The sequence below is a fragment of the Hyla sarda genome, chromosome 2 (assembly GCF_029499605.1).
Source record: "Hyla sarda isolate aHylSar1 chromosome 2, aHylSar1.hap1, whole genome shotgun sequence".
NCBI lineage: Eukaryota > Metazoa > Chordata > Amphibia > Anura > Hylidae > Hyla > Hyla sarda.
Window position 1 is genome coordinate 469953529 of NC_079190.1, and position 144179 is coordinate 470097707.

The window sequence follows — 144179 nt, forward strand, 5'->3', positions numbered from 1 at the left end:
CCTATCCCTTCAGGGGGATCGTGGGTGTCTCGGACAACCGATATCCCCCTTATATTCCGGGTCACCATAGACCCGTATGACCCAGAATTGGCGACATGTTGCATGGGATGCCTGCTGAATGATTTCAGCAGGCATCCCGGTTCAGTCCCCAACCGGTGCGCGGCGGGGACTTGAATTCCCATGGGCGTATGTATACGCCCTGGGTACTTAACGATCAAAAACCCAGGGTGTATCCATACGCCCTGGGTCCGCAAAGAGTTAAGGGGTTAATAATAATAGTAATTAAAATAATGATATTGTTTCTACCATATCCACTTATCCAGAGATATTATGCTAGAGTTATATTGTCATCCTCCATTCCTGGGAATTCACCTCTCCCCTTCTACAGATCTCTGATTCCTTAATCATCCAATAGGGGGGGCTTGTTTTCCCACTTATGTGCAAAATCCATGTGGACAATATCTTCTGTCTCCATTACAAGCTGTATGTCCAATATGGGATATGTGCCTTGAATTATGCAGCTCCTCGCTCACTTGTTAATGTATCAAGTGACCCAGAGCCCACCACGTGGAGGTGGCTGCATTTCGGGCTCCTCCCCACCCCCACCCCCAACCATATGTAGATCTTGTGTGACCCAATCAGCCGTCTTGTTAAACTGGTTCACATTGATCGTCAATGGCCTTTGCTGTAATACTTCTTAGCTTTGTATGTAGGAAGTAAAATGGCATCTTGAATGTGGTCATCATGCCGGTTACTGTCCATTTGGCCATGGCCCATGCTCCAACCCACACATTGGATACATAATTGGACCACTTCAGTTTGCTTTTAGCATATTGCCAAGTCTGCTGCAGCCAAGACACTTTGGGCTCCGAGGCATCTTCAGAGGTTGTTGGTAAATCCATCTGGTTATCCGCCATGGTGACTGTCACATGATCGCTGTGCCTGGATTCATGTGGGTCTGAATTGTCACCTAAAGCCATGTCAATAGCCACATCTGCTCGCTGACCACGGTGCTTAATCTTCTTCCCAGGTATTTTATGGATCTCATAATATGGTGGAGTGACCTTATAATGATATAGGTTAGTATACCGCCAAAGGAAACTCGTCACGTAATGTATGAGACACACGACAGGCACCGATAGAACTGGGATATCTGCAAAATAGCGAAAGTATACAATATATTAGACCTATATTCATTCATTTATTTATGTATATATATATATATATGTCTGTGTGTGTGTTCACACAAAATCATTTATCTCACAGGAGTAAACCTTTACCCAATTGCTGTAAGAAACTTAAAGGGGTACTCTGCCCCTAGACATCTTATCCCCTATGTAAAGGATAGGGGATAAGATGTCTGATCGCCGGGGTCCCGCAGCTGGGACCCCAGCGATCTCTGTGCAGCACCCAGCCTTTATTCAGAACACTGGGTGACAGGGTCGTAATGTCACAGCCACGCCCCTCGTGACATCACGCCACACCCCCTCCCATAGACTTACATTGAGGGGGCATGGCCGTGATGTCACGACCCGCACCGCCCGCTCCAAGCATTCAGAACTCTACTATATTAACTTTACACTAATACATTCATGTTAAATCCATTTATAAACTGAAATTTTGGAAGTTTTCATTATTCCTACCTCTTAGTTTCATGGTCGCCGTCCCTACAGGATCCTTTTGCCTAAATAGACAAAATTCTCTTCAATTTGCAAAATAAGCGCAGGTCTAGTAGGAGAACGTGTTCACCCGCCGAACCGAGGAAATAAGTGTTAGGGATTGGATTCTACCCTGGAGAAAGTCTCTTTGATGTGTGATGTCACAGCAGATGACATCACGTGTATGTGTATCCATTGTAATGGCTGTACTGTACTTTACTTACACTATGTACAGTTATACTGGGGGTTTACAAAGGATTTGAAGATTACAGTTTTAACCCCTTCAGGGTCACAGCCCTTTTTGGTCTTGAGGACACAGGAAATTTTCATTTTTATGTTTAAAATTTTTCCTACTCCCCTTCTAAGAGCCATAAATATTTTAATGTTCAACCTAAAGACCAATATGAGGGTTTGTTTCTTTTGCGACCAACTGTACTTTGTAATGAAACCTTTAATTTTAACATAAAATATATGGTACTATAAAAATGTATATATATTATTTGCGGCAGGAAATTGAGAAGTAAACGGCAATTTTGCAACTTTTGATAGTTTTTATTTTTACACAGTGAAGTGTATGATAATACCGACATGTTCTTTTTATACTGTGGGTCAATGTTTGGGTACACGCTTTACTCTTTTTGTACTGTTTTAAAAAAAAAATCAAACTTTTTGAACAATGTAAGTACGTTTTAAATTGTACGAGTGCTAATTTTTTTCCGAATACATCCCTGCATACGGAAAAAGTTATAGAGGTCAGAAGAGGACAATTTTAAACGTACTAATTTTGGTGCAAAAAGTTATAACTTTTAATGTTAAACAAAATCAAACCTTAATGAGCTGGATATCAATTTAATTGTATGGATCTAAAGAACAAGGTGTCATTTTTACCGAAAAGTGCACTGTGTAGAATCGGAAGTCCCTAAAAAAAAATTCTAAATGGTGTTTGTTTTTTTTCCAATTTTGCCCCACTAATATTTTTTTTCTCGTTTTGCTGTAGATTTTGTGGTGAAATGATTGATGTCATTACAAAGTACAATATGTGGCGCAAAAAAACAGCCCTTATAGGAGTCTGTGTTATGATTTTAAGAAGGTGAGGAGGAAAAAACTTAAGCGCAAAAATGAAAACCTGTTGTCCTGAATTTTTCATGTTCACTGCACCTGCACTCACATTTAACCCCTGGACATGTTTTATTCATATGGTTATGCTTGTACTGGCACTTAATCTGTGATTTGCTGTTTTTGTCGGTACCACATTTGCGTACATGTGATTTTTGATGACTTTTTTTTATTTTATTTTTTTCTGGGATGTGATCACAATTCAGCATTGGACTTTTTTTATTTTTACGTTTTATGCCCTTCACCATATGGAATCATTAACACTATATTTTAATAATTCTGACTTTTCTGGACATTGTTATGCCAAATATGTTGATTTATTTTATTTTTTTTACAAATTTTTATTTGTAAAATGGGAAGAGGGGGAATTAATTTTTTTATTGGAGGAGATACTTATTCCCATTATTAAATTATAACTGTTAATAGCTATCTTTTGATTTTGAATACTGATCAGTAATATCGACAATCTACTTCTCTGGTCTCAAGATCTCTGGAGATGGCGCACTACAATGCTCAGAAGAGGAGGAGCGCCATTGAGCTTTTGGAGAGAGAATTTGTTTGGAATGGGAGTCAGGGACCATGTGCGTTTACAAAGCCCCCCGTGGTGCCAGAACAGTGGACCCCCCACATGTGAACCGATTTTGGAAACTACACCCCTCACAGAATTTAATAAGGGGTGCAGTGAACATTTACACCCCACTGGCGTTTGACAGGTCTTTGGAACAGTGGGCTGTGCAAATGAAAAAATGCATTTTTCATTTTCAAGGACCACTGTTCCAAAATTCTGTCAGACACCTGTGGGGTGTAAATGCTCACTGTACCCCCTTATTACATTACATGAGGGGTGTAGTGTCCAAAATGGGATTACATGTGGGGGAGGGGGTCCATTGTTCTGGTACTATGGGGGCTTTGTAAACACACGTGGCCTTCAATTCCGGACAAAATTTATCTTCAAAAGCCCTATGGCACTCCTTCTCTTCTCAGCATTGTAGTGCACCCGCAGAGCACTTCACATCCACATATGGGGTATGTTCTTAATCAGAAGAACAAATTTTGGGGGGCTTTTTTTCCTATTTTCCCTTGTGAAAATGAAAAATTTAGGGTAATGCCAGCATTTTAGTGAATTTTTTTTTGTTTTTTTCATTTTCCCATCCAACTTTAATGAAAATTCTTTAGTGTTAAGGCTCACTATACCCCTTATGTTCTGTGCGGGTTGTAGTTTCCAAAATGGGGTCACATGTGGGTATTTATTGTTTTGCGTTTATGTCAAAACCACTGTAAAATCAGCCACCCCTGTGCAAATCACCAATTTAGGCCTCAAATGGGCTCTCACTCCTGAGCCTTGTTGTGCGTCTGAGAGCATTTTACACCCACATATGGGGTATTTCCGTGCTTTTCCTTTTACCGCTTGTGAAAATAAAAAGTATGGGGAAACATCAGCATGTTAGTGTAAAAATTTTAATTTTTTTACACTAACAGGCTGGTGTAGCCCCCAACTTTTCCTTTTCATAAGGGGTAAAAGGAGAAAAAGCCCCCCAAAATTTGTAGTGCAATTTCTCCCGAGAACGGAAATACCCCATATGTGTCCCTAAACTGTTTCCTTGAAATACGACTGGGCCATGTGCATTTGAGGACTAAATTATTGATTGCATAGGGGTATTCTTCGCCAGTGATTCCCAAACAGGGTGCCTCCAGCTGTTGCTAAACTCCCAGCATGCCTGGACAGTCTTTGGCTGTCTGGAAATGCTGGGAGTCGTTGCTTTGCAACAGGTGGAGGCTCCGTTTTGGAAACACTGCTGTTACGCCTAGCGCTCCGGGTCCCCGCTCCTCCCCGGAGCGCTCACGGCGTCTTTCTCCCTGCAGCTCCCCGGTCAGTCCCGCTGACCGGGAGCGCTGCTCTGTCATGGCCGTTGGGGATGCGATTCGCACAGCGGGACGCGCCCGCTCGCGAATCGCATCCCAGGTCACTTACCCGTCCCGGTTCCCTGCTGTCATGTGCTGGCGCGCGCGGCTCCGCTCTCTAGGGCGCGCGCGCGCCAGCTCTCTGAGACTTAAAGGGCCAGTGCACCAATGATTGGTGCCTGGCCCAATTAGCTTAATTAGCTCCCACCTGTGCACCTGTCTATATAACCTCACTTCCCCTTCCCTTCCTTGCCGGATCTTGTTGCCTTGTGCCAGTGAAAGCGTTTAGTGTGTCCAAAGCCTGTGTACCTGAACTTCTGCTACCCATCCTGACTACGAACCTTGCCGCCTGCCCACGACCTTCTGCTACGTCTGACCTTGCCTCTGCCTAGTCCTTCTGTCCCACGCCTTCTCAGCAGTCAGCGAGGTAGAGCCGTTGCTAGTGGATACGACCTGGTTGCTACTGCCGCAGCAAGACCATCCCGCTTTGCGGCGGGCTCTGGTGAAAACCAGTAGCCTCTTAGAACCGGTCCACTAGCACGGTCCACGCCAATCCCTCGCTGACACAGAGGATCCACTACCTGGAAGCCGAATCGTGACAGTAGATCCGGCCATGGATCCCGCTGAGGTGCTGCTGCCAAGTCTCGCTGATCTTCCCACGGTGGTCGCTCAGCAATCGCAGCAGATTGCCCAACAAGGACAGCAGCTGTCGCAGTTGACCGCCATGTTACAGCAAATTCTGCCTCTGCTACAGCAGCAACCATCTCCTCCGCCAGCTCCTGCACCTCCTCCGCAGCGAGTGGCCGCTCCTAACCTCCGCTTGTCCCTGCCGGACAAATTTGATGGGGACTCCAGACTCTGCCGTGGATTTTTGTCTCAGTGTTCCCTGCATATGGAGATGTTGTCAGACTTGTTTCCTACAGAACGGTCTAAGGTGGCGTTCGTAGTAAGCCTTCTTTCAGGAAAGGCCTTGTCTTGGGCCACACCGCTCTGGGACCGCAATGATCCTGCCACAGCCACAGTCCAGTCCTTCTTTGCTGAAGTCCGAAGTGTCTTTGAGGAACCTGCCCGAGCCTCTTCTGCTGAGACTGCCCTGCTGAACCTGGTCCAGGGTAATTCTTCCGTTGGCGAGTACGCCATACAATTCCGTACTTTTGCTTCTGAACTATCCTGGAATAATGAGGCTCTCTGCGCGACCTTTAAAAAAGGCCTATCCAGTCGCATCAAGGATGTGCTGGCCGCACGAGAGATTCCTGCCAACCTCCAAGAACTCATCCATTTGGCTACCCGCATTGACATGCGTTTTTCTGAGCGACACCAAGAGCTCCGCCAGGAAAAAGACTTAGATCTCTGGGCACCTCTCCCACAGCATCCTTTGCAGTCTTCGCCTGGGCCTCCCGCCGAGGAGGCCATGCAAGTGGATCGGTCTCGCCTGACCCAGGAAGAGAGGAATCGCCGTAGAGAAGAAAATCTCTGTCTGTACTGTGCCAGTACTGAGCATTTCTTGGTGGATTGCCCTATCCGTCCTCCACGCCTGGGAAACGCACGCACGCACCCAGCTCACGTGGGTGTGGCATCTTTTGCTTCTAAGTCTTCTTCTCCACATCTCACGGTGCCCGTGCGGATTTCTCCTACAGCCAACTCCTCCCTTTCAGCCGTGGCCTGCCTGGACTCTGGAGCTTCTGGGAATTTTATTCGGGAGTCCTTTGTGAATAAATTCCGCATTCCGGTGACCCGTCTTGTCAAGCCACTCCACATTTCCGCGGTCAACGGAGCCAGGTTGGATTGCACCGTGCGTTACCGCACGGAGCCCCTCTTAATGTGCATCGGACCTCATCACGAGGAGATTGTATTTTTTGTCCTTCCTAATTGCTCTTCTGAAGTTCTCCTTGGACTACCCTGGCTTCAACACCATTCCCCAACCCTGGATTGGTCCACTGGGGAGATCAAGAGTTGGGGTCCCTCTTGTTCCAAGGACTGCCTTCAACCGGTTCCCAGTACTCCCTGCCGTGACCCTGTGGTTCCTCCTGTATCCGGTCCCCCTAAGGTCATTAAGGACTCTGCCTGCCACAGGAAATGCCCCTCCCCCCCTCCCAGTTCCATCAGGCAAGCTTCTGTGCCCCCTCATGGCCCTCGTCCTGGTGTCACACTGCCCCGTGCCAGGTCTCGCCCTCTGCCCTCTCTCCCCATTCCTACTCCTGCGGTTCTGCCTGCCGTTGAGGAATCCCTCCATCCTTTCCCGGTGTCCTCATCCCAGGGGAGGCAGTTACCCGATAAAGAGAAGGGGAGACCTAAGGGGGGGGGTACTGTTACGCCTAGCGCTCCGGGTCCCCGCTCCTCCCCGGAGCGCTCACGGCGTCTTTCTCCCTGCAGCTCCCCGGTCAGTCCCGCTGACCGGGAGCGCTGCTCTGTCATGGCCGTTGGGGATGCGATTCGCACAGCGGGACGCGCCCGCTCGCGAATCGCATCCCAGGTCACTTACCCGTCCCGGTTCCCTGCTGTCATGTGCTGGCGCGCGCGGCTCCGCTCTCTAGGGCGCGCGCGCGCCAGCTCTCTGAGACTTAAAGGGCCAGTGCACCAATGATTGGTGCCTGGCCCAATTAGCTTAATTAGCTCCCACCTGTGCACCTGTCTATATAACCTCACTTCCCCTTCCCTTCCTTGCCGGATCTTGTTGCCTTGTGCCAGTGAAAGCGTTTAGTGTGTCCAAAGCCTGTGTACCTGAACTTCTGCTACCCATCCTGACTACGAACCTTGCCGCCTGCCCACGACCTTCTGCTACGTCTGACCTTGCCTCTGCCTAGTCCTTCTGTCCCACGCCTTCTCAGCAGTCAGCGAGGTAGAGCCGTTGCTAGTGGATACGACCTGGTTGCTACTGCCGCAGCAAGACCATCCCGCTTTGCGGCGGGCTCTGGTGAAAACCAGTAGCCTCTTAGAACCGGTCCACTAGCACGGTCCACGCCAATCCCTCGCTGACACAGAGGATCCACTACCTGGAAGCTGAATCGTGACAACTGCCATACGATACATTTTTCTTTATTGAAGCGGAAAACTCACTGTAAACTTGCCCGTGTGAATGTACCCTGTACAGACCGTGCCTGCTGGGAGTTGAACTTTTGCAACAGCTGGAGGCACACTGGTTGGAAAACCTTCAGTTAGGTTCTGTTACCTAACTCAGTATTTTCCAACCATTGTGCCTCCAGCTGTTGCAAAACTACAACTCCCAGCATGTACTGATCGCCAAAGGGCATGCTGGGAGGGTGGGCCATTTATATGGATACACCTTAATAAAATGGGAATGGTTGGTGATATTAACTTCCTGTTTGTGGCGCATTAGTATATGTGAGGGGGGAAACTTTTCAAGATGGGTGGTGACCATGGCGGCCATTTTGAAGTTGGCCATTTTGAATCCAACTTTTGTTTTTTCAATAGAAAGAGGGTCATGTGACACATCAAACTTTTTGCGAATTTCAAAAGAAAAACAATGATTTGCTTGGTTTTAATGTTCATGAGTTATTTAGAAGTTTCTGACCACTTCTAAAATGTGTTCAATGTGCTGCCCATTGTGTTGGATTGTCAATGCAACCCTCTTCTCCCACTCGTCACACACTGATAGCAAAACCGCAGGAGAAATACTAGCACAGGCTTCCAGTATCCGTAGTTTCAGGTGCTGCAGAATGGGCAAAAGAAATATTAGAACAGGACCCTCAGTTTACGCAGAAGATTTGTTCAGTGATGAGGCAAACTTTTATGTGAATGGTGAAGTTAAAGGGGTACTCCACCCCTAGACATCTTATCCCCTATACAAAGGATAGGGGATAAGATGCCTGATGGCCGTCACGCCCCTTCCCATAGACTTGCATTGAGGGGACGGGGCGTGACGTCACATGAGGGAGGAGTCATAACATCACAAACTTCTGTTCCCATGGTCTGGACTCAGACCCTCCAGCGCTTCCCGAGCAGAAAAAAGGTGGATGCCGCATGCTATATTGCGGGGGTCCCCAGCGGCGGGACCCCCGCGATCAGACATCTCGCTATAAGATGTCTAGGGGTGGAGTACCCCTTTAACAATCAAAACCACCGCTATTGGTCTGACACTAACCCACATTGCATAGATCCCTCCAAGACTGTTGGAACACAAAAATTGATGGTATGGTGTAGTATATGGGGTACAAAGATAGTGGGGCCATTCTTCATCAATGGAAACCTCAAGGCCACTGGATATGCGAAATTGCTACATGATGATGTGTTTCCCTCTTTATGCACTGAAGCTGGCACGTTCCCTGAGTTTTTTCTAGCAAGATGGTGCACCACCACATTATGGGTGTCAGGTCCGAGCATTCCTAGATGAAAAGTTTCCTGGAAAGTGGATTGGTCGTCGTGGACCAGTTGAATGGCCCCCAAGGTCTCCCGATCTGACCCCCTTAGACTTTTATCTTTGCGGTCATCTTAAGGCAATTGTCTATTCTGTGAAGATACGAGATGTGCAGCACCTGAAACTACGGATACTGGAAGCCTGTGCTAGCATTTCTCCTGCGGTGTATATAGTAGTATATAGCAGTGTATACGGATACTGGAATCCTGTGCTAGCATTTCTCCTGCGGTGTTGCTATCAGTGTGTGAAGAGTGGGAGAAGAGGGTTACATTGACAATCCAACACAATGGGCAGCACATTGAACACTATGTAAGTGGTCAGAAATTTGTAAATAACTCATGAAAGAATAAAGTTACGTTACAACCAAGCACATCATTGTTTTTCTTGTGAAATTCCCAATAAGTTTGATGTGTCATATAACCCTCTTCTTATTGAAAAAAACTAAAGTTGGATTCAAAATGGCCAACTTCAAAACGGCCGCCATGGTCACCACCCATCTTGAAAAGTTTCCCCCCTCACATATACTAATGTGCCACAAACAGGAAGTTAATATCACCAACCATTCCCATTTTATTAAGGTGTATCCATATAAATGGCCCACCCTACAGTTATGCAACAGTTGGAGGTACGCAACTACAACTCCCAGCATGCCAAGACAGCTGTTTGGGCACGCTGGGATTTGCAGTTTTGCAACATCTGGAGGGCTACAGTTTAGAGACCACTGCACAGTGATCTCCAAATTGTGGCCCTCCAGATATTGCTAGGCAACTCACCAGCTTCCGTAGGATCCAGGGAGCCGTACCGCCATCCTTTTCTGCCGCCGATCGCTGCCCGCTGCTGCCACCGATGGGTAAGTGGACTTCGGTGACGGTCCCTGACGGTTTCCCCGTTCTGACCCACCTATTGTGGGTGGGCAGGATGGGGAAACCGAAAGTTAACCCCCCCCCCCCCCTGTCCCCAAACTGCTAAAACTAAATAAATAAATGTTTTATGGTCACTGCACTTGCACTCACATTTAACCCCACGACATGTTGTATTCCTATAGTAATTGCTTATATGGGCACTGGTAATCATGGAATATTATATGAGATGCTCCGCCAGAATTTTCCATGATTCAAAATTTGGTGCCAAACTCAGCAATTTTGGACGCAAAAAAAAAAGGGTTGCGAAAAAGAACTCTCACATATTTTAGTCCCTTAAGGACAGAGCCCTTTTTCACCTAAAAGGGGTACTCTGCCCCTAGACATCTTATCCCTTATCCAAAGGATAGTGGATAAGATGGAAGATTGCCGGGGTCCCACTGCTGGGGACCCCCAGGATCTCTGCTGCGCCACACCTCTATTGTTACTGCACAGAGCGTGTTTGCTCTGCGCGTAATGACGAGTGATACAGGGGATGGAGCATCGTGATGTCACGGCTCCGCCCCCTTGTGACGTCACGACCCGCCCCCTCAATACAAGTCTATGGGCACCCCCTGCCACAGACTTGCATTAAGGGGGTGGGCCGTGATGTCACAAGGGGCGGAGCTGTGACGTCACGCTGCTCCGTCCCTTGTATCACCCGTCATTACGCAGAGAGTGAACTCGCTCTGTGCAGTAATAATAGTGCGGTGCCGCAGCGGCGATCCCGGGGGTCCCCAGCAGAGGGACCCCGGCGATCGGACATCTTATACCCTATCCTTTGGATAGGGGATAAGATGTGTAGGGGCAGAGTACCCATTTAAGGATTCAGCCCTTTTTTGCAATTCTGACCACTGTCACTTTATACATTAATAACTCTGGGATGCTTTTACTGATTATTCTGATTCCGAGATTGTTTATTCGCGACATATTCAACTTTAACACAGTGGTAAATTTTCATCGTTACTTGCATCCATTCTTGGTGAAAAATCCCCAAATTTCATGAAAATGTTGAAAATTTTGCATTTTTCTAACTTTGAAACTCTCTGCTTTTAAGGAAAATGGATATTGCAAATAAATTATATATTGATTCCCATATACAATATGTCTACTTTATATTTGCATCATGAAGTTGATATGTTTTTGCTTTTGGAAGACATCAGAGGGCTTCAAAGTTCAGCAGCAATTTTCCAATTTTCCACAAAATTTTTTCAGGGACCAGTTCAGTTTTGAAGTGCGTTTGAGGGGTCTTCTTATTAGATATACCCCATATATGATCCCATTATAAAAACTGCACCCCCCAAAGTATTCAAACTGACATTCAGAAAGTGTGTTAACCCTTTCGGTGTTTCACAAGAATAGCAGCAACGTTAAGGAGAAAATTCAAAATCTTCATTTTTTACACTCGCATGTTCTTGTAGAACCATAGAAACATAGAATGTGTCGGCAGATAAGAACCATTTGGCCCATCTAGTCTGCCCAATAATCTGAATACTATGAATAGTCCCTGGCCCTATCTTATATGAAGGATAGCCTTATGCTTATCCCATGCATGTTTAAACTCCTTCACTGTATTTGCAGCGACCACTTCTGCAGGAAGGCTATTCCATGTATCCACTACTCTCTCAGTAAAGTAATACTTCCTGATATTACTGCAAAGACCTTTGCCCCTCTAATTTAAAACTATGTCCTCTTGTGGTAGTTTTTCTTCTTTAAAATATGCTCTCCTACTTTTCCTTGTTGATTCCCTTTATGTATTTAACCCCTTAAGGACATAGGGCGTATCCATACGCCCCCGTTTCCAAGTCCTTAAGGACCGAGGGCGTATGGATACGCCCTGAGCATTTCCGGCCCCCACCGCTAGCCGGAGGGGAGCCGGAGCCGGATGCCTGCTGAAATCGTTCAGCAGGCATCCCGGCATATCGCCCAGGGGGGTCATTATGTCCCCCCATGTCGGCGATTGCCGCAGGTCGCTGGACAATTCAGTCCAGCGATCTGCGGCAGATTCCGGGTCAATCGGGTCTCCAGTGACCCGATGACCCGGAATTACTGGCTGATCGGGGCCGTCAGAGACGGCCCCGAACAGCCAGAGCCAGCAGGGGTGAGGTGGCACTGGTGCCACCTCACGATCGCCCTGATTCGTCGGCCGGATTACCGGCCGACCAATCAGGGCGCCTGCTGCGGGTGTCACTCCCGCAACCCGCTCCGCCCCTCTTCCGGAGGACGTGAGCGGGTGCGGGAAGACGACCCCCGGTGCTGGGGACCCCGATCCCCGGCGTCCCTGTTGGGATCGGGGCCCCAGGAGCAGCGGCGGCGGCGGAGACGACGAGGGACTGACCTGTGCGGCTGGATCGTTGGAGGTGAGTGACAGCCTCCTGCTGTTGCTTAGCAACAGCTCCCAGCATGCAACAAGGGCATGCTGGGAGCTGTAGTTATGCAACAGCAGGAGGCAGACCACCACAACTCCCAGCATGCCCTTATGGGCATGCTGGGACTTGTAGTTTTGCAACAGCTGAAGGCACATTCTTTCTATGGAAAAGTGTACCTTCAGCTGTTGTGTAACTACAACTCCCAGCTTGCACAATCAGCTAAAGTGCATGCTGGGAGTTGTAGTGGTGCATCTGGTGGTTGCATAACTACAACTCCCAGCATGCCCGTTGGCTGTCGGTGACTGCTGAGAGTTGTAGTTTTGCAACGGCTGAAGGCACACTGAGTTAAGTAGTAAACCAGTGTGTCTCCAGCTGTTGCATAACTACAATCCCCAGCATCCCCAGCCAATGTAGTATGCCTCCGGCTGTTGCATAACTACAAGACCCAGCATGCCCTTCCGCTGTCCGTACATGCTGGGGGTTGTAGCTTTTGCAACAGCTGAAGGCACACTGGTTGCAAATCACTGAGTTTGTTACCAAACTCGGTGTTTCACAACCTGTGTGTCTCCAGCTGTTGCAAAACTACAACTCCCAGCATGCACTGATAGACCGTACATGCTGGGAGTTGTAGTTTTGCAACAGCTGGATGTTTCCCCCCCCAATGTGAATGTACAGGTACACTCACATGGGCGGAGGATTACAGTAAGTATCCGGCTGCAAGTTTGAGCTGTGGCAAATTTTCTGTCGCAGCTCAAACTGCCAGCGAGAAACTACTGTGAACCCCCCGCCCGTCCGACTGTACCCTAAAAACACTACACTACACTAACACAAAATAAAATAAAAAGTAAAAAAACACTACATATACACATACCCCTACACAGCCCCCCTCCCCTCCCCAATAAAAATGAAAAACGTCTGGTACGCCACTGTTTCCAGAACGGAGCCTCCAGCTGTTGCAAAACAACTACTCCCAGTATTGCCAGATAGCCACTGACTGTCAAGGCATGCTGGGAGTTTAACAACAGCTGGAGGCCCCCTGTTTGGGAATCACTGGCGTAGAATACCCCTATGTCCACCCCTATGCAATCCCTAATTTAGGCCTCAAATGCGCATGGCACTCTCACTTTGGAGCCCTGTCGTATTTCAAGGCAACAGTTTAGGGTCACATATGGGGTATCGCCGTACTCGGGAGAAATTGTGTTACAAATTATGGGGGGTATTTTCTGCTATTACCCTTTTTAAAAATGTAAAATTTTTGGGAAAACAAGCATTTTAGGTAAAAAAAATATTTTTTTTTTTACATATACAAAAGTCATAAAACACCTGTGGGGTATAAAGGTTCACTTAACCCCTTGTTACGTTCCCCGAGGGGTCTAGTTTCCAAAATGGTATGCCATGTGTTTTTTTTTTTTTGCTGTCCTGGCACCATAGGGGCTTCCTAAATGCGGCATGCCCCCAGAGCAAAATTTGCTTTCAAAAAGCCAAACGTGACTCCTTCTCTTCTGAGACCTGTAGTGCGCCAGCAGAGCACTTTTCACCCCCATATGGGGTGTTTTCTGAATCGGGAGAAATTGGGCTTCAAATTTTGGGGGGTGTTTTCTGCTATTACCCTTTTTAAAAATGTAAAAATTTTGGGAAACCAAGCATTTTAGGTAAAAAAAAAAAAAAAATGTTCACATATGCAAAAGTCATGAAACACCTGTAGGGTATTAAGGTTCACATTACCCCTTGTTACGTTCCCCGAGGGGTCTAGTTTCCAAAATGGTATGCCATGTGTTTTTTTTTTTGCTGTTCTGGCACCATAGGGGCTTCCTAAATGCGACATGCCCCCAGAGCAAAATTTGCTTTCAAAAAGCCAAATGTGACTCCTTCTCTTCTGAGACCTGTAGTGCGCCAGCAGAGCAATTTTCACCCCCATATGGGGTGTTTTCTGAATCGGGAGAAATTGGGCTTCAAATTTTGGGGGGTATTTCCTGCTATTACCCTTTTTAAAAATGTTAACATTTTGGGAAACCAAGCATATTAGGTAAAAAATAAAAAAAATTTTTTACATATGCAAAAGTCGTGAAACACCTGTAGGGTATTAAGGTTCACATTACCCCTTGTTACGTTCCCCGAGGGGTCTAGTTTCCAAAATGGTATGCCATGTGTTTTTTTTTTGCTGTTCTGGCACCATAGGGGCTTCCTAAATGCGACATGCCCCCAGAGCAAAATTTGCTTTCAAAAAGCCAAATGTGACTCCTTCTCTTCTGAGACCTGTAGTGCGCCAGCAGAGCAATTTTCACCCCCATATGGGGTGTTTTCTGAATCGGGAGAAATTGGGTTTCAAATTTTGGGGGTTATTTTCTGCTATTACACTTTTTAAAAATGTAAAATTTTTGGGAAACCAAGCATTTTAGGTAAAAAAAAATATATTTTTTTTTACATATGCTAAAGTCGTGAAACACCTGTGGGGTATTAAGGTTCACTTTACCCCTTGTTACGTTCCCTGAGGAGTCTAGTTTCCAAAATGGTATGCCATGTGTGTGTTTTTGCTGTTCTGGCACCATAGGGGCTTCCTAAAGGTGACATGCCCCCCAAAAACCATTTGACGCTCCTTCCCTTCTGAGCCCTCTACTGCGCCCGCTGAACAATTAACATAGACATATGAGGTATGTCCTTACTCAAGAGAAATTGGGCTACAAATACAAGTAAACATTTTGTCCTTTTACCCCTTGTAAAAATTAAAAAATTGGGTCTACAAGAAAATGCGAGTGTAAAAAATGAAGATTTTGAATTTTCTCCTTCACTTTGCTGCTATTCCTGTGAAACACCTAAAGGGTTAATACACTTACTGAATGTCATTTTGAATACTTTGGGGGGTGTAGTTTTTATAATGGGGTCTTTTATGGGGCATTTCTAATATGAAGGCCCTTCAAATCCACTTCAAACGTGAACTGGTCCATGAAAAATAGCGAGTTTGAAAATTTTGTGAAAAATGTCAAAATTGCTGCTGAACTTTGAAGCCCTCTGGTGTCTTCCAAAAGTAAAAACTCATAAATTTTATGATGCAAACATAAAGTAGACATATTGTATATGTGAACCCCAAAAAAATATATTTTGAATATCCATTTTCCTTACAAGCAGAGAGCTTCAAAGTTAGAAAAATGCAAAATTTTCATTTTTTTCATCAAATTTGGTGATTTTTCACCAAGAAAGGATGCAAGTTACCATAAAATTTTACCACTAAGTTAAAGTAGAATATGTCACGAAAAAACTGTCTCGGAATCAGAATGATAACTAAAAGCATTCCAGAGTTATTAATGTTTAAAGTGACAGTGGTCAGAATTGCAAAAAACGCTCTGGTCCTTAAGGTGAAAAAGGGCTCGGTCCTTAAGGGGTTAAAAGTCTCTATCATATCCCCTCTGTCTCTTCTTTCTTCCAAACTATACATGTTAAGGTCCTTTAACCCCTTAAGGACCGGGGGGTTTTCCGTTTTTGCATTTTCGTTTTTTGCTCCTTGCCTTTAAAAAATCATAACTCTTTCAATTTTGCACCTAAAAATCCATATGATGGCTTATTTTTTGCGCCACCAATTCTACTTTGTAATGACATCAGTCATTTTGCCCAAAAATCTACGGTGAAACGAAAAAAAAAATCATTGTGCGACAAAATTGAAAAAAAAACAGTTTTGTAACTTTTGGGGGCTTCCGTTTCTACGTAGTACATTTTTTATCTTTATTTTGTAGGTCCATACGATTAAAATGATACCCTACTTATATAGGTTTGATTTTGTCGGACTTCTGGAAAAAATCATAACTACATGCAGGAAAATGAATACGTTTAAAATTGTCATCTTCTGACCCCTATAACTTTTTTATTTTTCCGTGTGGGGCAGTATGAGGGCTAATTTTTTGCGCCGTGATCTGAAGTTTTTAACGATACCATTTTTTTGCATTGATAGGACTTATTGATCGCTTTTTATTCATTTTTAAATGATATAACAAGTGACCAAAAATGCACTATTTTTTTCCGCGCACGCCATTGACCGAGCGGTTTAATTAATGATATATTTTTATAATTCGGACATTTCCGCACGCAGTGATACCATATATGTTTATTTTTTTTTTTATTTACACTGTGTTTTTTTTTTTATTGGAAAAGGGGGGCGATTCAAACTTTTAATAGGGGAGGAGTTAAATGATCTTTATTCACTTTTTTTTGCAGTGTTATAGGTCCCATGGGGACCTATAACACTGCACAAACTGATCATCATTGATCACTGGTTTCTCATAAGAAACCAGTGATCAACGATTCTGCAGCATGACTGCTCAGGCCTGGATCTCAGGCACTGAGCAGTCATTCGGCGATCGGACAGCGAGGAGGCAGGTGGGGGCCCTCCCGCTGTCCTGTCAGCTGTTCGGGATGCCGCGATTAGCCGCGGCTAACCCGAACAGCCCGACTGAGCTAGCCGGCCACTTTCGGTTTCACTTTTAGCCGCGCGGCTCAGCTCTGAGCGCGCGGCTAAACGGTTAATAGCGCGCGGCGCCACGATCGGCGCTGCGCGCTATTAGAGGCGGGTCCTGGCTTCACTATGACGCCGGGCCCGCCGTGATATGACGCGGGGTTACTGTGTAACTCCACGTTATATCAGGAGAGCAGGACCAAGGGCGTACCTGTACGCCCTTGGTCCTTAAGGAGTTAACCTTTCCTTGTAAGTTTTATTCTGCAATCCATGTACTAGTTTAGTAGCTCTTCTCTGAACTCTCTCTAGAGTATCTATATCCTTCTGGAGATACGGCCTCCAGTACTGCGCACAATACTCCAATTGAGGTCTCACCAGTGTTCTGTACAGCGGCATGAGCACTTCTCTCTTTCTACTGCTTATACCTCTCCCTATACAGCCAAGCATTCTGCTAGCGTTTCCTGCTGCTCTTTTACATTGTCTTCCTACCTTTAAGTCTTCTGAAATAATTACCCCTAAATCAATTTCCTCAGATACTGAGGTCAGGGCAGTGTAAAATAATCTATATTCTGCCTGAGGGTTTTTACGCCCCAGGTGCATTATCTTGCACTTATCCACATTTAATTTCAGTTGCCAGAGTTCTGACCATTCTTCTAGTTTGCCTAAATCCTTTTCCAATTGGCGGATCCCTCCAGGAACATCAACCCTGTTACATATCTTTGTGTCATCAGCAAAAAGACATACCTTACCATCGAGACCTTCTGTAATATCGCTAATGAAGATATTAAACAATATTGGTCCCAGTACAGATCCCTGAGGTCCCCACTGGTGACAAGACCTTGCTCTGAATATTCTCCATTGACTACAACCCTCTGTTGTCTGTTACTCAGCCACTGCCTAATCCACTCAACAATATTGGAGTCCAAGCTCTATGACTGTAGTTTATTGATAAGTCTTCTATGTGGGACAGTGTCAAAAACCTTACTAAAATTTAGATATGTGATGTCTACTGCCCCTCCGCCATCTATTAGTTTAGTCACCCAGTCAAAAAAAATCTATAAGATTTGTTTGACATGATCTCCCTGAAGTCAACCCATGTTGTTTTTCATCTTGCAATCCATGGGATTTTAGATGTTCCACAATCTTATCCTTTAGTAGGGTTTCCATTAATTTCCCCACTATTGATGTCAGACTTACTGGCCTATAGTTGCTTGATTCCTCCTTACTACCTTTCTTGTGAATGGGCACAACATTTGCTAATTTCCAATCTTTCCACGGCTCCTGTTACCATTGATTGGTTAAATAAATCTGCTAACGGTTTTGCTAGCTCACCACTAAACTCTTTTAATAATTTTGGGTGTATCCCATCAGGCCCCTGTGATTTATTTGTCTTCACTTAAGGCAGTCGGCTAGCCCCTTATTCTATTCTACATGCCTTCCTTCCTTTGTTTTTAATTTAGTTATTCCTTTTTTTGATTTCCTTTTTTCATTTATATATCTGAAGAATGTCTTATCCCCTTTATTCACAGACTGAGCTAGTTTTTCTTCTGCCTGTGCTTTAGAAGTTCTTATAACTTGCTTGGTCTCTTTCTGCCTAGTCTTGTAGAATTCCCTATCTTCATTGCTCTGGTTGTTTTATAATTACTAAATGCTAGTTTTTAGTTTTTTATGATTTTGGCCACTTCTGCTGAGTACCACAGTGGTCTCTTCCTTTTTCTGCTTTTACTGACAAGTCTTGTGCAATTTTCTGTTGCCTTCAATAAAGCGTCTTTTAAGTAGTCCCATTTCTCCTGAACTCCATGTAATTTGTTCCAGTCTGATAGGGACTCATTTATGACTAATCTCATTTTTGAAAAGTCTGTTTTTCTAAAATCTAAAACTTTTGTTTTTGTGTGGTGTGACTCCTTCACTGTTCTTATATTAAACCACACTGACTGGTGATCACTAGATCCAGAGCTTTCGCCTACAATAACATCATATACCAAATCCCCATATGTGAATACCAAATCCAAAATGGCCTCCTTCCGCGTTGGCTCCTCAACCACTTGTTGTAGAAATAATCCCAGTAGGTAATTTAGAATATTTGTACTCCTGGCAGAACTAGCTATTTTGGTTTTCCAGTTTATATCCGGAAGATTGAAGTCTCCCATAATGATAACTTCTCCTTTCATTGTCATTTTAGATATTTCTTCAACTAGTAGATCATCTACTTCTTTAACTTGGCCAGGTGGTCTGTATATCACACCTACACAAGTTACTGCACGGTTACCAAACTGCAACGTAACCCAAACTGACTCTGTGGTTTCCTCACTAACTTGTATTAGGTTAGATTTTATGCTATCTTTCACATACAGGGCCACTCCTCCTCCTTTCTTGCCTTCTCTTTCTCTTCTGTATAAAGAGTACCCTGGTATGGATATGTCCCAGTTATTCCATTCATTAAACCATGTCTCAGTAACGGCATTGGTTGTGTAGTGTTTTTATGGTACATTCACATGGGCGGAGATTTACAGTAAGTTTGAGCTGCGATGGAAAATTATCCCAGCATGCACTGGCAGACCATATATGCTGGGAGTTGTATTTTTGCAACAGCTGGAGGCACACTGGTTGCAAAACACTGAGGTAGGTAACAAACTATGTTTCACAACCAATGTGTCTCCAGCTGTTGCAAAACTGCAACAATCAGCATGCATTGACAGCCGAAGGGCATGCTGAGAGTTGTAGTTTTGCAACAGCTGGAGGCACACTGCTACAACTCCCAGCATACCCTTTGGTAGTCTGTGCATGTTGGGAGGTGTAGTTATGAAAAACTAGATGCACACTTTTTCATAGAAAAAATGTGCCTCCAGCTGTTGCATTACCACAACTCCAAGCATGCACAGACTACCAAAGGGCATGCTGGGAATTGTAGTTGGAACTCCAGCTGTTGCAAAACTACAACTCCCAGCATTCCCTTTGGCTTTGCATGCCGAGAGTTGTTGCTAAGCAACATCAGGAGGTGAACAGGCCTCACCTCCTGCTGTATCCTGCCGCCGGGACCGCCGCACTGTATCCTGCCGCCGGGCCCAATCCTGCTGCTGCTTCGACCGATCAATCACGTGATCGTGAGGTGGCACCCATGCCACCTCACTCCTGCTGAGTAAGGGGGAATGGGGCTGTCTCGGACAGCCCCATTCACCCTTTTTTTCCGGGTCACCGGGTCACCAGAGACCCAATTGACACGGAATAACCACAAATCGCACATCTGAATGGACCTCTGGACCCCCCTGGGCAATATGCCGGGATGCCTGCTGAACGATATCAGCAGGCATCCCGGTCCATGCCCAGCGATCGGCAGGAGCTGGAAGAACGCAGGGCATACCTATATGCCCTGAGTCCTTAAGGACTCGGAAATGGGGGCATATGGATACGCCCTGCGTCCTTAAGGGGTAAATATTTTAAAAGCAGCACAAGAGACCTTTAAAAATGTGAGGAGAAAAAAAATGGTGTGATTAATATCGCTGGAACAGAAATGACAGTAATTTTTTAATATCTCACCCAATGTGAACTGAACTCAACCCACTTGTAAGTCCGAGTTTACCTGCTACTTCATTGAGATGTGGTGACTGGGGTGTTGCAGTATGTAACAGGGTCTGGTTGTATAAACCCTGGGGGCAAGATGTTGTTAACCCCTTAGTGTTCGTGACGCCAGGATGTGGTTATTCCGGTATGGTAACCGCCGTCAACCAATCCAGAAATGGTTTGTAATAAAGGAATGTCCACAGCAAGGATTCTGAATAAACTGGAACTTTTACTTGAAATGTTTAGGGAACAGTCATTACAATTATGCAGTTCCTTCAGAAGCAACCGGGACACAGGATACCTTGCAGGTTTGCTGGGACTTGTAGTTTTGAGGATATTTATGCAGGCCACTGTGCTACTAATATATTCCTTAGCTGAGGAGTAGTCACTGGATTTGTAGAAAGAATTGTAACTCACGTTTTAGAAGTGGCTGTGTTTCTTTAGGCTTTGGCCTAGATGAGATGAATTTGCAGTATACAGGACTTTGTGCTTCCTTTTAAGTCCAAGAGATAAGAGAGAGAATAGAGACTACAGCCCCTTATATACTAGGGGGCTGGACTAAAGCCCATTGGTTGCTAATGCCTGGGGTTCCTGTGCCCATGGAACACTGGGTATATCACATGACAGTAGATCACATGACCAAGGAAGGTCCTATACATTTTATACAAACTGTACAACTTTATACATATGAATAATAGATGCACATAATGAATATACACTGCATTTATATGAGACAACAAGGGGGGAGCCCTGCAGGAGAGCCCTATGGACCTAAGAGACTCTTCCTGAGGGGACAGGTCCTGTACCGGGACACCTCAAACCCCCTTGTTTAATGAAAGTCGCCCTCAACGTCTGTCCCCTTAGGGAGAGGAGCGAAATGGCCATTGGGCCGAATGTAGTCCTGAAGCATTTAACTATAACGTCCAATTTCAGTACACATTAAAATGTCCATACATGCTCTGTAACTTGGGAACAAGAGGATATTGGTTAATTTTAGTACTTGCTGGATATAATTTACCATTTAATGGTTGAGACAAGGTTCCTTAAAGGGGTACTCCGCTGCCCTGTGTCGGAAGCTCCGCTCCCCAGCGTCCGGAAGTTTATTGTTCCTGACGCTGTGTGCGGGCTTCTGTGTTCAGGGCTGCCCCTCGTGACGTCACGCCCGCCCCCTTCATGATGTCATGCCCGCCCCCTCAATGAAAGTCTATGGGAAGGGGGCATGATGGCCATCGTGCCCCCCTTCGCATAGTCTTTCGCTGAGGGGGAGGGCGTGACATCACGAAGGGGGCGGGCGTGACGTCACGAGGGGCAGCCCTGAACACGGAAGCCCGCACACAGCGTCCGGAACAATAAACTTCCGGACGCTGGGAAGCGGAGCATCGGACACAGGGCAGCGGAGTACCCCTTTAAGAACACAGCCATGAATATGGTAACAATACTTTTACATTTTACAACAATACCTTTATTTATTTATTTTTTTTTTTTTTTATAGAGATATACCTACATATTATTATGCATCTCTAGTGACTATGCACATATTATTAGTACTATCATATTTGACTGACTGACAATCTTACTGACATTTGACTGCTATATAGAGTGGGGATCAAAAGTTTGGGCACCCCATGTAAAAATTTGTATTAAAGAAGCCAAGGAAAGATGGAAAAATCTCCAAAAGGCATCAAATTACAGATTTGACATTCTTATAATACGTCAACAAAAGTTAGATTTTATTTCCATCATTTACACTTTCAAAATAACAGAAAACAAAAAGATGGCGTCTCCAAAAGTTTGGGTACCCTGCAGAATTTATAGCATGCACTGCCCCCTTTGCACAGCTGAGACCTGCCAGTGTCATGGATTGTTCTCAATCATCATCTGGGAAGACCAGGTGATGTGAATCTCAAAGGTTTTAAATGCCCAGACTCATCTGACCTTGCCCCAACAATCAGCACCATGGGTTCTTCTAAGCAGTTGTCTAGAAATCTGAAACTGAAAATAGTTGATGCTCACAAAGCTGGAGACGGCTATGAGAAGATAGCAAAACGTTTTCAGATGTCAATATCCTCTGTTCGGAATGTAATTAAGAAATGGCAGTCATCAGGAACAGTGGAAGTTAAAACAAGATCTGGAAGACCAAAAAAATATCAAACAGAACAGCTCGCAGGATTGTGAGAAAAACAATTCAAAACCCAGAAAGATCTGGCAGACACTGGAGTTGTGGTACACTATTCCACTTTAAAAACATACTTGTACAAATATGGTCTTCATGGAAGAGTCATCAGAAGAAAACCTCTTTTACATCCTCACCACAAAAATTAGCGTTTCACCGTTTTGGAAACAAGTTCTGTGGATCGATGAGGTTAAAATTGAACTTTTTGGCCGGAATGAGCAAAAGGTACGTTTGGAGAAGAAGGGGAACAGAATTTAATGAAAAGCACCTCTGTCCAACTGTTAAGCATGGGTGGGAGGATCAATCATGCTTTGGGGTTGTATTGCAGCCAGTGGCACAGGGAACATCTCACGAGTAGAAGGAAAAATGGATTCAATAAAACTTCAGCAAATTTTGGATGATAACTTGATGCCATCTGTGAAAAAGCTGTAGTTAAATAGAGGATGGCTTCTACAAATGGATAATGATCCTAAACACACCTCGAAATCCACGGGGGATTACATCAAGAGGCGTAAACTGAAGGTTTTGCCATGGCCTTCACAATCTCCCAACCTCAACATAATTGAAAATGTATGGATAGATGTTGAAAGAACAGTGCGTGACAGACAGCCCAGAAATCTCAAAGAACTTGAAAACTTTAGTAAGAAAGAATGGGCAAAGATACCTCAAACAAGAATTGAAAGACTCTTGGCTGGCTACAAAAAGTGTTTACAAGCTGTGATACTTGACAAAGGGGGCAGTACAAGATATTAACTCTGCAGGGTGCCCAAACTTTTGCAGACACCATTTTTTTGTTTTCTGTTATTTTGAAAGTGTAATTGATGGAAATAAAATCTAAATTTTGTTGACATATTATAAGAATGTCTAATCTGTAATTTGATGCTTCTTGGAGATTTTTCCATCTTTCCTTGGCTTCTTTATGCACATTAATACAAATTTTTACCTGGGGTGCCCAAACTTTTGATCCCCACTGTATGGTATGCATGATGTCTGCAATGGTTATACATACTCGACATTATCTCACTGTTGCTGCTACTACATTGAGATGTGGTGACTGGGGTGTAGCAGTATGTAACAGGGTCTGGTTGTATAAACCCTGGGGGCAAGATATTGTTAACCCCTTAGTGTTCGTGACGCCAGGATGTGGTTATTCTGGTATGGTAATCGCCATCAATCAACCCAAGAACTGTTTGTAATAAAGGAATGTCCACAGCAAGGATTCTAAATAAACTGGAACGTTTACTTGTTTAGGGAACAGTCTTTACAATTATGCAGTTCCTTCAGAGGCAACCGGGACACAGGATACCTCACAGGTTTGCTTGGACTTGTTATTATTGAGATATTTAGGTAGACCACTGTGCTACTGATATATTCCTTAGCTGAGGAGTAGTCACTGGATTTGTAGAGAGAATTGTAACTCATGTTTTAGAAGTGGTTGTGTTTCTTTTGGCTTTGGTCTAGATGAGATGAATTTGCAGTATACAGGACTTTGTGCTTCCTTTTGAGTCCAAGAAATAAGAGAGTATGGAGACTACAGCCACTTATATACTAGGGGGCTGGACTAAAGCCCATTGGTTGCTAATGCCTGGGGTTCCTGTGCCGATGGAACTCTGGGTATATCACATGACAGTAGATCACATGACCAATGAAGGTCCTATACATTTTATACAAACTGTACAACTTTATACATATGAACAATTAATACACATAATGAATATACACTGCATTTATAAGACAAGGGGGGAGCCCTGCAGGAGAGCCATATGAACCTAAGGGACTCTTCCTGAGGGGACTTAAGGATGGTACAGGATAGGTCCTGTACCGGGACACCACAAAGCTTAATGTTAATTATAGAAAAAATTTATTATATAACAACTCTATTATTTTATGGTTAAAAATACACACTGCACACCTTGTTAATTGTAGGACACGTACATGCTGGCGTACCCACTAAATTTGAAAATGTTGTGTTAAAATAGAATAAGGCACAAAATAATTGTGTAAGATTTTTACAGACTACGTAAATAACCCATATGTGGCACAAAAATTTTCCTTTAAAAAAAAAAAAAAATCCATAGTAATGCAGCTTCATGCACATTTTGGGGTGGGTAATGTACCGAGCCGCTTTTTTTTTGTGTGGCTTCACTATTGTTTATGTGCCTGTTGGTGCTGCGCTGCCTTCCTTCCTGATGTAAACTCCTTCCTCAGCGCGGTGGCGCAAGTCTCCACCCACCAACGTCACAAAATGTGGGCTCAAAATTAAACAAAAAAGCCCCCAGAGTACGGATATTCATGGTGCGGCATAGTGTGTTTTTAATACTTTTTTAATTTCAGAGGAGGGTGGATGGGATGTTGCGGGATAGTTGGAGTGCAGCTATTTAGTGCCAGGGAGGCCAGTCAGGGTGTCACCTGATGCAGTACACCCCCTCCCAGTCACTCTCTAGTAACACTAATGGTAATAAAGGGTAGATAAAGAACTTCGGCTATTAACATAAGGGAAAACTTTTCTGATTTAAAAAAATGCTTTTGCTTCCGTGCGATTTATTTTTCAAAGTCGTGCGACTTTTTGATAAATAGGTCACACATAAGCAAAAGTAAGTTAAAAAACAATTGTCATATAAAAGCCGTACGTTTGAAAAGAATGATAAATCTCTTTCAAAAAGTTTTTTTCTGGAACTTCGTTTCTCGGAACAGACGTCTCTACCATGATATCCGTCTTCCAGAGCTGCCAAGGAGACTTCCAATAACAATACTCCAGATCACAAAAACTCTGGAGACGGCTTCAGCAGCAGCGGAGGAGCAAGATGAGACACACAACTCGTGTTGCTTTTGGCTCCAAAAAAATGGAATCTGCATTAAGTGCAAGTTCCCACTTCAAAGGTTAGGACCATTCCCATATAATCTTACACTAAGAGCTATTCTCATACCGGCCCCACTGCATCTGTACAGCACAGTGTTTCCCAACCAGCGTGTCTCCACCTGTTACATAACTACAACTCCCAGCATGCCCTTTGGCTGTGCATGCTGGGAGTTGTAGTTATGAAACAGTAGGAGGCACACAGGCCTCACCTCCTGCTGCCAGTCATTTCCTGCCGCCAACAGTAAGCTTTCCCCGCCGCTGCACACTACATGGTCGGTACCCGCTCTCGCCCTCCAGACTAGGGGCAGAACGGGTGCCGTCAGGACAGCCCAGAAGACGCCATGATTCATCAGCCGGTCTCAGCCGACCAATCACCATGAACGTGAGGTGGCACCAGTGCCACCTCACTCCTGCTGGGCAATTGTGATTGGTGCTGTCTCGGACATTTGGTATTCGGTACATTCGGGTAAATCTTTTTATTCTTTTTTGGACTTTTTTAGCGATCCTAAAAAATTTATGGAGATTTTATTAAAATTTCGTAGGGTACCATAAAAAAAATAATAATAAAAAAGATACAGAAGTGATGGAAAAAATTGTATCTAACGAAATGTATCTTTTTTATTGTGAAATGTTTATACATTTTTAAACAGGGATCAATTTATGTGAGCGGGTAAAGCACTAAAAATGTAGCCGACAATAATAAAAATGTATTGTGTGCGTGTTTTTCACTTTTTTTTAAACATTTTTTAGGTAGTACTACTACTCCCAGCATGAAACACACTGTTCCATGATGGTAGTAGTAGTTACCTGTACTAATTGACAGATCGCCGGGGTCCCTTGTGATCCTCTTGTATAGTTGCGGCGGCAGCTCTTCTATGGTCCCCTGCACTCACGTATATATACACATATTCATATTTCCCGCAGAGCTGTGATTGGCCAGATGGTTCCAGCCAATCACAGCTCTCTGTGAGAAATAGGAATATGTGTATATATACGGCCGTGCAGGGGACCATAGGAGCGCGGCCGCCGCATCCATACATTATACAGGAGCATCACAGCGGGTGTCAGGAGTGATACCCGCAGTGATCTTTCCTTTACTACAAGTACTACTACTCCCAACATGGAGTACACTCTGCTCCATGCTGGGAGCTGTAGTACCTGCATTAATAGACAGATCGCAGCAGGTGTCAGAAGTTACACTCGCTGCGATTTGTCTATTAATGCAGGTACTACAGCTCCCAGCATGGAGCAGAGTGTGCTCCATGTTGGGAGTATTAGTACCAGCAGTAAGGGACAGATCCCAGCGGATGTCACTCCTCCTGACACCCGCTGCTATCGCCCTTATGTGAATGTCGGGATCAGCTGTTCTCAGGGCTACAGAGCCGGGAGAACAGCTGACGCTGAGCCGTAGGTATACATCGTATATCTACTGCCCAGCAAGAACTTAAAGTGAACCTGCAATGTGTATACAGTATACACATTGCTGGCTCACTTAACCCCTTGCTGAGCTGTGCGTTATGCGCAAGCCCAGAAAGGGAAGAGTTAACTTACACTGCTGGACAGTGTAGGTTAACCCTTTGGGCGGTATACACTATATACAGCTATCTATAGATAGCTGTATATAGTATATACAGAAGACGAAGTCCGCTTTCTTCCCTCGAGTATCGGGCAGGTCCGTGTAGCTCCGCCCCCCATTGATGACGTCATTAGGGGGCGGAGCTACAGAAGGGAACAAGGCTAGTTAATCTGAAGCTCTGTTCACATTGTCCGTTTTGTATAATGTGAACAGACCCTTCTGGCAGTGTCTACCCAGACAGAGAGACTCCAGCTGTTGCTAAACTACAACTCCCAGCATGCCCAGACAGCCATGCTGGGAGTTGTAGTTTTGCACCAATTGGTGGCTCCCTGTTTTGGTAGACATTGCATCATGGTTGCTCTCCCCAGCGGACAGCGCCAAAAATGTCATAACCAATTTTTTTGTGTTTTTTTTCTTCTCGTTTCAGATCCGTGTATGCAGAGGATTACTGCAGATTCAATGGATTATGGCGGATTAATTTTTTTTTCTTTTAATAAAATGGTTAACGAGGGCTGTGGGGGAGTGTTTTTTTAAATAAAATAATTTTTCCAATGTGTTGTGTTTTTTATTTAATTGAATTTTCAGGCTTAGTAGTGGAAGCCGGTCTTATTGACTGAATCCATTACTAAGCCAGGGCTTAGTGCTAGCCCCAAAAACAGCTAGTGCTAACCCCCAATTATTACCCCGGTACCCTCCGCCACAGGGGTGCCGGGAAGAGCTGGTACCAACACGCCCGGAGCGTCAAAAATGGCGCTCCTGGGCCTAGGCGGTAACAGGTTGGCATTATTTAGGCTGGGAAGGGAGAGCAACAATAGTCCTCGCCCACCCTGGTAACGTCAGGCTGTTGCTGTTTGGTTGGTATTGTGCTGAGAATGCAAATACGGGGAACCCTATAAGTTTTTTTATTTTTTTTATTTAAATAAAATAAAAAACGTATAGGGTTCCCCGTATTTTCATTCTCAACACAATACCAAACAAACAGCAACAGCCTGATGTTACCAGGGGGGCGAGGACCATTGTTACTGGCCCACCCCAGCCTAAATAACGCCAGCCTGTTACCGCCTAGGAACAGGAGCACCATTTTTGACACTCCGGGCCTTTTGGTACTGGCTCTTCCCGACATCCCTGTGGCGGTGGGTACCGGGGTAATAATTGGGGGTTAGCTCTAGCTGTTTTTGGGGCTAGCACTAAGCCCTGTCTTAGTAATGGAGTCAGTCAATAAGACCAGCTTCCACTACTAAGCCTGAAAATTCAATAAAAAAAAAACACAAGACATTGGAAAAATTATTTTATTTTAAAAACACTCCCCCACAGCCCTCGTTAACCATTTTATTAAAAGAAAAAAATAATCCGCCGTAATCCATCAAATCCGCAGTAATCCTCTGCATACACGCATCTGAAACGAGAAGAAAGAAAAAAAACAAAAAATTGGTTATGACATTTTTGGTGCTGTCCGCTGGAGAGAGCACCCATGATGCAATGTCTACCCAAACAGGGAGCCACCAATTGGTGCAAAACTACAACTCCCAGCATGCCCAGACAGCCTTTGGCTCTCTGGGCATGCTGGGAGTTGTAGTTTAGCAACAGCTGGAGTCTCCCTGTCTGGGTAGACACTGCCAGAAGGGTCTGTTAACATTATGCAAAACGGACAATTTGAACAGAGCTTCAGATTAACTAGCCTTGTTCCCTTCTGTAGCTCTGTCCTCTAATTACGTCATCACTAGGGGCGGAGCTACATGGACCTGCCCGGTACTCGAGGGAAGTAAGCGGACTTCGTCTTCTGTATATACTACATACATGTGGTAGCCCTTGGGGGGTGTATAGTAGGGATGGTATAATGTTGGTATATGAGGGGTTAATATTAACCCAGTCACTCGTGACGCCAGGGTCAGGGCTGGTATGCTGAATCCATGTTCCGGCCTATCGCCGCCCTTCCCAGAAACGATAGGTGCAATGAAATGACTGAAGGTCCACAAGCAGATTTACCTTGAACTTGAATAACTTTACTGCAGTGCTTGCAATATCCAATGCGTAGTAACAGTCTCATATAAGAGTTCTTAGGTTGCTTAGCGACTGGCAGAAGTTGCGGACCTTGCATTAAACTTGTCTCTGAATTTAGGGAGTGATGTGCAGATCCATCCGGATTTAGGGGAAATATTGGGTCCGGTGATACTGCAGAGTGCTTAGGGAATGACACACTCTATAATTTAGATCATTCAGCCGTTGCTGCAAGGCTCAGGCCTAACTCACTGCGATATAGGTCTTCTCTCATCAAGAGCCAGGAGAAAGAGAGAGATAAGATGGCCGCCGCTCCCTTATATGGGCAGGGGGCGTGGCGATTTTGATTGGTCCGAACGTCTACCATTCACTTTACATGGTATCATGGGATTGCTTACATCACAGGATCTATACACATTGCAAAACCCCAAATGAGTCTAGAAATACCAAAGTGAGGCCTGGAACGCATCCAGAATGAGGCTTGGAACACATCACATGACCCGAGGGCCCTCTGACACCATGGAAACAAGTAATTAACCATTTATATACAGAAATAATACTATATACATTATTCTATGGACAAATTAGAAATCTATATAATATAATAGAGGCAACTAGGGGCAAACTGACTAACAGAGATTACTAAGTCCTAGGGACTCTGGCTACGGGGACCCATAGATAAATAAGTACCGTATGAAATGCGGTACTGGGATACCACATACAGCTATCTATAGATAGCTGTATATAGTGTATAACGCCCAAAGGGTTAACCTACACTGTCCAGCAGTGTAAGTTAACTCTTCCCTTGCTGGGCTTGCACATAGTGCACAGCTCAGCAAGGGGTTAAGTGAGCCAGCAATGTGTATACTGTATACACATTGCAAGCTCACTGTAAGTTCTTGCTGGGCAGTAGATATACGATGTATACCTACGGCTCAGCGTCAGCTGTTCTCCCGGCTCTGTAGCCCTGAGAACAGCTGATCCTGACATTCACATCAGGAGGATCGCAGCGGGTGCCAGGAGAAGTGACATCCCTGGGATCTGTTCCTTACTGCAGGTACTAATACTCCCAACATGGAGCACACTCTGCTCCATGCTGGGAGCTGTAGTACCTGCATTAATAGACATATCGCAGCGAGTGTAACTTCTGACACCCACTGCGATCTGTCTATTAACGCAGGTACTACAGCTCCCAGCATGAGGCAGAGTGTACTCCATGTTGGGAGTAGTAGTACTTGTAGTAAAGGAAAGATCACTGCAGGTATCACTCCTGACACCCGCTGTGATGCTCCTGTATAATGTATGGATGCAGCGGCTGCTCTCCTATGGACCCCTGCACGGCCGTATATATACACATATTCCTATTTCTCACAGAGAGCTGTGATTGGCTGGAACCATCTGGCCAATCACAGCTCTGCGGGAAATATGAATATGTGTATATATACGTGAGTGCAGGGGACCATAGAAGAGCGGCCACCGCATCTATACGTTATACAAGAGGATTGCAAGGGACCCCTGCGATCTGTCAATTAGTACAGGTAACTACTACTCCCATCATGGAAGAGTGTGTTCCATGCTGGGAGTAGTAGTACTACCTAAAAAATGTTTTTAAAAAAAGTGAAAAACACGCACACACTACATTTTTATTATTGTCGGCTACATTTTTAGTGCTTTACCCGCTCACAATGATCCCTGTTTAAAAATGAATAAACATTTCATAATAAAAAAGATACATTTCATTAGATACAATTTTTTCCATCACTACTGTATCTATTTTATTATGATTTTTTTATGGTACCCTACGAAATTTTTATAAAAAAGGTATCTCCATAATTTTTTTAGGATCGCTAAAGTCCAAAAAAAGAATAAAAAGATTTACCGAATGTACCCGAATACCGAATGTATCCGAAAAATCAAACTGTATCTGTATCCTTTTTATTATCTTTGTTATCAGAATGAATTATTTACGTCATTTAGGGATAACGAATGCATTCATTATTTACAGCTATTCGTATTATCATGGCTATTCGGGAATGTTCAAAATATGTTTTCGTGCATTCGGATCGGTCCGAATGCCCGAAAACGGTAAAATTCGGTAAATTAGACATTCGTGCCGAACCGAATTGCACATGTCTAGAAGTTACACTGTACCAGGACATTGCGCCCACGACCTTACTGAAAAGACGCCTGATGAGACCCCTGTTGGATAAGCTACGGGACGCTGGTATACAATACGCATGGCTGTTCCCGTTTGGACTGTCGGTGATCAAAGACGGCAAGAGGATTGCGATACGGACACCGTCTGATCTAGCTGGTGCCTGGGTTGCAGATCGGTATCGAGCCAGTAGAGATACCTTCATGGCTCCTGGCTGCGGTGGCGGAACCACTGCCGCCGCTCCCGGTCATCGGCGAATGGAAGAGGGTAGCCAGACCCCGTACTCCCAAGGCAAAGAAACAGGCCCTTGCCTCAAGCACATAAGATGTGCGGTCCTGGAATTTACCTGTATGATGCCCCTGGAGCCACAGGACATCGCTAGAGTTCGTGGACGGAGCTTACTCGTTGTTGAGATGGGATTACGGTCCACCCCTTAGACTCTCCAGCGGAGACGGCACCTCCACGGACTAGGTAAACTCTCTTAGCCCATCTCTCTAACCCCATGTGCTATGGAAGGAGGATGACTAGTCCCGCTTGCCATTTAGAGACAGGATGTTGCCCATGCGCCCCTCAATCACCCTGCCACCCGAATCCGCCCCTTCACTCTCCCATTCTTAGGTTCCATAGCTACTGGGACTTGTTTGGACTGCATACTGGACTCCGATCGCCTTCACAACGGGTTGAGGTCTTCACAGCGAGCCAGCGTAATCTGAAACTCCCCCCCCCCCCCCCCTCAACTACTGCTCCAAGCAAGGACCCTGATAACCCCAGTCCTCTGGTCCCATCTCTCCCCCCCCCCCCCCCCCCTCCTGTGGCCAGGTGAACCAGCGACTACACCCGGATCTACGGTACTCACATATGCCCTTACCTTTATCTCAACGACGAGACTTTTGATGTTTGCCTCCGTCTCTCCTGTATTCGGTTACTGTGTGCTATTTGGGGGTGTTGATTGGGTTATTACTCTTACTATCGTGCATAGTAGCTGATCCTCAATGTTCGCAATGTTTTTACTGGTTGTATTTCCACAAGATTGTCCCACCTGGTTAGGATGTTTCATGTTATCTTAATGTTAAAAGTGTATTAGTGTGCGCCTCAGGCTAGGATTTCCTATCATTTCCTACTTCTCCCCCCCCCCCCCCCCCCCCCCACTGGCACTCTCCCTACCACATTAGGTGCTAGGTACCTGAGTGCACCTGTTACCTGTAACGACTTTCACCCTCAGGTCATTTGAACTACTGCCCACTCTTACATATTGAATCACTGACCTTTTCTAAATCTTCCTTTTCTCACCTGTATTTCCTTACCCACCTTCTCTTTTCTCATTATTTTCTTTTATCTTCCTTTCTCTTCTCCCGCCCTCCCTCTCCACTCCGCTTCCAACATTTCCCTCTGATCCACTCTTCTCACCTGCCTACTACTTCACCTTACCTCCCCCCCCCCCACATCTCCCATTTCTTCTCCACTGCTTCTTCCTGCTCCACTTGCTTATCCTCTTTCTTCCATATACCCTCACTACACCTTCCGTTCCCTCACCCCCCCACCCTTTTCCTCCTCATCACAGTCTACTATTTCCATTTTCCTCTTCCCTCAGCCCCATACTCCGGACTCGCCTACACTTCACCTCTATCATCTGCTCTCCTTCAAACATACATACTCCAACCCCCCCCAGCCTTACGTAAGACTTCCCTTTGCTGCAGCTTAGATCTGGACACTTCCTCAGACAGAAATAGTTAAATATTTTCTATACATCCCCGAGTGTTCACTATGTCTGACAGAGCTCTCACAACCTTTGTCTCCTTCAATGTACGGGGACTGAGCACTCCTCACAAGAGAAGCCATGCACTGAGGATTCTCCATAGATTGAAACCGTCAGTAGTTTATTTTCAGGAAACTCATTTTAAGTTGCACAAGATACCGAATTTACCTCGCCGCTACTATGACCAGTGGTTCCACTCCTGCCATGACACCTCGGCATCTAAAGGTGTATCTATAGCCATACACAAAAGTTGCCCTATTAAGGTTCTACAGACTCTCTCTGACTCTGAGGGAAGATATCTTTTCCTAAATGTCCTATTGTACAATCGCAAGTTAACTCTGGTGAATCTATATGCCCCTAACAATGCCCAGGTGTCATGGCTTTTGGGGGCACTGGAAGACCTCCGGGTGTTTGCAGATGGTCCGGTGATATTAGGTGGTGATTTGAATGTTTCACTTAATCCGCTTTTAGTCACTTCTCAAGCACGTACTGCTGTTCCCCAGAGAACACTTGCCAAACTACACTCCAAACTAACTGATTTATCTCTTATAGATGCAAGGAGACAGAGGAATCTTTCCATCCGGGACTACTCCCATTACTCGTCAGTACACAGATCCTACCACAGACTTGACTATTTGCTGCTCCACAAGTCTCTCCTCCCGACGCTCATGACCACAGGTATTGACTCTATTACTATCTCCGATCACGCTCCTGTACATCTTTCTTTGTCTCTGTCCCCTTTCCCCTCCATTTCTTGGTGCTGGAGATTGAATGAAGGCATACTTTCTAATCAGACTGCTCTAGCTGACATTACGCAACAGTTATCCTTATAACTGTAAGTCGGGAACGGCCTTCATGCGAGGGATATTCATTTCCTGGGGTTCCAAACTGAAGAAAGAGAGGCAGCGCAAGATCACTGACATTCTGTCTGAAATCTCCACCCTGGTGAGGATACACAAGCCTACCGGGGCGATAGCGATTCAGGAGACACTTAAATCCCTATGCACCACCCTTAATACTCTCCTCACCGAAAAATCAGCGAAGGCCTACCTCCACCACAGGCACCGTATTTATGCACACGGGGACAAGGGAGGTAAGCTCATGTCCACACTTATAAAGAAGGCGAGAACAAAACAACACATTCATGCAGTGAGAGATGAGAGAGGCCACCGGTATACAGACACGCCCTCCATTGCTAAAGCTTTCCAGACGTTTTACACCTCTCTGTATAATTTATCAGAGGGAGAGTCCCCGGACTCTGCTTCCGGCCGTAGAGAGGCGACGAAAAGATTTCTGACATCACTAAATCTCCCTACTTTGGACGAACACATGCAGAGAGAACTCATGCTACCTATTACCCCTGAAGAAGTGCAGAGAGTGGTCTCTTTTTTCCCACCGGGGAAGAATCCGGGCCCGGACAGTCTTCCACTGGAATACTACCGTAAATATGCAGACGTTCTGATCCCCCACCTCACCTCTGTTTGCGAGGCTTTATTCCGTGGGTCTCCTCTCCCTAAACAGTCCCTTGAAGCACATGTCACTCTCATTCACAAGGAAGGCAAGAACCCAGAAGACTGTGGGGGCTACAGACCAATATCACTTCTGAACTTAGACCTCAAAATCTGGGCTAAACTGCTCTCCTTGAGAATCAAGAGTCATCTTCCCCACTTAGTAGACGTGGACCAGTCGGGATTTGTACCAGGTAGAGAGGGTCGCACAAACACATTGAGACTGCTAACTGCGATCCAACATGCTCACATGAAAAGACTGCCCCTTGTCCTTCTTGGCGTTGACGGCATTTGATAGGGTCAATTGGGAGTATATGAAGGAGACACTACACCGCTTCGGATTTCCCCCGCAGTTTATAACAGCTCTTATGTCCCTTTACACACAACCGTATGCTTCGTTGATGGTCAACGATGACATATCCCCCCGTTCCGGATCACAAACGGGACCAGGCAGGGATGGCCTCTGTCCCCAACCCTTTTTATACTAACAATGGAAACGCTTTTACAGAGAGTTCGACAGTTGACCAGTATCTCAGGATACAAAACCCCGAGGGGAGAGCTTAAAGCACTAGACTTTGCAGATGATTTACTATTTATCTTAAGTGACCCTGCACACGGACTGCCTAGTTTATTAGACCTGTTCGTAGACTTTTGCTCGCTGTCGAACTTTAAAGTAAACGTTTCTATGTCGGAATTATTAAACATTACTTTTATCTGCAGCTAAGATTAAGGAGATCGACTCCCTGTCCCCTTTCCCCTGGGCCAAATCGTCACTCACGTATCTAGGGGTTAAAATACCTAGCTCGCTCACAAGCATTTTTCAACTTAACTTTAAACCCCTACTAGCAGAGATTAAAGAGACATTGGCTGGATATGATCTTCCCCTGATCCTATGGATGGGTAGGAAAAACCTGATTAACTGCTATGTGCTCCCTAAGGTTAGATACACATTACAGATGCTACCGATCACATTACCTGCCTCCTTCTTCTCCAGCGTCAAGTCTCTCTTTTCTAACTTTATTTGGAAGCAAAAGAGGCCTAGGTCAGCATATTCGCTACTCTCTCGCACAAGTGCCCAGGGGGGAATGGATGCGCCAGATGTGGAGAAACTCTACAACCTGATACAGCTCCGCAGATGGATAGATTTAATTAGTCCCCTACCGAACTCGCCTATCACTCTAGAGGTGGCATCAGTCGACTACTCTGGTGATCTATTGACAGACTTATGGCTCCCTCCTACATCATGTAGCCTCGCGCGTAACAAAGACGTCCTGTTCTCTGGTGTTTTATGTACTGCTCGTCTCCTGCTTCCCTCACTTTCCCCCTCTCTTTCCCCTCTACTACCTTCTTCTGTGCTGCCTGTGATCGTGGGCGGTGGGGTGGTGGATCACCCAGATATATGGAATAAATTGGCCCACATACCCTTATCACAACTGTTCCCGAACGGAAGGATTCTAACAGAGACAGAAGTCAGGATGCTTTTCCCAGATACCAGTTTGACTTTTCTGCACATAGCTCACTTTCAGAAATGCAGTAGACTCTTTATAGAGGGCTCTCTACCCCTCAGGGAACTTACAGACTTTGAGTCAGATGTAGCCTCCCTTGACGTGAAACATAGGAAACTCTCGGCCTTACGCACACTATATGATGCCTGCTCCCCGTTCCGTCCCCCAGGTTTTCTGCTGTCTTGGGAGAGAGAGTTAGACATATCTTTTACGAGAGAAGAGCAGAAGTTCATACTGACTCCCAGTAGGGGATTCTCGAGATGTGTCCGACTTCAGGAATCACAATACAGACTAACCTCGAGATGGTACAGGACGCCTGATTTCACAAGTTAACAGACTCCGCTCTCTGCTGGAGATGTAAGCTTCACACCGGTACCCATTTCCACATCTGGTGGACGTGTCCGCTTATTGCCCCACATTGGAGGGAGGTGGAGGACACATGCTCCAAAATCATTGTCAAGAAAATCTCACTATCGCCGGCGTCTGCGCTTTTGGGATGCCCAACCGTTACGTATTCCCCAGACAAGTCCTCATTGATCACACATTTGATCATGGCAGCCAAACAACTGATTCCCCTTACATGGCTGCAGTCCTTCCACCCTTCAATTGCAGAGTGGCTGACGAAAGTCCAACAGATCCATGTATTTGAAGAGATGTCCAGTAGAGCGATTAACGTTAGATCCACACCGCATTGTCTGGGGACCATGGCGAGCATACTCACTAAACTGATGGATGGAGGAGAACTACAAAGAAGTTTTCCTCTACCCTTTTTTTTGTATGATTTCAATGCAAGGGAAATGTATTATACGTTACATGGTCTTACAGCATTATGACTGTCACTCCCTGTCACATGCCTCCCCCCCACCCCTACCCACACCTTCTCCCCTCACCCCCCCCCCCCCCACCCTACTCCACACCTCCCTATCCCCACTCCCTCCTCCTTATGTTACAACTCAGATGTTAATAAGTGCAGGTCAATGTTTTGATGCCAGATCTGTACTGTTATCTATACTATGATGGAGAAGGCGCTGCTGCGACAGCGACCCCCTCGCCTACCTTTGTTCCTTATCTCTTTGTATTGTGCGTTAATGACTTTAAAATAAAATAAAAACTTGTTTGGAAAAAAAAAGTCTGATGTGTAAGTGAAAAAAAAATGTTTACACTAAAATGCTGTTTTTCCCCCAAATTTTACATTTTTACAAGGGGTAATAGGAGAAAATGACCCCCAAAATTTGTAACCCTCTTTCTTCTGAGTGTGGAAATACCCCATGTGTGGATGTCAAGTGCTCTGCTGGTGAACTACAATGCTCAGAAGAGAAGGAGCGCCATTGAGCTTTTGGAGAGATAATTTGTTTGGAGTGGTAGTCAGGGGCCATGTGCATTTACAAAGCCCCCGTGGTGCCAGAACAATGGACCCCACACATGTGACCCCATTTTGGAAACTACATCCCTCACAGAATTTTATAAGGAGTGCAGTGAGTATTTACACCCCACTGATGTTTGACAGGTCTTTGGAACAGTGGGCTGTGCAAATTAAAAATTACATTTTTCATTTTCACGGACCACTGTTCCAAAAATCTGTCAGACACATGTGGGGTGTAAATGCTCACTGTACCCCTTATTACATTATGTGAGGGGTGTAGTTTCCCAAATGGGGTCACATGTGTGGGGCGGGGTCCATTGTTCTGGCACTATGGGGGCTTTGTAAACACACGTAGCCTTCAATTCCGGACAAAATTTACCTTCAAAAGCCCAATGGTGCTCCTCTCTTCTGAGCATTGTAGTTCGCCCGCAGAGCACTTTCCATCCACATATGGGGTATGTTCTTACTCAAAAGAAATGGGGTTACAAATTTTGGGGGGCTTTTTTCCTATTTTCTGTTTTTTTATTTTCCTATCCAACTTTAATGAAAAATTCTTCAAACACCTGTGGGGTGTTAAGGCTCACTATACCACTTGTTACATTCCTTGAGGAGTGTAGATTCCAAAATGGGGTCATATGTGGGTATTTCTTTTTTTGCGTTTATGTCAGAACCGCTGTAAGATCAGCCACCCTTGTGCAAATCACCAATTTAGACCTTAAATGTACATAGTGCACTCTCCCTCCTGAGCGTTGTGGTGCGTCCGCAGAGCATTTTACGCCCACCTATGGGGTATTTCCGTGCTCAGGAGAAATTGCGTTACAAATTTTAGGGGTATTTTTTCCCTTTTACTGCTTGTGAAAATAAAAAGTATGGGGCAACACCAGCATGTTAGTGTAAACATTTTTATTTTTTTACACAGGCTGGTGTAGCCCCATACTTTTCCTTTCATAAGGGATAAAAGGAGAAAAAGCCCCCCAAAATATGTAGTACAATTTCCCCCAATTATGGAAATACCCCATGTGTGGCCCTAAACTGTTTCCTTGAAATATGACAGGACTCTGAAGTGAGAGAGCGCCATGCGCATTTGAGGACTAAATTAGGGATTGCATAGGGGTGGACATAGGGGTATTCTATCCCAGTGATTCCCAAACAGGGTGCCTCCAGCTGTTGCTAAACTCCCAGCATGCCTGGACAGTCAGTGGCTCTCTGGAAATGCTGGGAGTTGTTGTTTTGCAACAGCTGGAGGCTCCATTTTGGAAACACTGTCGTACGATACGTTTTTCATTTTTATTGGGGGGGAACAGTGTAAGGGGGTGTATATATAGTGTTTTACCCTTTATTATGTGTTAGTGTAGTATTTTTAGGGGACATTCGCACTGGCGGATTACAGCGAGTTTCCCGCTAGGAGTTTGCACTGTGGCGAAAAATTTGCCGCAGCTCAAACTTGAAACATAAACCCCACTGTAAACACGCCCGTGTGAATTTTCCCTGTATGTTCACATGGGAGGGCAAACCTCCAGCTGTTTCATAACTACAACTCCCAGCATGTACTAACGGACCGTGCATGCTGGGAGTTGTACTTTTGCAATAGCTGGAGGCACACTGGTTGGAAAACCTTCAGTTAAGTTCTGTTACCTAACTCAGCACTTTCTAACCAGTGTGCCTCCAGCTGTTGCAAAACTACAATTCCCAGCATGTACTGATCGCCGAAGGTCATGCTGGGAGATGTAGTTATGCAACAGCTGGAGGTACGCAACTACAACTCCCAGCATGCCAAGACAGCTGTTTGCTATTTGGGCATTCTGGGATTTGTAGTTTTGCAAAAGCTGGAGGGTCACAGGTTGGAGATCACTGTGCATTGATCTCCAAACTGTGGGCCTCCAGATGTTGCAAAACTACAAATCCCAGCATGCCCAGACTGCAAACTGCTTTGTGGGCATTCTAGGAGTTGTAGTTTTGCAACATCTGGAGGGCTACAGTTTAGAGACCACTGTATATTGGTCTCAGACTGTAGACCTCCAGATGTTGCTAGGCAACTCACCGGCTTTCGTAGGATCCAGGGAGCCGCATCGCCGTCCTCCTCTTCTGCCGCCGATCACCCCTGCCGATCGCCGCCTGCTGCCGCCGCCGGTTAGTGATTGGGCTTCGATGCCGGATCCTGTCGGTTTCCCCGTTCTGCCCAGCCTACTGTGGGTGGGTAGAAAGGGGAAACTGAAAGTTAACCCCCCTGCCCCCGATCTGCAATTGGTTGTCGCTTCTTGATGACCATTAGCAGGGATAGGAGGGGTGGCACCCCTGCCACCTCACTCCAATCCCTTCAGAGGGATCGTGGGTTTCTTTGACAACCGCGATCCCCTTTATATACTGGTCACCATAGACCCGTATGACCCGGAATCGGCGCAAATCGCCGGTGTAAATACACCGGCGATTTGCAGCGATCGCTGACATGTTGCATGGGATGCCTGCTGACTGATTTCAGCTGGGATCCCGGTCCGGTCCCCGCCCGGCGTGTGGTGGGGACCGGAATTCACAGGGGCATATGGATACGCCCTGAGTCCTTAACGATCAAAAACCCAGGGCGTATCCATATGCCCTGGGTCCTTAAGGGGTTAAGGGGTTAATAATAGTAATAATAATAATTATACTGTTTCTACCATATCCACTTATCCAGAGATATTATGCTAGAGATATATTGTCATCCTTCATTCCTGGGAATCCACCTCTCCCCTTCTACAGATCTCTGATTCCTTAATCATCCAATAGGGGGGCTTGTTTCCCACTTATGTTTCTAGGTGGACAATATCTTCTGTCTCCATTACAAGCTGTATGTCCAATATGGGAAATGTGCCTTGAATTATGCAGCTCCTCGCTCACTTGTTAATGTATCAAGTGACCCAGAGCCCACCACGTGGAGGTGGCTGCATTTCGGGCTCCTCCCCACCCCCACCCCCAACCATATGCAGACCTTGTGTGACCCAATCAGCATCTTGTTAAATTGGTTCACATTGATCGTCAATGGCCTTTGCTGTAATACTTCTTAGCTTTGTATGTAGGAAGTAAAATGGCATCTTGAATGTGGTCATCATGCCGGTTACTGTCCATTTGGCCATGGCCCATGCTCCAACCCACACATTGGATACATAATTGGACCACTTCAGTTTGCTTTTAGCATATTGCCAAGTCCGCTGCAGCCAAGACACTTTGGGCTCCGAGGCATCTTCAGAGGTTGTTGGTAAATCCATCTGGTTATCCGCCATGGTGACTGTCACATGATCGCTGTGCCTTGATTCATGTGGGTCTGAATTGTCACCTAAAGCCATGTCAATAGCCACATCTGCTCGCTGACCACGGTGCTTAATCTTCTTCCCAGGTATTTTATGGATCTCATAATATGGTGGAGTGACCTTATAATGATATAGGTTAGTATACCGCCAAAGGAAACTCGTCACGTAATGTATGAGACACACGACAGGCACCGAGAGAACTGGGATATCTGCAAAATAGCGACAGGATACAATATATTAGACCTATATTCATTCATTTATTTATGTATATATATATATATATGTAAATACATATGTTCATATATATGTATATATATATATATATATATATATATATATATATACTTTTTTTGTTAAAACTATAATTTATACGGCAAACTATCAATATTTTATAGGCTATATGCTAGAAGATTAGATGTCATGGATCACTGTATTGTCACTGTATGAAGCTTTTTTTAAACTTGTGTGTGACTAAAACATTGTTATTATAATTATATTACTACTATTATTATATTATTTCACTAATATCAGAGTAGCTTCCCATGTTTTCTTTTAGAAGGCAAAATACTTAAAGCATTGATTCACAAACTGAAATCATTTATCTCACAGGAATAAACATTTGCTCAATTGCTGTAAGAGACTTAAAGGAGTACTCTGCCTCTAGACATCTTATCCCCTACCCAAAGGATAGGGGATAAGATGTCTGATTGCAGGGGTCCCGCAGCTGGTACCTCAGCGATCTCTGTGCAGCACCCAGCGTTCATTCAGCATTCGACAGGGTCGCAACTTCATGGCCACGCCCCTCGTGAGGTCACACCACAACCTACCCATAGACTTACATTGAGGGGGTGTGGCCCTAATGTCACAACCCCCGCCGCCCGCTCCAAGCGTTTGGAACAAAATGTGCCGAACGCTGGGGAAGCCCCCCTTTAAAGCCACCCAGGATAGACTGTACAAGAGAACATCAGTAACTTTACTGCACTCTACTATATTAACTTTACACTAATACATTCATGTTAAATCCATTTATAAACTGAAATTTTGGAAGTTTTCATTATTCCTACCTCTTAGCTTCATGGTCACCGTCCTTACAGGATCCTTTTGCCTAAATAGACAAAATTCTCTTCAATTTGCAAAATAAGCGCAGGTCTAGTAGGAGAACGTGTTCACCCGCCGAACCGAGGAAATAAGTGTTAGGGATTGGATTCTACCCTGGAGAAAGTCTCTTTGATGTGTGATGTCACAGCAGATGACATCACGTGTATGTGTATCCATTGTAATGGCTGTACTGTACTTTACTTACACTATGTACAGTTATACTGGGGGTTTACAAAGGATTTGAAGATTACAGTTTTAACCCCTTCAGGGTCACAGCCCTTTTTGGTCTTGAGGACAAAGGACATTTTCATTTTTACATTTTTCATTTTTTCCTCCTCCCCTTCTAAGAGCCATAAATCTTTTAATTTTCCACCCAAAGACCAATATGAGTTGTTGTTTATTTTGCGACCAACTGTACTTTGTAATGTACGGTAACATAAAATGTACGGTACTATAAAAAAAAATATATATATTATTTACGGCTGGAAATTGAAAAGAAAACCACAATTTGGCAACTTTTGAGGGTTTTCGTTTTTATTCACTGACATGTTCTTTTTATACTGCGGGTCAATGCTTGGGTAAACGCTTTACTCTTTTTGTACTGCTTCAAAAAAATCTAACTTTTTGAACAATATAAGTATGTTTTAAACTGTATGAGGGCTAATTGTTTGCTGTATACGGAAAAATAAAAAAAAAGTTATAGAGGTCAGAAGAGGACAATTTTAAACGTACTAATTTTGGTGTAAAAGTAATAATTTTTTTTAACAGAAGTAAAACAAAATCAAACCTTAATAAGCTGTGTATCAATTTAATCGTATGGATCTACAGAATAAATATAAGGTGTCATTTTTACCGAAAAGTGCACTGTGTAGAATCTGAAGCCCCGAAAAAAAAAAATCAGAATGGAGTTTTTTTTTCCCCCTAGTTTTGCCGCAGATTTTGTGGTGAAATGATTGTTGTCATTACAAAGTACAATAGGTTGCACAAAAAAACAGCCCTTATAGGACTGTGTATGTAGAAAATTGAAAGTGTTATGATTTTAAGAAGGTGAGGAGGAAAAAACTAAGTGCAAAAATGAAAAAACCTGTCCTGAAGGGGTTAAAAATATATAAATACCGTATATCCCGGCGTATAAGACGACTTTTTAACCCCAAATTTTCTTCTGAAAAGCCGGGGGTCGTCTTATACGCCGGGTATTGAGGTCCGGGATAGGAAAACTTCTGATTATCTGCCCGGGCCGGCTCCTGTGTGTAGCTGCAGGCGGGGGCCGGCCAGAGCAAGTAAAAACTAATACTGTATACTAAAAACCAGGGTGCCTCCAGCTGTTGTGAAACTACAACTCCCAGCACGGCAAAGTTGGGGGTCGTCTTATACGCCAAGTCATCTTATACGCCGGCATGGTCACTGCACCTGCACTCACATTTAAAGAAGATCTGTAGTGCTTATAACTTATCCCCCATCCTAAGGATAGGGTATAAGTTATAGATCACGGGGGGGTACGAGCGATCGGGCCCCCCGCCATCTTCTGTACGGGGCCACAGTTATGTACAGGAAAGGGGGCATTCCGTCCCCGCTTGACGCGGCAGAGGGCACGCCCCTCCATGTATTTCTATGGAAGTCATGGAAGGGCGTGCCGGCTGCCGCGTCATGCGGGAACAGAATGCCCCCTTTCCTGTTCATTGCCACGGCCCCATACAGGAGATCGTGGGGGGCCCCAGTGCTCGGACCCCCCCGCGATCTATAACTCATCCCCTATCCTTAGGTTGGGGTATAAGTTATAAGCACTAAAGATCTCCTTTAACCTGTTGGGGACGGAGGGCATACCTATACGCCCTCCGCCCACCACCTTTCTATAATGCGGGGCCACGCCGTGGCCCAGCGTCATAGCGGGTCGGGCCAGGCCCCTAACAACAGCCGGGAGCCGAGGCTAATAGCGAGCAGCACTGATCGTGGTTTCGCGCGCTATTAACCCTTTAGATGCAGCGTTCAACTTGATCACTGTCCGAACGCCGAATGACTGCTCAGTGCCTGAGATCCAGGTATGAGCAGTCAAGCGGCAGAATCATTGATCAATGGTTTCCTATGAGAAACCATTGATCAATGTAAAAGATCAGTGTGTGCAGTGTTATAGGTCCCTATGGGAGCTATAACATTGAAAAAAAAAAGTGAAAAAAGCTTGAATCACCCCCCTTTTCCCGTAAAAAAAAAATCCAAAAACTGTGTAAATAAACATATATGGTATAGCCGCATGCAGAAATGTCGGAATTATAAAAATATATAGTAAATTAAACCGCACAGTCAATGGTATACGTGCAAAAAATAAGCCATCATATGGAGCCATCATATGGAGGAAAAAACTAAAGTGCAAGAACGGGAAAACCCTCCGTACCCAAGGGGTTAATCCCTGGACATGTTTTATTCATATGGTTATGCTTGTATGGGCACTTAATCTGTGATTTGTTGTTTTCATCGGTACCACATTTGTGTATATGTGATTTTTGATGACTTTTTATTCCTTTTTTTTTTTCCCCGGGATGTGATCACAATTCAGCATTGGACTTTGTTATTTTTATGTTTTATGTCGTTCACCGTATGGAGTCATTAACGTTATATTTTAGTCATTCAGACTATTCTACCAAATATGTTGATTTATTTTATTTAAATAAAAAAAATTTTTTTATAAAATGGGAAAAGAGGGGGAATTCATTTTTTATTGGAGGAGGCACTTATTCCCTTTATTAAACTGTAACAGTTAATAGCTATATTTAGATTTTTAACCCCTTAAGGATGCAGCTCATTTTCACCTTAACAACACGGCCCTTTTTTGCAAATCTGACCACTGTCACTTTATATATGAATAACTCTGGAATGATTTTACTTTTCATTCTGATTCTGAGATTGTTTTTTCGTGACATATTCTACTTTAACATAGTGGTAATTTTTGTCGTTACTTGCATCTTTTCTTGGTCAAAAATCCCAAAATTTTGAAAATTTAGCATTTTTCTGCCTGTAAGAAAAATGGACATTCCAAATTATATATTGATTCACAAATACAATGGGGGACATTTATCAAGGGATTTAGAGCTCTTTTTTTGCTTACAAAAGTCGCAGAAAAAGTCGCATTAGCACTTAAGCAATTTTTTGTGCGACTTTTGGCTGTAAGCAAAAAGCTACAAAAGAGTGTACGAAAGTAAATTTTATTTTTTACTTTGCAATGGTCAGGGATTTATCAAGTGCGAAAGTCGCATAAAAAGTCGCAAGCCCTCAAAAACTGCATAAATATAAGCCAGCTCGGAGCTGGCACACAAAACGGCTTTTGAGAGCAAATTTTATATTTCCCGCTGGCAGCCGTGATCACAGCTCCAGCGGGAAATATATTGCAACTGTACAAAGGAGCCCGGGCTGGCATCACTCTGCAGCCGCCCAGCTCTGTCTGATTCTAACCCCGCTACCCTAACATAATGACATCCCCCCCTTGTTTCCCACCCGCCTGCGCTGCACATCTCCCATCTGTCTGCTACCTGTTGCAAGACTACAACTCCCAGCATGTCCATACAGTGAGGGCATGCTGGGAGTTGTAGTATTGTAGCGGGCGGACAATGTGCGGCGCGGGCGGGTGGAAGACAAGGGGGGTGGGGGTTATATAAAGCAGTGTCCCCATCCCCATCATTGTATTAGGGTAGCGGGGATAGAATCGGAGGAACCCGGGCGGCTGAAGACTGACTCCAGCCTGGGCTCCTTTTAACAAACCTCGGCGCAGCAGAGTTTCTATTTCCCTTAATGTAATTTCATATTTCCCACTGGGTCCCGTAATTGGCCAGGATCGAGCAGCCAATCACGGGAAATTTGATATTACATTAAGGACTAAAAGCTCCGCGGTTCCGCTAGATGCTAAAAGGAGCCCGGGCTGTCATCAGTCTGCACCCTCCCGGGCTCCTCAGATATCCTGCGGCGCCGTGGTAAGGTGCCCGGGCTAAACTCACTCAGCAGCCCCCCACGGGACTCCCACAGCCGTCAGGGAGATGTGTAGGTGTACTTACTGTAAGGACATGCTGGGAGTTGTAGTTGTGTGGCAGGTGACAGGCTTTTCACCTGCCCCCCTACAACTCCCAGCATGCCCTTACAGTAAATATATGCTGGGAGTTGTAGTCATGTGGTGCGGGAGATTGTTACCCCCCCCCCCCCCCACACACACACACACTACAACTCCCAGCATATCCTTACTGTAAGGGCATGCTGTGAGTTGTAGTCATGTGGGGCGGGAGATTGTCACCCCCCCCTACAACTCCCAGCATGCTCTTACTGTAAGGGCATGCTGGGAGTTGTAGTCAGGCGCGGACCGGTGACAATAAATGTATTAACCTATTTTTCTTTTTTTCTCCTCATTTCAGATCCATGTATCCTGTGGACTATTGCGGATTTGGTGGACTGCTTCAATGACCAGCGTCTTTTTTAAACCTGTTTAATGTTAATGAGAGTGTTTTTTGGAATAAAATTTTTTGAAACGTGTTGTGTTTTTATTTTTTTTATTACTTGAAAGGCTTAGTCTAATAGACGGAATCCATTACTAAGCCTATGCTTAGTGTTAGCCCCCAACACAGCTAGCGCTAACCTTCAATTATTACCCCGGTACCCACCGCCACAGGGGTGCCGGGAAGAGCCGGTACCAATAGGCCCGGAGCATCAAATATGGCGCTCCTGGGCCTAGGCGGTAACGGGCTGGCATTAATTAGGCTGGGGAGGGCCAGTAACAATGGTCCTCGCCCACCCTGGTAACATCAGGCTGTTGCTGCTTGGTTGGTATTTGGCTGAAAATAAAAATAGGGGGAACCCTATGCGTTTTTTTTTTTTTTATAATTATTCATGCAAAACAAAGATAAGGTTCCCCCTATTTTTATCCAAATACCAACCAAGCAGCAACAGCCTGATGTTACCAGGGTGGGCAAGGACCATTGTTACTGGCCCTCCCAAGCCTAAATAACACCAGCCTGTTACCGCCTAGGCCCAGGAGCGCCATATTTGAGCCTCTGGGCCTGGTGGTACCGGCTCCTCCCAGCACCCCTGTGGTGGTGGGTAACGGGGAAATAATTGGGGGTTAGCGCTAGCTGTTTTGGGGGCTAATGCTAAGCTTCAGCTTAATAATGGACTCTGTCTATAATACTGCTTCCACTACTAAGCCTGCCAAGTAAATAAAAAAAAACAACACATTTAAAAAAAAATGTATTCCAAAAAAACACTCCCCCAAAAGTCCTCATTCACCATTTTATTAACATTAAACCAAAAAAATGCTAATCACTGCACTCCCCTGAATCTAAAGTAATCCACAAGATACACGTATCTGAAATGAGAAGAAAAAAAATTAGTTAGTACATTTAGGGTAAAAAAAAAGTGGTAAAAAGGGTAAAAAAAAAAAACATACATACCGTATATACTTGAGTATAAGCCGAGTTTTTCAGCACGATTTTTCGTGCTGAAAACACCCCCCTCGGCTTATACTCGAGTGACCTCTCCGCCCTCAGTGGTCTTCAACCTGCGGACCTCCAGATGTTTCAAAACTACAACTCCCAGCAAGCCCGGGCAGCCATCGGCTGTCCGGGCTTGCTGGGAGTTGTAGTTTTGAAACCTCTGGAGGTCCGCAGGTTGAAGACCACTGCGGCCTTCGACATCATCCAGCCCCCCTCTCACCCCCTTTAGTTCTGTACTCACCTCCGCTCGGCGGGACGGTGCTCCGCTGGTCCAGTGCTGCAGGACTGTCCGGTGGGAGGTCGTCTGGTGGGATAGTGGTTCCGAGCTGCCATCTTCACCGGGGGGGGGGCCTCTTCTCCGCGCTTCGGGCCCGGAATAGTCACATTGCCTTGACGACAATGCAGGGGGACGTTCATTACCAACGTCCGTCTGCGTCGTCATCAAGGCAACGCCTCTATTTCGGGCCCGAAGCGCGGAGAAGAGGCCCCCCCGGTGAAGATGGCAGCCCGGAGTACAGAACTAAAGGGGGTGAGAGGGGGGGCTAGATGATATTAAAGGCCGCAGTGGTCTTCAACCTGCGGACCTCCAGAGGTTTCAAAACTACAACTCCCAGCAAGCCCGGACAGCCGATGGCTGCCCGGGCTTGCTGGGAGTTGTAGTTTTGAAACCTCTGGAGGTCCGCAGAAGACCACTGTATCAGACATTGACAAGCGGTGATGGTGAAGGTGGGGCTGATGACAAGGGGATGATGACAAGGGGATGATGAAGGGGGTGGGGATGATGACAAGGGGATGATGAAGGGGGGGTGTGTGGGATGATGACAAGGGGATGATGAAGGGGGGGTGTGGGATGATGACAAGGAGATGATGAAGGGGGGGTGATGACAGGCGGTGATGATGAAGGAGGGGATGATGACAGGCGGTGATGATGAAGGGGGAATGATGACAGGCGGTGATGATGAAGGGGGGATGATGACAGGCGGTGATGATGAAGGGGGGATGATGACAGGCGGTGATGATGAAGGGGGGATGATGACAGGGTGATGATGAAGGGGGGATGATGACAGGCGGTGATGATGAAGGGGGGTGATGACAGGGTGATGATGAAGGGGGTGTTAATGACGGGGGTCTGGATGATGACAGGGGGGATGATGTATTTCCCACCCTAGGTTTATACTTGAGTCAATAACTTTTCCTGGGATTTTGGGGTGAAATTAGGGGCCTCGGCTTATATTCGGGTCGGCTTATACTCGAGTATATACGGTGTGTGTGTGTGTGTGTGTGTGTGTGTGTGTGTGTGTGTGTGTGTATGTATATATATATATATATATATATATATATATATATATATATATAAAAATTCAAAGCTGCAAAATTGTGTTCTGTAGTCATTTATTAGTTTTTGCTTATGTGTGCAAAAAAAAAAAATGGTATTCAAAAGTGATTTATTGTTTTTTGCTTATGTAAGCCAAATTTATCAACCCCCTGTGGTAGTTTAATAAATGTGTCACACAAAAGCAAAACCAAAAGCAAGAAAAAAATGCCAACAGAACTCGATTACCAAAGCAACAATGATAAATGTCCCCGAATATGTCTACTTTATGTTTGCATCGTAAAGTTTTCATGTTTTTACTTTTTTAAGACATTAGAGGGCTTCAAAGTATAGCAGCATTTTTACAAAATTTTCACGAAAAATTAAAAATCAGAATTTTTCAGGTACCAGTCAAGTCTGAAGTGGATTTTGAGGGGCCTTTCTGTGAGAAATATACCACAAATGACCCCATTGTAGAAACTGCACCCCTCAAAGTATTCAAATGCCATTAACAAAGTTTGTTAACCCTTTAGGTGTTTCACAGGAACAGCAGCAAAGTGGAGGAGAAAAATTAAGATTTCCATTTTTTATACTAACATGTTCATGTAGCCCAAATTTTTTTTCCATTTTTGCAAGGGTTCTTAGGCGAAAAAGTCCCACAAAATTTGTAGCCCAACTTCTCTTGAGTATGGAAATACCTCATATATTGACGCAAAGTGCTCTGTGGGCCCACAACATGGCTCAAAAGGGAAAGAGCAACTGTGGGATTTTAGAGGGTGAATATTGCTGAAATGGTTTTTGGGGGGCATGTTGCATTTAGCAAGCCCCCATGGTGTCAGAAAAGCAAAAAAAAAAAAAAAAACATGGCACACTATTTGGGAAACGACACCCCTCCAGGAACGTAACAAGGGGTACAGCGAACCTTAACACCTCACAGGTGTTTAACAGGTTTGCATTTAAGTTGGACTTGAAAGTGAAAAATTAGATTGTTATACCCCTTGTTATGTTCCATGAGGGATGCAGTTTCCAAAATGGGGTCACATGTGGGTATTTTTTTTGTGTGTTTATGTCAGAACCGTTGCAACTATCAGCCACCTGTGCAAATCACCAATTTAGGCCTTAAATGTACATATTGCGCTCTCACTACTGAGCCTTTTCGTGCCTCTGCAGAGCATTGTACGCCCACATATGGGGTATTTCCGTACAAATTTTGGGGGTCTTGTTTGAAAATAAAAAGTATGGGACGACACCAGCATGTTAGTGTAAAAAAACATACTGGTGTAGACCCCAACTTTTCCATTTTATAAGTGGTAAAATTAGAAAAAGCCCCCAAAATTTGTAACGCAATTTCTCCCGAGTACGGAAATACCCCATATGTGTCCCTAAACCGTTTCCTTGAAATATGACAGGGCTCCAAACTGAGAGAGCGCCATGCGCATTTGAGGACTAAATTAGGGATTTGCATAGGGGAGGACCCGGATGCAAGCATTACAATTGACTCTGCTACCATAAATACCCTACAGCAGTGTTTCCCAAACAGGGTACCTCCAGCTGTGGCAAAACTCCCAGCATGCATGGACAGTCAATGGCTGTCCGGCAATGCTGGAAGTTGTTGTTTTGCAACAGCCGGAGGCTACTTTTTGCAAACAGTGCCGTACCAGACGTTTTGAATTTTTATAGGGGGGGGGGGGGGGGGTTTACACTGTGTAAGGGTATATGTAGTGTATTACTCTTTATTTTGTGGTAGCGTAGTGTAGGGTTTTTAGGGTATATTCACACGGGCAGGGGTTCATAGTGAGTTTTCCGCTGGGAGTTTGAGCTGCGGTGGAAAATTTTATGCAGCTCAAATTTGTAGCGGGAAACTTACTGTAAACCCCAGCTCGTGTGAATGTACCCTGTACGTTCACATTAGGGGGGGGTCAAACCTCCAGCTGTTGCAAAACTTCAACTCTCAGCATGGACTCACAGACCGTGCATGCTGGGAGTTGTAGTTTTGCCACAGCTGGAGGCCCACTGGTGAGGAAAACCGTGTTAGGGAACAGACAAACTCAGTGCTTCCCCACCAGGGTGCCTCCAGCTGTTACAAAACGAACACTCCCAGCATGCATGGTCTGTCAGTGCATGCTGGGAGTTGTAGTTTTGCAACAGCTGGTGGCACACTGGTGGGGAACCACTGAGTTAGGTTCTGTTACCTAACTGTGTTTCCTCACCAGGGTGCCTCCAGCTGTTACAAAACGAACACTCCCAGCATGCACGGTCTGTCAGTGCATGCTGGGAGTTGTAGTTTTGCAACAGCTGGAGGCACACTGGTGGGGAACCACTGAGTTAGGTTCTGTTACCTAACTGTGTTTCCTCACCAGTGTGCCTCCAGCTGTGGCAAAACTACAACTCCCAGCATGCACTGATGGCTAAAGCGCATGCTGGGAGTTCTAGTTATGCAACAGCTTGAGGCACGTGTTCAGTGGCGTCGCTAGGGGGGGGGGGGCAGAGGGGGCCACAGCCCCCCCTACATCATGATTGGCCCCCCCTTGTGCCCCCCTAGCAGCAGTAGGTCACTAGCAGCTCTCATGGCCATCAGGGGGGTACCGCTAGTTCACCAGTAAGGGGCATCCTTTTTTTAAATAAACCTTCAGCCTGCAGCCCTGTCACCACGCAGGGGCCGCGCTATGCAGACTGGGAAGAGCAGACAGGAAGCTCCTCCCCCTCTCTCACTCCCCTGTATACTGGACCTTGTGGAGCAGGCCCGCTGTGTGTATACAGGCCCGGACACCACCAGTATGGAAGACTTACCTGCCCAGTGCCCACTGCTCATGCTGCCCTTTTAAAGTAAGTAACTTGCTTGGGGGAGAGGGGGAAAGTTGTAGTTCGGGAGACAGTGGGAGGTAGTTCAGTGTTTCTCAACCAGGGGGCCTCCAGCTGTTGCAAAACTACAACTCCCAGCATTCCTTTGGCTTTATGAGCATACTGGGAGTTGTAGTTTTGCAACAGCTGGAGGCCCCCAGGTTTGGAAACACTGATCTATCTATCTATCAATCAATCTATCTATCTATCTATCATCTATCTATCTCATATCTATCCATCCATCCATGCATCTAACTTTCTATCTATCTTTCTATCTATCTATCTTTCTCATATCTATCTATCTATCTATCTCATATCTATCTATCTAACTCAGATAGATGAGATAGATATGAGAGATAGATAGGTAGATAGATAATATATAGATAGATACATAAATATATATAGATAGATAGATAGATATGAGATAGATAGATAGATAGATAAATAGATGATATATAGATAGAGAGATGATATATAGAAAGATACATAAATAGATGGATAGATAGATGATAGATAGACAGATCGATAGATAGATGATAGATACATAGATATGATATAGATAGATAGATAGACAGATAGATAGATAGATGATAGATACATAGATATGATATAGACAGATAGATAGATGATAGAAAGATTAGATAGATAGATAGATAGATAGATAGATAGATAGGAGATAGATGGATATGAAATAGATAGATGGATATGATATAGATAAATTTATATGATATAGATAGATAGGAGAAAGATAGATAGATAGATCAGTTTCCCAACCAGGGGGCCTCCAGCTGTTGCAAAACTACAACTCCCAGCATTCCTCTGGCTTTATGAGCATACTCGGAGTTGTAGTTTTGCAACAGCTGGAGGCCCCCCGAGTTGGGAAACACTGATCTATCTATCAATCAATCAATCATCTATTATCTATCTATCCATCTATCTATCTATCTCTCATGTCTATCTATCTATATAATATCTATCTATTTCATATCTATCTATCCATCTATTTATGTATCTATCTTTCTATTTATCTATCTATCTCATATCTATCTCAGATAGATGAGAGATAGATGAAAGATAGATAGATATGAGAGATAGATAGATGATATATAGATAGATAGATACATAAATAGATGGATATATAGATAGATATGAGATAGATAGAAAGATAGATAAATAGATGATAGATAGATGATAGATAGATGATAGATAGATATGATATAGATAGATAGGAGATAGATGGATATGATATAGATAGATGGGTATGATATAGATAGATAGGAGATAGATAGATAGATAGATAGATAGATAGATAAAGAACAATATGATGCAGCACGCCACAGGTTTGCAGAAAATGGTGGTTTATTCCATCATGTGCATAGACTATGCTGCATCATATTGGGGGAGATTTATCAAAAGCTGTGCAAAGGAAAAGTTGCCCAGTTGCCCATAGCAACCAATCAGATCACTTCTTTCATTTTTCAGAGGCCTTTTCAAAAATGAAAGAAGTGAGCTGATTGGTTGCTATGGGCAACTAGGCAACTTTTCCTCTGGACAGGTTTTGATAAATCTCCCCCATTGTTCTTTGTCTGGATTGAAGAACCAGTGGACCCAGGTTCCAAGTATGCGGGCACCCCGACTTCTCTCTAATCTCTGGATTTTGTTTGTGCCGTTTTTATTTGTTTTAGATAGATAAATAGATAGAAAGAGATAGATAGATAGATAGATAGATAGATAGATACTATCTATCTATCTATCATCTATTTATGTATCTTTCTATCTATCTTATATCTATCTATATATCCATCTATTTATGTATCTATCTATCTATATTTCATCTATCTATCTATCTCTCATATCTATCTATCTTTCATCTATCTATCTATATCTCATCTATCTCTCATCTATATGAGATAGATATGAGAAAGATAGATAGAAAAATAGAAAGATAGATAGATAGATAAATAGAAAGATAGATATAGAGAGATGGAGGGATAGATAGATAGATAGATAGGAGATAGATGGATAGATAGATATACAGCAAAAGAAGAATGCAGCAGCACACTGCCAGCACAAGGATATAGGTGAAACATGAACATGCAGATAAAACATGGAGAGCTATACAGCTATGGTGTAATAGATGCAAATGTGAAACGATGAAATAGTGAGGCACTTAGCTCGCAAATTTGTCTCCGCCGGCGGTCAAATAGCTTGGACCGTCCCACCGCGATAAGGTGGCCTCCTTGGGACGGACCCTACACTGTGAATATGCCTCTGTGTGAACAGTTCAGTAAGCATGGCAGGGTCTGGAACATCCAAGACACCTTATATACACACCTGATAGAGGTGGGTGGGGTGCAAGGCCAACATGGAGGTAGCCACTCCCCCGTATGTGCAATACAGACAAAGAATAAGTCAGCCAGCACTTTAGTTGATACCAAACTATTATATGGACCTGGCCTACAGGTGCACGCTACTAGGCTAGATATACAGCAACAGAACAATGCAGCAGCACACTGCCAGCACAAGGATATAGGTGAAACATGAACATGTAGATAAAACCTGTAGAGCTATACAGCTATTTGCGAGCTAAGTGCCTCACTATCTCATAGTTTCACATTTGCATCTATTACACCATAGCTGTATAGCTCTACAGGTTTTATCTGCATGTTCATGTTTCACCTATATCCTTGTGCTGGCAGTGTGCTGCTGCATTCTTCTGTTGCTGTATATCTAGCCTAGTAACGTGCACCTGTAGGCCAGGTCCATATAATAGTTTGGTATCAACTAAAGTGCTGGCTGACTTATTCTTTGTCTGGATAGATAGATAGATAGATAGATGATTGATAGATAGATAGATCAGTGTTTCCCAACCAGGGGGCCTCCAGCTGTTGCAAAACTACAACTCCCAGTATGCCCATACAGCCAAAGACATGCTGGGAGTTGTTGTTTTGGAATAGCTAGAGGCCCCCTGATTGGGATACACCTATCTATCTATCTCATATCTATCTATCTCAAATCTATCTATTAATCTACATTATCCAAGTGTTTTCTTCCCCCATGTATGTGTGACGTTTCAATAGCATCCCGCCATCTTTATCATACGTACATTCTTTAGTCTCTGTGACATCACTGTGCTTCATAATAAACTGTGACATTACTGTGCTTCATAATAAACTGTGACATCACTGTGCTTCATAATAATCTGTGACATCACCGTGCTTCATAATAATCTGTGACATCACCGTGCTTCATAATAAACTGTGACATCACCGTGCTTCATAATAAACTGTGACATCACCGTGCTTCATAATAAACTGTGACATCACCGTGCTTCATAATAAACTGTGACATCACCGTGCTTCATAATAAACTGTGACATCACCGTGCTTCATAATAAACTGTGACATCACCGTGCTACATAATAAACTGTGACATCACTGTGCTTCATAATAAACTGTGACATCACCGTGCTTCATAATAAACTGTGACATCACTGTGCTTCATAATAAACTGTGACATCACCGTGCTTCATAATAAACTGTGACATCACTGTGCTTCATAATAAACTGTGACATCACCGTGCTTCATAATAAACTGTGACATCACCGTGCTTCATAATAAACTGTGACATCACCGTGCTTCATAATAAACTGTGACATCACCGTGCTTCATAATAAACTGTGACATCACCGTGCTTCATAATAAACTGTGACATCACCGTGCTTCATAATAAACTGTGACATCACCGTGCTTCATAATAAACTGTGACATCACCGTGCTTCATAATAAACTGTGACATCACCGTGCTTCATAATAAACTGTGACATCACCGTGCTTCATAATAATCTGTGACATCACCGTGCTTCATAATAAACTGTGACATCACCGTGCTTCATAATAAACTGTGACATCACCGTGCTTCATAATAAACTGTGACATCACCGTGCTTCATAATAAACTGTGACATCACCGTGCTTCATAATAATCTGTGACATCACCGTGCTTCATAATAAACTGTGACATCACCGTGCTTCATAATAATTTGTGACATCACTGCGCTTCATAATAAACTGGCATCACCGTGCTTCATAATAAACTGTGACATCACCGTGCTTCATAATAAACTGTGACATCACCGTGCTTCATAATAATCTGTGACATCACCGTGCTTCATAATAAACTGACATCACCATGCTTCATAATAAACTGTGACATCACTGCGCTTCATAATAAACTGTGACATCACTGCGCTTCATAATAAACTGTGGCATCACCGTGCTTCATAATAAACTGTGACATCACCGTGCTTCATAATAATCTGTGACATCACCGTGCTTCATAATAAACTGTGACATCACCGTGCTTCATAATAATTTGTGACATCACTGCGCTTCATAATAAACTGTGGCATCACCGTGCTTCATAATAAACTGTGACATCACCGTGCTTCATAATAAACTGTGACATCACCGTGCTTCATAATAATCTGTGACATCACCGTGCTTCATAATAAACTGACATCACCATGCTTCATAATAAACTGTGACATCACTGCGCTTCATAATAAACTGTGACATCACTGCGCTTCATAATAAACTGTGGCATCACCGTGCTTCATAATATAATTTGATGTCACTGTGTATAACAACCCTGTAGTGACATCACAGTTTATTATTCTTGAACGCTGACTTCACTGTGTATATTTTCCCGGTACAATGACATCACTGTATAGTTACCCTCTACTGTGACAACACTGCGTTTATTAACCCTGTAGTGGCAAAACTGTTTATTGTCCCTGTACAGAGACATTACTGTTTATATTAACTCTAAACTGTGATGTCACTGTATATATTAACTCTGAACTGTGATGTCACAGTGCAGTGTAAGTATCAACAGTGATGTTGCAGTATAGAGATAACACACAGTGATGTTATAGTTCAGAGATAATACACACAGTGATGTCACAGTACAGGGATAATACACACAGTGATGTCACAGTACAGGGATAATACACACAGTGATGTCACAGTACAGAGATAATATACACAGTGATGTCACAGTACAGGGATAATACACACAGTGATGTCACAGTACAGGGATAATACACAGTGATATCACAGTACAGGGATAATGCACACAGTGATGTCACAGTACAGGGATAATACACACAGTTATGTCACAGTACAGGGATAATACACACAGTGATGTCACAGTACAGGCATAATACACACAGTGATGTCACAGTACAGGGATAATACACACAGTGATGTCACAGTACAGGGATAATACACACATTGATGTCACAGCACAGGGATAATACACACAGTGATGTCACAGTACAGGGATAATACACAGTGATATCACAGTACAGGGATAATACACACAGTGATGTCACAGTACAGGGATAATACACACAGTGATGTCACAGTACAGGGATAATACACACAGTGATGTCACAGTACAGGGATAATACTAAGGATCGACCGATTATCGGTATGGCCGATATTATCGGCCGATAATCACGATTTTGGGCATTATCGGTATCGGCAATTACCTTGCCGATAAGCCGATAATTCCCCGCACCGCGACTGCCACCCCCTCGACCCGCCGCATCGCACCCCCGACCCACCGCGTCGCACCCCCCCCCCCACCGTGATGGTGGGCGGTATACCGGTATGGATTTTTGCCCATACCGCTATACCGGTCGGGCCCCTCCCCCACTCTCCGAGTCAATAAAAAAATTAAACTTACCCGTAATGGGGGTGGTCCGGGCCATCCATCCTTCCTTCCTGTAGTGTCCGGGGGCGTTCCGGGTGAAGAGTGAACCGGTCCGGGCTGTCCTTCTTCTCCGGCGGTCATCTTCTCCACTCCGGGCAGGCTCCGGCCTAGTACACTGCATAGACGCAGCTACGCCGTGACGTCAGGTGCGTCGCTGCACACGGGCGTCACTGCGCAGCGGCGTCTATGCAGCGTACTAGGCCGGAGCCTGCCCGGAGTGGAGAAGATGACCGCCGGAGAAGAAGGACAGCCCGGACCGGTTCACTCTTCACCCGGAACACCCCCGGACACTACAGGAAGGAAGGATGGATGGCCCGGACCACCCTGACAGGTAGGGGGAGAGAAGCGGGTTGTGGCGGCGGCCTATGGCCCCGCAAAAGCCACTGCAGATCATTGATTTAAAGCACCTGCTTTAAATCAATGATCTGCAGCGGTGTCGCAGGGGGTTAAATAGCCGATAACTTATACCGGAATATCGGTATAAGTTATCTGCTATCGGCCCTAACCTGCACCGATTATCGGTATTTTCCCGGTACAATGACATCACTGTATAGTTACCCTCTACTGTGACAACACTGCGTTTATTAACCCTGTAGTGGCAAAACTGTTTATTGTCCCTGTACAGAGACATTACTGTTTATATTAACTCTAAACTGTGATGTCACTGTATATATTAACTCTGAACTGTGATGTCACTGTGCATATTTACCCTGTATTGTCACTCGCAGTGCAATGTAAATATGTACAGTGACATTAGGGTATACAGGCTTAATATATACAGTGATGTCACAGTGCAGTGTAAGTATCAACAGTGATGTTGCAGTATAGAGATAACACACAGTGATGTTATAGTTCAGAGATAATACACACAGTGATGTCACAGTACAGGGATAATACACACAGTGATGTCACAGTACAGGGATAATACACACAGTGATGTCACAGTACAGAGATAATATACACAGTGATGTCACAGTACAGGGATAATACACACAGTGATGTCACAGTACAGGGATAATACACAGTGATATCACAGTACAGGGATAATACACACAGTGATGTCACAGTACAGGGAAAATACACATAGTGATGTCACAGTACAGGGATAATACACACAGTGATGTCACAGTACAGGGATAATACACAAAGTGATGTCATAGTACAGGGATAATACACACAGTGATGTCACAGTACAGGGATAATACACACAGTGATGTCACAGTACAGGGATAATACACACAGTGATGTCACAGTACAGGGATAATGCACACAGTGATGTCACAGTACAGGGATAATACACACAGTGATGTCACAGTACAGGGATAATACACACAGTGATGTCACAGTACAGGGATAATACACACAGTGATGTCACAATACAGGGATAATACACACAGTGATGTCACAGTACAGGGATAATACACACAGTGATGTCACAGTACAGGGATAATACACAGTGATATCACAGTACAGGGATAATACACACATTGATGTCACAGCACAGGGATAATACACACAGTGATGTCACAGTACAGGGATAATACACAGTGATATCACAGTACAGGGATAATACACACAGTGATGTCACAGTACAGGGATAATACACACAGTGATGTCACAGTACAGGGATAATACACACAGTGATGTCACAGTACAGGGATAATACTAGGGATCGACCGATTATCGGTATGGCCGATATTATCGGCTGATAATCACGATTTTGGGCATTATCGGTATCGGCAATTAACTTGCCGATAAGCCGATAATTCCCCGCACCGCGACTGCCACCCCCTCGACCCGCCGCACCGCACCCCCGACCCACCGTGTCGCACCCCCCCACCGTGATGCTGGGCGGTATACCGGTATGGATTTTTGCCCATACCGCTATACCGGTCGGGCCCCTCCCCCACCCTCCGAGTCAATAAAAAAATTAAACTTACCCGTAATGGGGGTGGTCCGGGCCATCCATCCTTCCTTCCTGTAGTGTCCGGGGGCGTTCCGGGTGAAGAGTGAACCAGCCCGGGCTGTCCTTCTTCTCCGGCGGTCATCTTCTCCACTCCGGGCAGGCTCCGGCCTAGTACACTGCATAGACGCAGCTACGCCGTGACGTCAGGTTCGTCGCTGCACACGGGCGTCACTGCGCAGCGGCGTCTATGCAGCGTACTAGGCCGGAGCCTGCCCGGAGTGGAGAAGATGACCGCCGGAGAAGAAGGACAGCCCGGACCGGTTCACTCTTCACCCGGAACGCCCCCGGACACTACAGGAAGGAAGGATGGATGGCCCGGACCACCCTGACAGGTAGGGGGAGAGAAGCGGGTTGTGGTGGCGGCCTATGGCAGCGGCCCCGCAAAAGCCACTGCAGATCATTGATTTAAAGCGCCCGCTTTAAATCAATGATCTGCAGCGGTGTCGCAGGGGGTTAAATAGCCGATAACTTATACCGGAATATCGGTATAAGTTATCGGCTATCGGCCCTAACCTGCACCGATTATCGGTATCGGCCCTTAAAAAACGATATCGGTCGATCCCTAGATAATACACACAGTGATGTCACAGTACAGGGATAATATACACAGTGATGTCACAGTACAGGGATAATACACAGTGATGTCACAGTACAGGGATAATATACACAGTGATGTCACAGTACAGGGATAATACACAGTGATGTCACAGTACAGGGATAATATACACAGTGATGTCACAGTACAGGGATAATATACACAGTGATGTCACAGTACAGGGATAATACACAGTGATGTCACAGTACAGGGATAATACACACAGTGATGTCACAGTACAGGGATAATACACACAGTGATGTCACAGTACAGGGATAATACACACAGTGATGTCACAGTACAGGGATAATACACACAGTGATGTCACAGTACAGGGATAATATACACAGTGATGTCACAGTACAGGGATAATACACAGTGATGTCACAGGACCGGGGATAATATACACAGTGATGTCACAGTACAGGGATAATATACACAGTGATGTCACAGTACAGGGATAATACACAGTGATATCACAGTACAGGGATAATACATACAGTGATGTCACAGTACAGGGATAATACACACAGTGATGTCACAGTACAGGGATAATACACAGTGATGTCACAGTACAGGGATAATATACACAGTGATGTCACAGCACATGGATAATACACAGTGATGTCACAGTACAGGGATAATACACACTGTGATGTCACAGTACAGGGATAATACACACAGTGATGTCACAGTACAGGGATAATACACAGTGATGTCACAGTACAGGGATAATACACACAGTGATGTCACAGCACATGGATAATACACAGTGATGTCACAGTACAGGGATAATACACAGTGATGTCACAGTACAGGGATAATACACACTGTGATGTCACAGTACAGGGATAATACACACAGTGATGTCACAGTACAGGGATGATATACACAGTGATGTCACAGTACAGGGATAATACACACTGTGATGTGTATAGCTGGTATCTACCACTATAAGGCCAGTGTATGTGGGAGTATTGGTATTTGTAAAATGAATTTTATACAGTGTCAATTGGTGTTAGTCGGTCATTAGTCAGTCACAATGGTAGTCGTGGTCATGGTGTGGCAGTATCATTTGTTTCTTGCTAGTAACGCTCACAACTAACAGTAAGCACCTTTTGTCTGGAGGTGCTGACCATTTTTATTTTTTTGTACTGGTATTATCAGTAATATTGGTGTCAGTAACAGTATGACCATAATATGTATGATGACAATATTTCCTCCCTGTATGCTGGTATTATTGGTAATATTGGTCTCAGTATACAGGATTTGGTCAGTTACAGTATGATGGTAATATGTATGGTGATAATATTCCTCCTTGTATACTGATATTATTTGTAATATTAGTCTCAGTATACAGGTCATTGTTCGCACTAGCGTCTAGCTCACCGGTGCGTCATGGAGCCGCTTTGCCTGCACACCCTGGAATTAAGGGTACGTTCCCACACGGCGTATTTGCTGCTGCGTATTTTATTTTCCCTGTTGAAGTCAATGGGTAGGAAAATACGCAGCACCAAATACGCAGCAAATACGCAGCAAAATACACCACGTGGGAATGCACCCTTAAGCATGAAGTCTTGCAAAAGATTGGTGAGCTGCCTGTAATTTTTCTACATCATTGTGATTGGATGAACTGTCTTTACCTATATTACATGAGCACCACCATATTACAAGCCTGTGCTGTCTGATACTTTAGAGTCCGGATTATAGGACCAACGTATTTTTTGTGAACCACACAATACAGGTAGTGCCAGCACGCTTCTATCTACACATATATTACTTATGTTAATGTTTGACAGGGAACTGGCCAAAAAATAAGTGACATGTCACTTCTTCTCCACGTAGACACCTGCTGAAGCTGCCTTTAAAGTCAATGAGATCTTCATGGTCCCCCGATGCTGCCCTTGGCTTGGATATAATTTGCACGTGCAATGTATAAATGTGGTGTTGTTATAATTGCCCCCCCTACTTTTGTCCTGGCCCCCAGTGTGCCCCCCCAAAATTTGAAAGCTGGAGACGCCACTGCGTGTGGTGTCCCGGTACCGCATCCTATACGGTACCTGTTTATAGGTCCCCATAGCCAGAGTCCCTAGGACTCTGTGGACCTTCAGTCTTTATTCTTATGCACCTATCGTTACTGGGAAGGGCGGCGATAGGCCGGAGAGTCATCTCAACATACAAGCCCTCAGCCTGGCGTCACCAACTATAGGGTTATCATTAACCCCTGATATACCAAATCAAATCCCTGACTGTACTACCCCTACCCCTGAGACTTACCACACACGCAACTATAACTTCCAGCATGACAAGTCAGCAGTTTGCTGTTCGTGAATGCTGGGAGTTGTAGTTTTGCAACATCTGGAGGGCCTCAGTTTAGAGATCATTGCACAGTGATCTCCAAACTGTGGCCCTCCAGATGTTGCAAAACTACAAATCCCAGCATGCCCTGACAGCCAACAGCTGTCTGGGCATGCTGGGAGTTGTAGTTTAGCAACATAAGGAGGCTTACAGTTTACAGAAATCACTGCATGGTGACAATCAGATGTCCAAGACAGCTGATGTCCCCTAGACAGGAGCACTAGGATGGGTATGGGGGGGTTATAGGGGTCTGTTTGATGTTTTATTTCACACAGAGCTCACACAGCTCCAATCTCCTCACAGATCTCCCTACACTGAGGAGATCGGAGCTGTGAAAGGCAGTTTTTTTCAACTGCCTCTGCTGTGATTGGTCAATCTGGATTGATTGACCAATCACAACAATCAGGGGGCCAGGCCAGCCATGGGGAGACCCGCGGACGATGTCTGTGATGATCAGCTGTCTATGAAAGCTGAAGTCACTTCAATGTCACAGCATGTTTCCATGTTTACATGCTGTGACAGTTTAGCTTCAGGACGAGCCGGCTCATCTAACGCGGCAAGTACTCGCTGATTAGGACGATCAATTAATACTGATCGGTAATATCGACAATCTACTTCTCTGGTCTGACAACGTCACAAAATGTGGGCTCAAAATTGAGCAAAAAAGCCCCCAGAGTACGGATATTCATGGTGCGGCATAGTATGTTTTTAATACTTTTTTAATTTCTGAGGACGGTGGATGGGACCAGAGCATTTTTTGCACATCTGACCACTGTCACTTTAAGCATTACTAACTCTGGAATGCTTTTACTTATGAAGTTGATTCCGAGATAGTTTTTTCGTGACATATTCTACTTTATCATAGTGGTAAGTTTTCGTTGATACTTACATCATTTCTTGGTAAAAAAATTCCAAAATTTGAAAATGTTGCTTTTTTTTTAACCTTGAAGCTCTCTGCTTGTGAGGAAAATAGACAAACCAAATAAATTATATGTTGATTCACATATACAATCTCTTCATGTTTGCATCATAAAGTTGACATGTTTTTTTTTTTACTTTTGGAAGACATCAGTGGGCTTCAAAGTTCAGCAGCAATTTTCAAATTTTTCTCAAAATTTTCAAAATCTGAATTTTTCAGGGACCAGTTCAGATTTGAAGTGGATTTGAGGGGTCTTCATATTAGAAATACCCCATAAATTACCCCATTATAAAAACTGCACCCATCAAAGTGTACAAAATTATATTCAGAATGTTTGTTAACCCTTTAGGTGTTTCACAGGAATAGCTGTAAGTTTAAGGAGAAAATTGAAGACCCAGTATTTACACCCCACTGGCGTTTGACAGATCTTTGGAACTGTAAGCTGTGCAAATGAAAAATTACAATTTTCATTTTCAAGGACCACTGTTCCAAAAATCTGTCAGACACCTGTGGGGCGTAAATGCTCACTGTACCCCTTATTACATTATGTGAGGGGTGTAGTTTCCAAAATGGGGTCACATGTGGGAGGGGTCCATTGTTCTGGCTCTATGGGGGCTTTGTAAACACATGTGGCCTTCAATTCCGGACAAAATTTATCTTTAAAAAGCCCAATGGTGCTCCTTCTCTTCTGAGCATTGTAGTTCACCCGCAGAGCACTTTACATCCACATATGGGGTATGTTCTTACTCAGAAGAAATGGGGTTACAAATTTTGGGGGGCTTTTTCATATTTTCCCTTGTGAAAATGAAAAATTTAGGTTAACACCAGCATATTATGTTTAGTTTTTTTTTCTCATTTTCCCATCCAAATTTAATGAAAAATTTTCAAACACCTGTGGGGTGTTAAGGCTCACTGTACCCTTTGTTACGTTCCATGAGGGGTGTAGTTTCCAAAATGAGCCGCTGTAAAATCAGCCACCCCTGTGCAAATCACCAAATTAGACCTCAAATGTACATAGTGCGCTCTCACTCCTGAGCCCTGCTGTGCGTCCGCAGAAAATTTTACGGCCACATATGGGGTATTTCCGTGCTCAGGAGAAATTGCGTTACAAATTTTGGGGGTCTTTTTTTCCTTTTACTGCATGTGAAAATAAAAAGTAGGGGGCAACACCAGCAGGTTCGTGTAAACATTTTTTTTTTTTTTTTACACTAACAGGCTAGTGTAACCCCCAACTTTTCCTATTCATAAGGGGTAAAAGGAGAAAAAGACCCCCACGCCAGTGATTCCAAACAGGGTGCCTCCAGCTGTTGCTAAACTCCCAACATGCCTGGACAGTCAGTGGCTGTCCGGAAATGCTGGGAGTTGTTGTTTTGCAGCAGCTGGAGGCTCTGTTTTGGAAACACGGCCATACGATAAGTTTCTCATTTTTATTGGGGGGGGAGGGGGACAGTGTAAGGGGTGTATATGTTATGTTTTACCCTTTATTATGTAGTGTAGTGTTTTTGGGGTACATTCGCACTGGCGGAGGTTTTCGTTGAGTTTCCCACTAGGAGTTTGGGCTGTGGCGAAAAATTTGCCGCAGCTCAAACTTGAAGCAGAAAATTCACTGTAAACTCGCCCATGTGAATGTACCCTGTACATTCACATGGGGAGGCAAACCTCCAGCTGTTTCAAAACTACAACTCCCAGCATGCACTGACAGACCATGCATGCTGGGAGATGTACTTTAGCAATAGCTGGAGGCACACTGGTTGGAAAACCTTCAGTTAGGTTCTGTGACCTGACTCAGTACTTTCCAAACAGTGTGCCTCCAGCTTTTGCAAAACTACGATTCCCAGCATGTACTGATCACCAAAGGGCATGCTGGGATTTGTAGTTTTGCAACAGCTGGAGGGTCACAGTTTAAGAGATCGCTGTACAGTGATCTCCAAACTGAGGCCCTCCAGATGTTGCAAAACTACATATCCCAGCATGCCCAGACAGCAAACTGCTGTGTAGGCATGCTAGGAGTTGTAGTTTTGCAACATCTGGAGGGCTCCAGTTTAGAGACCACTGTATAGTGGTCTCAGACTGTAGACCTCCAGATGTTGCCAGGCATCTCACCAGCTTCCGTAGGATCCAAGGAGCCGCATCGCCTTTCTCCTCTTCTGCCGCCGATCACCCCCATCGATTGCCGCCTGCTACCGCCGCCCATGAGTAATTAAACTTCGGCGGCAGTCCCTGTCAGTTTCCCCATTCTGCCCAGCCTACTGTGGGTGGGCAGAACAGGGAAACCAAAAGTTAACCCCCCGCCCCCGATTTGCTATTGGTTGTCGCTTCTTGATGACCAATAGTAGGGATAGGAGGGGTGGCACCCCTGCCACCTCACTCCTATTCCTTCAGGGGGATCGTGGGTGTCTCGGACAACCGATATCCCCCTTATATTCCGGGTCACCATAGACCCGTATGACCCAGAATTGGCGACATGTTGCATGGGATGCCTGCTGAATTATTTCAGCAGGCATCCCGGTTCAGTCCCCAACCGGTGCGCGGCGGGGACTTGAATTCCCATGGGCGTATGTATACGCCCTGGGTACTTAACGATCAAAAACCCAGGGTGTATCCATACGCCCTGGGTCCGCAAAGAGTTAAGGGGTTAATAATAATAGTAATTAAAATAATGATATTGTTTCTACCATATCCACTTATCCAGAGATATTATGCTAGAGTTATATTGTCATCCTCCATTCCTGGGAATCCACCTCTCCCCTTCTACAGATCTCTGATTCCTTAATCATCCAATAGGGGGGCTTGTTTTCCCACTTATGTGCAAAATCCATGTGGACAATATCTTCTGTCTCCATTACAATCTGTATGTCCAATATGGGAAATGTGCCTTGAATTATGCAGCTCCTCGCTCACTTGTTAATGTATCAAGTGACCCAGAGCCCACCACATGGAGGTGGCTGCATTTCGGGCTCCTCCCCACCCCCACCCCCAACCATATGTAGATCTTGTGTGACCCAATCGGCCGTCTTGTTAAATTGGTTCACATTGATCGTCAATGGCCTTTGCTGTAATACTTCTTAGCTTTGTATGTAGGAAGTAAAATGGCATCTTGAATGTGGTCATCATGCCGGTTAGTGTGCGGTTGGCCATGGCCCATGCTCCAACCCAAACATTGGATACATAATTGGACCACTTCAGTTTGCTTTTAGCATATTGCCAAGTCCGCTGCAGCCAAGACACTTTGGGCTCCGAGGCATCTTCAGAGGTTGTTGGTAAATCCATCTGGTTATCTGCCATGGTGACTGTCACATGATCGCTGTGCCTGGATTCATGTGGGTCTGAATTGTCACCTAAAGCCATGTCAATAGCCACATCTGCTCGCTGACCACGGTGCTTAATCTTCTTCCCAGGTATTTTATGGATCTCATAATATGGTGGAGTGACCTTATAATGATATAGGTTAGTATACCGCCAAAGGAAACTCGTCACGTAATGTATGAGACACACGACAGGCACCGAGAGAACTGGGATATCTGCAAAATAGCGACAGGATACAATATATTAGACCTATATTCATTCATGTATTTATGTATATATATATATATATATATATATATATGTCTGTGTGTATGTTCACACAAAATCATTTATCTCACAGGAGTAAACCTTTACCCAATTGCTGTAAGAGACTTAAAAGGGTACTCTGCCCCTAGACATCTTATCCCCTATGTAAAGGATAGGGGATAAGATGTCTGATCGCCGGGGTCCCGCAGCTGGGACCCCAGTGATCTCTGTGCAGCACCTAGCCTTTATTCAGAACACTGGGTGACAGGGTCGTAACGTCACAGCCACGCCCCTCGTGACATCACACCACACCCCCTCCCATAGACTTACATTGAGGGGGCGTGGCCGTGATGTCACGACCCCCACCGCCCGCTCCAAGCATTCAGAACTCTACTATATTAACTTTACACTAATACATTCATGTAAAATCCATTTTTAAACAGAAATTTTGGAAGGTTTCATTATTCCTACCTCTTAGCTTCATGGTCACCGTCCCTACAGGATCCTTTTGCCTAAATAGACAAAATTCTCTTCAATTTGCAAAATAAGCGCAGGTCTAGTAGGAGAACGTGTTCACCCGCCGAACCGAGGAAATAAGTGTTAGGGATTGGATTCTACCCTGGAGAAAGTCTCTTTGATGTGTGATGTCACAGCAGATGACATCACGTGTATGTGTATCCATTGTAATGGCTGTACTGTACTTTACTTACACTATGTACAGTTATATACTGGGGGTTTACAAAGGATTTGAAGATTACAGTTTTAACCCCTTCAGGGTCACAGCCCTTTTTGGTCTTGAGGACACAGGAAATTTTCATTTTTATGTTTAAAATTTTTCCTCCTCCCCTTCTAAGAGCCATAAATCTTAAAATGTTCAACCTAAAGACCAATATGAGGGTTTGTTTCTTTTGCGACCAACTGTACTTTGTAATGAAACCTTTAATTTTAACATAAAATATATGGTACTATAAAAATGTATATATATTATTTGCGGCAGGAAATTGAGAAGTAAACGGCAATTTTGCAACTTTTGATAGTTTTTATTTTTACACAGTGAAGTGTATGATAACACCGACATGTTCTTTTTATACTGTGGGTCAATGTTTGGGTACACGCTTTACTCTTTTTTGTACTGTTTAAAAAAAAAAATCAAACTTTTTGAACAATGTAAGTACGTTTTAAATTGTACGAGGGCTAATTTTTTTCCGAATACATCCCTGCATAAGGAAAAAGTTATAGAGGTCAGAAGAGGACAATTTTAAAGGTACTAATTTTGGTGCAAAAAGTTATAACTTTTAATGTTAAACAAAATCAAACCTTAATGAGCTGGATATCAATTTAATTGTATGGATCTAAAGAACAAGGTGTCATTTTTACCGAAAAGTGCACTGTGTAGAATCGGAAGTCCCTAAAAAAAAATTCTAAATGGTGTTTGTTTTTTTTCCAATTTTGCCCCACTAATATTTTTTTTCTCGTTTTGCTGTAGATTTTGTGGTGAAATGATTGATGTCATTACAAAGTACAATATGTGGCGCAAAAAAACAGCCCCATAGGAGTCTGTGTTATGATTTTAAGAAGGTGAGGAGGAAAAAACTTAAGCGCAAAAATGAAAACCTGTTGTCCTGAATTTTTCATGTTCACTGCACCTGCACTCACATTTAACCCCTGGACATGTTTTATTCATATGGTTATGCTTGTACTGGCACTTAATCTGTGATTTGCTGTTTTTGTCGGTACCACATTTGCGTACATGTGATTTTTGATGACTTTTTTTTATTTTATTTTTTTCTGGGATGTGATCACAATTCAGCATTGGACTTTTTTTATTTTTACGTTTTATGCCCTTCACCATATGGAATCATTAACACTATATTTTAATAATTCTGACTTTTCTGGACATTGTTATGCCAAATATGTTGATTTATTTTATTTTTTTTACAAATTTTTATTTGTAAAATGGGAAGAGGGGGAATTAATTTTTTTATTGGAGGAGATACTTATTCCCATTATTAAATTATAACTGTTAATAGCTATCTTTTGATTTTGAATACTGATCAGTAATATCGCCAATCTACTTCTCTGGTCTCAAGATCTCTGGAGATGGCGCACTACAATGCTCAGAAGAGGAGGAGCGCCATTGAGCTTTTGGAGAGAGAATTTGTTTGGAATGGGAGTCAGGGACCATGTGCGTTTACAAAGCCCCCCGTGGTGCCAGAACAGTGGACCCCCCACATGTGAACCGATTTTGGAAACTACACCCCTCACAGAATTTAATAAGGGGTCCAGTGAACATTTACACCCCACTGGCGTTTGACAGGTCTTTGGAACAGTGGGCTGTGCAAATGAAAAAATGCATTTTTTATTTTCAAGGACCACTGTTCCAAAATTCTGTCAGACACCTGTGGGGTGTAAAGGCTCACTGTACCCCCTTATTACATTACATGAGGGGTGTAGTGTCCAAAATGGGATTACATGTGGGGGAGGGGGTCCATTGTTCTGGTACTATGGGGGCTTTGTAAACACACGTGGCCTTCAATTCCGGACAAAATTTATCTTCAAAAGCCCTATGGCACTCCTCCTCTTCTCAGCATTGTAGTGCACCCGCAGAGCACTTCACATCCACATATGGGGTATGTTCTTAATCAGAAGAACAAATTTTGGGGGGCTTTTTTTCCTATTTTCCCTTGTGAAAATGAAAAATTTAGGGTAATGCCAGCATTTTAGTGAATTTTTTTTTGTTTTTTTCATTTTCCCATCCAACTTTAATGAAAATTCTTTAGTGTTAAGGCTCACTATACCCCTTATGTTCTGTGCGGGTTGTAGTTTCCAAAATGGGATCACATGTGGGTATTTATTTTTTTGCGTTTATGTCAAAACCACTGTAAAATCAGCCACCCCTGTGCAAATCACCAATTTAGGCCTCAAATGGGCTCTCACTCCTGAGCCTTGTTGTGCGTCTGAGAGCATTTTACACCCACATATGGGGTATTTCCGTGCTTTTCCTTTTACCGCTTGTGAAAATAAAAAGTATGGGGAAACATCAGCATGTTAGTGTAAAAATTTTAATTTTTTTACACTAACAGGCTGGTGTAGCCCCCAACTTTTCCTTTTCATAAGGGGTAAAAGGAGAAAAAGCCCCCCAAAATTTGTATTGCAATTTCTCCCAAGTACGGAAATACCCCATATGTGTCCCTAAACTGTTTCCTTGAAATACGACAGGGCTCCAAAGTCAGAGAGCGCCATGTGCATTTGAGGACTAAATTATTGATTGCATAGGGGTGGACATAGGGGTATTCTACGCCAGTGATTCCCAAACAGGGTGCCTACAGCTGTTGCTAAACTCCCAGCATGCCTGGACAGTCTTTGGCTGTCCGGAAATGCTGGGAGTCGTTGCTTTGCAACAGGTGGAGGCTCCGTTTTGGAAACACTGCCATACGATACATTTTTCATTTTTCTTTATTGAAGCGGAAAACTCACTGTAAACTCGCCCGTGTGAATGTACCCTGTACAGACCGTGCCTGCTGGGAGTTGAACTTTTGCAACAGCTGGAGGCACACTGGTTGGAAAACCTTCAGTTAGGTTCTGTTACCTAACTCAGTATTTTCCAACCATTGTGCCTCCAGCTGTTGCAAAACTACAACTCCCAGCATGTACTGATCGCCAAAGGGCATGCTGGGAGATGTACAGGGTGGGCCATTTATATGGATACACCTTAATAAAATGGGAATGGTTGGTGATATTAACTTCCTGTTTGTGGCGCATTAGTATATGTGAGGGGGGAAACTTTTCAAGATGGGTGGTGACCATGGCGGCCATTTTGAAGTTGGCCATTTTGAATCCAACTTTTGTTTTTTCAATAGAAAGAGGGTCATGTGACACATCAAACTTTTTGCGAATTTCAAAAGAAAAACAATGATTTGCTTGGTTTTAATGTTCATGAGTTATTTAGAAGTTTCTGACCACTTCTAAAATGTGTTCAATGTGCTGCCCATTGTGTTGGATTGTCAATGCAACCCTCTTCTCCCACTCTTCACACACTGATCGCAAAACCGCGGGAGAAATACTAGCACAGGCTTCCAGTATCCGTAGTTTCAGGTGCTGCAGAATGGGCAAAACAAATATTGGAACAGGAGAAGATTTGTTCAGTGATGAGGCAAACTTTTATGTGAATGGTGAAGTTAAAGGGGTACTCCACCCCTAGACATCTTATCCCCTATACAAAGGATAGGGGATAAGATGCCTGATGGCCGTCACGCCCCTTCCCATAGACTTGCATTGAGGGGACGGGGCGTGACGTCACATGAGGGAGGAGTCATAACATCACAAACTTCTGTTCCCATGGTCTGGACTCAGACCCTCCAGCGCTTCCCGAGCAGAAAAAAGGTGGGTGCCGCATGCTATATTGCGGGGGTCCCCAGCGGCGGGACCCCCGCGATCAGACATCTCGCTATAAGATGTCTAGGGGTGGAGTACCCCTTTAACAATCAAAACCACCGCTATTGGTCTGACACTAACCCACATTGCATAGATCCCTCCAAGACTGTTGGAACACAAAAATTGATGGTATGGTGTAGTATATGGGGTACAAAGATAGTGGGGCCATTCTTCATCAATGGAAACCTCAAGGCCACTGGATATGCGAAATTGCTACATGATGATGTGTTTCCCTCTTTATGCACTGAAGCTGGCACGTTCCCTGAGTTTTTTCTAGCAAGATGGTGCACCACCACATTATGGGTGTCAGGTCCGAGCATTCCTAGATGAAAAGTTTCCTGGAAAGTGGATTGGTCGTCGTGGGCCAGTTGAATGGCCCCCATGGTCTCCCGATCTGACCCCCTTAGACTTTTATCTTTGGGGTCATCTTAAGGCAATTGTCTATTCTGTGAAGATACGAGATGTGCAGCACCTGAAACTATGGATACTGGAAGCCTGTGCTAGCATTTCTCCTGCGGTGTATATAGTAGTATATAGCAGTGTATACGGATACTGGAAGCCTGTGCTAGCATTTCTCCTGCGGTGTATATAGTAGTATATAGCAGTGTATACGGATACTGGAAGCCTGTGCTAGCATTTCTCCTGCGGTGTTGCTATCAGTGTGTGAAGAGTGGGAGAAGAGGGTTACATTGACAATCCAACACAATGGGCAGCACATTGAACACTATGTAAGTGGTCAGAAATTTGTAAATAACTCATGAAAGAATAAAGTTACGTTACAACCAAGCACATCATTGTTTTTCTTGTGAAATTCCCAATAAGTTTGATGTGTCATATAACCCTCTTCTTATTGAAAAAAACTAAAGTTGGATTCAAAATGGCCAACTTCAAAACGGCCGCCATGGTCACCACCCATCTTGAAAAGTTTCCCCCCTCACATATACTAATGCGCCACAAACAGGAAGTTAATATCACCAACCATTCCCATTTTATTAAGGTGTATCCATATAAATGGCCCACCCTACAGTTATGCAACAGTTGGAGGTACGCAACTACAACTCCCAGCATGCCAAGACAGCTGTTTGGGCACGCTGGGATTTGCAGTTTTGCAACATCTGGAGGGCTACAGTTTAGAGACCACTGCACAGTGATCTCCAAATTGTGGCCCTCCAGATATTGCTAGGCAACTCACCAGCTTCCGTAGGATCCAGGGAGCCGTACCGCCATCCTCTTCTGCCGCCGATCGCTGCCCGCTGCTGCCACCGATGGGTAAGTGGACTTCGGTGACGGTCCCTGACGGTTTCCCCGTTCTGACCCACCTATTGTGGGTGGGCAGGATGGGGAAACCGAAAGTTAACCCCCCCCCCCCCTGTCCCCAAACTGCTAAAACTAAATAAATAAATGTTTTATGGTCACTGCACTTGCACTCACATTTAACCCCACGACATGTTGTATTCCTATAGTAATTGCTTGTATGGGCACTGGTAATCATGGAATATTATATGAGATGCTCCGCCAGAATTTTCCATGATTCAAAATTTGGTGCCAAACTCAGCAATTTTGACGCAAAAAAAAAAGGGTTGCGAAAAAGAACTCTCACATATTTTAGTCCCTTAAGGACAGAGCCCTTTTTCACCTAAAAGGGGTACTCTGCCCCTAGACATCTTATCCCTTATCCAAAGGATAGTGGATAAGATGGAAGATTGCCGGGGTCCCACTGCTGGGGACCCCCAGGATCTCTGCTGCACCACACCTCTATTGTTACTGCACAGAGCGTGTTTGCTCTGCGCGTAATGACGGGTGATACAGGGGATGGAGCATCGTGATGTCACGGCTCCGCCCCCTCGTGACGTCACGACCCGCCCCCTCAATACAAGTCTATGGGCACCCCCTGCCACAGACTTGCATTAAGGGATTGGGCCGTGATGTCACAAGGGGCGGAGCTGTGACGTCACGCTGCTCCATCCCCTGTATCACCCGTCATTACGCAGAGAGTGAACTCGCTCTGTGCAGTAATAATAGTGCGGTGCCGCAGCGGCGATCCCGGGGGTCCCCAGCAGAGGGACCCCGGCGATCGGACATCTTATACCCTATCCTTTGGATAGGGGATAAGATGTGTAGGGGCAGAGTACCCATTTAAGGATTCAGCCCTTTTTTGCAATTCTGACCACTGTCACTTTATACATTAATAACTCTGGGATGCTTTTACTGATTATTCTGATTCCGAGATTGTTTATTCGCGACATATTCAACTTTAACACAGTGGTAAATTTTCATCGTTACTTGCATCCATTCTTGGTGAAAAATCCCCAAATTTCATGAAAATGTTGAAAATTTAGCATTTTTCTAACTTTGAAACTCTCTGCTTTTAAGGAAAATGGATATTGCAAATAAATTATATATTGATTCCCATATACAATATGTCTACTTTATATTTGCATCATGAAGTTGATATGTTTTTGCTTTTGGAAGACATCAGAGGGCTTCAAAGTTCAGCAGCAATTTTCCAATTTTCCACAAAATTTTTTCAGGGACCAGTTCAGTTTTGAAGTGCGTTTGAGGGGTCTTCTTATTAGATATACCCCATATATGATCCCATTATAAAAATTGCACCCCCCAAAGTATTCAAACTGACATTCAGAAAGTGTGTTAACCCTTTCGGTGTTTCACAAGAATAGCAGCAACGTTAAGGAGAAAATTCAAAATCTTCATTTTTTACACTCGTATGTTCTTGCAGAACCATAGAAACATAGAATGTGTCGGCAGATAAGAACCATTTGGCCCATCTAGTCTGCCCAATAATCTGAATACTATGAATAGTCCCTGGCCCTATCTTATATGAAGGATAGCCTTATGCTTATCCCATGCATGTTTAAACTCCTTCACTGTATTTGCAGCGACCACTTCTGCAGGAAGGCTATTCCATGTATCCACTACTCTTTCAGTAAAGTAATACTTCCTGATATTAATGCAAAGACCTTTGCCCCTCTAATTTAAAACTATGTCCTCTTGTGGTAGTTTTTCTTCTTTAAAATATGCTCTCCTACTTTTCCTTGTTGATTCCCTTTATGTATTTAACCCCTTAAGGACATAGGGCGTATCCATACGCCCCCGTTTCCAAGTCCTTAAGGACCGAGGGCGTATGGATACGCCCTGAGCATTTCCGGCCCCCACCGCTAGCCGGAGGGGAGCCGGAGCCGGATGCCTGCTGAAATCGTTCAGCAGGCATCCCGGCATATCGCCCAGGGGGGTCATTATGTCCCCCCATGTCGGCGATTGCCGCAGATCGCTGGACAATTCAGTCCAGCGATCTGCGGCAGATTCCAGGTCAATCGGGTCTCCAGTGACCCGATGACCCGGAATTACTGGCTGATCGGGGCCGTCAGAGACGGCCCCGAACAGCCAGAGCCAGCAGGGGTGAGGTGGCACTGGTGCCACCTCACGATCGCCCTGATTCGTCGGCCGGATTACCGGCCAACCAATCAGGGCGCCTGCTGCGGGTGTCACTCCCGCAACCCGCTCCGCCCCTCTTCCGGAGGACGTGAGCGGGTGCGGGAAGACGACCCCCGGTGCTGGGGACCCCGATCCCCGGCGTCCCTGTTGGGATCGGGGCCCCAGGAGCAGCGGCGGTGGCGGAGACGACGAGGGACTGACCTGTGCGGCTGGATCGTTGGAGGTGAGTGACAGCCTCCTGCTGTTGCTTAGCAACAGCTCCCAGCATGCAACAAGGGCATGCTGGGAGCTGTAGATATGCAACAGCAGGAGGCAGACCACCACAACTCCCAGCATGCCCTTATGGGCATGCTGGGCCTTGTAGTTTTGCAACAGCTGAAGGCACATTCTTTCTATGGAAAAGTGTACCTTCAGCTGTTGTGTAACTACAACTCCCAGCTTGCACAATCAGCTAAAGTGCATGCTGGGAGTTGTAGTGGTGCATCTGGTGGTTGCATAACTACAACTCCCAGCATGCCCGTTGGCTGTCGGTGACTGCTGAGAGTTGTAGTTTTGCAACAGCTGAAGGCACACTGAGTTAAGTAGTAAACCAGTGTGTCTCCAGCTGTTGCATAACTACAATCCCCAGCATCCCCAGCCAATGTAGTATGCCTCCGGCTGTTGCATAACTACAAGACCCAGCATGCCCTTCCGCTGTCCGTACATGCTGGGGGTTGTAGCTTTTGCAACAGCTGAAGGCACACTGGTTGCAAATCACTGAGTTTGTTACCAAACTCGGTGTTTCACAACCTGTGTGTCTCCAGCTGTTGCAAAACTACAACTCCCAGCATGCACTGATAGACCGTCCATGCTGGGAGTTGTAGTTTTGCAACAGCTGGATGTTCCCCCCCCCAATGTGAACGTACAGGGTACACTCACATGGGCGGAGGATTACAGTAAGTATCCGGCTGCAAGTTTGAGCTGCGTCAAATTTTCTGCCGCAGCTCAAACTGCCAGCGAGAAACTACTGTGAACCCCCGCTCGTGTGACTGTACCCTAAAAACACTACACTACACTAACACAAAATAAAATAAAAAGTAAAAAAACACTACATATACACATACCCCTACACAGCCCCCCTCCCCTCCCCAAGAAAAATGAAAAACGTCTGGTACGCCACTGTTTCCAGAACGGAGCCTCCAGCTGTTGCAAAACAACTACTCCCAGTATTGCCAGATAGCCACTGACTGTCCAGGCATGCTGGGAGTTTAACAACAGCTGGAGGCCCCCTGTTTGGGAATCACTGGCGTAGAATACCCCTATGTCCACCCCTATGCAATCCCTAATTTAGGCCTCAAATGCGCATGGCACTCTCACGTTGGAGCCCTGTCGTATTTCAAGGCAACAGTTTAGGGTCACATATGGGGTATCGCCGTACTCGGGAGAAATTGTGTTACAAATTATGGGGGGTATTTTCTGCTATTACCCTTTTTAAAAATGTAAAATTTTGGGGAAAACAAGCATTTTAGGTAAAAAAAATAAATTTTTTTTTACATATACAAAAGTCATAAAACACCTGTGGGGTATAAAGGTTGACTTAACCCCTTGTTACGTTCCCCGAGGGGTCTAGTTTCCAAAATGGTATGCCATGTGTTTTTTTTTTTGCTGTCCTGGCACCATAGGGGCTTCCTAAATGCGACATGCCCCCAGAGCAAAATTTGCTTTCAAAAAGCCAAACGTGACTCCTTCTCTTCTGAGACCTGTAGTGCGCCAGCAGAGCACTTTTCACCCCCATATGGGGTGTTTTCTGAATCGGGAGAAATTGGGCTTCAAATTTTGGGGGGTGTTTTCTGCTATTACCCTTTTTAAAAATGTAAAAATTTTGGGAAACCAAGCATTTTAGGTAAAAAAAAAAAAAAAATGTTCACATATGCAAAAGTCATGAAACACCTGTAGGGTATTAAGGTTCACATTACCCCTTGTTACGTTCCCCGAGGGGTCTAGTTTCCAAAATGGTATGCCATGTGTTTTTTTTTTGCTGTTCTGGCACCATAGGGGCTTCCTAAATGCGACATGCCCCCAGAGCAAAATTTGCTTTCAAAAAGCCAAATGTGACTCCTTCTCTTCTGAGACCTGTAGTGCGCCAGCAGAGCAATTTTCACCCCCATATGGGGTGTTTTCTGAATCGGGAGAAATTGGGTTTCAAATTTTGGGGGGTATTTTCTGCTATTACACTTTTTAAAAATGTAAAATTTTTGGGAAACCAAGCATTTTAGGTAAAAAAAATATAAATTTTTTTACATATGCTAAAGTCGTGAAACACCTGTGGGGTATTAAGGTTCACTTTACCCCTTGTTACGTTCCCTGAGGAGTCTAGTTTCCAAAATGGTATGCCATGTGTGTGTTTTTGCTGTTCTGGCACCATAGGGGCTTCCTAAAGGTGACATGCCCCCCAAAAACCATTTGACGCTCCTTCCCTTCTGAGCCTCTACTGCGCCCGCTGAACAATAAACATAGACATATGAGGTATGTCCTTACTCAAGAGAAATTGGGCTACAAATACAAGTAAACATTTTGTCCTTTTACCCCTTGTAAAAATTAAAAAATTGGGTCTACAAGAAAATGCGAGTGTAAAAAATGAAGATTTTGCATTTTCTCCTTCACTTTGCTGCTATTCCTGTGAAACACCTAAAGGGTTAATACACTTACTGAATGTCATTTTTAATACTTTGGGGGGTGTAGTTTTTATAATGGGGTCTTTTATGGGGCATTTCTAATATGAAGGCCCTTCAAATCCACTTCAAACGTGAACTGGTCCATGAAAAATAGCGAGTTTGAAAATTTTGTGAAAAATGTCAAAATTGCTGCTGAACTTTGAAGCCCTCTGGTGTCTTCCAAAAGTAAAAACTCATAAATTTTATGATGCAAACATAAAGTAGACATATTGTATATGTGAACCCCAAAAAAATATATTTTGAATATCCATTTTCCTTACAAGCAGAGAGCTTCAAAGTTAGAAAAATGCAAAATTTTCATTTTTTTCATCAAATTTGGTGATTTTTCACCAAGAAAGGATGCAAGTTACCATAAAATTTTACCACTAAGTTAAAGTAGAATATGTCACGAAAAAACAATCTCGGAATCAGAATGATAACTAAAAGCATTCCAGAGTTATTAATGTTTAAAGTGACAGTGGTCAGAATTGCAAAAAACGCTCCGGTCCTTAAGGTGAAAAAGGGCTCGGTCCTTAAGGGGTTAAAAGTCTCTATCATATCCCCTCTGTCTCTTCTTTCTTCCAAACTATACATGTTAAGGTCCTTTAACCCCTTAAGGACCGGGGTTTTTCCGTTTTTGCATTTTCGTTTTTTGCTCCTTGCCTTTAAAAAATCATAACTCTTTCAATTTTGCACCTAAAAATCCATATGATGGCTTATTTTTTGCGCCACCAATTCTACTTTGTAATGACATCAGTCATTTTGCCCAAAAATCTACGGTGAAACGAAAAAAAAAATCATTGTGCGACAAAATTGAAAAAAAAAAACACAGTTTTGTAACTTTTGGGGGCTTCCGTTTCTACGTAGTACATTTTTTATCTTTATTTTGTAGGTCCATACGATTAAAATGATACCCTACTTATATAGGTTTGATTTTGTCGGACTTCTGGAAAAAATCATAACTACATGCAGGAAAATTAATACGTTTAAAATTGTCATCTTCTGACCCCTATAACTTTTTTATTTTTCCGTGTGGGGCAGTATGAGGGCTAATTTTTTGCGCCGTGATCTGAAGTTTTTAACGATACCATTTTTTTGCATTGATAGGACTTATTGATCGCTTTTTATTCATTTTTAAATGATATAACAAGTGACCAAAAATGCACTATTTTTTTCCGCGCACGCCATTGACCGAGCGGTTTAATTAATGATATATTTTTATAATTCGGACATTTCCGCACGCAGTGATACCATATATGTTTATTTATTTTTTTTATTTACACTGTGTTTTTTTTTTATTGGAAAAGGGGGGTGATTCAAACTTTTAATAGGGGAGGAGTTAAATGATCTTTATTCACTTTTTTTTGCAGTGTTATAGGTCCCATGGGGACCTATAACACTGCACAAACTGATCATCATTGATCACTGGTTTCTCATAAGAAACCAGTGATCAACGATTCTGCCGCATGACTGCTCAGGCCTGGATCTCAGGCACTGAGCAGTCATTCGGCGATTGGACAGCGAGGAGGCAGGTGGGGGCCCTCCCGCTGTCCTGTCAGCTGTTCGGGATGCCGCGATTAGCCGCGGCTAACCCGAACAGCCCGACTGAGCTAGCCGGCCACTTTCGGTTTCACGGTTAATAGCGCGCGGCGCCACGATCGGCGCTGCGCGCTATTAGAGGCGGGTCCTGGCTTCACTATGACGCCGGGCCCGCCGTGATATGACGCGGGGTTACTGTGTAACCCCACGTTATATCAGGAGAGCAGGACCAAGGGCGTACCTGTACGCCCTTGGTCCTTAAGGAGTTAACCTTTCCTTGTAAGTTTTATTCTGCAATCCATGTACTAGTTTAGTAGCTCTTCTCTGAACTCTCTCTAGAGTATCTATATCCTTCTGGAGATACAGCCTCCAGTACTGCGCACAATACTCCAATTGAGGTCTCACCAGTGTTCTGTACAGCGGCATGAGCACTTCTCTCTTTCTACTGCTTATACCTCTCCCTATACAGCCAAGCATTCTGCTAGCGTTTCCTGCTGCTCTTTTACATTGTCTTCCTACCTTTAAGTCTTCTGAAATAATTACCCCTAAATCAATTTCCTCAGATACTGAGGTCAGGGCAGTGTAAAATAATCTATATTCTGCCTGAGGGTTTTTACGCCCCAGGTGCATTATCTTGCACTTATCCACATTTAATTTCAGTTGCCAGAGTTCTGACCATTCTTCTAGTTTGCCTAAATCCTTTTCCAATTGGCGGATCCCTCCAGGAACATCAACCCTGTTACATATCTTTGTGTCATCAGCAAAAAGACATACCTTACCATCGAGACCTTCTGTAATATCGCTAATGAAGATATTAAACAATATTGGTCCCAGTACAGATCCCTGAGGTCCCCACTGGTGACAAGACCTTGCTCTGAATATTCTCCATTGACTACAACCCTCTGTTGTCTGTTACTCAGCCACTGCCTAATCCACTCAACAATATTGGAGTCCAAGCTCTATGACTGTAATTTATTGATAAGTCTTCTATGTGGGACAGTGTCAAAAACCTTACTAAAATTTAGATATGTGATGTCTACTGCCCCTCCGCCATCTATTAGTTTAGTCACCCAGTCAAAAAAAATCTATAAGATTTGTTTGACATGATCTCCCTGAAGTCAACCCATGTTGTTTTTCATCTTGCAATCCATGGGATTTTAGATGTTCCACAATCTTATCCTTTAGTAGGGTTTCCATTAATTTCCCCACTATTGATGTCAGACTTACTGGCCTATAGTTGCTTGATTCCTCCTTACTACCTTTCTTGTGAATGGGCACAACATTTGCTAATTTCCAATCTTTCCACGGCTCCTGTTACCATTGATTGGTTAAATAAATCTGCTAACGGTTTTGCTAGCTCACCACTAAACTCTTTTAATAATTTTGGGTGTATCCCATCAGGCCCCTGTGATTTATTTGTCTTCACTTAAGGCAGTCGGCTAGCCCCTTATTCTCTTCTACATGCCTTCCTTCCTTTGTTTTTAATTTAGTTATTCCTTTTTTTGATTTCCTTTTTTCATTTATATATCTGAAGAATGTCTTATCCCCTTTATTCACAGACTGAGCTAGTTTTTCTTCTGCCTGTGCTTTAGAAGTTCTTATAACTTGCTTGGTCTCTTTCTGCCTAGTCTTGTAGAATTCCCTATCTTCATTGCTCTGGTTGTTTTATAATTACTAAATGCTAGTTTTTAGTTTTTTATGATTTTGGCCACTTCTGCTGAGTACCACAGTGGTCTCTTCCTTTTTCTGCTTTTAATGACAAGTCTTGTGCAATTTTCTGTTGCCTTCAATAAAGCGTCTTTTAAGTAGTCCCATTTCTCCTGAACTCCATGTAATTTGTTCCAGTCTGATAGGGACTCATTTATGACTAATCTCATTTTTGAAAAGTCTGTTTTTCTAAAATCTAAAACTTTTGTTTTTGTGTGGTGTGACTCCTTCACTGTTCTTATATTAAACCACACTGACTGGTGATCACTAGATCCAGAGCTTTCGCCTACAATAACATCATATACCAAATCCCCATATGTGAATACCAAATCCAAAATGGCCTCCTTCCGCGTTGGCTCCTCAACCACTTGTTGTAGAAATAATCCCAGTAGGTAATTTAGAATATTTGTACTCCTGGCAGAACTAGCTATTTTGGTTTTCCAGTTTATATCCGGAAGATTGAAGTCTCCCATAATGATAACTTCTCCTTTCATTGTCATTTTAGATATTTCTTCAACTAGTAGATCATCTACTTCTTTAACTTGGCCAGGTGGTCTATATATCACACCTACACAAGTTACTGCACGGTTACCAAACTGCAACGTAACCCAAACTGACTCTGTGGTTTCCTCACTAACTTGTATTAGGTTAGATTTTATGCTATCTTTCACATACAGGGCCACTCCTCCTCCTTTCTTGCCTTCTCTTTCTCTTCTGTATAAAGAGTACCCTGGTATGGATATGTCCCAGTTATTCCATTCATTAAACCATGTCTCAGTAACGGCATTGGTTGTGTAGTGTTTTTATGGTACATTCACATGGGCGGAGATTTACAGTAAGTTTGAGCTGCGATGGAAAATTTGGAAAAACTCCCAGCATGCACTGGCAGACCATATATGCTGGGAGTTGTATTTTTGCAACAGCTGGAGGCACACTGGTTGCAAAACACTGAGGTAGGTAACAAACTATGTTTCACAACCAATGTGTCTCCAGCTGTTGCAAAACTGCAACAATCAGCATGCATTGACAGCCGAAGGGCATGCTGAGAGTTGTAGTTTTGCAACAGCTGGAGGCACATTGCTACAACTCCCAGCATACCCTTTGGTAGTCTGTGCATGTTGGGAGGTGTAGTTATGAAAAACTAGATGCACACTTTTTCATAGAAAACATGTGCCTCCAGCTGTTGCATTACCACAACTCCAAGCATGCACAGACTACCAAAGGGCATGCTGGGAATTGTAGTTGGAACTCCAGCTGTTGCAAAACTACAACTCCCAGCATTCCCTTTGGCTTTGCATGCCGAGAGTTGTTGCTAAGCAACATCAGGAGGTGAACAGGCCTCACCTCCTGCTGTATCCTGCCGCCGGGACCGCCGCACTGTATCCTGCCGCCGGGCCCAATCCTGCTGCTGCTTCGACCGATCAATCACGTGATCGTGAGGTGGCACCCATGCCACCTCACTCCTGCTGAGTAAGGGGGAATGGGGCTGTCTCGGACAGCCCCATTCACCCTTTTTTTCCGGGTCACCGGGTCACCAGAGACCCAATTGACACGGAATAACCACAAATCGCACATCTGAATGGACCTCTGGACCCCCCTGGGCAATATGCCGGGATGCCTGCTGAACGATATCAGCAGGCATCCCGGTCCATGCCCAGTGATCGGCAGGAGCTGGAAGAACGCAGGGCATACCTATATGCCCTGAGTCCTTAAGGACTCGGAAATGGGGGCATATGGATACGCCCTGCGTCCTTAAGGGGTAAATATTTTAAAAGCAGCACAAGAGACCTTTAAAAATGTGAGGAGAAAAAAAATGGTGTGATTAATATCGCTGGAACAGAAATTACAGTAATTTTTTAATATCTCACCCAATGTGAACTGAACTCAACCCACTTGTAAGTCTGAGTTTACCTGCTACTTCATTGAGATGTGGTGACTGGGGTGTAGCAGTATGTAACAGGGTCTGGTTGTATAAACCCTGGGGGCAAGATGTTGTTAACCCCTTAGTGTTCGTGACGCCAGGATGTGGTTATTCCGGTATGGTAACCGCCGTCAACCAATCCAGAAATGGTTTGTAATAAAGGAATGTCCACAGCAAGGATTCTGAATAAACTGGAACTTTTACTTGAAATGTTTAGGGAACAGTCTTTACAATTATGCAGTTCCTTCAGAGGCCACCGGGACACAGGATACCTTGCAGGTTTGCTGGGACTTGTAGTTTTGAGGATATTTATGCAGGCCACTGTGCTACTAATATATTCCTTAGCTGAGGAGTAGTCACTGGATTTGTAGAGAGAATTGTAACTCACGTTTTAGAAGTGGCTGCGTTTCTTTAGGCTTTGGCCTAGATGAGATGAATTTGCAGTATACAGGACTTTGTGCTTCCTTTTAAGTCCAAGAGATAAGAGAGAGAATAGAGACTACAGCCCCTTATATACTAGGGGGCTGGACTAAAGCCCATTGGTTGCTAATGCCTGGGGTTCCTGTGCCCATGGAACACTGGGTATATCACATGACAGTAGATCACATGACCAAGGAAGGTCCTATACATTTTATACAAACTGTACAACTTTATACATATGAATAATAGATGCACATAATGAATATACACTGCATTTATATGAGACAACAAGGGGGGAGCCCTGCAGGAGAGCCCTATGGACCTAAGAGACTCTTCCTGAGGGGACAGGTCCTGTACCGGGACACCTCAAACCCCCTTGTTTAATGAAAGTCGCCCTCAACGTCTGTCCCCTTAGGGAGAGGAGCGAAATGGCCATTGGGCCGAATGTAGTCCTGAAGCATTTAACTATAACGTCCAATTTCAGTACACATTAAAATGTCCATACATGCTCTGTAACTTGGGAACAGGAGGATATTGGTTAATTTTAGTACTTGCTGGATATAATTTACCATTTAATGGTTGAGACAAGGTTCCTTAAAGGGGTACTCCGCTGCCCTGTGTCGGAAGCTCCGCTCCCCAGCGTCCGGAAGTTTATTGTTCCTGACGCTGTGTGCGGGCTTCTGTGTTCAGGGCTGCCCCTCGTGACGTCACGCCCGCCCCCTTCATGATGTCATGCCCGCCCCCTCAATGAAAGTCTATGGGAAGGGGGCATGATGGCCATCGTGCCCCCCTTCGCATAGTCTTTCGCTGAGGGGGAGGGCGTGACATCACGAAGGGGGCGGGCGTGACGTCACGAGGGGCAGCCCTGAACACGGAAGCCCGCACACAGCGTCCGGAACAATAAACTTCCGGACGCTGGGAAGCGGAGCATCGGACACAGGGCAGCGGAGTACCCCTTTAAGAACACAGCCATGAATATGGTAACAATACTTTTACATTTTACAACAATACCTTTATTTATTTTTATTATTTTTTTTTTATAGAGATATACCTACATATTATTATGCATCTCTAGTGACTATGCACATATTATTAGTACTATCATATTTGACTGACTGACAATCTTACTGACATTTGACTGCTATATAGAGTGGGGATCAAAAGTTTGGGCACCCCATGTAAAAATTTGTATTAAAGAAGCCAAGGAAAGATGGAAAAATCTCCAAAAGGCATCAAATTACAGATTTGACATTCTTATAATACGTCAACAAAAGTTAGATTTTATTTCCATCATTTACACTTTCAAAATAACAGAAAACAAAAAGATGGCGTCTGCAAAAGTTTGGGTACCCTGCAGAATTTATAGCATGCACTGCCCCCTTTGCACAGCTGAGACCTGCCAGTGTCATGGATTGTTCTCAATCATCATCTGGGAAGACCAGGTGATGTGAATCTCAAAGGTTTTAAATGCCCAGACTCATCTGACCTTGCCCCAACAATCAGCACCATGGGTTCTTCTAAGCAGTTGTCTAGAAATCTGAAACTGAAAATAGTTGATGCTCACAAAGCTGGAGACGGCTATGAGAAGATAGCAAAACGTTTTCAGATGTCAATATCCTCTGTTCGGAATGTAATTAAGAAATGGCAGTCATCAGGAACAGTGGAAGTTAAAACAAGATCTGGAAGACCAAAAAAATATCAAACAGAACAGCTCGCAGGATTGTGAGAAAAACAATTCAAAACCCAGAAAGATCTGGCAGACACTGGAGTTGTGGTACACTATTCCACTATAAAAACATACTTGTACAAATATGGTCTTCATGGAAGAGTCATCAGAAGAAAACCTCTTTTACATCCTCACCACAAAAATTAGCGTTTCACCGTTTTGGAAACAAGTTCTGTGGATCGATGAGGTTAAAATTGAACTTTTTGGCCGGAATGAGCAAAAGGTACGTTTGGAGAAGAAGGGGAACAGAATTTAATGAAAAGCACCTCTGTCCAACTGTTAAGCATGGGTGGGAGGATCAATCATGCTTTGGGGTTGTATTGCAGCCAGTGGCACAGGGAACATCTCACGAGTAGAAGGAAAAATGGATTCAATAAAACTTCAGCAAATTTTGGATGATAACTTGATGCCATCTGTGAAAAAGCTGAAGTTAAATAGAGGATGGCTTCTACAAATGGATAATGATCCTAAACACACCTCGAAATCCACGGGGGATTACATCAAGAGGCGTAAACTGAAGGTTTTGCCATGGCCTTCACAATTTCCCAACCTCAACATAATTGAAAATGTATGGATAGATGTTGAAAGAACAGTGCGTGACAGACAGCCCAGAAATCTCAAAGAACTTGAAAACTTTAGTAAGAAAGAATGGGCAAAGATACCTCAAACAAGAATTGAAAGACTCTTGGCTGGCTACAAAAAGTGTTTACAAGCTGTGATACTTGACAAAGGGGGCAGTACAAGATATTAACTCTGCAGGGTGCCCAAACTTTTGCAGACACCATTTTTTTGTTTTCTGTTATTTTGAAAGTGTAATTGATGGAAATAAAATCTAAATTTTGTTGACATATTATAAGAATGTCTAATCTGTAATTTGATGCTTCTTGGAGATTTTTCCATCTTTCCTTGGCTTCTTTATGCACATTAATACAAATTTTTACCTGGGGTGCCCAAACTTTTGATCCCCACTGTATGGTATGCATGATGTCTGCAATGGTTATACATACTCTACATTATCTCACTGTTGCTGCTACTACATTGAGATGTGGTGACTGGGGTGTAGCAGTATGTAACAGGGTCTGGTTGTATAAACCCTGGGGGCAAGATGTTGTTAACCCCTTAGTGTTCGTGACGCCAGGATGTGGTTATTCTGGTATGGTAATCGCCATCAATCAACCCAAGAACGGTTTGTAATAAAGGAATGTCCACAGCAAGGATTCTAAATAAACTGGAACGTTTACTTGTTTAGGGAACAGTCTTTACAATTATGCAGTTCCTTCAGAGGCAACCGGGACACAGGATACCTCACAGGTTTGCTTGGACTTGTTATTATTGAAATATTTAGGTAGACCACTGTGCTACTGATATATTCCTTAGCTGAGGAGTAGTCACTGGATTTGTAGAGAGAATTGTAACTCATGTTTTAGAAGTGGTTGTGTTTCTTTTGGCTTTGGTCTAGATGAGATGAATTTGCAGTATACAGGACTTTGTGCTTCCTTTTGAGTCCAAGAAATAAGAGAGTATAGAGACTACAGCCACTTATATACTAGGGGGCTGGACTAAAGCCCATTGGTTGCTAATGCCTGGGGTTCCTGTGCCGATGGAACTCTGGGTATATCACATGACAGTAGATCACATGACCAATGAAGGTCCTATACATTTTATACAAACTGTACAACTTTATACATATGAACAATTAATACACATAATGAATATACACTGCATTTATAAGACAAGGGGGGAGCCCTGCAGGAGAGCCATATGAACCTAAGGGACTCTTCCTGAGGGGACTTAAGGATGGTACAGGATAGGTCCTGTACCGGGACACCACAAAGCTTAATGTTAATTATAGAAAAAAATTATTATATAACAACTCTATTATTTTATGGTTAAAAATACACACTGCACACCTTGTTAATTGTAGGACACGTACATGCTGGCGTACCCACTAAATTTGAAAATGTTGTGTTAAAATAGAATAAGGCACAAAATAATTGTGTAAGATTTTTACAGACTACGTAAATAACCCATATGTGGCACAAAAATTTTCCTTTAAAAAAAAAAAAAAATCCATAGTAATGCAGCTTCATGCACATTTTGGGGTGGGTAATGTACCGAGCCGCTTTTTTTTTGTGTGGCTTCACTATTGTTTATGTGCCTGTTGGTGCTGCGCTGCCTTCCTTCCTGATGTAAACTCCTTCCTCAGCGCGGTGGCGCAAGTCTCCACCCACCAACGTCACAAAATGTGGGCTCAAAATTAAACAAAAAAGCCCCCAGAGTACGGATATTCATGGTGCGGCATAGTGTGTTTTTAATACTTTTTTAATTTCAGAGGAGGGTGGATGGGATGTTGCGGGATAGTTGGAGTGCAGCTATTTAGTGCCAGGGAGGCCAGTCAGGGTGTCACCTGATGCAGTACACCCCCTCCCAGTCACTCTCTAGTAACACTAATGGTAATAAAGGGTAGATAAAGAACTTCGGCTATTAACATAAGGGAAAACTTTTCTGATTTAAAAAAATGCTTTTGCTTCCGTGCGATTTATTTTTCAAAGTCGTGCGACTTTTTGATAAATAGGTCACACATAAGCAAAAGTAAGTTAAAAAACAATTGTCATATAAAAGCCGTACGTTTGAAAAGAATGATAAATCTCTTTCAAAAAGTTTTTTTCTGGAACTTCGTTTCTCGGAACAGACGTCTCTACCATGATATCCGTCTTCCAGAGCTGCCAAGGAGACTTCCAATAACAATACTCCAGATCACAAAAACTCTGGAGACGGCTTCAGCAGCAGCGGAGGAGCAAGATGAGACACACAACTCGTGTTGCTTTTGGCTCCAAAAAAATGGAATCTGCATTAAGTGCAAGTTCCCACTTCAAAGGTTAGGACCATTCCCATATAATCTTACACTAAGAGCTATTCTCATACCGGCCCCACTGCATCTGTACAGCACAGTGTTTCCCAACCAGGGTGTCTCCACCTGTTACATAACTACAACTCCCAGCATGCCCTTTGGCTGTGCATGCTGGGAGTTGTAGTTATGAAACAGTAGGAGGCACACAGGCCTCACCTCCTGCTGCCAGTCATTTCCTGCCCCCAACAGTAAGCTTTCCCCGCCGCTGCACACTACATGGTCGGTACCCGCTCTCGCCCTCCAGACTAGGGGCAGAACGGGTGCCGTCAGGACTGCCCAGAAGACGCAGTGATTCATCAGCCGGTCTCAGCCGACCAATCACCATGATCGTGAGGTGGCACCAGTGCCACCTCACTCCTGCTGGGCAATTGTGATTGGTGCTGTCTCGGACATTTGGTATTCGGTACATTCGGGTAAATCTTTTTATTCTTTTTTGGACTTTTTTAGCGATCCTAAAAAATTTATGGAGATTTTATTAAAATTTCGTAGGGTACCATAAAAAAAATAATAATAAAAAAGATACAGAAGTGATGGAAAAAATTGTATCTAACGAAATGTATCTTTTTTATTGTGAAATGTTTATAAATTTTTAAACAGGGATCAATTTATGTGAGCGGGTAAAGCACTAAAAATGTAGCCGACAATAATAAAAATGTATTGTGTGCGTGTTTTTCACTTTTTTTTAAACATTTTTTAGGTAGTACTACTACTCCAAGCATGAAACACACTGTTCCATGATGGTAGTAGTAGTTACCTGTACTAATTGACAGATCGCCGGGGTCCCTTGTGATCCTCTTGTATAGATGCGGCGGCAGCTCTTCTATGGTCCCCTGCACTCACGTATATATACACATATTCATATTTCCCGCAGAGCTGTGATTGGCCAGATGGTTCCAGCCAATCACAGCTCTCTGTGAGAAATAGGAATATGTGTATATATACGGCCGTGCAGGGGACCATAGAAGCGCGGCCGCCGCATCCATACATTATACAGGAGCATCACAGCGGGTGTCAGGAGTGATACCCGCAGTGATCTTTCCTTTACTACAAGTACTACTACTCCCAACATGGAGTACACTCTGCTCCATGCTGGGAGCTGTAGTACCTGCATTAATAGACAGATCGCAGCAGGTGTCAGAAGTTACACTCGCTGCGATTTGTCTATTAATGCAGGTACTACAGCTCCCAGCATGGAGCAGAGTGTGCTCCATGTTGGGAGTATTAGTACCAGCAGTAAGGGACAGATCCCAGCGGATGTCACTCCTCCTGACACCCGCTGCTATCGCCCTTATGTGAATGTCGGGATCAGCTGTTCTCAGGGCTACAGAGCCGGGAGAACAGCTGACGCTGAGCCGTAGGTATACATCGTATATCTACTGCCCAGCAAGAACTTAAAGTGAACCTGCAATGTGTATACAGTATACACATTGCTGGCTCACTTAACCCCTTGCTGAGCTGTGCGTTATGCGCAAGCCCAGAAAGGGAAGAGTTAACTTACACTGCTGGACAGTGTAGGTTAACCCTTTGGGCGGTATACACTATATACAGCTATCTATAGATAGCTGTATATAGTATATACAGAAGACGAAGTCCGCTTTCTTCCCTCGAGTATCGGGCAGGTCCGTGTAGCTCCGCCCCCCATTGATGACGTCATTAGGGGGCGGAGCTACAGAAGGGAACAAGGCTAGTTAATCTGAAGCTCTGTTCACATTGTCCGTTTTGTATAATGTGAACAGACCCTTCTGGCAGTGTCTACCCAGACAGAGAGACTCCAGCTGTTGCTAAACTACAACTCCCAGCATGCCCAGACAGCCATGCTGGGAGTTGTAGTTTTGCACCAATTGGTGGCTCCCTGTTTTGGTAGACATTGCATCATGGTTGCTCTCCCCAGCGGACAGCGCCAAAAATGTCATAACCAATTTTTAGTGTTTTTTTTCTTCTCGTTTCAGATCCGTGTATGCAGAGGATTACTGCAGATTCAATGGATTATGGCGGATTAATTTTTTTTTCTTTTAATAAAATGGTTAACGAGGGCTGTGGGGGAGTGTTTTTTTAAATAAAATAATTTTTCCAATGTGTTGTGTTTTTTATTTAATTGAATTTTCAGGCTTAGTAGTGGAAGCCGGTCTTATTGACTGAATCCATTACTAAGCCAGGGCTTAGTGCTAGCCCCAAAAACAGCTAGTGCTAACCCCCAATTATTACCCCGGTACCCTCCGCCACAGGGGTGCCGGGAAGAGCTGGTACCAACACGCCCGGAGCGTCAAAAATGGCGCTCCTGGGCCTAGGCGGTAACAGGTTGGCATTATTTAGGCTGGGAAGGGAGAGTAACAATGGTCCTCGCCCACCCTGGTAACGTCAGGCTGTTGCTGTTTGGTTGGTATTGTGCTGAGAATGCAAATACGGGGAACCCTATAAGTTTTTTTATTTTTTTTATTTAAATAAAATAAAAAACGTATAGGGTTCCCCGTATTTTCATTCTCAACACAATACCAAACAAACAGCAACAGCCTGATGTTACCAGGGGGGCGAGGACCATTGTTACTGGCCCACCCCAGCCTAAATAACGCCAGCCTGTTACCGCCTAGGAACAGGAGCACCATTTTTGACACTCCGGGCCTTTTGGTACTGGCTCTTCCCGACATCCCTGTGGCGGTGGGTACCGGGGTAATAATTGGGGGTTAGCTCTAGCTGTTTTTGGGGCTAGCACTAAGCCCTGTCTTAGTAATGGAGTCAGTCAATAAGACCAGCTTCCACTACTAAGCCTGAAAATTCAATAAAAAAAAAACACAAGACATTGGAAAAATTATTTTATTTTAAAAACACTCCCCCACAGCCCTCGTTAACCATTTTATTAAAAGAAAAAAATAATCCGCCGTAATCCATCAAATCCGCAGTAATCCTCTGCATACACGCATCTGAAACGAGAAGAAAGAAAAAAAACAAAAAATTGGTTATGACATTTTTGGTGCTGTCCGCTGGAGAGAGCACCCATGATGCAATGTCTACCCAAACAGGGAGCCACCAATTGGTGCAAAACTACAACTCCCAGCATGCCCAGACAGCCTTTGGCTCTCTGGGCATGCTGGGAGTTGTAGTTTAGCAACAGCTGGAGTCTCCCTGTCTGGGTAGACACTGCCAGAAGGGTCTGTTAACATTATGCAAAACGGACAATTTGAACAGAGCTTCAGATTAACTAGCCTTGTTCCCTTCTGTAGCTCTGTCCTCTAATTACGTCATCACTAGGGGCGGAGCTACATGGACCTGCCCGGTACTCGAGGGAAGTAAGCGGACTTCGTCTTCTGTATATACTACATACATGTGGTAGCCCTTGGGGGGTGTATAGTAGGGATGGTATAATGTTGGTATATGAGGGGTTAATATTAACCCAGTCACTCGTGACGCCAGGGTCAGGGCTGGTATGCTGAATCCATGTTCCGGCCTATCGCCGCCCTTCCCAGAAACGATAGGTGCAATGAAATGACTGAAGGTCCACAAGCAGATTTACCTTGAACTTGAATAACTTTACTGCAGTGCTTGCAATATCCAATGCGTAGTAACAGTCTCATATAAGAGTTCTTAGGTTGCTTAGCGACTGGCAGAAGTTGCGGACCTTGCATTAAACTTGTCTCTGAATTTAGGGAGTGATGTGCAGATCCATCCGGATTTAGGGGAAATATTGGGTCCGGTGATACTGCAGAGTGCTTAGGGAATGACACACTCTATAATTTAGATCATTCAGCCGTTGCTGCAAGGCTCAGGCCTAACTCACTGCGATATAGGTCTTCTCTCATCAAGAGCCAGGAGAAAGAGAGAGATAAGATGGCCGCCGCTCCCTTATATGGGCAGGGGGCGTGGCGATTTTGATTGGTCCGAACGTCTACCATTCACTTTACATGGTATCATGGGATTGCTTACATCACAGGATCTATACACATTGCAAAACCCAAAATGAGTCTAGAAATACCAAAGTGAGGCCTGGAACGCATCCAGAATGAGGCTTGGAACGCATCACATGACCCGAGGGCCCTCTGACACCATGGAAACAAGTAATTAACCATTTATATACAGAAATAATACTATATACATTATTCTATGGACAAATTAGAAATCTATATAATATAATAGAGGCAACTAGGGGCAAACTGACTAACAGAGATTACTAAGTCCTAGGGACTCTGGCTACGGGGACCCATAGATAAATAAGTACCGTATGAAATGCGGTACTGGGATACCACATACAGCTATCTATAGATAGCTGTATATAGTGTATAACGCCCAAAGGGTTAACCTACACTGTCCAGCAGTGTAAGTTAACTCTTCCCTTGCTGGGCTTGCACATAGTGCACAGCTCAGCAAGGGGTTAAGTGAGCCAGCAATGTGTATATTGTATACACATTGCAAGCTCACTGTAAGTTCTTGCTGGGCAGTAGATATACGATGTATACCTACGGCTCAGCGTCAGCTGTTCTCCCGGCTCTGTAGCCCTGAGAACAGCTGATCCTGACATTCACATCAGGAGGATCGCAGCGGGTGCCAGGAGAAGTGACATCCCTGGGATCTGTTCCTTACTGCAGGTACTAATACTCCCAACATGGAGCACACTCTGCTCCATGCTGGGAGCTGTAGTACCTGCATTAATAGACATATCGCAGCGAGTGTAACTTCTGACACCCACTGCGATCTGTCTATTAACGCAGGTACTACAGCTCCCAGCATGAGGCAGAGTGTACTCCATGTTGGGAGTAGTAGTACTTGTAGTAAAGGAAAGATCACTGCAGGTATCACTCCTGACACCCGCTGTGATGCTCCTGTATAATGTATGGATGCAGCGGCTGCTCTCCTATGGACCCCTGCACGGCCGTATATATACACATATTCCTATTTCTCACAGAGAGCTGTGATTGGCTGGAACCATCTGGCCAATCACAGCTCTGCGGGAAATATGAATATGTGTATATATACGTGAGTGCAGGGGACCATAGAAGAGCGGCCACCGCATCTATACGTTATACAAGAGGATTGCAAGGGACCCCTGCGATCTGTCAATTAGTACAGGTAACTACTACTCCCATCATGGAAGAGTGTGTTCCATGCTGGGAGTAGTAGTACTACCTAAAAAATGTTTTTAAAAAAAAGTGAAAAACACGCACACACTACATTTTTATTATTGTCGGCTACATTTTTAGTGCTTTACCCGCTCACAAAAAATGATCCCTGTTTAAAAATGAATAAACATTTCATAATAAAAAAGATACATTTCATTAGATACAATTTTTTCCATCACTACTGTATCTATTTTATTATGATTTTTTTATGATACCCTACGAAATTTTTATAAAAAAGGTATCTCCATAATTTTTTTAGGATCGCTTAAGTCCAAAAAAAGAATAAAAAGATTTACCGAATGTACCTGAATACCGAATGTATCCGAAAAATCAAACTGTATCTGTATCCTTTTTATTATCTTTGTTATCAGAATGAATTATTTACGTCATTTAGGGATAACGAATGCATTCATTATTTACAGCTATTCGTATTATCGTGGCTATTCGGGAATGTTCAAAATATGTTTTCGTGCATTCGGATCGGTCCGAATGCCCGAAAACGGTAAAATTCGGTAAATTAGACATTCGTGCCGAACCGAATTGCACATGTCTAGAAGTTACACTGTACCAGGACATTGCGCCCACGACCTTACTGAAAAGACGCCTGATGAGACCCCTGTTGGATAAGCTACGGGACGCTGGTATACAATACGCATGGCTGTTCCCGTTTGGACTGTCGGTGATCAAAGACGGCAAGAGGATTGCGATACGGACACCGTCTGATCTAGCTGGTGCCTGGATTGCAGATCGGTATCGAGCCAGTAGAGATACCTTCATGGCTCCTGGCTGCGGTGGCGGAACCACTGCCGCCGCTCCCGGTCATCGGCGAATGGAAGAGGGTAGCCAGACCCCGTACTCCCAAGGCAAAGAAACAGGCCCTTGCCTCAAGCACATAAGATGTGCGGTCCTGGAATTTACCTGTATGATGCCCCTGGAGCCACAGGACATCGCTAGAGTTCGTGGACGGAGCTTACTCGTTGTTGAGATGGGATTACGGTCCACCCCTTAGACTCTCCAGCGGAGACGGCACCTCCACGGACTAGGTAAACTCTCTTAGCCCATCTCTCTAACCCCATGTGCTATGGAAGGAGGATGACTAGTCCCGCTTGCCATTTAGAGACAGGATGTTGCCCATGCGCCCCTCAATCACCCTGCCACCCGAATCCGCCCCTTCACTCTCCCATTCTTAGGTTCCATAGCTACTGGGACTTGTTTGGACTGCATACTGGACTCCGATCGCCTTCACAACGGGTTGAGGTCTTCACAACGAGCCAGCGTAATCTGAGACTCCCTCCCCCCCCCTCAACTACTGCTCCAAGCAAGGACCCTGATAACCCCAGTCCTCTGGTCCCATCTCTCCCCCTCCCCCCCCCCTCCTGTGGCCAGGTGAACCAGCGACTACACCCGGATCTACGGTACTCACATATGCCCTTACCTTTATCTCAACGACGAGACTTTTGATGTTTGCCTCCGTCTCTCCTGTATTCGGTTACTGTGTGCTATTTGGGGGTGTTGATTGGGTTATTACTCTTACTATCGTGCATAGTAGCTGATCCTCAATGTTCGCAATGTTTTTACTGGTTGTATTTCCACAAGATTGTCCCACCTGGTTAGGATGTTTCATGTTATCTTAATGTTAAGAGTGTATTAGTGTGCGCCTCAGGCTAGGATTTCCTATCATTTCCTACTTCTCCCCCCCCCCCACTGGCACTCTCCCTACCACATTAGGTGCTAGGTACCTGAGTGCACCTGTTACCTGTAACGACTTTCACCCTCAGGTCATTTGAACTACTGCCCACTCTTACATATTGAATCACTGACCTTTTCTAAATCTTCCTTTTCTCACCTGTATTTCCTTACCCACCTTCTCTTTTCTCATTATTTTCTTTTATCTTCCTTTCTCTTCTCCCGCCCTCCCTCTCCACTCCGCTTCCAACATTTCCCTCTGATCCACTCTTCTCACCTGCCTACTACTTCACCTTACCTCCCCCCCCACATCTCCCATTTCTTCTCCACTGCTTCTTCCTGCTCCACTTGCTTATCCTCTTTCTTCCATATACCCTCACTACACCTTCCGTTCCCTCACCCCCCCACCCTTTTCCTCCTCATCACAGTCTACTATTTCCATTTTCCTCTTCCCTCAGCCCCATACTCCGGACTCGCCTACACTTCACCTCTATCATCTGCTCTCCTTCAAACATACATACTCCAACCCCCCCAGCCTTACGTAAGACTTCCCTTTGCTGCAGCTTAGATCTGGACACTTCCTCAGACAGAAATAGTTAAATATTTTCTATACATCCCCGAGTGTTCACTATGTCTGACAGAGCTCTCACAACGTTTGTCTCCTTCAATGTACGGGAACTGAGCACTCCTCACAAGAGAAGCCATGCACTGAGGATTCTCCATAGATTGAAACCGTCAGTAGTTTATTTTCAGGAAACTCATTTTAAGTTGCACAAGATACCGAATTTACCTCGCCGCTACTATGACCAGTGGTTCCACTCCTGCCATGACACCTCGGCATCTAAAGGTGTATCTATAGCCATACACAAAAGTTGCCCGATTAAGGTTCTACAGACTCTCTCTGACTCTGAGGCAAGATATCTTTTCCTAAATGTCCTATTGTACAATCGCAAGTTAACTCTGGTGAATCTATATGCCCCTAACAATGCCCAGGTGTCATGGCTTTTGGGGGCACTGGAAGACCTCCGGGCGTTTGCAGATGGTCCGGTGATATTAGGTGGTGATTTGAATGTTTCACTTAATCCGCTTTTAGTCACTTCTCAAGCACGTACTGCTGTTCCCCAGAGAACACTTGCCAAACTACACTCCAAACTAACTGATTTATCTCTTATAGATGCAAGGAGACAGAGGAATCTTTCCATCCGGGACTACTCCCATTACTCGTCAGTACACAGATCCTACCACAGACTTGACTATTTGCTGCTCCACAAGTCTCTCCTCCCGACGCTCATGACCACAGGTATTGACTCTATTACTATCTCCGATCACGCTCCTGTACATCTTTCTTTGTCTCTGTCCCCTTTCCTCCATTTCTTGGTGCTGGAGATTGAATGAAGGCATCCTTTCTAATCAGACTGCTCTAGCTGACATTACGCAACAGTTATCCTTATAAGGAAAAGAAAGCAGGAGCCAGCGCACAGTCTTCAGGTTTATTCAAGAGGTATATAAGGGTAACAGGATAGTACACATATCGGCACTCCGGATAGGATGTGACGCGTTTCGGGTCACGTGACCCTTTGTCAAACAGATAATTGGGTAGAGACTGGCTACCTTTTTATATGGTGTTTCACAGGTGCAGCTTGACTGGCTAATGAAAAAAAGTTCATTAACCCTCAATAGCTCAAACATTGTGAAAAACATCGAACAAGCTTTACAGGAAAATGTTACAAAACATGCACAAAAGCACAAATATAAATAGGTTACGTTGCATATTACAAGGTTCTATATGCTAACATAATAACATGTTACATGATTAAAGATAAAGTATGGAATTGGTATAATATTGCAGAAAAGAGGTGTAGGACTAATCGTAGTACAGGATAATATCAGATCTAAAATTAAGACCATGCGGCTGGTAACTGCGTAAATTATATATCCAAAAGATTTCTCTGTTGCGAAGGGTTTTAACCCTGTCACCACCTCGTTTCTGCTTGTGAACCAATTCTATACCATGGAAAGAAAAATGGGATGTGTCACGGTTATGTTTGTCACAAAAGTGTTTTAAAACACTAGATATATTGACATGATGAGGATTTAAAATGCCTCTAATATGCTCCTGAATCCTGATTTTAAGTGGACGTTTAGTGCTTCCTATATAAGATAGGTTGCAAAGTTTGCAACAAATCCTATATACCACAAAGGTAGTTTGGCAGTTTATAAAGGATTTTATGGGCAATTTTATACCCAATTATCTGTTTGACAAAGGGTCACGTGACCCGAAACGCGTCACATCCTATCCGGAGTGCCGATATGTGTACTATCCTGTTACCCTTGTATACCTCTTGAATAAACCTGAAGACTGTGCGCTGGCTCCTGCTTTCTTTTCTTCATATTTCTGAGGAGATTGCCGAGCGCAAGGAAAGGTGTAGCTGACTATCTTCCATTTCACTTTTGTTCCAAGCTGTTCTCCCCACCAGTCGAGCTCCCTATCCACACCATGTCTTCAGAAGAGGTCACGGAACAAGAGGCTCCAGCTTCGGCGAAATCACACTTGATGGCATTCAAGGACATTGAGGATTGTTCTGTCCGTATGAACACTGCCATAGATGTGTTCGATGCTGAAAAAGCCTCCAAGGATATTAAACTACACCTACGGATGAACACTCTGGAAAAGCTCATGGTACGTGAAACTAAATTATGGTGGGATATCACGACCTTGCAACAATACGGAGAACAACGTCTTGTTCCTAGGGGTTTGCGCCTAAAAAAACTCCCTACTATAGCTCTCAGCGAGGATTTGCACCGCAAGTGGGAAGAAGCATTAACCACTTGCTCACTGCAGCTTATCAATATCCTCATCAGCTCAGAGCAGGATTCTCTTGCCAAAGTCCGGAGTGACATTAAACAAATTCAAGAGGATTTAATCCCTTTTTCTGACCTACCTGATTTAGGTGTGTTTGACCAGAAATTAAAGGACAATATAGCCAAGTTGGAAAAAGTTGTCATTGATTCCAAAAAATGGAAGTTCCAACGGGATCTTCATGACTTTCAATCCAACAAAGTTTATGCCTGGGGTTCTTGGGATAAAATTCTTCCATCCAAATCTATTTTAAAAAAACCACCCCCTCCACGGAAAACAACTAAAGGACCCAGAGTCACGTTTAGCTCTCCTGAATCGGACACATCTGATTCTTTTTCAGACACCTCGGAAATGTCGGATGCATGCGTTGACCCTTCTATCGCACGAGATGGTGCGACAAAAAGAAAAAAGTCAAAAAACGCGGTCGGAGGGCCGGCAGAAAACACCGGCCCAAGACGCTCCACAAGAAAATACAAGGTGAGAAACAAATAAGTGAATCTCAAGATGTGATCAATTTGTCATCATTTATTCTCAGTGAACTGCAAATTTCAGTTCTGTCCAAAGGACTTGGTTTTTCTCCATCTCACCACTTTGATGTCTTCAACACCATTCTTGATGTGAACAAATTCATAAGAACTCTAACAGTTAAAAAGTTTTTTGAAGATAATAAGGACTTAAATGATGATTTATCTGTTCCTTCACCATCACCTAATCCAATTTTTTCTGTTGGTGTTCCTTGTACTACTTTATCTGATCATTCGTCTGTTTGTAATCTGAAAATACTTGAAAATGAATCCTCTGCAATGCAATCCATTTGTGAGTCTCAAAATTTCTTTGTTGGCAATCCCACTTTCTATCCCTTACAGTCCAGATCTTCCCCCATGGACAGCTTCCAGGACTTGGTCATTCAGGATCTCATGTGTTTGGCACATGACTCTGGGAACCGGGCCGCTGGTAACCTGTCCAGGGGGGAAAAAATGGCTATCTGTCAGTTACGTGACAATCGGGAGTTGGTAGTTCGGTCGGCTGACAAAGGGGGTTCTGTGATATGCATGAATAGATCACTTTATTGCCAGTTGAATCAAACCCTCTTAGATGACACCAGTACATATTGTCGGTTGAAATCTGATCCTACAGTGATGTTCACTGAGAATCTGACTCAACTTCTCAATACAGGATTACAAATGGGGGTTATCACTCAAAAGCAATATGATTACATGTTAGTATCTAATCCTATTACCCCGATTTTCCACTCACTCCCAAAGGTTCACAAGGGCCGATTTCCGCCACCCATGAGACCCATCGTGGCGGGCATCGGCTCTTTAAATGAACATTTGTGTGAATGGGTGGATTCTATTCTTCAGCCCCTTGTACCGTTATGCCCCAGTTACATTGTTACGCCGAGCGCTCCGGGTCCCCGCTCCTCCCCGGAGCGCTCGCTACACTTCCCTCACTGCAGCGCCCCGGTCGGTTCCACGGACCCGGGGCGCTGCGTTACCACCTCCGGCCGGGATGCGATTCGCGATGCGGGTAGCGCCCGCTCGCGATGCGCACCCCGGCTCCCGTACCTGACTCGCTCCCCGTCAGTTCTGTCCCGGCGCGCGCGGCCCCGCTCCCTAGGGCGCGCGCGCGCCGGGTCTTTGCGATTTAAAGGGCCACTGCACCGCTGATTGGTGCAGTGGTTCCAATTAGTGTTTACACCTGTGCACTTCCCTATATCACCTCACTTCCCCTTCACTCCCTCGCCGGATCTTGTTGCCCTAGTGCCAGTGAAAGCGTTCCTTGTGTGTTCCTTGCCTGTGATTCCAGACCTTCTGCCGTTGCCCCTGACTACGATCCTTGCTGCCTGCCCCGACCTTCTGCTACGTCCGACCTTGCTTCTGTCTACTCCCTTGTACCGCGCCTATCTTCAGCAGCCAGAGAGGTTGAGCCGTTGCTAGGGGATACGACCTGGTCACTACCGCCGCAGCAAGACCATCCCGCTTTGCGGCGGGCTCTGGTGAAAACCAGTAGTGACTTAGAACCGATCCTCTAGCACGGTCCACGCCAATCCCTCTCTGGCACAGAGGATCCACCACCTGCCAGCCGGCATCGTGACAGTAGATCCGGCCATGGATCCCGCTGAAGTTCCTCTGCCAGTTGTCGCTGACCTCACCACGGTGGTCGCCCAGCAGTCACAACAGATTGCGCAACAAGGCCAACAGCTGTCTCAACTGACTGTTATGCTACAACAGTTACTACCACAGCTCCAGCAATCATCTCCTCCGCCAGCTCCTGTACCTCCTCCGCAGCGAGTGGCCGCTTCTGGAATACGACTATCCTTGCCGGATAAATTTGATGGGGACTCTAAGTTTTGCCGTGGCTTTCTTTCCCAATGTTCATTACACTTGGAGATGATGTCGGACCAGTTCCCCACTGAAAGGTCTAAGGTGGCTTTCGTAGTCAGCCTGCTGTCTGGAAAAGCCCTGGCTTGGGCCACACCGCTCTGGGACCGCAATGACCCCGTCACTGCCTCTGTACACTCCTTCTTCTCGGAAATTCGAAGTGTCTTTGAGGAACCTGCCCGAGCCTCTTCTGCTGAGACTGCCCTGTTGAACCTGGTCCAGGGTAATTCTTCCGTTGGCGAGTATGCCGTACAGTTCCGTACCCTTGCTTCAGAATTATCCTGGAATAATGAGGCACTCTGCGCGACCTTTAAAAAAGGCCTATCCAGCAACATTAAAGATGTTCTGGCCGCACGAGAAATCCCTGCTAACCTACATGAACTCATCCATCTTGCCACTCGCATTGACATGCGTTTTTCCGAACGGCGTCAGGAGCTCCGCCAGGATATGGACTCTGTTCGCACGAGGCGTTTCTTCTCCCCGGCTCCTCTCTCCTCTGGTCCCCTGCAACCTGTTCCTGTGCCTCCCGCCGTGGAGGCTATGCAGGTCGACCGGTCTCGCCTGACACCCCAAGAGAGGACACGACGCCGCATGGAGAATCTCTGCCTGTACTGTGCTAGTACCGAACACTTCCTGAAGGATTGTCCTATCCGTCCTCCCCGCCTGGAAAGACGTCCGCTGACTCCGCACAAAGGTGAGACAGTCCTTGATGTCTACTCTGCTTCTCCACGTCTTACTGTGCCTGTGCGGATGTCTGCCTCTGCCTTCTCCTTCTCTGCTGTGGCCTTCTTGGACTCTGGATCTGCAGGAAATTTTATCTTGGCCTCTCTCGTCAACAGGTTCAACATCCCGGTGACCAGTCTCGCCAGACCCCTCTACATCAATTGTGTAAACAATGAAAGATTAGACTGTACTATACGTTTCCGCACGGAGCCCCTTCTAATGCGCATCGGATCTCATCACGAGAGGATTGAACTGTTGGTCCTCCCCAATTGCACTTCTGAAATCCTTCTTGGACTTCCCTGGCTTCAACTCCATTCCCCAATCCTGGATTGGTCCACTGGGGAGATCAAGAGTTGGGGGCCCTCTTGTTCCAAGGACTGCTTAAAACCGGTTCCCAGTAAACCTTGCCGTGTCCCTGTGCTTCCTCATGTAACCGGTCTCCCTAAGGCCTATATGGACTTTGCGGACGTTTTTTGCAAAAAACAAGCTGAGACTCTACCTCCTCACAGGCCTTATGATTGTCCCATTGACCTCCTCCCGGGCACTACTCCACCCCGGGGCAGAATCTATCCTCTGTCCGTCCCAGAGACTCTTGCCATGTCTGAATACGTCCAAGAAAATTTAAAAAAGGGCTTTATCCGTAAATCCTCCTCTCCTGCCGGAGCCGGATTTTTCTTTGTGTCCAAAAAAGATGGCTCTCTACGTCCTTGCATTGACTACCGCGGTCTTAATAAAATCACGGTTAAGAACCGCTACCCCCTACCCCTCATCTCTGAACTCTTTGATCGTCTCCAAGGTGCCCATATTTTTACCAAACTGGACTTAAGAGGTGCTTATAATCTCATCCGCATCAGAGAGGGGGATGAATGGAAAACGGCATTTAACACCAGAGATGGACACTTTGAGTATCTGGTCATGCCCTTTGGTCTATGCAACGCCCCTGCCGTCTTCCAAGACTTTGTTAATGAAATTTTTCGTGATCTCCTATACTCCTGTGTTGTTGTATATCTGGACGATATCCTGATTTTTTCTGCCAATCTTGAAGAACACCGCCAGCATGTCCGTATGGTTCTTCAGAGACTTCGTGATAATCAACTCTATGCCAAAATAGAGAAATGTCTGTTTGAATGCCAATCTCTTCCTTTTCTAGGATACTTGGTCTCTGGCCAGGGACTACAAATGGACCCAGATAAACTCTCTGCCGTCTTAGATTGGCCACGCCCCTCCGGACTCCGTGCCATCCAACGTTTTTTGGGGTTCGCCAATTATTACAGGCAATTTATTCCACATTTTTCTACCATTGTGGCTCCTATTGTGGCTTTAACAAAAAAAAATGCCGATCCCAAGTCTTGGCCTCCTCAAGCGGAAGACGCCTTTAAACGACTCAAGTCTGCCTTTTCTTCGGCTCCCGTGCTCTCCAGACCTGACCCATCTAAACCCTTCCTATTGGAGGTTGATGCCTCCTCAGTGGGAGCTGGAGCTGTCCTTCTACAAAAAAACTCTTCCGGGCATGCTGTTACTTGTGGTTTTTTTTCCAGGACCTTCTCTCCGGCGGAGAGGAACTACTCCATCGGGGATCGAGAGCTTCTAGCCATTAAATTAGCACTTGAGGAATGGAGGCATCTGCTGGAGGGATCAAGATTTCCAGTTATTATTTACACCGATCACAAGAACCTCTCCTACCTCCAGTCTGCCCAACGGCTGAATCCTCGTCAGGCCAGGTGGTCTCTGTTCTTTGCCCGATTTAATTTTGAAATTCACTTTCGGCCTGCTGATAAGAACATTAGGGCCGATGCTCTCTCTCGTTCCTCAGATGCCTCTGAAATTGAACTCCCTCCTCAACACATCATTCCTCCTGACTGCCTGATTTCCACTTCTCCAGCCTCCATCAGGCAAACTCCTCCAGGAAAGACCTTTGTTTCTCCACGCCAACGCCTTGGGATCCTCAAATGGGGTCACTCCTCCCATCTCGCAGGTCATGCGGGCATTAAGAAATCTGTGCAACTCATCTCTCGCTTCTATTGGTGGCCGACTCTAGAGACTGATGTGGTGGACTTTGTGCGAGCCTGCACTATCTGTGCCCGGGATAAGACTCCTCGCCAGAAGCCCGCTGGTTTTCTTCATCCTCTACCTGTCCCCGAACAACCTTGGTCTCTGATTGGTATGGATTTTATTACTGACTTACCCCCATCCCATGGCAACACTGTTATTTGGGTGGTCGTTGATCGATTCTCCAAAATGGCACATTTCATCCCTCTTCCTGGTCTTCCTTCAGCGCCTCAGTTGGCTAAACAATTTTTTGTACACATTTTTCGTCTTCACGGGTTGCCTACACAGATCGTCTCGGATAGAGGCGTCCAATTTGTGTCTAAATTCTGGAGGGCTCTCTGTAAACAACTCAAGATTAAATTAAATTTTTCTTCTGCATACCATCCTCAATCCAATGGACAAGTAGAGAGAATTAACCAGATCTTGGGTGACTATTTACGACATTTTGTTTCCTCCCGCCAGGATGACTGGGCAGATCTTCTACCTTGGGCCGAATTCTCGTATAATTTCAGAATCTCTGAATCTTCCTCCAAATCTCCGTTTTTCGTGGTGTACGGCCGTCACCCTCTTCCCCCCCTCCCTACCCCCTTGCCCTCTGGTCTGCCCGCTGTGGATGAAATTTCTCGTGATCTTTCCACCATATGGAAAGAGACCCAAAATTCTCTCTTACAGGCTTCTTCTCGCATGAAGAGATTCGCAGATAAGAAAAGAAGAGCTCCTCCCATTTTTTCCCCTGGAGACAAGGTATGGCTCTCCGCTAAATATGTCCGTTTCCGTGTCCCGAGCTATAAGTTGGGACCACGCTATCTTGGTCCTTTTAAAGTTTTGTGTCAAATTAATCCTGTCTCTTACAAACTTCTTCTTCCTCCTTCTCTTCGTATCCCTAATGCCTTTCACGTCTCTCTTCTTAAACCTCTCATCCTCAACCGTTTTTCTCCTAAATCTGTTCCTCCCACTCCTGTTTCCGGCTCCTCGGACATCTTCTCTGTCAAAGAGATCTTGGCTTCTAAAAAAGTCAGAGGAAAAACTTTTTTTTTAGTGGATTGGGAGGGTTGTGGTCCAGAAGAGAGGTCCTGGGAACCTGAGGACAATATCCTGGACAAAAGTCTGATCCTCAGGTTCTCAGGCCCCAAGAAGAGGGGGAGACCCAAGGGGGGGGGTACTGTTACGCCGAGCGCTCCGGGTCCCCGCTCCTCCCCGGAGCGCTCGCTACACTTCCCTCACTGCAGCGCCCCGGTCGGTTCCACGGACCCGGGGCGCTGCGTTACCACCTCCGGCCGGGATGCGATTCGCGATGCGGGTAGCGCCCGCTCGCGATGCGCACCCCGGCTCCCGTACCTGACTCGCTCCCCGTCAGTTCTGTCCCGGCGCGCGCGGCCCCGCTCCCTAGGGCGCGCGCGCGCCGGGTCTTTGCGATTTAAAGGGCCACTGCACCGCTGATTGGTGCAGTGGTTCCAATTAGTGTTTACACCTGTGCACTTCCCTATATCACCTCACTTCCCCTTCACTCCCTCGCCGGATCTTGTTGCCCTAGTGCCAGTGAAAGCGTTCCTTGTGTGTTCCTTGCCTGTGATTCCAGACCTTCTGCCGTTGCCCCTGACTACGATCCTTGCTGCCTGCCCCGACCTTCTGCTACGTCCGACCTTGCTTCTGTCTACTCCCTTGTACCGCGCCTATCTTCAGCAGCCAGAGAGGTTGAGCCGTTGCTAGGGGATACGACCTGGTCACTACCGCCGCAGCAAGACCATCCCGCTTTGCGGCGGGCTCTGGTGAAAACCAGTAGTGACTTAGAACCGATCCTCTAGCACGGTCCACGCCAATCCCTCTCTGGCACAGAGGATCCACCACCTGCCAGCCGGCATCGTGACATACATTAAGGACAGCCAACATTTACTATCCATTGTGAACCAAATAAAATGGAATAATTCCTATTCTTGGCTCACAATGGATATTGAATCTTTATATTCATCATTACCACATGCTTTGTCAGTACAAGCAGTTTCGGATGTCATGGATTTGTTTTCCATTTACAGTTCCGAATTAAAGTCATTCACATTGGAGGCACTGCATTACATTTTATCACATAACTTTTTTATGTTTGAAGACCAATTTTTTCTACAAAAAACAGGAGCTTCAATGGGGGCTAAGTCCTCCCCATCTGCAGCTAACCTTTATGTTTTTTGGTGGGAACTCCAGTATATTTTTTGCGAGGATAATCCCTTTTTTTCAGACATTGTGTGGTACGGTCGCTTTGTGGATGACGTGATCATCATATGGTCGTCCACACAAGACCGTGCACACAAGTTCATTGATTATGTCAATAACAATTTTCACAACTTGTTTTTTACTTTTTCCTGGCATGAAACAAAGGTTCCATTTTTGGACATCTTTCTTTCTGCGGAAAATAACAGTGTGCATACATGCACATACAGAAAACCCAGTGCCGGCAATACTCTATTGCGGGCAGAATCATGCCATCCTCAACACACCATAAAATCTGTTCCCGTAGGTGAATTTACTAGAGCAAAACGTAACTGTTCCTCTCCCCATTCATTCAATGTGGAATCCACCTTGATTACTTCTAGGTTAAGGGATAGAGGTTATCCATGGTGGACCATAGATCGGGCTCGATCTATAGTCAGTGGAAAAGAAAGGAATTATTTGCTGGTATCTAAAACGCAACGTGTGAATGCACCTGTGAGTGCATCCAAAGTTTGCTTTGTTACCACTTATAGCAACGAATATCATCAAATTCTAAAAATCATAAAAAAATATCTTCCCATTTTGGACCAGGATCCAACATTAGCTAAAATTCTTAAAAATGGATGTAATTTTTCTTCCAGGAAAGCACCCACACTGGGTGGCATGCTATCTCCTAGCATGTTACCCAGTGTGCGTCCACGAGCCGACAATTGGCTCAAAGTTAAAGGTTTTTTTCCTTGTGGCAACTCAAGATGTGTTGTTTGCCGATACGCCGATAAGTGTAAATTCACACCTGGACTTTCTGCGCAACACAGCTTGCCCATAAAATCCTTTATAAACTGCCAAACTACCTTTGTGGTATATAGGATTTGTTGCAAACTTTGCAACCTATCTTATATAGGAAGCACTAAACGTCCACTTAAAATCAGGATTCAGGAGCATATTAGAGGCATTTTAAATCCTCATCATGTCAATATATCTAGTGTTTTAAAACACTTTTGTGACAAACATAACCGTGACACATCCCATTTTTCTTTCCATGGTATAGAATTGGTTCACAAGCAGAAACGAGGTGGTGACAGGGTTAAAACCCTTCGCAACAGAGAAATCTTTTGGATATATAATTTACGCAGTTACCAGCCGCATGGTCTTAATTTTAGATCTGATATTATCCTGTACTACGATTAGTCCTACACCTCTTTTCTGCAATATTATACCAATTACATACTTTATCTTTAATCATGTAACATGTTATTATGTTAGCATATAGAACCTTGTAATATGCAACGTAACCTATTTATATTTGTGCTTTTGTGCATGTTTTGTAACATTTTCCTGTAAAGCTTGTTCGATGTTTTTCACAATGTTTGAGCTATTGAGGGTTAATGAACTTTTTTTCATTAGCCAGTCAAGCTGCACCTGTGAAACACCATATAAAAAGGTAGCCAGTCTCTACCCAATTATCTGTTTGACAAAGGGTCACGTGACCCGAAACGCGTCACATCCTATCCGGAGTGCCGATATGTGTACTATCCTGTTACCCTTGTATACCTCTTGAATAAACCTGAAGACTGTGCGCTGGCTCCTGCTTTCTTTTCTTCATATTTCTGAGGAGATTGCCGAGCGCAAGGAAAGGTGTAGCTGACTATCTTCCATTTCACAGTTATCCTTATACTTTGATTTAAACTCTAAGTCGGGAACGGCCTTCATGCGAGGGATATTCATTTCCTGGGGTTCCAAACTGAAGAAAGAGAGGCAGCGCAAGATCACTGACATTCTGTCTGAAATCTCCACCCTGGTGAGGATACACAAGCCTACCGGGGCGATAGCGATTCAGGAGACACTTAAATCCCTATGCACCACCCTTAATACTCTCCTCACCGAAAAATCAGCGAAGGCCTACCTCCACCACAGGCACCGTATTTATGCACACGGGGACAAGGGAGGTAAGCTCATGTCCACACTTATAAAGAAGGCGAGAACAAAACAACACATTCATGCAGTGAGAGATGAGAGAGGCCACCGGTATACAGACACGCCCTACATTGCTAAAGCTTTCCAGACGTTTTACACCTCTCTGTATAATTTTTCAGAGGGAGAGTCCCCGGACTCTGCTTCCGGCCGTAGAGAGGCGACGAAAAGATTTCTGACATCACTAAATCTCCCTACTTTGGACGAACACATGCAGAGAGAACTCATGCTACCTATTACCCCTGAAGAAGTGCAGAGAGTGGTCTCTTTTTTTCCCACCGGGGAAGAATCCGGGCCCGGACGGTCTTCCACTGGAATACTACCGTAAATATGCAGACGTTCTGATCCCCCACCTCACCTCTGTTTGCGAGGCTTTATTCCGTGGGTCTCCTCTCCCTAAACAGTCCCTTGAAGCACATGTCACTCTCATTCACAAGGAAGGCAAGAACCCAGAAGACTGTGGGAGCTACAGACCAATATCACTTCTGAACTTAGACCTCAAAATCTGGGCTAAACTGCTCTCCTTGAGAATCAAGAGTCATCTTCCCCACTTAGTAGACGTGGACCAGTCGGGATTTGTACCAGGTAGGGAGGGTCGCACGAACACATTGAGACTGCTAACTGCGATCCAACATGCTCACATGAAAAGACTGCCCCTTGTCCTTCTTGGCGTTGACGGCATTTGATAGGGTCAATTGGGAGTATATGAAGGAGACACTACACCGCTTCGGATTTCCCCCGCAGTTTATAACAGCTCTTATGTCCCTTTACACACAACCGTATGCTTCGTTGATGGTCAACGATGACATATCCCCCCGTTCCGGATCACAAACGGGACCAGGCAGGGATGGCCTCTGTCCCCAACCCTTTTTATACTAACAATGGAAACGCTTTTACAGAGAGTTCGACAGTTGACCAGTATCTCAGGATACAAAACCCCGAGGGGAGAGCTTAAAGCACTAGCCTTCGCAGATGATTTACTATTTCTCTTAAGTGACCCTGCACACGGACTGCCTAGTTTATTAGACCTGTTCGTAGACTTTTGCTCGCTGTCGAACTTTAAAGTAAACGTTTCTATGTCGGAATTATTAAACATTACTTTATCTGCAGCTAAGATTAAGGAGATCGACTCCCTGTCCCCTTTCCCCTGGGCCAAATCGTCACTCACGTATCTAGGGGTTAAAATACCTAGCTCGCTCACAAGCATTTTTCAACTTAACTTTAAACCCCTACTAGCAGAGATTAAAGAGACATTGGCTGGATATGATCTTCCCCTGATCCTATGGATGGGTAGGAAAAACCTGATTAACTGCTATGTGCTCCCTAAGGTTAGATACACATTACAGATGCTACCGATCACATTACCTGCCTCCTTCTTCTCCAGCGTCAAGTCTCTCTTTTCTAACTTTATTTGGAAGCAAAAGAGGCCTAGGTCAGCATATTCGCTACTCTCTCGCACAAGCGCCCAGGGGGGAATGGATGCGCCAGATGTGGAGAAACTCTACAACCTGATACAGCTCCGCAGATGGATAGATTTAATTAGTCCCTATCACTCTAGAGGTGGCATCAGTCGACTACTCTGGTGATCTATTGACAGACTTATGGCTCCCTCCTACATCATGTAGCCTCGCGCGTAACAAAGACGTCCTGTTCTCTGGTGTTTTATGTACTGCTCGTCTCCTGCTTCCCTCACTTTCCCCCTCTCTTGACAGAAGTCAGGATGCTTTTCCCAGATACCAGTTTGACTTTTCTGCACATAGCTCACTTTCAGAAATGCAGTAGACTCTTTATAGAGGGCTCTCTACCCCTCAGGGAACTTACAGACTTTGAGTCAGATGTAGCCTCCCTTGACGTGAAACATAGGAAACTCTCGGCCTTACGCACACTATATGATGCCTGCTCCCCGTTCCGTCCCCCAGGTTTTCTGCTGTCTTGGGAGAGAGAGAGTTAGACATATCTTTTACGAGAGAAGAGCAGAAGTTCATACTGACTCCCAGTAGGGGATTCTCGAGATGTGTCCGACTTCAGGAATCACAATACAGACTAACCTCGAGATGGTACAGGACGCCTGATTTCACAAGTTAACAGACTCCGCTCTCTGCTGGAGATGTAAGCTTCACACCGGTACCCATTTCCACATCTGGTGGACGTGTCCGCTTATTGCCCCACATTGGAGGGAGGTGGAGGACACATGCTCCAAAATCATTGGCAAGAAAATCTCACTATCGCCGGCGTCTGCGCTTTTGGGATGCCCAACCGTTACGTATTCCCCAGACAAGTCCTCATTGATCACACATTTGATCATGGCAGCCAAACAACTGATTCCCCTTACATGGCTGCAGTCCTTCCCCCCTTCAATTGCGGAGTGGCTGACGAAAGTCCAACAGATCCATGTATTTGAAGAGATGTCCAGTAGAGCTATTAGAACGTTAGATGCACACCGCATTGTCTGGGGACCATGGCGAGCATACTCACTAAACTGATGGATGGAGGAGAACTACAAAGAAGTTTTCCTCTACCCTTTTTTTGTATGATTTCAATGCAAGGGAAATGTATTATACGTTACGTGGTCTTACAGCATTATGACTGTCACTCCCTGTCACATGCCTCCCCCCCACCCCTACCCACACCTTCTCCCCTCACCCCCCCCCCCCCACCCTACTCCACACCTCCCTATCCCCACTCCCTCCTCCTTATGTTACAACTCAGATGTTAATAAGTGCAGGTCAATGTTTTGATGCCAGATCTGTACTGTTATCTATACTATGATGGAGAAGGCGCTGCTGCGACAGCGACCCCCTCGCCTACCTTTGTTCCTTATCTCTTTGTATTGTGCGTTAATGACTTGAAAATAAAATAAAAACTTGTTTGGAAAAAAAAAGTCTGATGTGTAAGTGAAAAAAAAATGTTTACACTAAAATGCTGTTTTTCCCCCAAATTTTACATTTTTACAAGGGGTAATAGGAGAAAATGACCCCCAAAATTTGTAACCCTCTTTCTTCCGAGTGTGGAAATACCCCATGTGTGGATGTCAAGTGCTCTGCTGGTGAACTACAATGCTCAGAAGAGAAGGAGCGCCATTGAGCTTTTGGAGAGATAATTTGTTTGGAGTGGTAGTCAGGGGCCATGTGCATTTACAAAGCCCCCGTGGTGCCAGAACAATGGACCCCACACATGTGACCCCATTTTGGAAACTACATCCCTCACAGAATTTTATAAGGAGTGCAGTGAGTATTTACACCCCACTGATGTTTGACAGGTCTTTGGAACAGTGGGCTGTGCAAATTAAAAATTACATTTTTCATTTTCACGGACCACTGTTCCAAAAATCTGTCAGACACATGTGGGGTGTAAATGCTCACTGTACCCCTTATTACATTATGTGAGGGGTGTAGTTTCCCAAATGGGGTCACATGTGTGGGGCGGGGTCCATTGTTCTGGCACTAAGGGGGCTTTGTAAACACACGTAGCCTTCAATTCCGGACAAAATTTACCTTCAAAAGCCCAATGGTGCTCCTCTCTTCTGAGCATTGTAGTTCGCCCGCAGAGCACTTTCCATCCACATATGGGGTATGTTCTTACTCAAAAGAAATGGGGTTACAAATTTTGGGGGGCTTTTTTCCTATTTTCTGTTTTTTTATTTTCCTATCCAACTTTAATGAAAAATTCTTCAAACACCTGTGGGGTGTTAAGGCTCACTATACCACTTGTTACATTCCTTGAGGAGTGTAGATTCCAAAATGGGGTCATATGTGGGTATTTCTTTTTTGGCGTTTATGTCAGAACCGCTGTAAGATCAGCCACCCTTGTGCAAATCACCAATTTAGACCTTAAATGTACATAGTGCACTCTCCCTCCTGAGCGTTGTGGTGCGTCCGCAGAGCATTTTACGCCCACCTATGGGGTATTTCCGTGCTCAGGAGAAATTGCGTTACAAATTTTAGGGGTATTTTTTCCCTTTTACTGCTTGTGAAAATAAAAAGTATGGGGCAACACCAGCATGTTAGTGTAAACATTTTTATTTTTTTACACAGGCTGGTGTAGCCCCATACTTTTCCTTTCATAAGGGATAAAAGGAGAAAAAGCCCCCCAAAATATGTAGTACAATTTCCCCCAATTATGGAAATACCCCATGTGTGGCCCTAAACTGTTTCCTTGAAATATGACAGGACTCTGAAGTGAGAGAGCGCCATGCGCATTTGAGGACTAAATTAGGGATTGCATAGGGGTGGACATAGGGGTATTCTATCCCAGTGATTCCCAAACAGGGTGCCTCCAGCTGTTGCTAAACTCCCAGCATGCCTGGACAGTCAGTGGCTCTCTGGAAATGCTGGGAGTTGTTGTTTTGCAACAGCTGGAGGCTCCATTTTGGAAACACTGCCGTACGATACGTTTTTCATTTTTATTGGGGGGGAACAGTGTAAGGGGGTGTATATATAATGTTTTACCCTTTATTATGTGTTAGTGTAGTATTTTTAGGGGACATTCGCACTGGCGGATTACAGCGAGTTTCCCGCTAGGAGTTTGCGCTGTGGCGAAAAATTTGCCGCAGCTCAAACTTGAAACATAAACCCCACTGTAAACTCGCCCGTGTGAATTTTCCCTGTATGTTCACATGGGAGGGCAAACCTCCAGCTGTTTCATAACTACAACTCCCAGCATGTACTAACGGACCGTGCATGCTGGGAGTTGTACTTTTGCAATAGCTGGAGGCACACTGGTTGGAAAACCTTCAGTTAAGTTCTGTTACCTAACTCAGCACTTTCTAACCAGTGTGCCTCCAGCTGTTGCAAAACTACAATTCCCAGCATGTACTGATCGCCGAAGGTCATGCTGGGAGATGTAGTTATGCAACAGCTGGAGGTACGCAACTACAACTCCCAGCATGCCAAGACAGCTGTTTGCTATTTGGGCATTCTGGGATTTGTAGTTTTGCAAAAGCTGGAGGGTCACAGGTTGGAGATCACTGTGCATTGATCTCCAAACTGTGGGCCTCCAGATGTTGCAAAACTACAAATCCCAGCATGCCCAGACTGCAAACTGCTTTGTGGGCATTCTAGGAGTTGTAGTTTTGCAACATCTGGAGGGCTACAGTTTAGAGACCACTGTATATTGGTCTCAGACTGTAGACCTCCAGATGTTGCTAGGCAACTCACCGGCTTTCGTAGGATCCAGGGAGCCGCATCGCCGTCCTCCTCTTCTGCCGCCGATCACCCCTGCCGATCGCCGCCTGCTGCCGCCGCCGGTTAGTGATTGGGCTTCGATGCCGGATCCTGTCGGTTTCCCCGTTCTGCCCAGCCTACTGTGGGTGGGTAGAAAGGGGAAACTGAAAGTTAACCCCCCTGCCCCCGATCTGCAATTGGTTGTCGCTTCTTGATGACCATTAGCAGGGATAGGAGGGGTGGCACCCCTGCCACCTCACTCCAATCCCTTCAGAGGGATCGTGGGTTTCTTTGACAACCGCGATCCCCTTTATATACTGGTCACCATAGACCCGTATGACCCGGAATCGGCGCAAATCGCCGGTGTAAATACACCGGCGATTTGCAGCGATCGCTGACATGTTGCATGGGATGCCTGCTGACTGATTTCAGCTGGGATCCCGGTCCCCGCCCGGCGTGTGGTGGGGACCGGAATTCACAGGGGCGTATGGATACGCCCTGAGTCCTTAACGATCAAAAACCCAGGGCGTATCCATATGCCCTGGGTCCTTAAGGGGTTAAGGGGTTAATAATAGTAATAGTAATAATAATAATTATACTGTTTCTACCATATCCACTTATCCAGAGATATTATGCTAGAGATATATTGTCATCCTTCATTCCTGGGAATCCAACTCTCCCCTTCTACAGATCTCTGATTCCTTAATCATCCAATAGGGGGGCTTGTTTCCCACTTATGTTTCCATGTGGACAATATCTTCTGTCTCCATTACAAGCTGTATGTCCAATATGGGAAATGTGCCTTGAATTATGCAGCTCCTCGCTCACTTGTTAATGTATCAAGTGACCCAGAGCCCACCACGTGGAGGTGGCTGCATTTCGGGCTCCTCCCCACCCCCACCCCCAACCATATGCAGACCTTGTGTGACCCAATCAGCATCTTGTTAAACTGGTTCACATTGATCGTCAATGGCCTTTGCTGTAATACTTCTTAGCTTTGTATGTAGGAAGTAAAATGGCATCTTGAATGTGGTCATCATGCCGGTTACTGTCCATTTGGCCATGGCCCATGCTCCAACCCACACATTGGATACATAATTGGACCACTTCAGTTTGCTTTTAGCATATTGCCAAGTCCGCTGCAGCCAAGACACTTTGGGCTCCGAGGCATCTTCAGAGGTTGTTGGTAAATCCATCTGGTTATCCTCCATGGTGACTGTCACATGATCGCTGTGCCTGGATTCATGTGGGTCTGAATTGTCACCTAAAGCCATGTCAATAGCCACATCTGCTCGCTGACCACGGTGCTTAATCTTCTTCCCAGGAATTTTATGGATCTCATAATATGGTGGAGTGACCTTATAATGATATAGGTTAGTATACCGCCAAAGGAAACTCGTCACGTAATGTATGAGACACACGACAGGCACCGATAGAACTGGGATATCTGCAAAATAGCAAAAGCATACAATATATTAGACCTATATTCATTTATTTATTTATGTATATATATATATATATATGTAAATACATATGTTCATATATATGTATATATATATATATATATATATATATATATATATATATATATACTTTTTTTGTTAAAACTGTAATTTATACAGCAAACTATAAATATTTTATAGGCTATATGCTAGAAGATTAGATGTCATGGATCACTGTATTGTCACTGTATGAAGCTTTTTTTAAACTTATGTGTGACTAAAACATTGTTATTATAATTATATTACTACTATTATTATATTATTTCACTAATATCAGAGTAGCTTCCCATGTTTTCTTTTAGAAGGCAAAATACTTAAAGCATTGATTCACAAACTGAAATCATTTATCTCACAGGAATAAACATTTGCTCAATTGCTGTAAGAGACTTAAAGGAGTACTCTGCCTCTAGACATCTTATCCCCTACCCAAAGGATAGGGGATAAGATGTCTGATTGCAGGGGTCCCACAGCTGGTACCTCAGCGATCTCTGTGCAGCACCCAGCGTTCATTCAGCATTCGACAGGGTCGCAACTTCACGGCCACGCCCCTCGTGAGGTCACACCACAACCTACCCATAGACTTACATTGAGGGGGTGTGGCCCTAATGTCACAACCCCCGCCGCCCGCTCCAAGCGTTTGGAACAAAATGTGCCGAACGCTGGGGAAGCCCCCCTTTAAAGCCACCCAGGATAGACTGTACAAGAGAACATCAGTAACTTTACTGCACTCTACTATATTAACTTTACACTAATACATTCATGTTAAATCCATTTATAAACTGAAATTTTGGAAGTTTTCATTATTCCTACCTCTTAGCTTCATGGTCACCGTCCTTACAGGATCCTTTTGCCTAAATAGACAAAATTCTCTTCAATTTGCAAAATAAGCGCAGGTCTAGTAGGAGAACGTGTTCACCCGCCGAACCGAGGAAATAAGTGTTAGGGATTGGATTCTACCCTGGAGAAAGTCTCTTTGATGTGTGATGTCACAGCAGATGACATCACGTGTATGTGTATCCATTGTAATGGCTGTACTGTACTTTACTTACACTATGTACAGTTATACTGCGGGTTTACAAAGGATTTGACGATTACAGTTTTAACCCCTTCAGGGTCACAGCCCTTTTTGGTCTTGAGGACAAAGGACATTTTCATTTTTACATTTTTCATTTTTTCCTCCTCCCCTTCTAAGAGCCATAAATATTTTAATTTTCCACCCAAAGACCAATATGAGTTGTTGTTTATTTTGCGACCAACTGTACTTTGTAATGTACGGTAACATAAAATGTACGGTACTATAAAAAAATGTATATATATTATTTACGGCTGGAAATTGAAAAGAAAACCACAATTTGGCAACTTTTGAGGGTTTTCGTTTTTATTCACTGACATGTTCTTTTTATACTGCGGGTCAATGCTTGGGTAAACGCTTTACTCTTTTTGTACTGCTTCAAAAAAATATCTAACTTTTTGAACAATATAAGTATGTTTTAAACTGTATGAGGGCTAATTGTTTGCTGTATACGGAAAAATAAAAAAAAAGTTATAGAGGTCAGAAGAGGACAATTTTAAACGTACTAATTTTGGTGTAAAAGTAATAATTTTTTTTTAACAGAAGTAAAACAAAATCAAACCTTAATAAGCTGTGTATCAATTTAATCGTATGGATCTACAGAATATATATAAGGTGTCATTTTTACCGAAAAGTGCACTGTGTAGAATCTGAACCCCCTAAAAAAAAAAAATCAGAATGGAGTTTTTTTTTTCCCCCTAGTTTTTCCGTAGATTTTGTGGTGAAATGATTGATGTCATTACAAAGTACAATAGGTGGCACAAAAAAACAGCCCTTATAGGACTCTGTATGTAGAAAATTGAAAGTGTTATGATTTTAAGAAGGTGAGGAGGTAAAAACTAAGTGCAAAAATGAAAAAACCTGTCCTGAAGGGGTTAAAAATATATAAATACCGTATATCCCGGCGTATAAGACGACTTTTTAACCCCAAATTTTCTTCTGAAAAGCCGGGGGTCGTCTTATACGCCGGGTATTGAGGTCCGAGATAGGAAAACTTCTGATTATCTGCCCGGGCCGGCTCCTGTGTGTAGCTGCAGGCGGGGGCCGGCCAGAGCAAGTAAAAACTAATACTGTATACTAAAAACCAGGGTGCCTCCAGCTGTTGTGAAACTACAACTCCCAGCACAGCAAAGTTGGGGGTCGTCTTATACGCCAAGTCATCTTATACGCCGGCATGGTCACTGCACCTGCACTCACATTTAAAGAAGATCTGTAGTGCTTATAACTTATCCCCCATCCTAAGGATAGGGTATAAGTTATAGATCACGGGGGGGTACGAGCGATCGGGCCCCCCGCCATCTTCTGTACGGGGCCACAGTTATGTACAGGAAAGGGGGCGTTCCGTCCCCGCTTGACGCGGCAGCGGGCACGCCCCTCCATGTATTTCTATGGGAGTCATGGAAGGGCGTGCCGGCTGCCGCGTCATGCGGGAACAGAATGCCCCCTTTCCTGTTCATTGCCACGGCCCCATACAGGAGATCGCGGGGGGCCCCAGTGCTCGGACCCCCCCGCGATTTATAACTCATCCCCTATCCTTAGGTTGGGGTATAAGTTATAAGCACTAAAGATCTCCTTTAACCTGTTGGGGACGGAGGGCATACCTATACGCCCTCCGCCCACCACCTTTCTATAATGCGGGGCCACGCCGTGGCCCAGCGTCATAGCGGGTCGGGCCAGGCCCCTAACAACAGCCGGGAGCCGAGGCTAATAGCGAGCAGCACTGATCGTGGTTTCGCGCGCTATTAACCCTTTAGATGCAGCGTTCAACTTGATCACTGTCCGAACGCCGAATGATTGCTCAGTGCCTGAGATCCAGGTATGAGCAGTCAAGCGGCAGAATCATTGATCAATGGTTTCCTATGAGAAACCATTGATCAATGTAAAAGATCAGTGTGTGCAGTGTTATAGGGAGCTATAACATTGGAAAAAAAAAGTGAAAAATGCTTGAATCACCCCCCTTTTTCCTTAAAAAAAAAATCCAAAAACTGTGTAAATAAACATATATGGTATCGCCGCATGCAGAAATGTCGGAATTATAAAAATATATAGTTAATTAAACCGCACAGTCAATGGTATACGTGCAAAAAATAAGCCATCATATGGAGCCATCATATGGAGGAAAAAACGAAAGTGCAAGAACGGGAAAACCCTCCGTACCCAAGGGGTTAATCCCTGGACATGTTTTATTCATATGGTTATGCTTGTATGGGCACTTAATCTGTGATTTGTTGTTTTCATCAGTACCACATTTGTGTATATGTGATTTTTGATGACTTTTTATTCCTTTTTTTTTTTCCGGGATGTGATAACAATTCAGCATTGGACTTTGTTATTTTTATGTTTTATGTCGTTCACCGTATGGAGTCATTAACGTTATATTTTAGTCATTCAGACTATTCTACCAAATATGTTGATTTATTTTATTTAAAAAAAAATTTTTTTTTGTTAAATGGGAAAAGAGGGGGAATTCATTTTTTTATTGGAGGAGGCACTTATTCCCTTTATTAAACTGTAACAGTTAATAGCTATATTTTGATTTTTAACCCCTTAAGGATGCAGCTCATTTTCACCTTAACAACACGGCCCTTTTTTGCAAATCTGACCACTGTCACTTTATATATGAATAACTCTGAGATGCTTTTACTTTTCATTCTGATTCTGAGATTGTTTTTTCGTGACATATTCTACTTTAACATAGTGGTAATTTTTGTCGTTACTTGAATCTTTTCTTGTTGAAAAATCCCAAAATATAGAAAATTTAGCATTTTTCTGCCTGTAAGGAAAATGGACATTCCAAATTATATATTGATTCACAAATACAATGGGGGACATTTATCAAGGGATTTAGAGCTCTTTTTTTGCTTACAAAAGTCGCAGAAAAAGTCGCATTAGCACTTAAGCAATTTTTTGTGCGACTTTTGGCTGTAAGCAAAAAGCTACAAAAAAGCGTACGAAAGTAAATTTTTTTTTTTACTTTTCAGTGGTCAGGGATTTATCAAGTGCGAAAGTCGCATAAAAAGTCGCAAGCCCTCAAAAACTGCATAAATATAAGCCAGCTCGGAGCTGGCACACAAAACGGCTTTTGAGAGCAAATTTTATATTTCCCGCTGGCAGCCGTGATCACAGCTCCAGCGGGAAATATATTGCAACTGTACAAAGGAGCCCGGGCTGGCATCACTCTGCAGCCGCCCAGCTCTGTCTGATTCTAACCCCGCTACCCTAACATAATGACACCCCCCCTTGTTTCCCACCCGCCTGCGCTGCACATCTCCCATCTGTCTGCTACCTGTTGCAAGACTACAACTCCCAGCATGTCCATACAGTGAGGGCATGCTGGGAGTTGTAGTATTGTAGCGGGCGGACAATGTGCGGCGCGGGCGGGTGGAAGACAAGGGGGGTGGGGGTTATATAAAGCAGTGTCCCCATCCCCATCATTGTATTAGGGTAGCGGGGATAGAATCGGAGGAACCCGGGCAGCTGAAGACTGATTCCAGCCTGGGCTCCTTTTAACAAACCTCGGCGCAGCAGAGTTTCTATTTCCCTTAATGTAATTTCATATTTCCCGCTGGGTCCCGTAATTGGCCAGGACCGAGCAGCCAATCACGGGAAATTTGATATTACATTAGGGACTAAAAGCTCCGCGGCTCCGCTAGATGTTAAAAGGAGCCCGGGCTGGCATCAGTCTGCACCCTCCCGGGCTCCTAAGATATCCTGCGGCACCGTGGTAAGGTGCCCGGGCTAACCTCACTTCAGCCGCCTGGGCTCCGTCAACTTTTATTTCCGCAGCGCCTGGTAAGGAGCCCGGGCTGACATAACTCAGCTGCCCCCCACGGGACTCCCACAGCCATCAGGGAGATGTGTAGGTGCCGTCCCTGTCATCCCTCAGCACTGCGGTACACACCGAGAGATGGCAGGGACGGCTTCTGCACATCTCCCTGCCTGGCTGAGGGAGTCCCGGGCGGCTGCAGTATTATGTCAGCCCGGGTTCCTTACTACAGCGCCGCAGAGTTTGGTGTAATTTCAAATTTCCCGCTGGGTCCCGTGTCACGTGACGACAGGAAATATGAAATTACAGTGATTCTCTGATCACTGCAGCCAAGGAGCGGAGCGCATTACCACCCTCTTCCCTGGCTGGCACGACTACAACTCCCAGCATGTCCTTACAGGAAGGGCATGCTGGGAGAGTTGTGTGCGTGGGGGGGGGGTGACAAGCTTGTCACCTGCCCCCCTGCCGCACAACTTCAACTCCCAGCATGCCCTTACAGTAAGAGCATGCTGGGAGTTGTAGGGGGGGGGGTGACAATCTCCCACACCACATGACTACAACTCCCAACATGCCCTTACTGTAAGGACATGCTGGGAGTTGTAGTTGTGTGGCAGGTGACAGGCTTTTCACCTGCCCCCCTAAAACTCCCAGCATGCCCTTACAGTAAGGATATGCTGGGAGTTTTATTCATGTGGTGCGGGAGATGGCTACCCCCGACCCCCCCCCCCCCCCCCACACACACACACTACAACTCCCAGCATATCCTTACTGTAAGGGCATGCTGGGAGTTGTAGGGGGGCGGGTGACAAGCCTGTCACCTGCCCTCTGCCGCACAAATACAACTCCCAGCATGTCCTTATAATAATGATATGCTGGGAGTTGTAGTGTGTGCGTGGGGGGGGGGTAACAATCTCCCGCACCACATGACTACAACTCCCAGCATATCCTTACTGTAAGGGCATGCTGTGAGTTGTAGTCATGTGGTGCGGGAGATTGTCACCCCCCCTACAACTCCCAGCATGCTCTTACTGTAAGGGCATGCTGGGATTTGTAGTCAGGCGCGGACGGGTGACAATAAATGTATTAACCTATTTTTCTTTTTTTCTCCTCATTTCAGATCCATGTATCCTGTGGACTACTTCGGATTTGGTGGACTGCTTCAATGACCAGCGTCTTTTTTAACCCCTTCCCGCAGAATGTCATATATAAACGCCGGGTTGTGCAGTGCGTTCGGGCATCCCGGCGTTTATAAATGACATTCAGTTAACCCGGCGATGCGCAGCATCGCACGGGTTAACTGGCAGAAGTCCCGCTGTTTCCAGCAGGGGACAACTTCTGCTTCACCCCCAGGACCATCCATTGATGGTCCTGGTCAGCGATCACTGTGATTGGTCCCTGTGGACCAATCACAGTGATCTGGGGTGAAAGTTCAGATCCCCCGCACTGCCCGCCCCTGGAAGTCGGGCAGAACGGGGGACGATGGCTGCGGGGGCTCGCAGGGACCTGCGGCATAGGGGGGGAACATCAGGGGACCGGCGGCCTTACCTGGCGGGACCGAGGAGCAGCGGCAGGACCGGCCACATGGACGAGCAGCGACGGGACCGGCAGGTAAGTATATGGTCCTCAGAAGCAGCAGTGAAGATCTTCACTGCTGCTTCTAGGAGTCTGAAAACTATAACTCCCAGCACGCCTAGACAGCCTTTGGCTGTCTGGGGATGCTGGGAGTTGTAGTTTTGCAACATCTGGAGGGCCCCAGTTTGGAGACCATTGTATAATGGTCTCCAATCTGTGCTCTTCCAGCTGTTGCAAAACTACAACTCCCAGTATGCACTGACTGTCCAGGCATGCTGGAAGTTTTAGTTCAGCAACATCTGGCCCTTCAGATGTTGCCGAACTACAACTCCCAGCATTCCCTTCAGCTGTCTGGGCATGCTGGGAGTTGTAGTTTTGCAACAACTGGAGACACACTGGTTGGGAAACAATGTTTCTAACTCAGTGTTTCCTAACCTGTGTGCCTCCAGCTGTTGCAAAACTATAACTCCCAGCATGCACTAACAGACCATGCATGCTGGGAGTTGTAGTTTTGCAACATCTGGAGGGCCCCAGTTTGGAGACCATTGTATAATGGTCTCCAATCTGTGCTCTTCCAGCTGTTGCAAAACTACAACTCCCAGTATGCACTGACTGTCCAGGCATGCTGGGAGTTTTAGTTCAGCAAAATCTGGCCCTTCAGATGTTGCCGAACTACAACTCCCAGCATGCCCTTCAGCTGTCTGGGCATGCTGGGAGTTGTAGTTTTGCAACAACTGGAGACACACTGGTTGGGAAACATTGTCTGTTTCTAACTCAGTGTTTCCTAACCTGTGTGCCTCCAGCTGTTGCAAAATTATAACTCCCAGCATGCATGCTGGGAGTTGGGGTTTTGCAACAGCTGGTGACCCCCCCCCCCTGTGAATGTACAGGGTACATTCACATGGGCGAGGCTTTTACAGTGGGTTTATCGCATCTGAGATGCAGCAAATTTTGCGTCGGGAAACTCGCTGTAATCCCCCGCCCATGTGACTGTACCCTAAAAACACTACACTACACTAACACAAAATAAAATAAAAAGTTAAAAACACTACATATACACATACCCCTACACAGCCCCCCTCCCCCAATAAGAACGTCCGGTACGCCACTGTTTCCAAAGCAGAGCCTCCAGCTGTTGAAAAACAACAACTCCCAGTATTGCCGGACAGCCGTTGACTGTCCACGCATGCTGGGAGTTTTGCAACAGCTGGAGGCACCCTGTTTGGGAATCACTGGCGTAGAATACCCCTATGTCCACCCCTATGCAAATCCCTAATTTAGGCCTCAAATGCGCACGGCGCTCTCACTTTGGAGCCCTGTCGTATTTCAAGGCAACAGTTTAGGGCGACATATGGGGTATCGCCGTACACGGGAGAAATTGGGTTACAAGGTTTGGGGGGCTTTTTCTTTAACCCTTCATGAAAAGGAAATGTTGGGGTCTACACCACAATGTTAGTGTAAAAAAATTTCATTTTTTACACTAACATGCTGATGTTGCCCTATACTTTACATTTTCAGAAGAGGTAAAAGGGAAAAAAGCCCCCCAAAATTTGTAATGCAATTTCTCCCGACTACAGAGATACCCCATATGTGAGCGCAAAGTGCTCTGGGGGCGCACAACAAGGCCCAGAAGGGAGAGCGCACCAGGTACATTTGAGGTGATTTGCACAGGGGTGGCTGATTGTTACAGCGGTTTTGACAAACACAAAAAAAAAACAACCCACATGTGACCCCATTTCGGAAACGACACCCCTCACGGAATGTAATGAGGGGTGCAGTGAGAATTTACCCCCCACAGGTGTCTGACGGATCTTTGGAACAGTGGTCCGTGAAAATGAAAACTTGTACAGCTCACTGTTCCAAAGATCTGTCAGACACCAGTGGGGGGCAAATGCTCACTGTACCCCTTGTTACGTTCCTCAAGGGGTTTTGTTTCCAAAATGGTATGCCATGTGGGTTTTTTTTGCTGTTCTGGCACCAGAGGGGCTTCCTAAATGCGATATGCCCCCCGAGCAAAATTTGCTCTCAAAAAGCCAAATATGACTCCTTCTCTTCTGAGCATTGTAGTTCGCCCATAGTGCACTTCAGGTCAACTTATGGGGTACCTCCATACTCAGAAGAGAAGGGGTTACAAATATTGGGGGGTATTTCCTGCTATTAACCCTTGCAAAAATGTGAAATTTGGGGGGAAACACACATTTTAGTGGAAAATGTTTTTATTTTTTTTTACATATGCAACAGTCGTGAAACACCTGTGGGGTAATAAGGCTCACTTTATTCCTTATTACATTCCTCAAGGGGTCTAGTTTCCAAAATGGTATGCCATGTGGTTTTTTTTTTGCTGTTCTGGCACCATAGGGGCTTCCTAAATGCGATATGCCCCGCGAGCAAAATTTGCTCTCAAAAAGCCAAATATGACTCCTTCTCTTCTGAGCATTGTAGTTCGCCCATAGTGCACTTCAGGTCAACTTATGGGATACCTCCATACTCAGAAGAGAAGGGGTTACAAATATTGGGGGGTATTTCCTGCTATTAACCCTTGGAAAAATGTGAAATTTGGGGGGAAACACACATTTTAGTGAAAAAAAATAATTTTTTTTTTACATATGCAAAAGTCGTGAAACACCTGTGGGGTATTAAGGCTCACTTTATTCCTTGTTATGTTCCTCAAGGGGTCTAGTTTCCAAAATGGTATGCCATGTGAGGGTTTTTTGCTGTTCTGGCACCATAGGGGCTTCCTAAATGCAACATGCCCCCCAAAAACCATTTCAGAAAAACGTACTCTCCAAAATTCCCTTATCGCTCTTTCCCTTCTGAGCCCTCTACTGTGCCCGCTGAACACTTTACATAGACATTTGAGGTATGTGCTTACTCAAGAGAAATCGGGCTACAAATATAAGTATACATTTTCTCCTTTTACCCCTTGTAAAAATTCAAAAATTGGGTCTACAAGAACATGCGAGTGTAAAAAATGAAGATTGTGAATTTTCTCCTTCACTTTGCTTCTATTCCTGTGAAACACCTAAAGGGTTAAAATGATGACTGAATGTCATTTTGAATACTTTGGGGGGTGCAGTTTTTATAATGGGGTCTTTTGTGGGGTATTTCTAATATGAAGACCCTTCAAATCCACTTCAAACCTGAACTGGTCCCTGAAAAATAGTGAGTTTGAAAATTTTGTGAAAAATTGGAAAATTGCTGCTGAACTTTGAAGCCCTCTGGTGTCTTCCAAAAGTAAAAACTTGTCACTTTTATGATGCAGACATAAAGTAGACATATTGTATATGTGAATAAAAAAAAAATTATTTGTAAAAAAAAGCAGAGAGCTTCAAGCAGAGAGCTTCAAAGTTAGAAAAATGCAAAATTTTCAAATTTTTCATCAAATTTTAGAATTTTTCACAAGGAAAGGATGCAAGTTACCACAAAAATTTACCACCATGTTAAAGTAGAATATGTCACGAAAAAACAATCTCGGAATCAGAATGATAACTAAAAGCATTCCAGAGTTATTAATGTTTAAAGTGACAGTGGTCAGATGTGCAAAAAACGGTCTGGTCCTTAAGGCCAAACTGTTTAATGTTAATGAGAGTGTTTTTTGGAATACATTTTTTTTTAAACGTGTTTTTTTTTAATTACTTGAAAGGCTTAGTAGTGGAAGCTGTCTAATAGACGGAATCCATTACTAAGCCTATGCTTAGTGTTAGCCCCCAACACAGCTAGCGCTAACCTCCAATTATTACCCCGGTACCCACCGCCACAGGGGTGCCGGGAAGAGCCGGTACCAATAGGCCCGGAGGATCAAATATGGCGCTCCTGGGCCTAGGTGGTAACGGGCTGGCGTTAATTAGGCTGGGGAGGGCCAGTAACAATGGTCCTCGCCCACCCTGGTAACATCAGGCTGTTGCTGCTTGGTTGGTATTTGGCTGAAAATAAAAATAGGGGGAACCCTATAGTTACATAGTTAGTACGGTCGAAAAAAGACATATGTCCATCAAGTTCAACCAGGGAATTAAGGGGTAGGGGTGTGGCGCGATATTGGGGAAGGGATGAGATTTTATATTTCTTCATAAGCATTAATGTTATTTTGTTCCAGGAATGTATCTAATCCTGTTTTAAAGCTGTTAATTGTTCCAGCTGTGACCAGTTCCTGAGGTAGACCGTTCCATAAATTCACAGTCCTCACGGTAAAGAAGGCGTGTCGCCCCTTTAGACTAAACCTTTTCTTCTCCAGACGGAGGGAGTGCCCCCTCGTCCTTTGGGGGGGTTTAACCTGGAACAGTTTTTCTCCATATTTTTTGTATGGGCCATTAATATACTTATATATGTTTATCATATCCCCCCTTAAACGTCTCTTCTCAAGACTAAACAATTGTAACTCCTTTAATCGCTCCTCATAGCTAAGATGTTCCATGCCCCATATTAGTTTAGTCGCGCGTCTCTGCACCCTTTCCAACTCCGCAGTGTCCCTTTTATGGACAGGTGCCCAAAACTGAACAGCATATTCCAGGTGAGGCCGTACCAATGCTTTATAAAGGGGGAGTATTATGTCCCTGTCCCTTGAGTCCATGCCTCTTTTTATACATGACAATATCCTGCCGGCTTTGGAAGCAGCAGCCTGACATTGCATGCTATTCTGTAGTCTGTGATCTACAAGTACACCCAGATCCTTCTCTACCAGTGACTCTGACAGTTTAATCCCCCCTAAGACATACGACGCATGCAGGTTATTAGTACCCAGATGCATAACTTTACATTTATCCACATTGAACCTCATTTGCCAAGTGGATGCCCAGACACTTAGTCTATCCAAGTCATCTTGTAACTTATGCACATCCTCTATAGACTGTACTGTGCTACAAAGCTTGGTGTCATCTGCAAAGATAGAAACAGAGCTGTTAATACCATCCTCTATATCATTGATAAATAAATTAAACAACAGCGGGCCCAGTACTGAACCTTGGGGTACACCACTAATAACCAAGGACCAATCAGAGTACGAATCATTGACCACCACTCTCTGGGTACGATCCATGAGCCAGTGTTCAATCCAGTTACAAACTAAAATTTCCAAACCCAAAGACCTTAACTTACCTGTCAGACGTCTATGAGGGACAGTATCAAATGCTTTAGCAAAATCCAGAAACACTATATCCACAGCCATTCCTCTGTCAAGGCTTCTACTCACCTCTTCATAAAAGCAAATTAGATTGGTTTGACAACTTCTATCCTTAGTAAACCCATGCTGGCTATCACTTATAATACAATTATCCCTTATGTATTCCTGTATGTAATCCCTTATAAGTCCTTCAAACAATTTACCCACAATGCACGTTAAACTTACCGGTCTATAGTTTCCTGGGGAAGACCTAGAGCCCTTTTTGAAGATTGGCACCACATTCGCCTTGCGCCAGTCCCTTGGCACAATACCAGACACCAGAGAATCTCTAAATATCATGAACAGGGGTACAGATATTACTGAACTTACCTCTCTAAGAACTCTTGGGTGTAGTCCATCCGGTCCTGGGGATTTGCTTACATTTATATCACTTAACTTACATTGTACCATCTCTACACTAAGCCAGTTCAGTACATTACATGTTGTGTTACCAGCACTGACCTGGCCAATGTCAGCTCCTTCTTCCATAGTGTATACAGAACTAAAGAACCCATTCAGTAGCTCCGCCTTCTCTTGATCGCCTGTGACAACCTCCCCATTATCATTATTAAGGGGTCCTACATGCTCTGTCCTTGGTTTTTTTGCATTTATATATCTAAAAAAATATTTAGGATTAGTTTTGCTTTCTTTGGCCACCTGTCTCTCATTTTGAATTTTTGCTGTTTTTATTACATATGCGTTTTTTTTTTTTTTTTTTATAATTATTCATGCAAAACAAAGATAAGGTTCCCCCTATTTTTATCCAAATACCAACCAAGCAGCAACAGCCTGATGTTACCAGGGTGGGCAAAGACCATTGTTACTGGCCCTCCCAAGCCTAAATAACACCAGCCTGTTACCACCTAGGCTCAGGAGCGCCATATTTGAGGCTTTGGGCCTGGTGGTACCGGCTCCTCCCAGCACCCCTGTGGTGGTGGGTACCGGGGAAATAATTGGGGTTTAGCACTAGCTGTTTTGGGGGCTAATGCTAAGCCTCAGCTTAATAATGGACTCTGTCTATAATACTGCTTCCACTACTAAGCATGCCAAGTAAATAAAAAAAAAACATCACATTTAAAAAAAATGTATTCCAAAAAAACACTCCCCCAAAAGTCCTCATTAACCATTTTATTAACATTAAACCAAAAAAATGCTAATCACTGCACTCCCCTGAATCTAAAGTAATCCACAAGATACACGGATCTGAAATGAGAAGACAAAAAATGAGTTAGTACATTTAGAGGAAAAAAACAAAGTGGTAAAAAGGGAAAAAAAAACATACATACCGTATATACTCGAGAATAAGCCGAGTTTTTCAGCACGATTTTTCGTGCTGAAAACACCCCCCTCGGCTTATACTCGAGTGACCTATCCGCCCTCAGTGGTCTTCAACCTGCGGACCTCCAGATGTTTCAAAACTACAACTCCCAGTAAGCCAGGGCAGCCATCGGCTGTCCGGGCGTGCTGGGAGTTGTAGTTTTGAAACCTCTGGAGGTCCGCAGGTTGAAGACCACTGCGGCCTTTGACATCATCCAGCCCCCCCTCTCACCCCCTTTAGTTCTGTACTCACCTCCGCTCGGCGGGACGGTGCTCTACTGGTCCGGTGCTGCAGGACTGTGCGGTGGGAGGTCGTCCGGTGGGATAGTGGTTCCGGGCTGCCATCTTCACCGTGGGGGCCTCTTCTCCGCTCTTCGGGCCCGGAATAGTCACATTGCCTTGAGGACAACGCAGGGGGATGTTCATTACCAACGTCCGTCTGCGTTGTCGTCAAGGCAACGCCTCTATTTCGGGCCCGAAGCGCGGAGAAGAGGCCCCCCCGGTGAAGATGGCAGCCCGGAACCACTATCCCACCGGAAGACCTCCCCACCGGACAGTACTGCAGCACCGGACCAGCGGAGCACCGTCCCGCCGAGCGGATGTGAGTACAGAACTAAAGGGGGTGAGAGGGGGGGCTAGATGATATTGAAGGCCGCAGTGGTCTTCAACCTGCGGACCTCCAGAGGTTTCAAAACTACAACTCCCAGCAAGCCCGATGGCTGCCCGGGCTTGCTGGGAGTTGTAGTTTTGAAACCTCTGGAGGTCCGCAGAAGACCACTGTATCAGACATTGACAAGCGGTGATGATGAAGGTGGGGGGGGGGGGGCTGATGACAAGGGGATGATGACAAGGGGATGATAAAGGGGGGGGGTGTGGGATGATAACAAGGGGATGATGAAGGGGGGGTGTGGGATTATGACAAGGGGATGATGAAGGGAGTGGGGATGATGACAAGGGGATGATGACAAGGGGATGATGAAGGGGGGGTGTGGGATTATGACACGGGGATGATGAAGGGGTGGGGATGATGACAAGGGGATGATGACAAGGGGATGATGAAGGGGGGTGGGATTATGACAAGGGGATGATGAAGGGAGTGGGGATGACGACAAGGGGATGATGAAGGGGGTGTGGGATTATGAAAAGGGGATGATGACAAGGGGATGATGAAGGGGGTGGAGATGATGACAAGGGGATGATGACAAGGGGATCGGCTGTCCGGGCTTGCTGGGAGTTGTAGTTTTGAAACCTCTGGAGGTCCGCAGGTTGAAGACCACTGCGGCCTTCGACATCATCCAGCCCCCCCTCTCACCCCCTTTAGTTCTGTACTCACCTCCGCTCGGCGGGACGGTGCTCCGCTGGTCCGGTGCTGCAGGACTTCCCCACCGGACAGTTCTGCAGCACCGGACCAGCGGAGCACCGTCCCGCCGAGCGGATGTGAGTACAGAACTAAAGGGGGTGAGAGGGGGGGCTAGATGATATTAAAGGCCGCAGTGGTCTTCAACCTGCGGACCTCCAGAGGTTTCAAAACTACAACTCCCAGCAAGCCCGGACAGCCGATGGCTGCCCGGGCTTGCTGGGAGTTGTAGTTTTGAAACCTCTGGAGGTCCGCAGAAGACCACTGTATCAGACATTGACAAGCGGTGATGATGAAGGTGGGGGGGGGGCTGATGACAAGGGGATGATGACAAGGGGATGATGAAGGGGGGGTGTGGGATGATGACAAGGGGATGATGAAGGGGGGGATTATGACAAGGGGATGATCAATTGGGGGTGTGGGATTATGACAAGGGGATGATGAAGGGGGTGGGGATGATGACAAGGGGATGATGACAAGGGGATGATGAAGGGAGTGGGGATGACGACAAGGGGATGAGGACAAGGGGATGATGAAGGGGGGGTGTGGGATTATGACAAGGGGATGATGAAGGGGGGTGGGGATTATGAAAAGGGGATGATGACAAGGGGATGATGAAGGGGGTGGGGATGATGACAAGGGGATGATGAAGGGGGGGTGTGGGATGATGACAAGGGGATGATGAAGGGGGGGTGATGACAGGCGGTGATGATGAAGGGGGGGATGATGACAGGCGGTGATGATGAAGGGGGAATGATGACAGGCGGTGATGATGAAGGGGGGATGATGACAGGCGGTGATGATGAAGGGGGGATGATGACAGGGTGATGATGAAGGGGGGATGATGACAGGCGGTGATGATGAAGGGGGGATGATGACAGGGTGATGATGAAGGGGGTGTTAATGACGGGGGTCTGGATGATGACAGGGGGGATGATGTATTTCCCACCCTAGGCTTATACTTGAGTGAATAACTTTTCCTGGGATTTTGGGGTGAAATTAGGGGCCTCGGCTTATATTCGGGTCGGCTTATACTCGAGTATATACGGTGTATGTATATATATATATATATATATATATATATATATATATATATATATAAAAATTCAAAGCTGCAAAATTGTGTTCTGTAGTCATTTATTAGTTTTTGCTTATGTGTGCAAAAAAAAAAAAAAAAAATGGTATTCAAAAGTGATTTATTGGTTTTTGCTTATGTAAGCCAAATTTATCAACCCCCTGTGGTAGTTTAATAATGTGTCACACAAAAGCAAAACCAAAAGCAAGAAAAAAATGCCAACAGAACTCGATTACCAAAGCAACAATGATAAATGTCCCCGAATATGTCTACTTTATGTTTGCATCGTAAAGTTTTCATGTTTTTATTTTTTTAAGACATTAGAGGGCTTCAAAGTATAGCAGCATTTTTTCAAACTTTTCACGAAAAATAAAAAATCTGAATTTTTCAGGGACCAGTTAAGTCTGAAGTGGATTTGAGGGGCCTTTCTGTGAGAAATATACCACAAATGACCCCATTGTAGAAACTGCACCCCTCAAAGTATTCAAATGCCATTAAGAAAGTTTGTTAACCCTTTAGGTGTTTTACAGGAACAGCAGCAAAGTGGAGGAGAAAAATTAAGATTTCCATTTTTTATACTAACATGTTCATGTGGCCCAATTTTTTTTTACATTTTTGTAAGGGTTCTTAGGAGAAAAAGTCCCACAAAATTTGTAGCCCAACTTCTCTGAAGTATGGAAATACCTCATATATTGACGCAAAGTGCTCTGTGGGCTCACAACATGGCTCAAAAGGGAAAGAGCAACTGTGGGATTTTAGAGGGTGAATATTGCTGAAATGGATTTTGGGGGGCATGTTGCATTTAGCAAGCCCCCATGGTGTCAGAACAGCAAAAAAAAAAAACAAATGGCACACTATTTGGGAAACGACACCCCTCCAGGAACGTAACAAGGGGTACAGCGAACCTTAACACCTCACAGGTGTTTGACAGGTTTGCATTTAAGTTGGACGTGAAAGTGAAAAATTAGATTTTTATACCCCTTGTTATGTTCCATGAGGGATGCAGTTTCCAAAATGGGGTCACATGTGGGTATTTTTTTTGTGTGTTTATGTCAGAACCGTTGCAACTTTCAGCCACCTCTGTGCAAATCACCAATTTAGGCCTCAAATGTACATAGTGCGCTCTCACTCCTGAGCCTTGTTGTGCATCCGCAGAGCATTGTACGCCCACATATGGGGTATTTCCGTACAAATTTTGGGGGTCTTTTTTGAAAATAAAAAGTATGGGACAACACCAGCATGTTAGTGTAAAAAAACATACTGGTGTAGACCCCAACTTTTCCATTTCATAAGGGGTAAAATTAGAAAAAGCCCCCAAAATTTGTAACACAATTTCTCCCGAGTACGGAAATACCCCATATGTGTCCCTAAACCGTTTCCTTGAAATATGACAGGGCTCCAAAGTGAGAGAGCACCATGCGCATTTGAGGACTAAATTAGAGATTTGCATAGGGGAGGACCCAGATGCAAGCATTACAATTGACTCTGCTACCATAAATACCCTACAGCAGTGTTTCCCAAACAGGGTACCTCCAGCTGTGGCAAAACTCCCAGCATGCCTGGACAGTCAATGGCTGTCCGGCAATGCTGGAAGTTGTTGTTTTGCAACAGCCGGAGGCTCCTTTTTGCAAACAGTGCCGTACCAGACGTTTTACATTTTTATGGGGGAGGGTGTACACTGTGTAAGGGTATATGTATATGTAGTGTATTACTCTTTATTTTGTGGTAGCGTAGTGTAGGGTTTATAGGGTATATTCCCACGGGCGGGGGTTCATAGTGAGTTTCCCGCTGGGAGTTTGAGCTGCGGTGGAAAATTTTCTGCAGCTCAAATTTGTAGTGGGAAACTTACTGTAAACCCCAGCTTGTGTGAATATACCCTGTACGTTCACATCATTGGGGGGGGGGGGTCAAACCTCCAGCTGTTGCAAAACTTCAACTCTCAGCATGGACTCACAGACCGTGCATGCTGGGAGTTGTAGTTTTGCCACAGCTGGAGGCCCACTGGTGAGGAAAACCGTGTTAGGGAACAGACAAACTCAGTGCTTCCCCACCAGGATGCCTCCAGCTGTTACAAAACGAACACTCCCAGCATAAACGGTCTGTCAGTGCATGCTGGGAGTTGTAGTTTTGCAACAGCTGGAGGCACACTGGTGGGGAAACACTGAGTTAGGTTCTGTTACCTTACTGTGTTTCGTCACCAGTGTGCTTCTTGCTGTGGCAAAACTACAACTCCCAGCATGCACTGATGGCCAAAGGGCATGCTGGGAGTTGTAGTTATGCAACAGCTTGAGGCACGTGTGGTGTCCCGGTACCGCATCCTATACGGTACCTGTTTATAGGTCCCCATAGCCAGAGTCCCTAGGACGTCGGGGTCCTTTTGTATAGTCCGGGCTTGCTGGGAGTTGTAATTTTGAAACCTCTGGAGGTCCGAAGGGTTGAAGACCACTGCGGCCTTCAACATCATCCAGCCCCCCCTCTCACCCCCTTTAGTTCTGTACTCACCTCCGCTCGGCGGGACAGTACTCCGCTGGTCCGGTGCTGCAGGACTGTCCGGTGTGGAGGTCGTCCGGTGGGATAGTGGTTCCGGGCTGCCATCTTTTCTTGCTTTTGGTTTTGCTTTTGTGTGACACATTTATTAAACTACTACAGGGGGTTGATAAATTTGGCTTACATAAGCAAAAACCAATAAATCACTTTTGAATACCATTTTTTTTTTTGCACACATAAGCAAAAACCAATAAATGACTAAAGAACACAATTTTGCAGCTTTGAAAAAAATGTGATATATATACACACACCGTATATACTCGAGTATAAGCCGACCCGAATATAGGCAGAGGCCCCTAATTTCACCCCAAAATCCCAGGAAATACATCATCACCGCCTGTCATCATCCCCCCTTCATCATCACCGCCTGTCATCATCCCCCCTTCATCATCACCGCCTGTCATCATCCCCCCTTCATCATCACCGCCTGTCATCATTCCCCCTTCATCATCACCGCCTGTCATCATCCCCCTCCTTCATCATCACCGCCTGTCATCACCCCCCCCTTCATCATCCCCTTGTCATCATCCCACAACCCCCCTTCATCACCCCCTTGTCATCATCCCCTTTTCATCATCCCCACCCCCCTTCATCATCCCCTTGTAATCATCCCACACCCCCCCCTTCATCATCCCCTTATCATCATCCCCTTGTCATCACCCCCACCCCCCTTCATCATCCCCTTGTCATCATCCCCTTTTCATCATCCCCACCCCCTTCATCATCCCCTTGTCATAATCCCCCCCCCTTCATCATCCCCTTGTCATCATCCCACACCCCCCCCTTCATCATCCCCTTGTCATTATCCCCTTGTCATCAGTCCCTCCCCCCCCCACCTTCATCATCACCGCTTGTCAATGTCTGATACAGTGGTCTTCTGCGGACCTCCAGAGGTTTCAAAACTACAACTCCCAGCAAGCCCGGGCAGCCATCGGGCTTGCTGGGAGTTGTAGTTTTGAAACCTCTGGAGGTCCGCAGGTTGAAGACCACTGCGGCCTTCGACATCATCCAGCCCCCCCCTCTCACCCCCTTTAGTTCTGTACTCACCTCCGTTCGGCGGGACGGTGCTCCACTGGTCCGGTGCTGCAATACTGTCCGGTGGGGAGGTCGTCCGGTGGGATAGTGGTTCCGGGCTGCCATCTTCACCGGGGGGCCTCTTCTCCGCGCTTCGAGCCCGAAATAGAGGCGTTGCCTTGACGACGATGCAGACGGACGTTGGTAATGAACATCCCCCTGCGTTGTCGTCAAGGCAACGTGACTATTCTGGGCCTGAAGCGCCCACCCCTAGTCCACCCCTAGTCACCTCTCACCCCTATAGTTATTACTCTAGTCATATGCTCCTTATTTGTGGAAGTTTAACTGTATAAAATGTACATAAATAGTTAATTACCTTTGAGAAGCGTAGCAGGACCTGCGGGTCACGTGATCAGGTAAACTCAATGGTATTTTTGCTTGAGGACCTTTGGAGGTCCCTGTGACATAATGCACTCATTTCCTTTGTGACGGTGAGGGACAGATGGCTGTACCAATCAAAACGGCCCCGCCCCTGCCCATATAAGGGCGCGGTGGCCATTAATCTCTCTTGGTTTCTGGCTGTTGACGAGAAAGGATCTGCGCTGCTGTCATCAGTGTGTCTAGGCCTTAGCCTTGCGGCGACGGCTGTTCTATTCCAAATTGCGAGTGTATCAATCACTAAACACTCTGCAAGACCACCGGACCTTATCTATCCCCTAAATCCGGACGGATCTTCGCAATATACCCTGAATTCAGAGACTATTATCTAAAGTCAAGGTCCGCAACATCTGTCAGTCATTTAAGTATAGAGAGACTGTTTAATTGAGACTGTTACTACTCTGTGGATGTACCGCAAGCCTTTAAGTAAAGTTTATGCAAGTTCAAATTCAACTATCTTGTGGACCTTCAGTCTTTATTCTTATGCACCTATCGTTACTGGGAAGGGCGGCGATAGGCCGGAGAGTCATCTCAACATACTAGCCCTCAGCCTGGCGTCACGAACTATAGGGTTAACATTAACCCCTGATATACCAAAGCAAATCTCTGACTGTACTACCCCTACCCCTGAGACTTACCACACACGCAACTCTAACTTCCAGCATGGCAAGTCAGCAGTTTGCTGTTCGTGCATGCTGGGAGTTGTAGTTTTGCAACATCTGGAGGGCCACAGTTTAGAGATCACTGCACAGTGATCTCCAAACTGTGGCTCTCCAGATGTTGCAAAACTACAAATCCCAGCATGCCCTGACAGCCAACAGCTGTCTGGGCATGCTGGGAGTTGTAGTTTAGCAACATAAGGAGGCTCACAGTTTACAGAAATCACTGCATGGTGACAATCAGATGTCCAAGACAGCTGATGTCCCCTAGACAGGAGCACTAGGATGGGTATGGGGGGGTTATAGGGGTCTGTTTGATGTTTTATTTCACACAGAGCTCACACAGCTCCAATCTCCTCACAGATCTCCCTACACTGAGGAGATCGGAGCTGTGAAAGGCAGTTTTTTTCAACTGCCTCTGCTGTGATTGGTCAATCTGGATTGATTGACCAATCACAACAATCAGGGGGCCAGGCTAGCCATGGGGAGACCCGCGGACGATGTCTGTGATGATCAGCTGTCTATGAAAGCTGAAGTCACTTCAATGTCACAGCATGTTTCCATGTTTACATGCTGTGACAGTTTAGCTTCAGGACGAGCCGGCTCATCTAACGCGGCAAGTACTCGCTGATTAGGACGATCAATTAATACTGATCGGTAATATCGACAATCTACTTCTCTGGTCTGCCAACGTTACAAAATGTGGGCTCAAAATTGAGCAAAAAAGCCCCCAGAGTACGGATATTCATGGTGCGGCATAGTATGTTTTTAATACTTTTTTTATTTCTGAGGACGGTGGATGGGTTTTTGCGGGATAGTTGGAGTGCAGCTATTTAGTGCCAGGCAGGCTAGTTAGGGTGTCACCAGATGCGGTACCCCCCCTGTCACTCTCTAGCAATGCTACTGGTAATAAAGGGTAGATAAAGAACTTCAGCTATTTACATAAGGGAAAACTTTTCTGCTTTAACCCCTTAAGGATCGAGGTCATTTTGGCCTTAAGGACCAGAGCATTTTTTGCACATCTGACCACTGTCACTTTAAGCATTACTAACTCTGGGATGCTTTTACTTATGAAGTTGATTCCGAGATAGTGTTTTCGTGACATATTCTACTTTATCATAGTGGTAAGTTTTCGTCAATACTTGCATCATTTCTTGGTAAAAAATTCCAAAATTTTAAAATTTTGCTTTTTTTTTTTTAACCTTGAAGATCTCTGCTTGTGAGGAAAATAGACATACCAAATAAATTATATGTTGATTCACATATACAATCTCTTCATGTTTGCATCATAAAGTTGACATGTTTTTTTTTTTTACTTTTGGAAGACATCAGTGGGCTTCAAAGTTCAGCAGCAATTTTCAAATTTTTCTCAAAATTTTCAAAATCTGAATTTTTCAGGGACCAGTTCAGATTTGAAGTGGATTTGAGGGGTCTTCATATTAGAAATACCCCATAAATTACCCCATTATAAAAACTGCACCCATCAAAGTATACAAAATTATATTCAGAATGTTTGTTAACCCTTTAGGTGTTTAACAGGAATAGCAGTAAGTTTAAGGAGAAAATTGAAGACCCAGTATTTACACCCCACTGGCGTTTGACAGCTCTTTGGAACTGTAAGCTGTGCAAATGAAAAATTACATTTTTCATTTTCAAGGACCACTGTTCCAAAAATCTGTCAGACACCTGTGGGGCGTAAATGCTCACTGTACCCCTTATTACATTACTTGAGGGGTGTAGTTTCCAAAATGGGGTCACATGTGGGAGGGGTCCATTGTTCTGGCTCTATGGGGGCTTTGTAAACACACGTGGCCTTCAATTCCGGACAAAATTTATCTTCAAAAGCCCAATGGTGCTCCTTCTCTTCTGAGCATTGTAGTTCACCCGCAGAGCACTTTACATCCACATATGGGGTATGTTCTTACTCAGAAGAAATGGGGTTACAAATTTTGGGGGGCTTTTTCATATTTTCCCTTGTGAAAATGAAAAATTTAGGTTAACACCAGCATATTATGTTTAGTTTTTTTTTTCTCATTTTCCCATCCAAATTTAATGAAAAATTTTCAGACACCTGTGGGGTGTTAAGGCTCACTGTACCCCTTGTTACGTTCCGTGAGGGGTGTAGTTTCCAAAATGAGCCGCTGTAAAATCAGCCACCCCTGTGCAAATCACCAAATTAGACCTCAAATGTACATAGTGTGCTCTCACTCCTGAGCCCTGCTGTGCGTCCGCAGAAAATTTTACGCCCACATATGGGGTATTTCCGTGCTCAGGAGAAATTGCGTTACAAATTTTGGGGGTCTTTTTTTCCTTTACTTGCTTGTGAAAATAAAAAGTAGGGGGCAACGCCAGCATGCTAGTGTAAACATTTTTATTTTTTTACATTAACAGGCTGGTGTAACCCCCAACTTTTCCTGTTCATAAGGGGTAAAAGGAGAAAAAGCCCCCCAAAATTTGTAGTGCAATTTCTCCAGAGTACGGAAATACCCCTTATGTGGCCCTAAACTGTTTCCTTGAAATACGACTGGGCCCCGAAATGAGACAGCGCCTTGCGCATTTGAGGACTACATTAGGGATTGCATAGGAGTGGACATAGTGGTATTCTACGCCAGTGATTCCAAACAGGGTGCCTCCAGCTGTTGCTAAACTCCCAGCATGCCTGGACAGTGAGCGGCTGTCCGGAAATGCTGGGAGTTGTTGTTTTGCAGCAGCTGGAGGATCTGTTTTGGAAACACGGCCATACGATACGTTTCTCATTTTTATTGGGGGGGGGAGACAGTGTAAGCGGGTGTATATGTAGTGTTTTACCCTTTATTATGTAGTGTAGTGTTTTTAGGGTACATTCGCACTGGCGGAGGTTTACGTTGAGTTGCCCACTAGGAGTTTGGGCTGTGGCGAAAAATTTGCCGCAGCTCAAACTTGAAGCAGAAAACTCACTGTAAACTCGCCCATGTGAATGTACCCTGTACATTCACATGGGGAGTTAAACCTCCAGCTGTTTCAAAACTACAACTCCCAGCATACACTGACAGACCATGCATGCTGGTAGATGTACTTTAGCAATAGCTGGAGGCACACTGGTTGGAAAACCTTCAGTTAGGTTCTGTGACCTGACTCAGTACTTTCCAAACAGTGTGCCTCCAGCTTTTGCAAGACTACAATTCCCAGCATGTACTGATCGCAGAAGGGCATGCTGGGAGACGTAGTTATGCAACAGCTGGAGGTACGCAACTACAACTCCCAGCTTGCCGAGACAGCTGTTTGCTGTTTGGGCATGCTGGGATTTGTAGTTTTGCAACAGCTGGAGGGTCACAGTTTAAGAGATCGCTGTACAGTGATCTCCAAACTGTGGCCCTCCAGATGTTGCAAAACTACATATCCCAGCATGCCCAGACAGCAAACTGCTGTGTAGGCATGCTAGGAGTTGTAGTTTTGCAACTTCTGGAGGGCTCCAGTTTAGAGACCACTGTATAGTGGTCTCAGACTGTAGACCTCCAGATGTTGCCAGGCAACTCACCAGCTTCCGTAGGATCCAAGGAGCCGCATCGTCGTTCTCCTCTTCTGCCGCCGATCACCCCCATTGATCACCGCCTGCTACCGCCGCCCATGAGTAATTAAACTTCTGCGGCAGTCCCTGTCAGTTTCCCCATTCTGCCCTGCCTACTGTGGGTGGGCAGAACAGGGAAACCGAAAGTTAACCCCCCCCCCGCCCCCAATTTGCTATTGGTCGTCGCTTCTTGATGACCAATAGTAGGGATAGGAGGGGTGGCACCCCTGCCACCTCACTCCTATCCCTTCAGGGGGATCGTGGGTGTCTCGGACAACCGATATCCCCCTTATATTCCGGGTCACCATAGACCCGTATGACCCGGAATTGGCGACATGTTGCACGGGATGCCTGCTGAATGATTTCAGGAGGCATCCCAGTCCAGTCCCCAACCGGTGCGCGGCGGGGACCTGAATTCCCACGGGCGTATGTATACGCCCTGGGTACTTAACAATAAAAAAACCAGGGTGTATCCATACGCCCTGGGTCCTTAAGGAGTTAAGGGGTTAATAATAATAATAATAGTAATAAAAATTATGATATTGTTTCTACCATATCCACTTATCCAGAGATATTATGCTAAAGTTATATTGTCATCCTCCATTCCTGGGAATCCACCTCTCCCCTTATACAGATCTCTGATTCCTTAATCATCCAATAGGGGGGCTTGTTTTCCCACTTATGTGCAAAATTTGTTTCCATGTGGACAATATCTTCTGTCTCTATTACAAGCTGTATGTCCAATATGGGAAATGTGCCTTGAATTATGCAGCTCCTCGCTCACTTGTTAATGTATCAAGTGACCCAGAGCCCACCACGTGGAGGTGGCTGCATTTCGGGCTCCTCCCCACCCCCACCCCCAACCATATGCAGACCTTGTGTGACCCAATCAGCATCTTGTTAAACTGGTTCACATTGATCGTCAATGGCCTTTGCTGTAATACTTCTTAGCTTTGTATGTAGGAAGTAAAATGGCATCTTGAATGTGGTCATCATGCCGGTTAGTGTGCGGTTGGCCATGGCCCATGCTCCAACCCACACATTGGATACATAATTGGACCACTTCAGTTTGCTTTTAGCATATTGCCAAGTCCGCTGCAGCCAAGACACTTTGGGCTCCGAGGCATCTTCAGAGGTTGTTGGTAAATCCATCTGGTTATCCGCCATGGTGACTGTCACATGATCGCTGTGCCTGGATTCATGTGGGTCTGAATTGTCACCTAAAGCCATGTCAATAGCCACATCTGCTCGCTGACCACGGTGCTTAATCTTCTTCCCAGGTATTTTATGGATCTCATAATATGGTGGAGTGACCTTATAATGATATAGGTTAGTATACCGCCAAAGGAAACTCGTCACGTAATGTATGAGACACACGACAGGCACCGATAGAACTGGGATATCTGCAAAATAGCGACAGGATACAATATATTAGACCTATATTCATTCATGTATTTATGTATATATATATATATATATGTCTGTGTGTATGTTCACACAAAATCATTTATCTCACAGGAGTAAACCTTTACCCAATTGCTGTAAGAGACTTAAAGGGTACTCTGCCCCTAGACATCTTATCCCCTATGTAAAGGATAGGGGATAAGATGTCTGATCGCCGGGGTCCCGCAGCTGGGACCCCAGTGATCTCTGTGCAGCACCTAGCCTTTATTCAGAACACTGGGTGACAGGGTCGTAACGTCACAGCCACGCCCCTCGTGACATCACACCACACCCCCTCCCATAGACTTACATTGAGGGGGCGTGGCCGTGATGTCACGACCCCCACCGCCCGCTCCAAGCATTCAGAACTCTACTATATTAACTTTACACTAATACATTCATGTTAAATCCATTTATAAACTGAAATTTTGGAAGTTTTCATTATTCCTACCTCTTAGCTTCATGGTCGCCGTCCCTACAGGATCCTTTTGCCTAAATAGACAAAATTCTCTTCAATTTGCAAAATAAGCGCAGGTCTAGTAGGAGAACGTGTTCACCCGCCGAACCGAGGAAATAAGTGTTAGGGATTGGATTCTACCCTGGAGAAAGTCTCTTTGATGTGTGATGTCACAGCAGATGACTTCACGTGTATGTGTATCCATTGTAATGGCTGTACTGTACTTTACTTACACTATGTACAGTTATACTGGGGGTTTACAAAGGATTTGACGATTACAATTTTAACCCCTTCAGGGTCACAGCCCTTTTTGGTCTTGAGGACAAAGGACATTTTCATTTTTACATTTTCATTTTTTCCTCCTCCCCTTCTAAGAGCCATAAATCTTTTAATTTTCCACCCAAAGACCAATATGAGTTGTTGTTTATTTTGCGACCAACTGTACTTTGTAATGTACGGTAACATAAAATGTACGGTACTATAAAAAAATATATATATATTATTTACGGCTGGAAATTGAAAAGAAAACCACAATTTGGCAACTTTGAGGGTTTTCGTTTTTATTCACTGACATGTTCTTTTTATACTGCGGGTCAATGCTTGGGTAAACGCTTTACTCTTTTTGTACTGCTTCAAAAAAAAATCTAACTTTTTGAACAATATAAGTATGTTTTAAACTGTATGAGGGCTAATTGTTTGCTGTATACGGAAAAATAAAAAAAAAGTTATAGAGGTCAGAAGAGGACAATTTTAAACGTACTAATTTTGGTGTAAAAGTAATAATTTTTTTTAACAGAAGTAAAACAAAATCAAACCTTAATAAGCTGTGTATCAATTTAATCGTATGGATCTACAGAATATATATAAGGTGTCATTTTTACCGAAAAGTGCACTGTGTAGAATCTGAACCCCCTAAAAAAAAAAAATCAGAATGGAGTTTTTTTTTCCCCCCTAGTTTTTCCGTAGATTTTGTGGTGAAATGATTGATGTCATTACAAAGTACAATAGGTGGCACAAAAAAACAGCCCTTATAGGACTCTGTATGTAGAAAATTGAAAGTGTTATGATTTTAAGAAGGTGAGGAGGTAAAAATTAAGTGCAAAAATGAAAAAACCTGTCCTGAAGGGGTTAAAAATATATAAATACCGTATATCCCGGCGTATAAGACGACTTTTTAACCCCAAATTTTCTTCTGAAAAGCCGGGGGTCGTCTTATACGCCGGGTATTGAGGTCCGGGATAGGAAAACTTCTGACTATCTGCCCGGGCGGGCTCCTGTGTGTAGCTGCAGGCGGGGGCCGGCCAGAGCAAGTAAAAACTAATACTGTATACTAAAAACCAGGGTGCCTCCAGCTGTTGTGAAACTACAACTCCCAGCACGGCAAAGTTGGGGGTCGTCTTATACGCCAAGTCATCTTATACGCCGGCATGGTCACTGCACCTGCACTCACATTTAAAGAAGATCTGTAGTGCTTATAACTTATCCCCCATCCTAAGGATAGGGTATAAGTTATAGATCACGGGGGGGTACGAGCGATCGGGCCCCCCGCCATCTTCTGTACGGGGCCACAGTTATGTACAGGAAAGGGGGTGTTCCATCCCCGCTTGACGCGGCAGCGGGCACACCCCTCCATGTATTTCTATGGGAGTCATGGAAGGGCGTGCCGGCTGCCGCGTCATGCGGGAACAGAATGCCCCCTTTCCTGTTCATTGCCACGGCCCCATACAGGAGATCGCGGGGGGCCCCAGTGCCCGGACCCCCCCGCGATTTATAACTCATCTCCTATCCTTAGGTTGGGGTATAAGTTATAAGCACTAAAGATCTCCTTTAACCTGTTGGGGACGGAGGGCATACCTATACGCCCTCCGCCCACCACCTTTCTATAATGCGGGGCCACGCCGTGGCCCAGCGTCATAGCGGGTCGGGCCAGGCCCCTAACAACAGCCGGGAACCGAGGCTAATAGCGAGCAGCACTGATCGTGGTTTCGCGCGCTATTAACCCTTTAGATGCAGCGTTCAACTTGATCACTGTCCGAACGCCAAATGACTGCTCAGTGCCTGAGATCCAGGTATGAGCAGTCAAGCGGCAGAATCATTGATCAATGGTTTCCTATGAGAAACCATTGATCAATGTAAAAGATCAGTGTGTGCAGTGTTATAGGTCCCTATGGGAGCTATAACATTGAAAAAAAAAAGTGAAAAAAGCTTGAATCACCCCCCTTTTTCCGTAAAAAAAAAATCCAAAAACTGTGTAAATAAACATATATGGTATCGCCGCATGCAGAAATGTCAGAATTATAAAAATATATAGTTAATTAAACCGCACAGTCAATGGTATACGTGCAAAAAATAAGCCATCATATGGATTTTGTGGGGTTGTGATCTTTAACCCCTTCAGGACCAAGCCCATTTTGGCCTTAAGGACCAGAGCGTTTTTTGCACATCTGACCACTGTCACTTTAAACATTAATAACTCTGGAATGCTTTTAGTTATCATTCTGATTCCGAGATTGTTTTTTCGTGACATATTCTACTTTAACATGGTGGTAAATTTTTGTGGTAACTTGCATCCTTTCCTTGTAAAAATCCTAAAATTTGATGAAAAATTAGAAAATTTTGCATTTTTCTAACTTTGAAGCTCTCTGCTTGTAAGGAAAATGTATATTACAAATAAAAAAATTTTTTATTCACATATACAATATGTCTACTTTATGTTTGCATCATAAAAGTGACGAGTTTTTACTTTTGGAAGACACCAGAGGGCTTCAAAGTTCAGCAGCAATTTTCCAATTTTTCACAAAATTTTCAAACTCACTATTTTTCAGGGACCAGTTCAGGTTCGAAGTGGATTTGAAGGGTCTTCATATTAGAAATACCCCACAAAAGACCCCATTATAAAAACTGCACCCCCCAAAGTATTCAAAATGACATTCAGTCATCATTTTAACCCTTTAGGTGTTTCACAGGAATAGAAGCAAAGTGAAGGAGAAAATTCACAATCTTCATTTTTTACACTCGCATGTTCTTGTAGACCCAATTTTTGAATTTTTACAAGGGGTAAAAGGAGAAAATGTATACTTATATTTGTAGCCCAATTTCTCTCGAGTAAGCACATACCTCATATGTCTATGTAAATTGTTCGGCGGGTGCAGTAGAGGGCTCAGAAGGGAAAGAGCGACAAGGGGATTTTGGAGAGTACGTTTTTCTGAAATGGTTTTTGGGGGGCATGTTGCATTTAGGAAGCCCCTATGGTGCCAGAACAGCAAAAAACCCTCACATGGCATACCATTTTGGAAACTAGACCCCTTGAGGAACATAACAAGGAATAAAGTGAGCCTTAATACCCCACAGGTGTTTCACGACTTTGGCATATGTAAAAAAAAAAATATTTTTTTTCACTAAAATGTGTGTTTCCCCCCAAATTTCACATTTTTCCAAGGGTTAATAGCAGGAAATACCCCCCAATATTTGTAACCCCTTCTCTTCTGAGTATGGAGGTACCCCATAAGTTGACCTGAAGTGCACTATGGGCGAACTACAATGCTCAGAAGAGAAGGAGTCATATTTGGCTTTTTGAGAGCAAATTTTGCTCGGGGGGCATGTCGCATTTAGGAAACCCCTATGGTGCCAGAACAGCAAAAAAAAAAACACATGGCATACCATTTTGGAAACTAGACCCCTTGAGGAATGTAACAAGGAATAAAGTGAGCCTTATTACCCCACAGGTGTTTCACGACTTTTGCATATGTAAAAAAAAAAAAAAATTCCACTAAAATGTGTGTTTCCCCCAAATTTCACATTTTTGCAAGGGTTAATAGCAGGAAATACTCCCCAATATTTGTAACCCCTTCTCTTCTGAGTATGAAGGTACCCCATAAGTGGACCTGAAGTGCACTATGGGCGAACTACAATGCTCAGAAGAGAAGGAGTCATATTTGGCTTTTTGAGAGCAAATTTTGCTCGGGGGGCATATCGCATTTAGGAAGCCCCTATGGTGCCAGAACAGCAAAATAACCCCACATGGCATACCATTTTGGAAACGAGACCCCTTGAGAAATGTAACAAGGGATACAGTGAGCATTTGCCCCCCACTGGTGTCTGACAGATCTTTGGAACAGTGGGCTGTACAAGTTTTTCCATTTTCACGGACCACTGTTCCAAAGATCCGTCAGACACCTGTGGGGGGTAAATTCTCACTGCACCCCTCATTACATTCCGTGAGGGGTGTCGTTTCCGAAATGGGGTCACATGTGGTTTTTTTTTTTTTTGCGTTTGTCAAAACCGCTGTAACAATCAGCCACCCCTGTGCAAATCACCTCAAATGTACATGGCGCACTCTCCCTTCTGGGTCTTGTTGTGCGCCCCCAGAGCACTTTGCGCTCACATATGGGGTATCTCTGTAGTCGGGAGAAATTGCGTTACAAATTTTGGGGGGCTTTTTTCCCTTTAACTCTTGTGAAAATGTAAAGTATAGGGCAACATCAGCATGTTAGTGTAAAAAATGTAATTTGTTTTACACTAACATTCTGGTGTAGACCCCAACATTTCCTTTTCATGAAGGGTTAAAGAAGAAAAAGCCCCCCAAACCTTGTAACGCAATTTCTCCCGAGTACGGCGATACCCCATATGTCGCCCTAAACTGTTGCCTTGAAATACGACAGGGCTCCAAAGTGAGAGCGCCGTGCGCATTTGAGGCCTAAATTAGGGATTTGCATAGGGGTGGACATAGGGGTATTCTACGCCAGTGATTCCCAAACAGGGTGCCTCCAGCTGTTGCAAAACTCCCAGCATGCGTGGACAGTCAACGGTTGTCCGGCAATACTGGGAGTTGTTGTTTTTCAACAGCTGGAGGCTCTGCTTTGGAAACAGTGGTGTACCGGACGTTCTTATTGGGGGAGGGGGGCTGTGTAGGGGTATGTGTATATGTAGTGTTTTTAACTTTTTATTTTATTTTATTTTGTGTTAGTGTAGTGTAGTGTTTTTAGGGTACAGTCACATGGGCGGGGGATTACAGCGAGTTTCCCAGCGCAAAATTTGCTGCATCTCAAGATGAGAGAAACCCACTGTAAAAGCCTCGCCCATGTGAATGTACCCTGTACATTCACAGGGGGGGGGGGGGGGTGCACCAGCTGTTGCAAAACCACAACTCCCAGCATGCATGGTCTGTTAGTGCATGCTTGGAGTTATAGTTTTGCAACAGCTGGAGGCACACAGGTTAGGAAACACTGAGTTAGAAACAGACAATGTCTCCCAACCAGTGTGTCTCCAGTTGTTGCAAAACTACAACTCCCAGCATGCCCAGACAGCCAAAGGCTGTCTAGGCATGCTGGGAGTTGTAGTTTTCAGACTCCTAGAAGCAGCAGTGAAGATCTTCACTGCTGCCTCTGAGGACCACATACTTACCTGTCGCTGCTCGTCCACGTGGCCGGTCCCGCGCTGCTCCTCGGTCCCGCCGCTGGATCAGGTAAGTCCGCCGGTCCCCACGTGTTCCCCCCGAATGCCGCAGGTCCCCACGAGCCCCTGCAGCCTTCGTCCCCCGTTCTGCCCGACTTCCAGGGGCGGGCAGTGCGGGGGATCTGAACTTTCACCCCAGATCACTGTGATTGGTCCACAGGGACCAATCACAGTGATCGCTGACCAGGACCATCAATGGATGGTCCTGGGGGTGAAGCAGAAGTTGTCCCCTGCTGGAAACAGCGGGACTTCTGCCAGTTAACCCGTGCGATGCTGCGCATCGCCGGGTTAACTGAATGTCATTTATAAACGCCGGGATGCGCGAACGCACTGCACAACCCGCGTATATATATGACATTCTGCGGGAAGGGGTTAAAAGGTAAGGAGGAAAAAACTAAAGTGCAAGAACGGGAAAACCCTCCGTACCCAAGGGGTTAATCCCTGGACATGTTTTATTCATATGGTTATG